This window comes from Salvia splendens, chromosome 16 (assembly GCF_004379255.2).
Source record: "Salvia splendens isolate huo1 chromosome 16, SspV2, whole genome shotgun sequence".
NCBI lineage: Eukaryota > Viridiplantae > Streptophyta > Magnoliopsida > Lamiales > Lamiaceae > Salvia > Salvia splendens.
Genome location: NC_056047.1, coordinates 2165443 through 2270029, shown reverse-complemented (window position 1 = coordinate 2270029; position 104587 = coordinate 2165443). Strand labels below are relative to the sequence as shown.

The following is a 104587-nucleotide window of genomic DNA, read 5'->3' as shown; positions in this document are numbered from 1 at the left end:
AATTTGTATTTAAGTATAGACAATTATGCTAAATTTTGAAATTCAATATAATTAAGGAGTGGGTGTGGTTATATGGGCGGTGGGAAATGCGTGGTAGAATTTGACAGTTAGGTATCATGGAAATTGCTTTTGTTCATTCAATTTGTACATGATTCCAAGTTGTATCAAAATAGGTATTACTTCCTATTTTAGGATTTTTGTCAGAATATATTGGCATACTATTAAAATGAAAACAAAAATTGATTTTGGTAGAGAACTCTATTTATATATTTAACTTTTTATTAGATTCTCTTTAAGATAGTTTTTATTTTATAATGACATATAAGATCATACCCAATCAAGTTGTCCACCGACTAAATTTATAATTGATGGATATGCAGTCATTTATATCAATAAGTCATTAATTAGTACATATGGCACACGTTCTGACGTTCATATATATGATCATATGATAACTCATATTTATGGTCATAACCTAATAACCTATTATTTTATAGATGAAATATATCACTTTATAAAATAGAATATCATTTTATGGATTAAAAGTATCATTCTATGCATGCTGAAAAAATATCATTTTACAGTGTATAAATATCATTTTTAGTAAAAATGATATTTTTGACCCATAAAATGATAGGTTATTAAGTTATCACCATATATATATATATATATATATATATATATAGGGAGCGTTATTCTCCTTTTCACATCTTAGATCCTTTTTCCTTCTTAATATTACGCGTTAGATCTAAGGCATCAACGGATCAGATTGATTCTATAAAACTGGTTCCGTGTTGCATTATAGAAGGTGGTTGTATGCATTACAGGGTTATTATTGACATTTGACGGAAAAGTAACTGCCACATTTTGGTATTTGCGAATAATGCACCACATGGTCACGAGTAATGCATATAATTGACTATATAAGGCACAATATGTGAACTGCAATGCATACGAATAAGATGTACCATGTTATGATGTTTAGACACACGTTTCTTGTTTCCCCTAAGGGTTTAATAAGCTTAGGGGCTAGGGTATAGTACGTAGACACGTATGTAATCTTCACATGGTAACGAGTAATGGATATAATTGACTATATAATGCACAATTTGTGAACTGCAATGCATACGAACAAGATGTGTTGTGTTATGATGTTTGACACACGTTTCTTGTTTCCCCTAAGGGTTTAATAAGCTTAGGGGCTAGGGTATAGTACGTACGCATTAATAACAAATTATAAAACGATACGAATAATTCACCAAATTGTCACGAGTAATGGATGTTATTAAGTATATAATGCACAATATGTGAACTGCAATGCATACGAATAAGATGTACCATGTTATGATGTTTGACACACGTTTCTTGCATCCCCTAAGGGTTTAATAAGCTTAGGGGCTAGGGTATAGTACGTAGACATTACTAACAAATTGTTGTTATTGGAATATACGTATGTGCATTATTTGGTTTAGGTAGTGCATTATGTAGCTGTTAATTGTCATTATCTCATTATATTATGCAATATTAGAGGTATTGTGTATATGGGTTAATCAACGGATTGAAGATTACATACGTGCATTTAGTAATGTCTACATACTATACCCTAGCCCCTAAGCTTATTAAACCCTTAGGGGAAACAAGAAACGTGTGTCAAACATCATAACATGGTACATCTTATTCGTATGCATTGCAGTTCACATATTGTGCATTATATACTTAATAACATCCATTACTCGTGACAATTTGGTGAATTATTCGTATCGTTTTATAATTTGTTATTAATGCGTACGTACTATACCCTAGCCCCTAAGCTTATTAAAGTCTTAGGGGAAACAAGAAACGTGTGTCAAACATCATAACACAGCACATCTTGTTCGTATGCATTGCAGTTCACAAATTGTGAATTATATAGTCAATTATATCCATTACTCGTTACCATGTGAAGATTACATACATGTCTACGTACTATACCCTAGCCCCTAAGCTTATTAAACCCTTAGGGGAAACAAGAAACGTGTGTCAAACATCATAACACAGCACATCTTGTTCGTATGCATTGCAGTTCACATATTGTGCATTATATAGGCAATTATATGTATTACTCGTGACCATGTGGTGCATTATTCGTAGCGGTTTCCAGCCATTATTAGATTACTATTGTACCATCATAATGCACAAAATAGGACAAATAATGCAACACGGGATTAATTACCCAATGTTGACCTTGACCGTCCATTTCTCTAATCTAATGGCTGATATTAAGAAGGAAAAAGGAGGAAATATAGGAAAAGGAAATGAATACATCCCTATATATATATATATATATATATATAATGGACGAGGATATTTTTCATACTACTCCTACTATATTATTGACTCAAAATTGAATCACAATACTCCACGAGTATGAGTTAACACTAAATTATTACAGAAATGTGAGTATAATTAATATTCACGTACGAGTCAAATCAAAACCGCAGCGGCACCCAAAAAACAAGAATTCACCTAACTCAAACTATATCGAATTAATTAACATCAACTCACGAAATGGATATTGATATGAAATTAATTGAATTGAATATATTGAAGCTAGAAATGGGCAAAATTCTAAATCACATCATTATCAACAAGGAAGCCCACATATATAAAGTGGTATTATTGAACTTTTTGCACATTGTGAAACCTCCACTACGTTTTGCAATCCATTTACCAAATATGTGGTGAGGAGAAGGGAACATAATCTAGATCTCTTTTCCATGATTTTTGTATTTGTTGTATTCAATTATACAAATGGATATGGACGTATAATAATAATATAATATACTACAACATATGCTAGCAATTTATGTATACAGGCACACATGATAATGATAAAATGCAAACTCTATATATTATACAAATTCCAAATTATGATCTGGACCGTTAGAAAATATCAACGGATAATAAAATAGTAGCAACAGAAAATATCAACACATGCAGCATCAACCGTTGACACTGTGTTGACATTTTCTGTTGCTGTTATTTTGTCATCTGTTGACATTTTTTAACGGTCCAGATCATAATTTAGAGTTTGTACAATATTCAGAGTTTGCATTTGATTACATTCTAGGCACACGCGTATATATAACTTCAAAAAAATAATGAGATGTGACACATAATGTGAAATTATTGATCATATATACATAACAAAATTGAAAGCCTTCTCTCCTAGTTTTCTTTCAATAACATTACTTATATTTCATCCTTGCAAGTATATAAAAAATAATCTCTCGATATACTACAAATGGTCTTAACAATGGTTGACATGAGATTTAATGCAAAAATGATAAAATAAAAGAGAAAGAAAGAGATAGAACTAATTAAAGTGTCATTTGCGAAGAATGAATCTCAACTTATTAAAAAGACAAATTTATCACAGTGAAAGAGAACTAATTTTAGTTGACGGGCCAAAATGAAAGAGGGCTAGTTGATGTATATTTTATGTACTACATTAAATACCTTGTATCAATATTTATATGTAATGTTATATTGTACTAGTACATAATTATTTAAGCGACGAATATATATAGAGAGATTCATATATGAAATGTTATATTGTAGTACATAATCATTTAAGCAATACATATATAGAGAGACTCATGAGAGCTATTCCCATCGTCGAATCCTTTCATCCATTTAATTAGACAGTAAAGAAGATTCATGCATGGGCGTATGCATTTTTTGATGGACGAATGTTGAAATATAGGTTCAAACAAATAGACAACGAATATTTTAATATAGTTTTTTAATATAATAAAGTATTGAATAATATTATAACAACTTTATATATTCAATGCATGCGGCATTTTTACACTCACAAATCACAGCACGAGTTCTTTTGTATTAACGTCATTATTTTATTACATGTACCACACATTATTTGTTACACACTAGTAGTTGGTTAAAACTAACTAATTGGAGAAAGTTATATAAAAATAATTAACATATGCTGAAAAAGGTGTTTATGCTTACTTTAATGATTAGGTAAACTGCAATTCATATTTTTTCCCCAAAGCGATATGGATTATTTAAGTAATTATTATAAGAGAACACGTATGTAAATAATAGAGATTTATATTGAGTTTCACGTGGTACCCATCATAGTCGATATCACAAAATGAACTAATGGTGAGTTATTAAAGTAAGGCAATCATATTGCCCCCGATTAAATAAAATTATTAATTATTGCTCTAGAAATTTGTACGGTTCTGCAAAGCAAAAATAGAAATAATAACAAGGAAAATGTCTAATTAAAATCTTATATTTTAATAATAATGACAATAATAATATGGTCATAAAATTATAAAGGGGTCTGATTGCTGGTCTGTCATGTCTTGCTTTTCCTTGGCAAGATTTGTTTTTTTGGGTGCAGATGATAATAGTAATACAGCCCAACGCCCATGCATTAATTGATTATCAAACAATATTTGGGGCCTTTCTCACTAGATTTTTTTAGAAAAAAAAATGCTTATAGTCTAAAATAGTAGCACAAATTCAAAAAATATTAAAAGTACACTAAGATAACAATAGAGATGCTAACAAAGATTTAAAAAAAACTAACAATAGCAAACACCAACGTCACTCAATGCTATCAGACTCACTGAAGTATCGATCTTGCAGCACACAATAAATCCAAGAATACCTAAATAGTAATAAAAAAAATTCTTCCAATCGACATCTAATGATCACTGATAGCAAGAAAAAAGAGAACCTACCGAGAAAAATAAAACTAAATCAAAGTCCTAAATGTTGCTAAAGTAATGCAATAGTGGTTACTTTCAATTAAACATTTATTTTTTCATACAAATAAATAAATAAATAGGCATGTCTTCAATAGGGCATGTTAAATTAATCAGAAAATATATTAAAATGGTTCAAATTTGTAGTAGTGTACTGCCTTAATATCCGATGCACTATTGTATTCCATATATTAAACGTGCTATATTTTTCAATGTGCATTATTTGAGCGAATTAAATGAATTTGGTCCCAACTCAATTAAGTCTCACTGATAAATATATTAATGGGAACTTGACTTTAAAAACGTACCAATTTTAACATAGATATAACAAAACATAAAAATCTATCTTAGAATAATAAATAATTACCTACCCCAGCTGCTAATCGCTACTATTAGTGTCACTTGCTAACAAAAAATTAAATTTACATTTTTATATGAAATATTAAAAAACTACGCTTTCATTTAATTTGATAAGAGTGGAAAATTTCGATTGGATCTCTTCATATGAAAAGTAACGAGTATTTAAATGAATCCAAGGATCATGGAAGAACTATTGAAATAACGACTTAACATAAATAAATAGGCATGTTACAATCTTTTTAATTTTTATAAAAAACAAAAAGTGTCTTTTTTCGTTGCCATTAATTTCTCCAGTATTACTCGACAGTTGTTATCATGTTTAGAGTTATGTTTGTGACATTAATTGTGGAAATCCACCTGCCAAAAGACATAAATGCATATAGATTTTTTGGCAGGTTTTTAGGTGGGGATAAGCACAAATAATTAAATGCCAAATTTCCTTACCCTCGGTGAAGTGCAATTGATAACAAATAAAAATAAAATTTTAACAGAGGAAATTAATTCACTACAAAAAAATCGCGATTTAGTGGCGCAAATATCCGCCACTAAATCTTACTGGCGGAAAATTTTCCGCCACTGAAATTTTACTGGCGGATTACTCACGGAATATAGTTCGCCAGAGAAATTCCGCCACTAAAAATTTAAAATAGTGGCAGATTCGGAGTGCCATTATTAGTGGCGGATTGGTTTCTGCCACTAAATATTCCGCCACTGTTCCACCACTGCATATAATGCTGTTTAGTGGCAGAATGAATCCGCCACTATATTTTATACAGATTTTGATTTTATTTATTTTATTATTTACCCACCCTATTATGATAATTTTTTTTGCAAATCAATACATTTTTATAGTAAACCATAGATACACGAATACTCTTTAATTACTCATAGCACCAAAATTAATAATATTGAGCATCAGTGAAAATCTAAAACTTAGTTAATAACAAAATAATGATTCATGTTCCTTCTCAGTCTATGCCTATGTCTTGTAGGACTGTTGTTTGCAAATTTATCATCTACACATATCTTGTTCCTTCCGAATCTCATGAACTTCGTCTCTTTCTCTTTCCAAATCTTTGATCAAACTTATTTGGTCATCTTTTCCCACCTTCCTCTCTAGTATCCACCTCCTGAAGCCACACACATATATTAGCAAACAACTAGTTACTGGGCTCTAAAAGGAATTGTTATAAGTTAGTAACCAAAGACATGCAATAAAAAATGGAAACATAAATAGTAAAAATGTATACATGATTCATATGCAATTAAGAGGTAGCAATTCAAGCACCTTGGCCACAAATTCATATAATAAGGAATTTGTAGTTCCAAGCCATAACAATGGCCTACCATAAACAACCAATTCCAGTTCATCAGTTCTATTTAAGGAGACCTAAGTGCTAAGAATTTCTTTATAGAATGCATAGAGAGGCAAATTTACAATTTTATATTATCTAATGTTGGAGGAATAGGAAAAACTCACTCCATAACATTCAAATATTGTTCAATGGCAACGCATGCTGTGATACAACTTTATAATAGACAGCTTAGAATCCATTATCATTCATGAAAGTCATTACTGTTAATATATTTAATAGAATAAATAGTAGTAGTATTAGTTACTAAGGAAAGAGACTCGAGGTCCTCTAAATAGGTTTGTCTCTTATACATAATTGAATATTCTACGAAATATGAATAGTGGGGACTTATTGAATGAAGACTACAAAACAAAATTAAATTGATAGCTCATATATATATATCACATAAAAAAAATACACATGTTTGTGCTGTGTTTGGTGATGTTAGTTGGCCTTTCAAATTCAAGTAGTTGGATGTGAATATTTATGCCCAATTTATATTAATATATTTAATCCAAAATAGAACACAACGTAAATTTTTACACGCTATACTTGTACTTCTGTATCCGATGTTTTTATAATGTTTGAAAATATAACATAATTAAATATTTAAATTACACCAAAATTATGATAGGATCTTGTATTACATCGTTTTACAGGTCAAAACTCATAAAATATACAGACAAAATTATAAATAAAACATTAGATTTAATTTGTTTGTGAATTATATGTGGGCCTAGTACTATAATACACATTGGGCCGGATATGGCTACTCAGTTGTATTATTGGGCCAGAGTAATAGAATTTTTTGTATTACAGCAAAAATTGGAAATACTATATTTGACGGTCACAGCAAATAGCACATACCATACAATAAAACATAAATGTAAATGACATCCTTTTCACGCACAAGATCAATTTGTTTCGTTCGATTATTTAGTGAACCAACACTTTTTCGATTCAATTTGAACATAAAAACTGTTGAACACTTGAATAGTTATGTAACATAAAAATAAGTGATTTAAAAAATATTAATTTCTATAGTAAATTAATCGCAGAAAAAATATAAATCTGAAATCAAATCTGAAGAAAGGCACCGCAAATCATGATGTCAAATCGTCAACAATCAAACACGTGTCGCAGATAATAGAATGCAGACGAATCTGGCAACAGCAGAGTGTAGCCTCTCCAACAGCAGTCACAGGTGTCTCTCCGTGACTCGTAGCATCTTTCTCGTGCTTCTTCCTTAAACTACACTCCCCAAGCTCGCTGCGCACGTTAGCTATCCCCACATTTCACCTTCTTCTTCTTCTTCTTCTTCTTCTTCTTCACTCTCGATCAATTCAGCTGTCTTCGCCGCCGAACATTGCAAGGTGATCCTCATGATTTTCGAAATACGTATTTGTATGGGGAATTTACACGGACTATGCATGCCGATTTGTTGATATGATGCAATGTATGGATTCAGATACGCGTATTCGTATCGGCTTTCGGTTGGATGTGTGATGCATTGTGTTAAGAGATTTATTTTATTCAATTTTTTAATGGAATAGATTCCGCATTTGTTGGTTTTGAGGTGTGAAATCGTGAGATGGAGAGATTCAAATTTTCGATTGCGAGATTTATAAAGAGATAGATGATCCACTGCTGAGCCAAGTGTTCGAACTTATATTCGTGGAAATTTTACTTCTCTTCGATGTTTAATGAAATGTTAGGTTATTAGGTGTAACTCAATTTTTGATGATTGTTGTTGATAGTGTTGATTGATGCTATGTAGCAGAGGGCAATTTGATCTCTACAGTAGAATTGAGGTATGCGAGGGCGCCACGTCGAAACCTTCTTGGTTCAGAAACGTTCATCGTCTAAGGAGCATCTCAATGGCTATGATTATGATAGAGAAGGATTAATAGGTAAGAAGCCAGTTCAAAGATTCAAAATTCTGCTTCTTATTTTTAGTTATAGCAGTTGTGATTGGCATATGTTTCACAATAGCCTGTTTGTTGTCTTAATTTTTTGTTAACAGAGCGATTCTTTACGGATAATATAAATGTGCTTATCAATCACTACGATTAGAGCATAGATAGGACATGCATGTAGTTTCACAGAAAGCACATTGTTACGAGCTTCTTATAAAAAAACACGATATTCTTGTATAGTTGTCACGAGAGATATTCTGAAATCCTCAGTTCATAAGTCTGATGATGATTGAGTAGCCAACATGTAGTTTCTTATGTGACGAAAGCATGGAATTTCACATGGAATTTCAGGTTACTCACATAGTGGCCATATTAGCAATCCTTCATGGAAGCGTCCTTTGCCACATATTCTGGTGGCAACTATCTCATCATTCTTATTTGGCTATCATCTCGGGTTTGTGCGATCTCTTTGAAGTCTTTCTCCCGGGATTTGGCAATAAGGTTAGAGTTGTTGGAGCTTTTCATATTTGTTGACATACTGGCCATTATTCAGGGTTGTAAATGACACGTTAGAGAGTATCTCTGTCGAACTAGGCTTCAGCGGCAGTACTCTGGCTGAAGGTGCTCCCACTTCCTATACCTTAAATGAGACTTTCATCAGCTATACTCATGAAATCTTACTCTGATGAGTCCTTACGTTGATCAGGTTTGGTAGTGAGTACATGTCTCGCTGGTGCACTTCTTGGTTCTTTATTCAGTGGTTGGATATCTGATGGGCTTGGTCGTAGGAGAGCATTCCAGTTATGTGCTTTGCCAATGATTATTGGTGCTTCCATGAGGTAAACTTTCTTTTATCAAATATTTTCCATCTCATGTCGTATAAGCAAAAATTTTTAAAAACTTAAGCAACTAACGAAATTGACATATTTATGTCTTTGACTTGTCCAGCTCTTGTATACTGATGCTGTATTTTATTTCTACTCTGTAAATTGAATTGTATACTCTCAGTGCCACAACTAGTAGCCTGGAGGGTATGCTTCTTGGGAGGTTCTTTGTTGGAACGGGCATGGGTCTTGGTCCTCCAGTTGCAGCACTCTATGTGTCAGAGGTACAGACTATGACGCTCGCCCTTGCCTTCGGAAAATACTTAGATACTGTCTGTCATCTTCAGAAGAGCGTTCCTTAAGTACATGTCATCTATTTTATGCAGGTTTCACCGGCTTATGTGAGGGGCACATACGGGAGTTTCACCCAGATTGCAACATGCCTTGGACTTATGTCAGCTCTACTCATCGGGATTCCTGCCAAAAATGACCCTAGCTGGTAAGCGGCATGGCATAAGAATGTAATAGTTTAGTAAAATGTCCCCCATTCATATTGCCACTTAAAAGGCAGCATGAGTTGTTACTTCAAGTGGTTATAAAAAAGCAGCCAAATGGAATCTGTTTCTTGCAATATCATTTCCACGGTGCTGTGTAGGAGATTTTTCAGCATCCCTATTTTATGATCATCTTACATTTAATAATGGTTCTTGCAGGTGGAGAGTTTGCTTTTGGGTATCTACTATTCCTGCTACCTTGCTGGCCATTTTGATGGAGTTCTCTACAGAGTCTCCACTCTGGCTTTACAAGGTGTTCAGATTTTTTTCATTTATTTGTAACTGCTAAAATTGAGACCAGTCTAATTGGGTGCTTAATTGTGTGGCTCAAGTTAAATTGTTACTTTTCTTGCATCCTATTCTGACTTGTTCTGCTTGTTGTGTTTGTGCTATAGAGGTGTCACTGTCATTTGGCTTGTCTTCTCTTCTTTTCTCTGCTCAGTTAGATTTTTATTTATTGTCTTAGAGAGGAAGAATTTCTCAAACTGAAGAGGAACTCGAGAGGCTTTTTGGAGCACCACATGTTAAATCTGCAATGGCAGAATTGTCAAAATCAGATAATAGATCAGATGAGGCAGATGCTGTTAAATTTTCAGAGTTACTCTACGGGCGTCATTTTAAAGGTAAATATGCATGATACCCTCTCTCTCTCTCTCTCTCTCTCTCTCTATATATATATATATATATATAGGAGAGAGTTCAAATTAGTCTTCGTCTTGGCTTCAAATCCTAGTGCAGTAAATTGTACAAATACAAAGAATTCAACAATTTATACATCGGCATCAGTACTGAACAGTATACTAACGAACTAATGATAAGGAAGGGGATTAATTATAGCCACATCGCACACAGCTAAAGTCTTTTGATGTTTCTTGCAGTGGTGTTCATTGGATCTGCCCTATTTGCCTTTCAACAGCTATCTGGCATCAACGCTGTATTCTTTTTTTCTTCAACTGTTTTCAAGAGTGCCGGAGTGCCTTCTGATAGTGGAAACATATGTATAGGAGTTGTAAACTTATCAGGTAAGTAGTGGTGCCCAATATATTCTGGCTATTCCTTTAACTATAGCCTCATTGTATCACTTTCTCAGGATCTATTGTTGCCATGATTCTGATGGATAGATTAGGAAGGAAGCTGCTTCTTCTTGGGAGTTTCTTGGGCATGGCAAGTAAAATTATCATCCTCGGATCCTCCTCTTGTGACTATAACTTTGGCACCATCTTTGCCTCTCATGAAATTACATTATTGAAGACCATAGGATACTTCTCCAATTATCCCATTTTCTGATTGGTGTTTATTTTATTTTTTGTTTTCAGGTAGTGGCTATTGGTTTCCAAGTTATTGCTGCAAGTGATATGATGTCTCCCTCTAAAAATTTATATTTATCTGTTGGTGGAATGCTGCTGTGAGTATCTGAAACAGGCTGATTCCTTGCTAGCTCATCATACACATAAGCTTTATTCTTTCATTGGCCAAAAATTCATTCTGCAATCTAGATGTGAAAGTATCAAGCAGTCAATATCTACTTTGGGGACAAATCGAACAACCATAGACTACTTCAATAAAAATAGTTCATGTGTGCGTCTGATGATTACTTTCTTCTTTGATACAGGTTTGTCTTGACCTTTTCTTTAGGTGCTGGGCCTGTCCCTGGTCTGCTCCTATCAGAGATACTACCAAGCCGAATTAGGGCTAAGGCAATGGCTGTCTGCATGTCTGTACATTGGGTAATTGGACACACTAATGCTATCCTACATTTCCCTTTATTCTAAGTATAAATTGGTATGACTCTAAATCACTATAGGAGGTTAATTTCTTTTGGTCACACATTCATGGTCATGCACAGGTGGTCAATTTTTTTGTTGGGTTATTGTTTCTGAATCTGCTGGAAATGCTGGGGCCCCAAATTTTGTACACAATTTTTGCCACCTTTTGTTTGTTGGCGGCAATCTTTGTGAAGAAGAACGTTATAGAAACTAAAGGGAAGTCGTTGCAAGAAATCGAAATGGCTTTCATTCCAGTTGATTAGTGGCATTAGGTGAGTTGGTGTTCTGTTGGTTGCCATACTTGAAAACATTTACTTATGGGAAGTTTCAAGCTCTAATGAAACTTTCAGATGAAATTGGTCGAAATTATGATACGTTTTTGTTGCTCGTCAGGGATCTTGATGCAAGAGCTGGTGTCACCATCTTCAACTTCATCTGTGTGTGTGATTAGATACTTGAGGATTCGTTGTCTGCCTTGGGTTGAGGATGAGCCGACACAAATGATCGTGTTCGTTCTTCTCCTATGAGTGTGGCTGAGTTTTAGTATGGCAAGCGGCTCTGCGAGTAAGATGCAAGTGCTGTGTTGCTGCCATTTTCTGGAGCCAAATGAAATTAGAGGCATTTTGAAAGCTTCCAGCTGAATACCTTCTTACATTAGTAATAATGTTGAGCTGCTTATTCAATTATTACACAATAGTGGTAATATTATAAAACCACAACAATTAATTGAGCATGATAAACCATAGTATTTCGAATCCATATACAGAAGCACTTGATTAAGCAATGACAAAGTATAGTATTTCGATCATTGTGAGGTGGAGCAATCTGTAGGCAGAAAGTTGACTTGTCTCTTTTCAAGATCAAACCCAATCCGGTAATCCATCTGATGCAGATTCCCAAAGATAGCAAAATCCTCAAGATGCGACGGCAACAGTGTGAAACAAACAATCCCTTTCTCCACCTCAAGAAAAATGCTCTCTTGTGCCAAAACTACGTCTGCATTCTTGAAATGAGCTGTGATAGGTGGTGACGACCTGAACCCACCCCCCTTCTTATAGCACAACCCGAACTCCTTTTGCGGATCCTCTACGCGCTCACCCTTGACAGCGTCCTTTAGTGCCGCCTCCACCTTGTTGTACATCTCATCGGGAACGAACGACAGTGTCGTCGCTGAGTCGATGATGGTGTTTCCCTCGTTAAAGGAGCCCACATTCACGCCGCCGACCCTCTCTCTCCCAACGCTGAGTCCTTCCAGTATGAGGTAGTGGAATGTGTCTGCTGAGTTCCATAGTAATGGTGTTGAGACGACTTTAGGCCCGGCCACGACAGCGCTACCTCCAAAGCTGATCTTGCTAGTGGCATTGGAGTCTCGCAAAGTCAAGCAATAAGAGAACTTGCCGCCTATGGATTTTTTTAGCTGGTTTATGATGGAGGTCGAGCCGGCCCCAAGGCCGACGATCCCTGATGCGGTACTGATGCTTATAGGGTAGCCGTTCTCGCGACCGCAACCGAAGGCCATGTTAGGGAAGGATACTCCTCCGTCGAAGGTTAGGGTTTCCGTTGCAAGTTCGCCATAGCTATATGAACCGTCTGCGGCCCGGAACTCGTATTGGCAGGTGTTTTTGCTTCCACACGATCCGGATGATGCGGTGCAATGGTGGGACCCACACGAGACCGGCCGGTAAGACAATGAGCGAGATGGATCGAAGAGTGGGAGAGTTTGGTTGTAGCAGTGTATGCAGGGATTGCACTGGATCCATGTTAGGTCGCTTCCCGTGTCAGTGATGGCTATCTGTTCGACGGGGGGTGTCCCAACCTTGATCTTCATCAGGTACTCGTACCCCACACGGCTGATCGGACCGACTAAGGCCTTCGTGGATGTTGAATGCAAGGCCGCCGTCAACCATGATTTTCTTGACAAGGAGCGGTCGAACGCGTGTCTTAGGCGTTGGAAACGCGTGCTAGAAGGGTCGTACGAAGGCGAATGGCGCGAGTCGCGGTGGAAGAAGTCGAGGGTGATGCCGCCAGAGGATTCAGCTGAGCATGTCAATGTCAAGCAGAGGGAATAAAATAGAAGAGAGCAGAGAAATGTAGACATGAATTTGTGGTAACAAGGCATGGTTTTTTTTGTCTTGTGCTAGTGCAATTGAAAGAATATGTGATGCTGGAATTGCAAGAATGATTAACACACTATTTATAGAAAATATTTGGTTGAAATGTGCACATATTTTTTTGAAAAATAATTATTTTGGCAATGAAGTCATTAATTCGTCGCATGAAGAAATGAAATGCATAATTAATACTCTAATGGCAAATCTTTCAGATTTCGAGTTTATGAGGGATGCAACAGAACAATCAAGCATATGATCATATATTTCAAATACTAAAATCTCTAGCAGAAAAGTATTTATCCAAATGTATTTATCAGTTTCACATAAAAAGCAAAATACAAATTAATTAAAATCTTACACAGTGGATCAACAATAGAAAAAGGACAAGTTTGTCACAATTTATTAATTCCACACATTTGAAAGCGTGTTGCCGAAAACCCGCGATTTGGAATTGAGAACCACTGAATAATAAAGGTATAACCCCATTCTTAAACCCTCTCAATCTAATCTCCACTTCACAATTTCTCAGTATCAATTTTGGGAAGAGATCAAAGGTATTTTTCTGTATCTCAAATTCTCTATCCATAATTCCATATATGTTTCCCATCCTTCTCCCCACCATTTTTGGGGAGTTACTCGGTTGGTTTTTCATTATATCTTTTGCCTTAATCCTCTTTAGATTTATTGGAATTTCTATTGATGATTTTTGTAAGCCAGTATCGGTTGGAGATGGCCTAGCAGGAAAATTAAATTGTTTATGTTATGGAATAAGTTTTTTGTGAAAGAACGAAAAATTGGAAAATGTTTTGTAGGTGTATAAGTAATTTTGATTGGCTGGTTTAGCTTGGTATGGAATCTGAAATTCAATCGAAAGGAACTTTTTTTTTCAAATTCATGTTTCAGTTTTGAAGCATTCGACCTAGAATGGCTTTCAATTGAATTGAATACCCTCGTGTATTTTTTTCATTTATTAAATGAACTGGAAATTCAACTCTTTGCCAGTAGAAATTGAGAAATTTCATATGTTAGCCTTTGATATCTGGTGTGGAGATTGATGCCTAGCCTTTGCCAGTAGCTCGAATAGTGAAAGAGTCGGTAGAAAAAGTTTATATGAACTAGGGAAATTGTGAAATCTTGTATTTCTGACTAAGTGTTGGTTTGGGGGTTTAGGCTTAGGGGAGGGGATGGGAGGATCAATCAATATTCAATATTACTCTTGGAGCTGTAGTAGAAGGTCACGAAAGACAGCTTTTCTTTCCTCTCCTCAGCTTAGCTAAGATTTCATTATGGTTGCATCTATACTTTAGAATACATTGTTTTGAATGGTGGCTTTAGGCATAGCTGAAACACTTGTGTTCTTTGTTTATTCATATCACAGAGCGGTTCTATTGGGGTGAAAGGTTCATGGAGAATGGGGATGATGTGAGACAGGATCGAGTGGTTGAAGCACGGGCCAGAAATATAAGCCACAACGTGCGGTGCACTGAATGTGGTAGTCAATCTATTGAAGACTCGCAAGCTGACATTGCCATTCTCCTGCGCAAGGTGCCTGTTATTTGATTCTTTCTGTGCATACCATGCTTTTGCTTCTTGTTCTCTAAGATGGTATTGTGAGATGGGAAAATTTTTACGTTTTATCTGGAGCTTCATCTCTGTTAAAGCCTGTTGGTAAAAATTTCGCTGGATGACTAAAATTAAAGTTGGTCGGTTTATGTATGCATATAGGGATCATATAGTGGTATGTTATTATTTTAGATCTAAAGTCTAAACAAATTTGATGAATTACCCCTAAAGAGAAGTTTTCGTCATTTGTGGATCACTCGGATAAACACAGTAATTCGATATATGACTTGAATTTGGTGGAACTGACTAATTTAGAACACATTTAATTGACAAGGTTCAGCCTTTAGGCACTTCTGCTATAAACAGCAAATCCCAGTTCTATACTATCTTTTGTAATGTATATACATTTGTTTTGTGGACATTGATTTTGATATCTCTTGCATCTTTGTTTGTGTAAGTTAATACGAGATGAGATTCGGTCTGGTAAAAATGACAAAGAGATCTACAAGAAGCTGGAGGAAGATTTTGGAGAGACAGTGCTTTATACACCAAAATTTGATATACAAACAGCGGCTATATGGCTGGCACCGGTTAGTAGCATGGCACACACTTAACTTGCTCTGTAATTTACATTCGTCTCTCCAGTTACCTCACTAATGTTGTCGATTATGCAAAATCTGAAAACAGCTTACACTTACTGGTGGCGCTGTGTTGATATGGGCATTCAAGAGATACAGGCGAAAGAACAACGTGCATATCATGGCCCTAGACCTCGTCCGAGGAGTCCCATTGACTCCAAAGGAGAAGGAGGCGATGCTTGAGCTTCTGACACCACCTTCTACTCGATGGTGGGGAAAATGGCTTCCGCGATGATTTGAGGTTAAACTTTTCACCATGTTGCAAACTTGATTTTAGGAAAGTGCAGTCAAATGGGCTTCATATAAATGTATTTTTGTTTGGACTATAATTCGTTAGCATATTGGCATGTTCAAATATCTAAACTAGGCTGAATAGTCCATTATATTAGACGGAACACATTTTTTATTTGTGATTAATGAATAGTCCATGACTCTATTACCTAATACTCCCTCCACTGCCGCATAATGGAGGAAGTATCAGGTTATAGGTGGCGTGGAGTGATTAGAAATGATGAATGATACGGAGCATTGAAGTTTCGTTGTAGTTTTATCAATTTTATCTCAATCTTTGAAAATTTTAAAATTTATCTTTAATCTATGATAATTATGCCATTTATATTATATTATAATTTTCTTAATTTGTCAATTTTATCCTGATTTTTGTAATCTGTAGTATTAATTTTAGAGTGAACTACAAAAATAGTCTATGAACTAAGGGTTTATCTCAAAAATGGTACTTTTGGTTTTTTTTGAACCAAAAATGCCCTTTTGGGGTGCTGGACAATTTGGTCTTTTTACACTTTTAACTTTTTAAATATGATATTATTTCAGTAATGTATTAAATCTGATATTATTTCAAAATTATCATTCTTCTTAACTTTTGTCATCCTCCACTTTATTTCTTTATTTCAATATTAGATTTAATTTTATAAAATTAAATTTTAAATTTAGATTTTTAAATATCAATAAATTTTTATTAATTATTAAATAACAAAAATTAATAGTTTAGATCAATATTTGATAGTATCTAGTATTTAATCAGTAAGATATGCCGACGCCAATTTAGTTCTAATCAATATTTAATAGTTTTAATTATAAATACATATGCATCTAATATAAAACTATAATTTTTGTTTATTTATTTGAAACAATCAAAATTAACTAGAAAATTTAAACAAAAATAATACTATATAAATACTTCAAATGGGTAAGTAGTAGGAAATAATGGATAGCGTGACACAAACTAACTTATTATAGTACAAACTATAATGTTTTGATAAAAAGGTTTTCAAAAAATATAAAAATGAACTAATTTTGTGGAATGAACAAAAATGACAAAAAAGACTATATATTTAGAATGGATGGAGTATAATAGAATAATAGTAGTCTCAAATTTTTAGTAGTGTCAATTTTTTAGTCAACTTCATAATATTTAATCACAAGCAATTATAACAACCGAACGAATGCTAAGTAGAATAGCTTTTATTTTTCCATCATGATTCATATTATTTTCTTGTACTTTTTCAATTCAGCTGAATATTATATTAAATAATAAAAATTAATAGTGTTAATCAATATTTATAGTGTCTATGAATTAATAGTTTTAATTAAAAAAATTATTGATATTTAAAAATATAAATTTAAAATTTAATTTTATAAAATTAAATCTAATATTGAAATAAAGAAACAAAGTGAAGGATGACAAAAAAGAAGAAGAATGATAATTTTGAAATAATATCAGATTTAGTACATCACTAAAATAATATCAGATTTAAAAAGTTAAAAGTGTAAAAATACCAAATTGCCCAGCACTCCAAAAGGGCATTTTCGGTTCAAAAAAAGCCAAAATGACCAATTTTAAAATAAACTCCTAGTCTAAGGATGTCTGATGATATTTTTAAAGTCCATGAATTATGAGCGAGATAAACTTATAATCCAGAGACCATTTTTGTAGTTCACTCTTAATTTTATTATCAGAATATCACTCAATGATAGAATCTTGACATGAGTCTTTTATTTCACAATTTTATAGAAAAGTCATGGAAGAGCTACCCCTTTACTTTCATCAATGAAAATGATTTATTTCAATTTTTCATCAATAATCAATTACTACAAAAGTACAAAATTGATGCAATGTATTTGGACCCCTAAATTAATAACAAAAGATTAATGGGAAATAGGCTGTTGGAAGCAAAGTTGATTAATGGAATCCAATTATCCAATGGCTGGGGTGTAATTGTTGCTCAGCCAAAAGAGAAATTAAGTAAAGTGAAAAATTATTACCCTTTATCCAAATCAATCAACCATTGATGTCACTCTCTTTCTTTTCAAAAACAATAAAATTTGAAAATATAAAAATGAGGAAAGATTTAAGAGCATCTCCAATGGCGGACGTCCGGTCGGACATCCGGTCGGACGTCGCGACGGGCGACCGGGACGTCCGCCATTGTGGCGTTTAGGGTCGGATACGGACGTCCCGTGAGGACGTCGGGTGTCCTCGGACGTCGGCGCGACGGGCGGGCGGACGTCCGCCATTGTGGCGTCCAGTCGGACGTCCCGTTTTTAAATTTTTTTTTTAAACTCTATATATACGGCTCGTCGAATTTTATTTCATTCGCACCACTTGTGTTAACAAGTTACTCTCTCTACATCTCTAATTTCAAGTATATCTAGAATGTCTAGTGAAAGTGATAGCGAGAATGAGTTGGAGGTCGCTGTTGAAGGTGCGATAGAGAGGCTGCTACAACAGAGGTTGCAGCGGCGGCAGCAGGCGGCGGTACCTCGGCCGATCCATCGTCGAACTCAAGTACCCCGTGACCACATTGCTGCACATATTCGGTTGTATGCGGACTACTTCGCTCCGCAACCGCGTTTTGGGGAAGCCTTATTCCGGCGACGCTTTAGGATGCATCGTAAATGTAAATTGTTTTATTTGTAAATGTATGATTTTTTTTTATTGCGGGATGTCCTAGTGGGAAGGGCGGACATAGGAGGGGATGTCCTAGTGACGTGGCAGTGGGATGGGAAGTCCTAGTGACGTGGCAGTAGGTGTTTTTGGGATGTCCTAGTGGATGTCCTAGTGGGATGTCCCCCAACTGGAGAGGCTCTAAAGCCCTTTGGAAAAGCAAAAACAGACAGCCCATCTTGAATGTTAGTTTAGTACTCGATGAATTGATGATTGTGTTGACCCTTGTCTTGGTCACATATCCCCCACCCCAACTAACTAAACCTAGTTAAAATACTGTATATACGTATGTACACTTTAAAATAAAATAAATTGAAAAGAATACCCTTTTGCAAGTGGAAAACAAGTGGATTTTCAAAAGGGAAATTATAAAGTTATTTTAATGATATTGTGGAGGTGATGGATTTATGGCGTCATGCTTACGACAGAAAAAAGGTTAAAATTTTTGGCAGGTTCTTGTTAGTGGATGAGACTAGAACAGAATATTTGTACAAAAGAAATTTGGCACTTTTAATTATTTTTGCTCCCTAAATTAATTAAAATGTGGCCTTTTAATTTGATAAAAAAATCGGATTTAAAATTAGTCAATTGTTGTTATTATTGTTGTAAAATCCCATTGCTACAAATTTCAGTTTAAGTTAATTAGGACATGGAATTGTGTCTCAAAAGTTGAGCTTTGGGTTAATATCAAACCAAACGTGTACACAGTCAGTGAATCAAAAGTAAACAAAATTCATAATAATAAGATCCAGAAATCTTCCATTTAAATACATATACTATTTCAAACTGATTCAATGATAGACTAATATTTAGCTCTAATTTTGTCTTGTTATTAATTTAGTACTAGCATTTTTCAACGATCACGTTAATATCTATTTTGTACATACATCGAATATCATGTCACGCAAACAAGATACTATAGGAGTAGTACTAAATTTCTATTCCAAATTCTTATTCATCGAATATTTCAATGGTGGGATTGCTCCCACGGGTATTACAAAAAATTCCTAAATTTTGGTTACACTGCAATATTTTTTTGTTGGTATACAGAGATTGGTGGAGCCTAAAGCACACAAATTAGAAGCAAGTATGTATACTATACTTTAACCTTGTAGATATGAGTTAGGAACAAAGGTATAACTTCTCATTGTCATTGCTGTCACTCCAATAATATATGCGTGTCGCTCCGTAATTGGTGCGACGGTTTTTGCCTGTCTCTTTGGTGTCCGCACCAAGGAGAGACTCGTTGTGAAGAAGAAATTAGGTGGGATGGTCGCATGCGAGGGAAAGTTGTGAACCGTTTTTACTGATTTCTGCATAGGTAAATAATCATATAAGTCACGAAAAAATGTTAAATGTCGATCCATTTACACTTTTAAGAAACTTAATTATAAATCACGAAGTTTGTAAATTTCACAATTATCTCATCTGTCTCATATTTAACGAAATATGTAATGAAATGGAGTCGATTTTAAGAACGACCGCCACTACATTAACATCCTCAATTTAACCATTTTTCTTGATTTATTTGGAAATTTGCCCTTTTTATAGTATAAATATGTTCAATTTAAACACTATCTTGTAAGTACGAGAGTCAGTCTTCCAATTTTCACTATTTCATTTCACTATAGTAGATCATATTGTTAATTGCGAAATTTAAGAAGAATGCAAATAAAAGAAAACATTAATTTTTCGGTTTTACAATTTTTATTATTTAAAGAAAAATATTAATTTTAAATCTGAAGTATATGATGGTGGTGGAGGAAAGGTGCTTACATCTGCATATTTTTAATTTAAATAAATATCCGTTGGTATTTTAATCTTAGTTAGTTGACTTGGAAAGTTAGGCATCATCATTTATGTTATGAACACTACATATAGAGAAAAATACTATTAAATAGAAACTTGTAAATGTAATATATTCACTTTTCCTGCGAAATGAGTGCTCGATTTATATTCTGAAATTGAACTTGTAAATAAATTATTGCAATTATTTTTGCCACAACTTATTATTTAGAACTATACAAACATTATTAGGTCTTTTAATTTACTGTATATGATAGTTATAGTTGTGTTATCAATAGCAGATTAGCAGATCAGACAAATGTTGATGTGCAACAATCAGTATCTCGAGATTCGTCGTCGATATGAAATCCTTTTATTCTATTACCAAATTTACCATTAAAAAATCAGATAATTATTAAATTAAAGTTTAGCTATAATTTGATTACTAGCTATATTTGCTAGATATGCATGCGGTCAATTCAAATATATTTTCAAAAATAAATTCTGATGTTATGTTTTACAAAACATAATTTTCAAATGATTAACACGGTCTTAAAAAATATTGGAATTTTTACTTTTTTATGCCCAATAAATGAAACAATATATAAATAAGGATGATATAGCAAACTATATGAACTAGTGCACAAGACAAATGAAAAGACAGAAAAATATATTCTTGAAATCACGAAATGTATTAAAATGCTAACATCATAAATAAGCAACATACATGCATAGAATAGCATATTATTTAGGTTAATTACAGAGAGGATTTCGAAAACATATTTAATCCATTTTTTTGTTAATTTCCCCTATTGATGAGTTTACATTCACATAATATAAACATATAGCATCATAAGCAGTCAACCTTAGTTTTTGGAGAATGACTGCTTCTGATGTTACAACTGGCACATGGTGGCAAAGTTTGCCAGAAAATCAAAAGCCGCCCCCAAACGCAGCCGGAGCCCAGTAATCGGCACCGTTCTCATTTCCCACATGTTGAGTGCATGAAATCGGAACTAAGCAAAGCCCTCTACTCCTCAAATCTGATCGACGTTGTGAATCCTAAACATTATTTTTATTTATTTTTAAACAATAGAAATAATTAGTATAATGTGATTGTTTTCTAGTACATGTACTTACAAAATTGAGAAATAAATTAAATACTTAGTACAACTCACAATTGCAAGAGTATAAACTTATACTCCCCCGTCTCATTTTAAGTGCCACATTTTCCTTTTTGAGATGTCTCACTGTAATGACACATTTCTAAACATAGAAACATCACTCTCTTTGTTTTTTCCCTTTTTTCTTATTTTATTCTCTCCTCCTTTACTCACAAAACAACACTACATAAAATCTCGTATCAAATTAGAAATATTCCACTTAAAATGGGACGGAGGGAGTACGCTGACTGAGAAAGTAATCAAGTATGTTACCAAGTTCATATATATTACTTGTTCCAATGAAAAAAAGAATCATCCTGTTCATTAGTGTTTATTTTAACTGTTTTGGCACTAGTTTATTTATTCACTTTTTGATTCATTTGAAATAATTTTATAGTACTATATCATTTAAAAAAAATAATTCAAATCATATCACATTAATCTTTTATACTCCCTTCGTTCCATAGTAATGGATGTGTTTCTTTTCGGCACGGAGATTAAGAAAAATTGTGTTAGGTGAGTTAAGTAAATTGAGAATAAAGTGGAAAATGAAAAAGTTGTAGAGATGAAGAGAGAAAAATGTAAGAGAGAGTAAAATATGTGTGGAAAAATGTGTTGACTTTTACTAAAAAAAGAAATAACTCTATTACTATGGAACGTACCAAAATGACAAAATGACTCTATTACTATGGAACAATATAAAACCTATGAGATTTATAGCAAAAATGTGCATGCATATGGTAATTTAATTAGTCATATGATCACAAATGCATGCGTGTGAGTTATTTATTCAATTAATTGATAATTTGTTACAGAATTTCCAAATATGGTAATGAACTCTCCATGAATTTCCTACAAACTGAAACTTTTAAGGAAAGACTCCATAAATTTACACAATCTTTAATAATAAAAATCTTTCTTATCTAAAATTATCCATAATTTTCTATTACTTCCAAAAGACTAATCATTTCGCAAATTGTTAGTCTCAAAACTGCATATTATGATCTGATTGAAAATTTAGTTTTTTTAGCTACTGTATCTGACTATAAAGTAACACCACACTACCAATAATTAATATCCCCCATTTTCAACCAAAAGAATATCACTAAAAATGAATTGTATTCTTTCAGTCAGTTTAGTATTATCATTAGTACTTACTATTTTATTATTATTTTCCCCCTTAAAATAAAGAGAAATAAATAAATATTGTGACAAGTTTACCTGATCAGAAGCTCCTCTTCCTTCCATAGAAATACTATCATTCAAGAACTGTTACAAAACATTAAATAAATAAATACTCCATGTGAACCACGAAATAAAAAAAATAAAAGAAATGTGAAATGCCCATCTTTGTAACTTTCATCATCTCACTTTCTAGGTATCGAAATTCACAAAGAAATTCAAAACAAGTAAAATTAATTACTTTGAGATAAAGCAGAGAAAATGCATGTTTTCTTTACACGAAGCACTTTGCTTAATAAATTCACTTTACCAATTAAAGCCTCTTTTTAGGAGGTGATAGATCCAATAAAGGTAGCATAAATACCTGAGAAGGCTCTTCGGGAAACAAAGAATTCCTTTCTTGAACCAGCTGCCAAAACAAAATTAATTATTTTTTCTTGATCAAAATGTTTTTTATATAAAAAATGTATGTCACATTTTCCCAATAGTGTGTGCCAAAAAATCTTGGTGGTGCATGGGAAAATGTGTAAGAAAATGCGCATGTGTATATCATATGGGTACTTATTTACAGAATGTTGGTGGTGTACTGTGTTTCCTGCTGCATTGCGCATGTATGGGGAGCTTAGTGCCTGCACATGAAAATTACTAGTCATTACTATTTCTTTGGCTTATATAGATATATAAGATTAAAATTGGATAGATTCGAAAGAATTCTAGTTAGATTAGTATATTTATTAGGGTTTTTTCTCTTGTTATAATTAAATAGTTATTGATTGCAATTGTAGAGTACTATATTTCCTAAGTTATATTCAAAAATACTCTTTATGTAATTTAGATTATTAATAGTGATTTTGGCCTAGTCCTTGTCTCATTTAGACGAACTGGTAATCAATTTTCGTACCAATTGTGCTTAATTTCCAAACAATTAGAAAAAAAATTGGATTTTTTTGCTTTTCTTGAATATTGGATATGAAATAATGGAGTAATATGTTTGTAAAATATAAATAAATTGGTTCTGCAAGAGGAGAGGGAAGAGTAGATTACCTCAATTTGACCCTGTAGGAATCTAATGTAACCAATGGCTTCTGACAAGACTGAAGCTGTGTCAGTCTGCGAAAGAGAAACATACCACAACACTTTTGAAACTTTTCTTTACTCTCAAAAAAAAACACAAGCTCATTTCATATCATAAAGCAAACAAAAGGAGCCTCTCTCTCTCTCCCTCTTTTCTCAATACATGATGTTTTACTGATTAATCATGATATAAAATAGTTTTACTTTAATGACTTTTATGCTAATATGCTTATAAATGTACATAGTTATAGAGATTCTCAATTCTTGAAATCATGTGGAAAAAGGATGTTGCGTAAATTAATTAAACGGTACTTATATGTTAAATATAGCAGTGAATACAACAATTGAACTGATTATGTATGCAAAAATGGTAAGATTTAGAGAAATAAATTTACCTTCCCAAATGGAGAAACAAGTTGGTGAAGAGCTGTTATTCTATCCCCTAACTTCTCCTTTCTCACCTGCATCAATGCCAATATTGTTTGTTATAATAAAATAAACAAATTGATGCTCATGCAGTTAAGCCCATAAATTTATGTCTAAGATTCTCAAGAACTGCAATAAAAATAAAAATAAATTATTATAGATAGAAAGAAGGCATCAAAAAGAGAAAAAGAGAGATTCCTCACCTTCAAAGCTGGTTGGGCTGAAGACTGTTGAACCCTAGCCTTCTTAGATACCCCACCTGTACTCGTGCTATTGCACTTTTTCACAAAGAAAAATTTACTCAAAATTTCTTGAATTGATTATAAATTCAACAATTAATTAAATTGAAAGATTACTACTAAAATCCAGTTAATTTGGCGTGGCAAGAACACATCAAATCACCCTTTTTTCAAAAAAAAATTCCTAATTCCATAGAGTAATAATGAGACTTTATTAAACATCAATTATCATCCTAAGAAATGATTCTCATTTTTCACCTTTCTCTCCCATCTTCCCCCCTTTACTCTTTTCTCCAATAAATTTTTTACATTTAAAAAAAGAGGGTTAATTACTCTCTTCTCACCTCAGATGAATGCTCCTGGTTGTGCTGCTGCTGCTGCTTCCTCTCCGCGGCGGCGGAGAAGCTCAAGACACTGTTGCTCAAGTTGGTTACACAGGAGGTTGGTGAGGAAACTGGGTGCTGACGTGGCCAGCCACTATTGGCTTGAAACTGATCTTGATCATATATCTGTGGCTTCACATCACCACCAACAGGATTATTAATGCTGTTTCTTGAAAAAGAAGGGTTCAAATTCAAGACTTGATCTTCCCAATTCTCAATCTTCTTCTGCTGCTGAAACAGGCTCGCTCCGAACCTTTCCTCTTCGCCCGCCCCCAATCCGCCACTATATATATGTATATATATATATATATGCACATGAGCAACAAAATTAGGGCTAAAAAATACACACAAAGAGAGAAAGAAAGAGAGAGAGAGAGAGAGAGGGTTATTACAGAAGCAGCTGGCTCCATGACCTAACCGGGAAGTCCGGGGTCGGGTGGTGAAGATCGGGAGGAGAAGGATTATTGGGGGAATTGGAAGCGCCATAGATGAGTTGAGAAGAAAGCTGTGGATGCATGCCATTCATGCTCCACCAATTAGGGTTTCCAGCCATCATTTGTTAACTCTCCAAAAACCAAAATCAAGATTTTAACCTCTTCCCCTCTCTCTCTAAATTGGATATATAAATATATCAAAACTTTGTCCTATTTCCTGATTTTGTGCCCCTTTCAAAACTGAGTTTGGTTTCCCAGAAGTGGAAGTAGAAGAAAACCACCATTTCACTATCAACAAATAGAGTATTTTATATTTGTGGGGTTAATTAATTAACCCTACCTCTTTGTATGTCCTTTTTTTCATTGAAATTAATGACCATTTTATTATTCTTGCTTTAGCTTTATTTTTAAAAATATATAATCCGACAAAAGAAAGGTGATGGTGATTATTTTTCAGGCCAGGAAACAAATTGGTTGTGACTTCCTTAGATTGGGGCAGTCTATATAACTCACTAGCTAATTATTGTTATTGTCTATTTTCACCTATTTTTTCATAACAATATTAGTAATAATAAATTGTATTTGTAAGTAGAAATTGAGTAATTAATGTTGTTTAGGGAATGAATTTTAAAACTAGCTTGTTCTAGGGAGGGTGGGATTACTTAGCTAGGGTTATTAGGTTGGATATCTGTAATTGTCTGTTTCTTTCTTTATAATGATAAGCAGCTTGGCTCATTTGATAGCGATACTTAATTACCATTGCTTTATGGTGTTATAAATGACAAAATATTCTATAATTGAATAAAAGATTATGAATTTCGGGCACTTAATTTATTTTTTATACGAAACGACGTTTTTGGTAATATCGCTAACTAGGGGAAACAAGGAATTAATGAAATTATAGCTACCTTTTATTTTAAGAAAGAATGGTATAATTTGATTTCATATGAAGCGCCCGTGAGCACCTCTTTTAGAGCATCCACATCCGTGCTCTTGCTAACGAGCACGGATGTGGGCCCGGACCCACTTTTACTCCCTGCTCTTAGGCAAGAGCACAACACCCATATACATATTCTTCCGCAAGGACAAGCTCAAGGGTCTCACCATTATATTATTCAATTTAAATAAAAACATTTTCACATTATTAAAATGCATTAAAAATAACCGGAATAATATTACAAATTATAAAAAAAATAAAAATTACATAATTAAAATCCTAAAAATTAAAATTTTCATAATTAAAGTCTTAAAAATAAAAATTACATAATTTAAATCCTAAAAATTAAAAATTACATAATTAAATTCATAAAATTAAAAAAAAACCCACTACTCGTGGTCGAATTTCGCCCAAATGTGTTTGATTAGGTCTCCTTGTAGCTCAACGTGGGTTCGAGTATCGCGCATTGTGTGCCTTGTTTCGATCCTCTCACCCACCGTCGTATGCACACCTCGGCGTGAGGGAGCCCTCGCGGTTGAGCTTCTGGCTGCAACGCCGAGAGACTTTGTCGACCGGCTGCGTCTGTACTTGTTTGAAAGTATTCAACACGGGCGGACAATGTGTTGACAATACGCATAAACAAGCGTTTTGACATGCGAAAACGGCGCCGAATGTAATCTTCCGGAAACCGCGGCTGGTCGAAAAAATAGTCGGCAACGAGCTTTCGTTGGCTCCCTCCCGGTCACGATGGATGTATCGGCGAGTTGATCTAGTTGGTTGAGGAGGAGGGGTGGGGGTATTCGCTGCGACATAGGCTTCATAGGCGGCACGATGTTGTTCATAGTATTCTTGTTCTTCGCGCTCCGCTTCCGCAATGAGATGAGTGAAATCCATTTGAGGGTTTGAGTGAGAGAGGAAGATGTAGATATAAGTTGTAGGAAAAAATATGAATGAGAGATGATTTGATGTGAAAAATGGATGATGAATTAATGTATTTATATATGATTTTGGGGATAATAAAAATAAAAAAAATAAAAAAAATCCAGAAAAACGGTAAAAAAAAACGGCCAGATTTTTGGGATTGTGAATTTTTTATTAATTTTTGGTATTATTTTCGATTTAAAAAAATGAATTTCCAACGGAAATGCCGTTGGCCAATCAGAACGCGCCACGTTAGCTGCTCGCTGGCATGGACGGACGGACAGCGTCCTGCTCACCGCTGTGGATGCTCTTATATCCATACATATTAATTGTAAAATAGTTTTATTTCAGAAATGTTGGTCACAACAAAGTTATCACATTGTAAATATATGGCGGACATTTTTCGTGGACGGAGGAAGTATAGTGTCAAAAAATTTGTGGACGGAGGAAGTAATGGATATGTTTGGCATATTTTACTTTATCCTTTCACGAAAAATAGTTTCATTTTTCAATTTGTTCTGGCAAATTAAATTAGTCTCATTTCTATTTATGGAAATTTAACCGTCATTTTAATTTCCTCTTTCTCTCTTCAACTTTATATTCCTCTTTCTCTCTTCAACTTTATATTATCTCTCTTTCTCTCTCAAACTTTATTAATTGCATATCAAAACTCGTGTTGTCCACGAATATGACTTTTTTTCTAAACGGAGCGAGTATAACGAGTATTAGTGTCCCGTGTCTAATTTGTTTATAAGTCCACCGACCAAGCCTTTTATATCCACAGTGTTTTTTGTTTATAACGTGACTTCTCCATAGTTGAACTTCCACTCATGTAATATCCCACGTCAATTGATTAGTGAGACTTTGAGAATAATATTAATGAGATTTCAATTATCTCTCTACCATTTTTAGTTTAACAAAAAAGGACTTCATAGTGCCGTCGTACATAGTGCCGTCGTAGCGCCATAAAACTATTCCCCATTTTCTTTTTTTATTATCAAAATCAATGGACTCAAACATGTGTAAACTAAGTTGAATACTCAGCTCCTAGTATTACTCTTTGGAATGTCCCAACTAATTTGAGTCATTTCCTTTTTTAACAAAAAAACAAAACATTCAATCACTCTTATTTTAGTTCATCATCTACTTTACTCTATCTTTATCTTTTTACTTTATTCCTCTCTCATACTTTTCAACTCAGTTTCTTAATCTCCGTGTCCGAAAATTTTAATCAGAATTTTTACATCATTTTTTTATATTTTTATGAGTGAGTCGACTTGAGATAAAGAATAAAGACACTTTGTTGCAAAAGATAGACTTGAGAAAAAGAAGAAAAACGATGATATTAAAAAATGTACTATTAATATTTTTAGTTAATAGGAGCCACGACCAATATTTTTTCTTGTGACCGCCCGTCCATGGGTTACATAATAAACTACTATAAAAGGTTGAAATCTAGTAGAAATCGCCATTAGTGTGAAAATGTAAACGCTTTTTTACTTTTATGATAATATACTTTTGTCATAATAAATTTGGAGGGAAACCACATGTTTTGTTAGCCTTATAAATATAAGCTTAATTAGACTTTTTACCCTATAAGCGTGTATGTGCGGCGTAAGAAACGGGAGTTAACAATACCTTTTTACTTACTTATTAAGACTACTTAAGAAGTTAAGAAAAACAAATCATAATTATTTTGAATTTTCATAATGGATTAAGATTAACTTTGGAGCAAATTCAAGAAAAGCTTGGCTTTATATTTTTCTATGTTGGTGGCAGTCATTTTCTAGTTGAGCTTATATATTTAAATAAGTACAAAAAAAGTTGTTGGTAATCTACTGTGTTGCTTTTTATATGTAAGGCATATTTATTTGTGAAAGGATTGGAAGATTATTTTATAATTTTTAATTAGGGCCATCTACACTTGTCAACTTGATCATTGAGTTGTTTGGTATAGAATTATTATATAATGTGCACTAGCATTCTCTATTTGAATATAAGAGTATCACGTATTTTTTATCTCGTGAGTTTATAGATATTGTATGTCACTATATACATTTATGGATATTAATGATAAAAATACGTACAAAATATATAATTTTGCTTGACAAGATTAATTTCGATATGTTTGATTGAGAAGATATCAATATTGTATTTAGTTGCTTTATTTGATGCATAAATGTTTTCAAGTTATAAATAATACTCCCTATAAGAAGGATTTGAATGAAATTTATCAAATGTAAAAATTTAAATTATAATATCAACATGTATAGCTCAATTATATAGATTAAATTAGGTCTACCGCGCGCACAAATTAGCTCAATTTAAATACTACTATAGATTAAATTAGGTCTACCGCGCACCAAAGTAGAAAGGATTATAAAATTAAGACCAATAATCATATCCACAAAGAAAAAAATATAATAAAAATAATGAATTGACCCAACACTCAAACTTTATACCTAATTGACCGCTCCAGGAAGTATTTCTCGAGGTTTTCACTTTCAATATAAAATACCTATTTACTTGGTACATAATTGTTGCTAGATCGACTTTTTGTTAATACTTTTACTAGCTAAACTTTTTAGTGGGATTAGACAAGAACTTTAGTTTTTATCAAAAATAATTGTCCTAATCAAAAATCAAATTAATTGGAGCGGTGGGCCTCTTTCATTGGATCCCTATCTTTGAAAAACAAATACTCCTATTATTAATGTTTACTCATAAAATTTGGGGTCAAGGAAGTTGGGGAGGGAACCTTTTCTTCTCGCTTTACAACAAAAAATGTATAACAAACTCGAATCATTATGAATGAGACATAAATTCTTTAACGGTGTTTGAAATTCGTTAATTTTTTAAAAATTTGGACTAACCTTATAACGTTATGTTGCACTTTTTGCTCAATTATTATCCTATTAGCAAACTCGAATCATTATGAAGAGACATACAAATTTTTGATGAAATAAAATGGTTCAAACCCACACGACCAAATAAGATGGTTTCTGCAATATTACTAGCTAGATCGACTATATATATATATTGATGCTGTTTATACCTTACCTATAATTCATAAAAGAATATAGCTATCTACTCAATATGCATAGGTGCTATTAAATTGAGTTGTTTTAGTTTTAGGCAAACCACGTACCTCAATTCCTAATTGGTAAGGGACAAATAGTAATTATTAATGTGTCACGAGTTTTATACTAGTCCATTCAAGAAAAAAAAGGTATATGTCATGTCATCTCAAACACTAGATGTAAACTTTCATATTTTCAGAATTAAGTTTATACGTAGACATAATGGTTTTATAGTAATCTAGGATTACTTAGCCTCATGCTATATTTTGCACACTAGCTCTATGTAATAAATCAAATACATTCCATATACTTTTAATAATGAATTTCAGTTCATACATCTTTTCCTTAATGAGGAATAGTAATAATTCTGTCCTGTTAATAATGGGCCGCTTCTAGCATATAAATGGGCTGCACTGCCATTGGGCAGGCCCAAATTAAACATATTGCTACCCAAAATTATTCTCTCTCTCCCTCCCCTGTCCCACAAGAATAATTAGATAATAATTATAATAATAATAAAAAACAAACGTCGACAGCAGGATTCGAACCTGCGCAGGCAAAGCCCAACAGATTTCGAGTCTGTCTCCTTAACCACTCGGACATATCGACCTTATGTGGATATCGTGTATTAAATATCTAATAATATACTTTATTTGTTTGACATATTTGATTACGGAGAATTTGTTTAACCATGCCTTATTAATTTGCTTAACCTATATATGCTTCAAATATTGTTGGGGCTCGTCGTTGGCTCATGAGAGTCGTCACAAATCACATTGTACGGTAACTCCGTTCCAACTCTTTAAATTATGGTTCACTTCTATTTCGTCCTTTATCTATTGACAACAACGTCTCGTTTCTGCCTTTCAATATCGAGAATAAATTTTTTACCACGTCTGACCCACAAATTAATTTTTTTAAATTTACCACTCAAAAATATCTAAATAGTTATCAACTTGTACATATTCATATATTTTACATTTTAGTAGTAATGTTTTTCGTTTTAAGATATTTAAAATTTCCTATTTCTAGTTTATTAAAAGGGACGAGGAAAAGTTATATCCCGGCAAAACTCTCTATTTTCCTTATTTTCTTTGAAACTGAAGTATAATTATTTTTCTTGCATAATTTCATTATGAAATATGAGCTATTGCACCCTCAACCACTAAAAAAAAAATATATATATATATTAAAAAAATTTGAATTCTTAAAAAAAGGTATCAACTTGCAACTACACTATCTCAATAAATTGTTGAAAATGTCAAATGTGAATTAGTTGACTCTTAAATATTAGAAAAAATGCCGATTATTCCATATTCCTCTTATTTAGTGCTCATTCCACTCCTACTTCAAAAGATTTTATTTTCAAAATTATTCTCAATTTTCACATCATCACAATCTTGAAATTTTTTCTATTAGATTTCTTCTAAATACTTGAACTGAGATTAATATCATTTTGGAAACTTAATTCTATATCCATGTTCGTTTATATAAAGATATTGTACAAAAAACTCTTCAGAATTTATACACATAGCAATTTATAATATCCTTTCTTAATTCCTAATTCATTTCCTTAAACACGAGAGGAATTGCAAATTTTCAGTACTTAGACGTCTCCTTTTATCAGACGGGTGAATGATTTACATTTTGCGTTGATGCAATATTGGTTGAAATTATTTGGATCTATATTTTTCCTGAAAATATGTACTGTAATTTTAATCATAGTACTTAGAAGTTAGAACACTCAATTTCTTCACATTATCTTTACAGAAAATATACATATATATGAAATTCGTTTTACACAGAATCTTAAAAAAACGTGCAACTTTATCTAGCATAACCATTATACTCCTAATTACTAGTACGAGTAATATTTAAACTCCCGTTTTGAGCAAATTATTCCCTTTCTTTTGTTTATGGATAAATCGCCTCAAATAAAATAACTCTTATTTTTTCCAAAAATGTGAAGAAACGTGGTTGATGATAATTAAAGGACTAATGTTTTGTAAATTAATAAAATATCGACGCGTGCCTTAAACACGTATTAAAACACTTTCAATAAAAATCATTGTATTAAAAAGTGCACCTAATATTGTCTTGTCATTTGTCAATTTCACTCATTTTGTGGGTCACAAACGATAAGGTTAAAATCATTCATTCTTTAAGTTTTTGGCCACCAACTATTCTTCTCCATCTTCTTTTGTCACACCTTATATAGTTAAGATAAATATTTTTGGAATTGCTTTCAACTATATCTCTTGTTCTGTTTTACGACGATAGTTGGTAGTTGAGGTGCGTATTGGGTAACATTTACTCACTGTAAAATAAATAGATACACAAACAATTTAAATAGTATAGTGCATAATTATAAGTAGTGTAGCGGAGTATTTAGAAATTGGACCACTTATCCCTCTAAAAGGCCTTATAATGAGGGAGAAATATGCACTTCTATGTGGAGTAGATAAGAAAGAATCATCACTAAGTCGATGTGAGACAAAATTTAGACATTTTAATATGCCTTCGCACACGTGGGTCGGAATGTATATTGGATTTCCACACGTGAGTAAGACAAGGGATCTATCATTAATGTAGGTCGAAATGAACATCAGACTTCCACTCGTGAGGTAGATTAAATAAAAAGAACTATCATCAATTTAAGTCTGCTCAGATACTATATTAGAAATGAGTAACTACTCCTTAAAAGGCCTTATAAGGGGAAAAATTAACCACTCATATATAGAGATGAGATATAATCTATCACCAAATCAATATGGAACAATATGTAGACATTTAACCTATACATAACAATTTAACTATATAGAGTTTAACTATGAAATGTTGGACGTTTTTCGTGAAAGAAAAAAATAATTTGTAGAATTTGTAAATTAGGAAAAGTGAAGTTGCATGCACATTGCCATGGACATTAATTATAGATAGATAATCTAATATAATTAAGGGTTGTCGCTGAAAAAACGGAGTTAATTCATGGAAAAAAACTTAATATCTATTCAAATATGCCTACTTTCATTAACGTTAGTACTACCGAATCATCATTCATAATTTTTTATCTTTATTTGATAAAAAAAAGGATTAATACTGCTAGTAGTAATTAATTACAAGGATCGTACCACAGGATTAGGCTGTCTAAACGTGGCCGAAAAGCTTCGTATGGTCAAACACTTTAATTATAACCGTGGACCGTAGTCAACTCAACAATACGACGCCGTAGTGCATCGTGGATACGGACGCGTCATCATCTTAACGGTTAGATCAAACTCGGGTGATCTGGGACCGTCGGATCGCATCCGCACGCTCGCTTGCTTTTGGGATTTACCCAATAATGACAGCAGATACACGCATGGTAAAAAATTGGAAAAGAAACAAGAAAGGCCGTAAATTTGCTGTCAAAATTATGGTTAGCTGATACACAAAAAGTAAAAACTGTCTTCCTCTACTTATAAATTTTTTGTCTGATCTACAATTATTAGGAGTAGTAAAGTTATTTTGTTATGGTAAACTGTATTTGTTTGATTGCTCGATATTAACCTGTTTTGATATTGTCCGAGATTATTCGATGTTAAAAAAATTCTACAACTAAGTATAAGGCTATGTAAAAATGTCCCAAAACTAAGCATTTGATTTTTTTTTCTTTTTTTGCATGGGTAAATAAATTTATATTTATATTTAAATTTAAAGGAATTAAGTATCCGATTCTATTTAGATGTACTGAACTCAAGCAATCCAAAAAGCAAAAACCACAATATGTGATCGAACTTTGATATGAGTAAATGAAAGAGGATAACTCAAATATTTACACCATCAAGTTATGAACTTTGATATGGTAAATGTAAGAGGATAACTCAAATATTTACTCCATCAAGGGATATGAATCATATTATAGATAATATGAGATTATTGACACTTGACACTCCTGACTCCAAATATTGGATTGTGTTTGTAAAGTGAAACATATGAATCATATCCAAGCTCGTGGATTCGGAGTAATAACATAGAACAATACTTCCCAAAAAATTACTCTGTGATTTTTTGTCAAATTTTGTTCCATTTTGCATCTTTGAATCAGCCGTAAAACCATGCATTTTAATCCCTCAATTTTTACTTTGAAGTATAATTTGAGTAAAATTGTATTTAATGTAACATCTGAATAAAATCAACAAGGACAACACACAAATCAGACTTGAAAGAAAATTGAGAAAAATGTTAAAATTCATGATTTATATAGCTGATATTTAAAGTTGCGGGACATACCAAAATTCATAATATTTTTCAAAAGAACCTATAAATTTTTCTATATTGTTGCTCTTAATTAATTTTTCATTTAGTTCAGTCAAGGCATTAAACTTTGCTTATATATTTCACTGTAATATTATCCAATGGAGAACACAACTTCACATTAGTAGACCGAACCTTGATTAGTGAATTACTTGAAAGAAAAAAACAAAACCCAAGATATTTTTAATGCATAATTCCAAAAGCAAAATATATTTTTTTTGTTTGATTCCCATGCTTTAAAGCAAAGCAGGGTGCATATATAATAAGGAATGTCCATCGACATGAAACTTTTTTTTTACATGTCCAAATTTTATTTAAATAAGGAAAGTCTATCTATTTCAACTAAAGAGGACGCTATACCTTTTATTGAGATCTTCTTCTTGACAATAGTAATTTTATAATAGCCGAACAAATCCAAATTAAAGCTTCCACAAAAAAACAAAATATATTTGTATTTTTAATTTAATCTAATCTAAGGAGAGAGAGAAATTAAATGACAAGGGATTTGCCTAAGATTTAGGTATGGTGGACACAAAAAGAGGCTGACATATTAATCTGTAGGTGTTTATTATAGTAATAAATGTATAAATATAAATAAAAAATGGAAGTGGGGCAGTGGGTGTGGTGTTGATTGTTCTATACTGGTTTGAGCTTTCGTGTCAGCCTTATTGCAGTTGCAAAAATTATTTTTAGGGTTTCGATTCCAACAGCTGCTGTCTTCTTCAATACTGTCTCCCCAAATATTTATGCTGTTTTTATTTTATTTTTCATAATTCAATTCTATCGTACGTGGACTCCCCCAAAATATTAAATATTCCCCCAATTTCTTTTATTAAAATTTACCAATAATTTCAGATCACATCAATTTAGAAAGCACAATAGTAAAATAGTTACTACAAATATTATTAAAATGAAAAAATCATCTTGGTCAAATTTTAGTTAGTCCAACAATTTTAGAAAATTAGTAGGAAAATCTAAATTTTGAATTGGTTCTTAATTGTGCTATGGCAAAAGTATTAGGTAACTGTAATCGATAAATTAGACTATACATCATCATTCATTAAATTAATAATATCAAACTATTCACAAACAAGTGACATTGAGAATGAGTACAAATATTATGGTTTTTTCATCTGATTTTTAAAAGATGCAGCAGGAAGGACCAAAAATCAAACAAACTTGAGTTTTATTCGAGAAATTACATTTGAGAAAAAACATTATAAGAAAATTGGAAAAATAAATGATTTGGACGGATGAATTAAGGTGGTGAAACTAGGGAAGGGAATGTTTGTCGCTGGGTGCTCGAATCTCATGAAAATCTTACAGCAACACATTTTGCAAAGATTCTGCTCAGATTCGAATATATTTTTGGCAGGGCCATTGTTTTGCCAAATTAATATATAGATGGAATTGTATTTACCGATTAATCGCTATCTGCTTCTTTCCTCTGCTTTCTCTATCGTTTGAAGCCGTGTGCGGTTTGGCATTTTTCCACTATTCTCCCCGGCGCAGGTTTTGCTTTAAATTAGACTAATTTACATATAAAATCTCCGTATTTCTTTACTAAATTCTTATATTCTTATTCCATTAATCTGATATACTATAAGTTATTTTATCAGATTAAAAATTTTATTTGTAATCCTTAAGCGTTCGAGTTAATCCAAGTAGCTAATCAAGTTAAACGCTAAATATCAAAACTAATTAACTCGTAGTAGGAGTACCATTCAATCTCTTGTCAACGGAAGCTTTTCAATCTGGCAAGAGATTATTTAATAACAAAATTGGAGAAATAATAAAAACAGAGTATATTCTTCTTCGTCTTGCAACTTTGATTACGTTGAGTTCATGACTTTACACTGTCATTAACAGCGTACTTATAAGCATAATCATAATCATAATCGTAATCGTAATCGATAATATAGATGTGAGAGCACATCGTGTCGAAAACTCTGCAACATTGTAATGTCCGGTTTACAGAGATAAAAGGTACATAGAAATTTAGTGGACAAAAATGGTTAAGAGTAGAGATAAAGGAGAATTTTAATTTTCAGAATATAGGTATAGTTCAAAGAAATGCATGAGTGGAGTAAATGCTCCGCGACAGTACTGACAAAATATTTTATTCCCACAAAACATTTATGATCCATGATTAAAACCATGGAAAAAAAATCGAAAAAGGCTACAGAAAGGCCAAAGAAGCTTCTTTTCTGCTTCAACAAAAACCAGACCTCTCTGAGGCGCTCTCCCTACCAAACAAGAACAATTCTCTCTCTCTCTCCAGCTCACTCTCTGAAACACTTGTTCGCCTAAATTCCACATTACTTTTGTTACTCCCTCGAAAATTTGAGAATTTCTGTTGATGTCTATACCTCAAGAGCACGACTACATAGGGCTATCGGAGCCTCTGCCCTCGGAGAAAATATCCTATAAGATGGCAGCGGCGGCGGCGGCGGCGGAGGGGGTGTCTCCTTCCTTGAATGCCGAGAAAATCGGTGCTTTCAACCTCAAAGAGACGGAGCTGCGGCTGGGATTGCCGGGGTCGGAAGCGCCGGAGAGGAAGGGCGGAATCGGAATTGGGGTTTCCCTCTTTGGAAAGGAATTGAAGGACGAGAGCGTGTGCGTGAAAAGCTTCGTCTCGGGTGCGAAGAGGGGATTTTCCCATGCTATAAATGGCGCTGGGAAATGGGGATTGTCGATTCACGGCGGATCCGCGGCTGATTTAGGGGGAAACGGTGGTCCTAATGTGAAGGAGGAGATTCCTGCTGTGAAGGCTGTTGAGGAGAGGAAGAATGAAGCTTCCATCACTGCCCCTGCTTCAAAGTGAGTTCATCTTCGTCATGCATGTCTCTTGTTCTTCAATTTTGGAGCTCAGATTTTTTTTATGAATTAATTTATTGCTTGTTTTATTTAATATTTTGAGATATTTTAATGTGGAAATGTGTGGATGGTGATTTAACTGTTTGGGGCCATGATAAGGTTTGGTTTTGTTCTCTTGTAGCTGATGAATGTCTGGAAAAAAGAATATTGGAATTTTTGCTTTGGAAATATGTGTTGTTTAGGTTGTTTGTATTTCTGTGGATGCCCTTGAGCATAATTTGATCTAGTTTTTGGGCTTTGATTGGATTTCAGATGTAATATATGTATTGGATATGGAGAATCTATTTCAAGAAATCAGATTCTCCTGTGTCATAATGGAATATATCTATGTTCTTGAACAATTAAAGTGATGCCTTTTAATTAATGTATAATAGGGCACAAGTAGTAGGATGGCCACCAATTCGATCTTTTCGAAAGAACACCCTAGCCACAAACACACCCAAGAAGGATGATGTTGCTGGGAAGTCGGGTTCGGGCTGCCTTTACATTAAGGTCAGCATGGATGGTGCTCCTTACCTGAGGAAGATTGATCTCAAGACTTACTGCAGCTATGCAGAGATTTCGTCTGCCCTTGAGAAGATGTTTAGCTGTTTCACCATAGGTATGGTGTGTATAGAACGAGCATTCGTGGCCATGGTTTCTCGTTTACTAATAGTTAGATGTTTTTTTTACAGGACAATGTGGGCAGGGGCTAGCAGCGAAAGAACACCTCAGCGAGAGCCACTTGATGGATCTCCTCCACGGCTCTGAGTACGTGCTAACCTATGAGGATAAGGATGGTGATTGGATGCTCGTTGGTGATGTTCCGTGGGAGTGAGTCTCAGTTTCCTTCTTCAAACACTGTTCATTGCTAACACATTGGCACAATAAGAACAAACAACATAATGTCTTTGGCGAAAATGTTTATGTTGGGTTCCGATTGCAGGATGTTCACGGATTCATGCAGGAGGCTGAGGATCATGAAGGGCTCTGATGCAATCGGGTTAGGTATGGCCTTCGAAAGCAGAATATATTTGATCAGCATAGTATTATCATCTTACAAAATTGAAATATGCATATATTGATTTTATCTCTCATATGTGCAGCTCCAAGAACCATGCAGAAGTCCAAGAGTCAGAATTAGGGCAGAGAGCAATGAGGAAAAACTGAAAATATCGGAATTTCTAAGGGTTTTCTACTCTTTTTACCTCTTTAACCTTATGGAGTAGTAGATTTGTAGTGTGTCGTGTAAGGAAGTACTAAGATTAAATTGGAGACCATTCCAAATATTTTGGCACTAATGTGTACCACTTGTGTCTTTTTCCAAAACTGTATGTAAATTAAGTCTTCATAAAGTCGAAGTGTTGATCTCACTGATTCCTATCTTTTTTGTTGCATAACCAAGATAATCTCAATATAATCACTATTTGTGATTGTGATTCTCCCATCTAAATTCCGACAAGAATTGTACTAATGTCGTCGAGTAGTGAAAATTTCATCGTCTAGGTAAAAAATGGGACCCTTTTCTTTAGAACTAATAATTTCTTCAGCTGCCGTATCTGACTGGAGATATTAGACCTACTTTTGGTCGGATCATATTCATTCAAAGACAAAATTTCATTCAAATAAGGGCTAAATTACATTTATAACCTACTACATATGAAAGCATAGGTAATACCGACCTCAAAACTAGAAGATTAATGAAAGCAAAAGAGATGTGTGAGGTTCAGGGGCAATAATGGTAATTCCAATGAACGAGAGACGAGCACAAAATTACATCTTTCGATACTATCAGTACGAGAAACAAACACCTAACACCAAATGATTTTGGAAGTACTCATAAAATGGTGGGGAAAATGGTGATGGATATTAACAAGTTCAAAGTTACAACTGCAGAAAACCTACTGTGTCCAAGAGATTATGATTCAGGTTTAGATACCTGAACATATACCATTTGTGTGTATCCATTAAATACAGAGGGATCGAGCTGTGACAAGCCGAGCTTCCGGAACAAACTGTGTCTACCGTCTTCTACAATAGGGGTGGTAGTTCGTGCTGGATCATATCTAGTCTGATGCGTAAGTGAAGGGCCAGCCACTGGGGGTAGCTCCCAGTAAACATCCAGAACTGACTCAACAAATCTGCTATTTTTGAAATGCTCACCATATGTAATTGCCCTGTTGCTGTGGTTGAAATCATCGCGCATCTGCCCCCTCACGCCCCACCACGCCTCTCCTTGCCCGCATAGCTCCTCTGTGTCAACTGCTTTCTCCCAGAATTTCCTCCTCCGGAATCTTATTCTAGCTTCATCACTTTCTTTGAAGCAGCTATGCCCACCACCTGCAATAGCATGGACAACTCGTAAGCTAAAAAGCACGTGTTTGATAGGAAGGTCTAACTGATCATCAAAAATAGGCAATTGAACAAAAACTCAGCCAGTTACAAAATGCAAACGGACATTTAGCTCTCACCCTTTATTCCTTTAAGTACATTTTGGCTCACATGTATAACTTCACATAAAAATGTGGGGTGAAACACATAAAACTTGCATTAAACATTCTTGTACAGAGCAAAATTCATGCCAACAGAACTATCACTGAACCTTGGTTCAAAAGAATAGAAGACGAAAAATATTACTCTGTATTAGGCAAATAGCATGAACAGTAAATACGATACAGCCACCAATTTGTTTTGCACTTTTGCTGCTGTGGCACCATTGGCTCAATTAACTAAAACTACGTATCCCAGGAGGAAGTCAGAATTAGGATCGAATGGAGTGAACTTTTTAGGTCAATCTCTTTTGTTTTTTAGAAACAGTCAATCTATATAAACTATTTTTTTCCGAATTCCTAGTGTAAGTTTCACAATGGCAGGACAAAAAGGTATTATCATAGTAGATAAACTTGAGAAGTCAATATTAAAGAGTAGTAATTACATATTTACATCCAAGTATTCAGCGAAGGTATGGCATAGTAGATAAACTTGAGAAGTCAATATCAAATTATTGATCACTTGAGATTTGGTGATACTCTATCAAAGTCTTATCCTGATCTAGAAAGGCTTCGTACCTACCTTATTTCTTTGTCAATTAACGGAACAGCCAGCTCACTAGAATAAAGGTATAAACTTTGGTCAAGATCATAAAGCTGTAAGAGAAAGAAAACATACCTCTTATATAAAATTGGTCGCATATTTGTCTGAGTGAGTAATGGTCTCCAGTTCCAGTATCATAGTTGTCTTCAAAAATTAGATGCTTGAAACCAGCTTTCAGTGCTTGCTTTAATCTGCTCATCAACGAGTTGCATAAAATAGAAAGAGTTACTAGAACTGATATGGCTGATCTTGTGATTGCCGCTACACAATACTAACATTCATAATAACCCTGCTGTTAAGGGACTACTAGTACTACATCCTACCTCTTCAGTTCATTTTGGTGGTCATCAAAAAAGATGAGAACCCGAGTGCGGTCTTTGATCCCATATTTTCTCATCAATTTTCCCCAATCCATGCTTCCAAAATCTACAAATTCTTTTCCAGCAAAATATGTGCAATTTCCATCAACATAAGCAGGTCCCTTCTTAAGGTACTTCTCAGGATGACGAGGTGAAATTGACACAATGGGTGTATCTGGCATTGCTTGCCTCAAAACCCAAGTTGAATGCCCTTTAAAAGCACCACTCTCAATCATTAAGTCTGGCTTCAACCATCTTGTGACAAACCAAAGTCCGAAACTGTGGTCAAAACCCATTCCGTACATGTTGTTTATAATTGGCCGGGTTTCATATATTGGTATGAACTCTTCGAGTCCATTCAGCAAATCCTTGGATGTCCATTCTACATTTTTTCCATGTTTCGATCTGCCTTTTGACAAGGAGAGCTATTATATGAGTACATCTCTAATATCACAAAATTAGATATCCGCAAGACAAGATCATTCTTAAAGGAAAATGAGGATATTTTAAACTCTTCTACCATACAATTTTGTCCATAACAGTCCCACCTAAATTTGAAAAGAACATAATTAACAAAAGAATTATCTAATTCAACACTAGGACTGCTTAAACAACTTTTATAACTATAATAAGTCACGGTATCTAATAAAATCCCCAAATCACAAATACAAAAATCTATAAGCTTTCACAACAAACAAAGAATATTACGATTGCCAGATTCTGAGATCTCAGTCGTCCAAAAAATGAAGCATGAGTTTATCAATAAGACTAGGTGATTACCCATCCAATCAACACAAATACAAGACCTCATATACTTACGCAAATCTACTCTATAAAAACTCACATAAGCATAATCCATCAAGTGTAAGGCGCCCAGAGATAATGCCGTGCAGTTTCTATAGCCAATAACAGCTAAAAACATAGAATTATTTTCCCAAACACCACAATTAAGATTTGGAAATAGGTCAGTGAACATTAGGTTACTGAACCCCCAATGCGTAAAATCATTCGATGCTCAAGAGATAGCAACTTACACCAAGGAACACCAAGGGATCCGAAATCAGACTCCAGCGCATCGAACCCGAAAAATCTCAACCGCGAGAGGTGATCGGAGGTGGAAGCCGAGATGCAGACCAAATCGCGCGAATTGATGATGACGGAGAGGATAATCACGATCAGCAGGACGATGATGAGAACGGGCCATATATATCCGGTTCGGGTTAGGAAATTGGTGGCCCGCATCGCGATTGATATGTGCTTGCGGGTCTTGGACTCGTCGCCGGCGCCATCGTCGAGGCAGGCAGCGTCGTCCGTGGCGTGAGGCGACCGCCGTATGGAGAGGGCTCTCTCGAGCATTGTGTTCGCCGTCGTCATTTCACGCTCACTGCGTGCTTTGTGTGTGCGCCTTGCCGCTGCAGCTGGACACTTCCACTCGGATGCTCTGTGATTTTATTGAAGAAGATGATTGATTTTTGGATAATCTCATTTTCACCCCTCAACTTTTAGATACTACGAAACTGCTCCCCTTTTAAATGGAGTTGACCTTTATGCCCTTTTAAAATCGTCACCGTAATTAAGCGGCAAAGCGAAAATTTTAGCGCACTAAATCACTAATTAGTGTATTTTCCCTCCATTTTTATGGAATATGCTAGTAATAAAATAAGTACTCTTCTTGTAATAAATTTAGTACAAATGATATAGTTCTAACTTAAGTTGGGCCCTCATTTATGATAAATATTTATATAAACTTCAAACTATACTATGTATTGTATGCAATATGATGGAAGATGCAGAATTCTAGTTATTTATCCACAAAAATATGTAATAGAACCATACTCAGTTGAAAAATAAATTTGACCACTATTTAATCCGCATTCATAAATTACATTATAGTATTATAGTAGTTCCATATTAGGGATGATTTTGTATATTCATATTGTGGTAGTTGTCAGTCACGGTTTTAGATTTATCAGTGTTGTATACTCGAAAATTAATGATTTTACCTCTTCTGAAAACCTACCTCATAAGATGGACATCATGATCATATATGGCTCATAAATATATATAAATACTCCTCCATAATTTATCTAATTTCGTACGTGTGCTGTTAGTTGTAGCTTACGCTACATCAATCCAAAATTAATTCTCATATATTGGTGGTGCTAATTAGTTTTGAGTTGTTTATACATTTGGATTATTGATCTTCCACACGTTTTTATTAATGTCTGCACCAATAATACAATTTTTTAGTTATAGCAAAATATACACATTTAGAGCATCCACTACGCTGTCCCCCCATCGTCCCTTAACCTACTATTTGAGGGCCCACTGTACTTTATTCCTCCATCCCTTAATTAAGGGACGAAACCTGCAACGCTTCGTCCCTTAAATTACTATTCATTCAATTTCATTTTTTATTTATATTTCCAACACAATTCAATTAAAACAAACACACTTCATTAAAATTAAAATAACATTACATCATAAAATAAAAATACAACTTAAAATTTAAAAAAAAAACTAATTAAAATCTTAAAAAAATAAAAATGACATAATTTAAAATACAATTTTATATGGACATCCTTGAATGTTTTATGTTTCACTTTCGATGTGGGACAAAATCATTCTTGGATGTCTCTATAAAAGAGAAATAACCAAGAATGACATTGTCCCACATCGAAAGTGGAACATAAAACATTCAAGGTTGTCTCTATAAAAGAGAAGCAACCAAGAATGACTTTGTCCCACATCGAAAGTGGAACATACATTCAAGGTTGTCTCTATAAAAGAGAAGCAACCAAGAATAACTTTGTCCCACATCGAAAGTGGAACATAAAACATTCAAGGTTGTCTCTATAAAAGAGAAGCAACCAAGAATGAGTTTCATAAATTCGCAAGCCCATCAAATATATGTGGGCTATTACGAATTTATTGTATTTAATTATTTGTAAAAAATTATTTTTAAATATAAAAACAATTTTTATAAATAAAAAGTATTTTTTTAAAAAAATCGATTTAAAAAAAAATTAATTTATTACGTCAGCGTGACGACGTCCACTCGCGAGCCGACGAGTGGGCATCACGCATGGCGCAGGGGCGCGCCACGTCGCCACGGCACGTGGAGTGACAGCCCGTCCCGTGTCTCGCAGGCACGGGCTGCGGGACGGGATTGGGACGGGCGCGGGACGGGACGGCGTGTCGCAACGCGTCGCGCGAGCGTTCCGTCGCGGAACGGAACGCGGGACGGTGGCGCGCCGCCTAGTAGATGCCCTTAATGGAGTATATTTTAGACCACGTCAGTACTCATTATTCATCTATTAAATAAATATACCTAATTTATCTCTTTCGGGCAAAATTCATGATGTGAAATATCTAATACTAATATCATTACATATTAATTGTAGAAATCAAAGAATTGGATAGTCAAAATCTTGAAAATTGTTTATATTTATTTTTAAGGATATTTAGTTTCTCATTTTCTTCATTATATCTCATTGTTTCTTAGTACTCCATCCGTCCCTGAAAATTTGTCACCTATTTCCATTTCTGTCCGTCCCTAAAAATTTATCACCTTTTACTCTTACTATTTTTGGTAGTTGACCATACATTCTACTAACTCATCCATACTCACATTTTATTATAAAACTAATATATAAAATTAGGACTCACATGCCATCAACTTTTTCAACCCACTTTCTACTACATTTCTTAAAACCCGTGCCGGATCAAATGGTGACGAATTATTAGGGACGGAGGGAGTACTAACAACAAACGAAATTATTTAGTTTTGTAGAGTATAATTCAATGTCGTTTTATTGCCTACAATACGATATCATTTGACTGAAGTTTGATAGTGTCACACTATGTTAGCACCATTATATTGGTCGTAAAATTAGAACAAATCAATAATTTATCACAAAATACATAACATTAATATTTCAGTAATATTTATATGCAAATGTTGAAGCTGATATGCGAAACTATAACTTGCGAAAATTTAAGAACGTAGAAGCAATTTTTTTTATTATACTACTCCATATCCTAGTAATTGAATCGGTTGAGAATATTTTTGCCTTCATATAGTAATATGGAGTAGTATTCTTTTGGACTTCCCAAACCTATTACTCCTAATTTTTATTAAATCAGTATCTTAAAAGAGGATCAATTAAAGAATACTATGGCGTCATTATTAAATCTACTTTTTGTGCTTGATTTTAGTGCCATAATTGTGTAGGATTGATCTTACCTATTGCTCTCCAATGCTGTAAATTAATTAAAACAGTATCTCACACAATTATTCAACCACCTTATTAACTTCACCTCTCTCCCTCTCGAGCTAGCAGCCGACAGATACAAACATAACATAACATAACACAACACATTCCCTATAAATGGAGACGGTTTCTTCAATTCATTTTCCGTCCAATCCCCATGAGAGGCCAAACCCTAAAATTCCCGCGCAGCGCCTCCTCAAAAGAGGCGCCGCGCTCCGACCCCACCCTCTCCCTCCCTCCCCGTCTCAGCTCCGCCTCCGCCACCGCCACCTCCCTCCACCACCACTCCCAGTCTTCCACCCCCCGCCTCTCCTTCACTGCCCCTAAGCTCGACGCCGACGTCGCATCCCACCGCTGCGTCTCCTCCGTGCTCAAAAAGGACGGCCAGATCCTCTGCATCGCCGCCGCCAACGGCCTCGTATACACCGGCTCGCAGGCCAACGCCGTCCGCGTATGGAAGATGCCGGACTTCACCGAGTGCGGCCGCCTCAAGACCAAAACATGCATGGTGGTAGCGCTGCAGGTCTCCAACGATAGAGTCTACGCCGCCTACGCCGATTGCAAATTAGGGTTTGGCGCCGCACGTGGGAAGGGGCTGTCAAACACGTGCGGATCGCTACCGTCCCCGCGGCTGGGAGTTTTCTCCGGGGATATATCGCCGGCCATGATAAGACGGTAACTTTTCCTTAACTAATTAATTTGGTTTTTAACTACTTCTGGTTAGTAGCTACCCATTAATTACTAAATGAATGTGACAAAATTATTTGAGGCGATCCAATGCATATGGATTCTTTTCAATGAATGAACACCATTAATAATTAAATTGAATATCACATTCATAGACGATTGTTATTATTGTAAAGAGAGCATTATTTAACTAATAAAATTCCTCAATTTTTAGCTCAAATAATTGATATACTCCACTTATCTGCAGTCAAAGCATCTAGGCCCAATTTCGTCGCTAGCATTCAATACCAGCGACGACATTTTGTACTCGGCGTCGCTAGACAAAACCGTCAAAGTCTGGAGAATCTCCGACTTCAAATGCATCGAGACGATCCAGGCCCACCTCGAGCCCATCAACGCCCTCGCTGCAGCAGACGGCGCGCTCTACACCGCCTCCGACGACGCCACCGTGAGGATGTGGCGCCGCAGCCTCTGCAGCGGGCCCCGCACCCACTCCCTCACGGTGACGCTTCCGACCAAGCACTCCCCCGCCAAGACCCTGGCCCTCGCGGCCGACGGGGGCGTGCTCTACGCCGGCTGCACCGACGGCTACGTGCACTACTGGCTGAAGGGGTATTTCTCCGGCCAGCTGCAGTACGGCGGGGTGCTGCCCGGGCACACACACGCCGTCATGTGCCTGGCCAGCGAGGGGACCTATGTGGTCACTGGGTCTGCAGACTCGACTAGTCGGGTCTGGGCCAGGGAGGCGGACGGGTCCTATTGGATTGAATAACTGAATTCATTGGATGAGTTTTGATACATTATACATGGGTATAAATAGGAGTTTAGACATAAATGTATCTAGGAACCATACATCATAATAAATGCTATTCTTATTTTCCAATACTCTTGGAACTCATGCATCTTCTTGGGACTTAATAATCTCTTTTCTCAACACTCCCCCTCAAGTTGGATAACGGGATTCCCGATATCCAACTTGCCAAGAGCCTCTGCAAAGTTTCTTGCTCCTACTGCCTTGGTCAGAATGTCTGCAAGTTGATCTCCAGATCGAACAAATGGGAACTCAACAATTCCCTCTTCAATTTTCTCTTTGATGAAATGTCTATCTATTTCAACATGCTTCGTCCGATCATGTTGGACAGGATTCTCTGCGATACTGATTGCGGCTTTATTATCACAGAAAATTTGACACGTCTTCTGTGATAAAAAACCTAGTTCGCCCAATAATCTCCTCAGCCATAGTACCTCAGTTAATCCATTTCTGATCCCTCTAAATTCTGCCTCTGCACTTGATAGCGCTACGACTTTTTGCTTCTTGCTCTTCCATGTAACAAGGTTCCCTCCAACAAATGTGAAGTACCCCGAAGTGGATCTTCTGTCAACTGGGTTTCCAGCCCAATCGGCGTCTGTATATCCATGGATTTCCAGATGCTCACTTCGTCTGAACATTATTCCATGATCAAAGGTACCTTTGAGATACCGAACAACTCTCAGTGCTGCTTCAAGGTGATCGCTTTGGGGTCGGTGCATAAATTGACTTATCACACTTACTGCATATGCTATGTCCGGTCTGGTGTGTGAAAGATAAATCAATTTTCCAACTAACCTTTGATACCTTTCTCTATCGGCTAGTTGAGCTCCTTCTGTGATTTGAAGTCCATGATTAACTGCAATTGGTGTGTCTGCAGGTTTACATTCCATCATACCAGTTTCTGCCAGAAGATCCAAAGTGTATTTTTTCTGATTTATGAAGATCCCTTCCTTTGATCTCAAGACCTCGACCCCGAGAAAGTACTTAAGTGCCCCTAGATCTTTCATCTCAAATTCAGTGGCCAAGTTCTTCTTGAGCTCCTCTATCTCCTTAGGGTCATCTCCAGTAATAATCATGTCATCGACATAGATTATCAAACATGTAATTTTATCCCCTTTTTTCTTCATGAAGAGAGTGTGATCTGCATTGCTCTGTTGATAATCATACTTCTTCATAGCCTCTGTGAATCTCCCAAACCATGCTCTGGGCGACTGTTTTAAGCCATACAGGGTTTTCTTCAATTGACAGACTTCCCCATCTTTGAAGTCTTCTTCGAAACCTGGAGGGGCCTCCATGTAAACTTCTTTCTTCAGTTCACCATGTAAGAAAGCATTAGTTACATCAAACTGGTGAAGAGGCCAGTCTTTGCTTGCTGCAATAGAGAGTAATACTCGGACAGTATTCATCTTTGCCACTGGTGAGAATGTCTCAGAGTAATCCACTCCATATGTCTGGGTATACCCTTTAGCCACAAGGCGAGCCTTATATCTCTCGATGGACCCGTCTGGTCTTCGTTTGATAGTAAAAACCCATCTGCAACCTACAGTCCGTTTCCCCTTTGGAAGTTGACACTTTTTCCATGTTTTATTCCTCTCCAGGGCTTTTAGCTCTACCATCATTGCATCCCTCCAATGCTTGATTTTTAATGCTTCCTTTACTGTTTGTGGAATTTCCTCTTCATAGAGGGCAGCTTCAAATGCCCTGGCCAGTTTGGTTAAGTTTGCTCTTGCCATACTTCCCACTGGATATTTTGACCTTCTGCTCGTTCTTTCAGGTGAGTACCGTTTGGGTGGAATTCCACGAGTACTTCGGATAGGTCGAATGTACTGTCCGGTGTCTTCATCTATAATCTCTCTCTGTTCTTCTTCTGTAGCAACAGTGCTAATATTAACAGAGTTCTCAAGGTTGGTTACCTCAGATATCGGAACGGGTACTGTTGGGGTGTCACCTAGCTCCATAGGTTGTGGTGTGTTCGTGGCATGCTCGGCGACAGATGTAGCTGGCTCTGGTAGTCCTTCGGTAGAGTAGTGATTATTTGGCATAGGCAGCCAACTTATCGAGTCAATTGTATTTATTTCCTTCTCCCCCTGACTTGGAAGTTGGGTGGCGTAAAAGAATTCAGTTTCTAAGAAAGTGCAGTTCATTGTGGTGATAACTTGGCGGGTTTTTGGATTATAGCACCTATAGCCTTTTTGATGAGCCCCATACCCAATGAAAACACACTTATCTGCACAGGGTGAGAATTTATTACGCTCATGTTTGGGGATATGGACAAAGACCGAACAACCGAAGATGCGAGGTTCGAGGGACAAGGTAGGAGGTATTTTAGACATGGTGGATAATTTTTGGAGAGGGTTTTTAAGGTCGAGAATTTTGGTGGGAAGTCGATTGAGGAGATATACAGATGTGGCTACGGCTTCAGGCCAGAAAAAATTTGGGACTTTGGAATCTAGGATAAGGGCTCGGGTTATATTTAGGATTGTACGATTTTTCCTCTCAGCTACCCCATTTTGTTCCGGAGTATAGGCACATGATGTTTGATGGATAAGACCTTTTTCAGCACAAAACTCTCTCATTTTAGTGTTGACATACTCTCCCCCATTATCGGATCTAAGGACCTTGATTTTGGTTTGAAATTGGGTAAGAATCATAGAATAAAAATCAGAGAATTTTGAAAAAACATCAGATTTATTTCTAAGAAAATATACCCAAGTCATGCGAGTGCAATCATCAATAAAAAGAACGAAATATCGAAATCCATTTCCCCCAACTATTGGCGAAGGACCCCAAACATCAGAGTGTATTAAAGAAAAAACCGAATCAACCCTAGTATTACTTGATTTAAAAGATTGTCTGTGACTTTTTGCCAAAACACATGTCTGACATTCAAAAGTGAAGCTTTTAGGAGAATTTGGAAATAAAATATTTAAATAACTCAAGGACGGATGTCCTAACCGCCTATGCCATAACCACATTTCTCGTTCCGTAGGTCTGTGAGCCAACATCCCTCTGCCAGTTTGAGCTACCTCGTCCACATAGTATAACCCATGGTATTCAGTGCCACGCCCAATCGTCATCCCCGTCCGAATATCCTGTAGAAAACAACAATCCGGTTGCATTAGGAGTCTGCAGTTGAGTTCTCGTGTTACATGGGAGACAGACATCAATTTTTGTGATAACGTGGGAACATAAAGACAATTAGCAATTTTCAATGTTGGAGATATTTGAATAGTCCCTGCCCCTTCAACCGGAACAAGATCCCCTCCCGCTGTCTCGATATATATTCTTTTTGACTTTGATAATTCCCCAAAATCAGCCCTATCGTATGACATAGTATCCGTTGCTCCACAATCAAATATCCACCCCCTTTCATCCCTAATATCTGATTTTTTTACTTTACAAGCCACTGAAATATCGAAATCATTATTTAGGACTGAAAAACGATTCCTACATTCTATATGGGGTGTTTTTGGAATATCAGCATGCATAAAGGGCATGTTTTGCAATTTTGGGGTGACTTGGGGTTCTTTTCCTAACAAACCACTTTTCTTGGGGTGCAAATTGAGAGAGTGAGAAAAAGCAAGGGTTTGAGGCAAAGCCCCAAACCCTTTACCTTCAATTGAGCGTGTATACGACGCCTTAGCAGCTTCTTCCTCTTTTCCGCTTCCTCCACCAGATCCCCACCAGCTGCCCGCCGCTGAGCTCCCAATCGGACGGCTGCCATCGTTCCCAGCGCCGGCGGCCACTTGGTTGCCCGCTAGGAAAAAGCTCTCGTCTGCTCCTTCTCGCCCGACGGCGATTCTTCCCTTGCCGGTGTTGTTCTTGTTTGATTTGTGACCATCTTCCCACCATTCCGGGAAGCCGACGAGTTTGAAGCACGTCTCCTTGGTGTGCTTGGTCATCCCACAATGTGTGCAATAGAGTTTTGATTTGTCAACTCCCTTTCGATTGTTGGAGTTCCCTCGCGGTGGTAGCGCCGATGAGCTGTGGGGAGGCGACTGGATTCCTCGGAATTGGAGTTGTGGTGGTGGTTGTCTCGCACCGAACCCGCCGCCTATTCCCGAATCTAGGGTTTGGGTGGCTGGTTTCCAAATCCCCTCCCTGGATTCTTCTTGTTTTACTCTTCCGAATGCATCCTCTGCGGTTGGTTCGGGATTCTCTTTTAGGAGCTCCCTCCGGAGCCCATCGTGTGGAAAAATCTGAGTTCCAAAGAACTACTTTTGAATTGGCTCACGGATCGATTTTTTCTTCTGCTCTTGATACCATATTGGATTGAATAACTGAATTCATTGGATGAGTTTTGATACATTATACATGGGTATAAATAGGAGTTTAGACATAAATGTATCTAGGAACCATACATCATAATAAATGCTATTCTTATTTTCCAATACTCTTGGAACTCATGCATCTTCTTGGGACTTAATAATCTCTTTTCTCAACAGGTCCCACTCGTGCGTCGCGGTGCTGCAGGGGCACCGCGGGCCCGTGAGGTGCGTCGCCGCCTTCCCTGACCGTCACTCTGACGAGACAGGGGAGGAGGGATGCACCGTGTGCACGGGGAGCCTAGACGGCGTGCTCAAGGTGTGGCGGGTTAGGAATTCCGCTGCACGAATTCATGATTCGGCGACAAATGCTCGTGATTATTTTGAATTAACTTAATTAAGCTTGGCTATTAGGTTAGCTAATTTTATTTGAATTTAATTAGGTATACTTCTTGTTTATTTTTTTTGGGTTTGATTTAGATTGTATATACGGTTAGAGTGGCCTGTGGTTGTTGATATAATGTTGTGCTTCGTTTCTCGACGCACTTCGTTTCAGCCTAAAATAAAAACGAGAGAAAATACTACTACTAAAAGAAAAAGAGAATGACGAGCTGAACCTAATAAATGGAAATATTCCAACTCAATACACATTATTAAAGTGTTTCATTAGTCTGTAACAAATCAATTCCAGGTAAAATTTTCTGTCAACAGTATAGAAACAAATCAATTTTGAGCAATCAAATAGTACTCACCTTCTTCTTGTATGAATACTCCACATTATACTGTGCCTCAATAGGCCCAGCATAAATCAGATGACAAAATGGGCTTTTATAAGCCCAATAGTGAGCTTGATTAATTAATTCATTCCGAAAGGATATTTACCGCCGCCGACGCCGCGCCGGTAGTCGAGAAATGATAGCTTCTAGGTCTCTGATGAGGTAATATAATTAACTAATCATTCATGATCTTATCTGATTTTATATTTTGATAAATATTATGCTACGGCAGACTGAACTTTCTAATTCGTGAAACTTCAAACACTACTGCAAAATCGAAGCCCTTGCTGAATTTCCGGGTTTGAAATTGCGGCATTATCTTTGAATTCATTGCATTATCTTAATATTAGTAATTCACTATGTGGAAATATGTGACAGAAGCCTAAGTTTTGGCATGGTTTTAGCTGTGAGTTGAATATGGATACAAGAAGTGGTAGGGGAAATGTGAATGATCGGAAAAATCGACAAAATGTCAGCCAAGCATGGAGACAAGTGTTTACTCAGCCTGATCGCTCCGAGGGTAATATTTTTGTGGCTTTTGCTTTTTTTCTATTTCGATAATTTATTTCTTAAATAAAGTAGTTATTTGCGGTTACAGAATTGAATTGTAGCTTGATCGGAATGATTCTAGTATATTGTATCTCTACGTGTGTACCATAGATGATGTATGGGAATCTGAAATCTGTACGTGTATTGTTATCGATTCGAGTAAATATTCAGTTGAAGGGGACTGTTTTTGGAAGGTTACTTCATACTTGATTCTCTTAAATGTGTTGATTATGTAGTGGAGGATGTGAAAATTTCCATATGCTTTCAGATGATGGTGAGAAGGTGATGGCACAAAATCGAGGGGAAGAGGTGTGTCATATCACTTCTTCGACTGTCTCAATAGCTGAAGGTGGAAAGAGTGATAAATCACTGGATGAAAACTCAACATCTGCTAAGAAACATTCACTATCTATGGATGTGAGGACTTTCATTTTTTATTTGAGAGTACAGTTATTTGTCTTGTTATCTATCTGTTATACGAGGTATTTCATTAATCCTTTTCTTAATCCTCTGTGTATTTAACCTGGTGTATCCTTTGGTCCTCTATTGGGTATTCTGTTTCAGGCTTTCAGCTGATCTTCTGTATTTTTGCAGATAGGAGCATCCTTAATGCGGTTCATCAAAGGGAAGGGGTAGGGCACTGCACGTTGAGGCTTGTATCAATAATAACATAGTAATTATTTTTATTTTACAATCTGGACAGGGGAGACACTCAGAAGAAAATTGAGGTCGAGACTGGAGTTAAAGTTATGTTTCCATCATCTAGAAAAGAAGATTCAATTCGTGAGTCTATTGTTTCTGAATGTTTTGCTCATTTCTGTTTCAAAGTTTATCAGAAGAATCTCTGCCAAAGAATATAATGAGCTTTGTCTAGTGCTCTAAGTTCAGTTTCATGTTTGTATTCCCTTTTTAATCATCATATCCTTATCTTCCGTTTTCTGATTGCTGTCTTGTTTTCTTTCGACCTCTATATCCTAGCTTTTCATACCTCAATAACTGAATTTTTATTAAAAGATTTTCTATTTCAAGACTTGATTCTTGATTCACCATTATATTTTAGTGATCAATTAGTGCGAATGATGTACGGAATAGCTAACCCTGTCTTATCCCCTTCATTTGATGTCTGATTAGTGTACCATTGCAGTCCTTGAAGGCAACTCCGCTGAAAGTATTACTCAAGCATCTGAGATGATACAAGCTATTATTGACAAGGTTGATTGGCTCAACTTCTCATCAAGCATAAATCATCTGCTAGTTAGTTCATTATTTCCAAAAATATGGGTGCTTTTTTTAAAATTTGGGTAATTGATGAGGTTTTGAGATAAATCAAACACTATGTTCATGTCCTGGATGGAGTTGAACTTTTGCATTAACATTTAGCTAAGTAGCTTACTAACAGGTGTTTTTTTTCTTCAACAGGCTGTTAATAGTCGAGAACTTGACTATTCTCACTTTGTCTCACTTCCTTTGGCTATTTATCCTGGACTACTTGACAAACTTGTCAATTTTCAAGAAACTATACTTGGAAAAACAGCTAATGATAAAGATAAAAATACGGACAACGAAAATCATTCTACAGCTCCAAAGGTTTCTGCTGAATTGGAAGCAAACAAAAACGACACCCAACACCCAACTGAAACACCTTTAGTTGCTGAAGTCAAAGCTGTTGGTGCTGATACACATGTCAGAGTAAATATAACGAACATTCCTCTTGTCAGTTACCCTGCCAAAGAGTCAAAGGCTACCAGTTCTTCTAAAATGATAGGTAAAAGTGATTATTTGATCTGTTCATTGAGAATTATTAACTCTTAGCACCCTCCCCATATAAAAAGAGAAGCAAGAGGTTGGAGCTTGGTTTAATTCTATTTTTTTCATTCTGTGGTGGGATTTATCGAATCTACATTAGCCTACTTTGAATGCTTCAATAGTTTCGACCTGTATGTCTTCTTCCACATTATCAGATCATCTTTTACATGCAGACTCAGGAATCGAGAAGTCCATATTTATTAAACCAACAACCTTTCACCTAACTGTTCTCATGCTGAAGTTATGGAATAAGGAGCGGGTTAAATCAGCTACAGAGGTTTTGCAGGTGAAATTTTTCTAACCAACTGGTTTGACTTTGACCCACAGTTTCGTATGTCACAAGTGTTCTTTTTCTGCCTTCTAGAGCGTCTCATCAAAAGTAATGGATGCCTTAGAGAACCGGCCACTTTCGATTAGACTTAAGGGACTGGTAAGGTATCATCTTCATTAGAACTTATTATGTTATGTATGGACTATGGACCATTGTTTTATAGATCTCATATCTCTGAAACCATATGTAGGATGTGCCTCATGAGCAATATTGAGTTCATCGAAAGCATAATATACAGCTTTGTATCAGTGGTGGCTGTATCCTTGCATTATAATGTTTTTTGCCCAAACTACGGATGCATATAAATGAACTCAATCACAAACACATTTGTTTGTTTTTGACTATATTTTAAATATCCTTTTTAGAGTAGTCACTGTGGTCTGGTTTCTCCATTAATTTTTGATTCCATATATCTTGCAGGACTGCATGAGAGGCTCTAAGGCCAAGGCGTTTGTTCTTTATGCACCTGTAGAAGAAATTGGTGGTGAGGGACGACTTTTGCGTGCTTGCAGTATCCATATCATCTGTTTCTCGTCTTACTTGGACTCAAAATATTCACCTCTTTAGTGACTTTTTATTATGTTTAGACTTTAGATTACTTGATTAATTGTTTTTGGCTTTCCTGAGCGTTCTTAGAAGTCATCACCGATGCATTTGTTGATGCTGGCTTGGTTGTTGGGAATGATGCCGGACAGCCGAAGGTACCTTTATCTTTGATACTTCAACACATTTTCACAGTACTTTAATTACTCTTTCTGCATATATGTTACTATCATTCAAGTACATAATTTTCATTGTTCACCTATAATCTTCTCCTTTGATGCAGTTGCATGCCACCCTTATGAATGCGCGGCACAGGAAAAGGTGCAACTTCTGTATTTATGTCCTCTATTACATTCTTCGTGTCATACTGCAAGCATATGGGTTGAATCTTTGACATCTGTTTTACTTTGATCCTTTTCTTTGGCTCTCAGGAAGACGAGAAGTGCAAGGGTGGACCCGTTTGATGCAAGAGGCATTTTTGATCTGTATGGTAACGAGGAATGGGGCGAGTATTGTATAAGCGAAGCTCATCTTTCTCAAAGGTTTGCATTCGATGAGAATGGCTACTACCATTGCTGTGCTTCAATTCCTTTCCCAGAAAACGTGCAAAAAGATTGATCCATTCACCTTTGAGATTTTACTGTTACCATGAAAATTGACCATAGTTTGTACTGCAACATTATCTGCTTGAATTTCCAGTTATTCACCTCTTGAATAAATATGTAGCCTGATATCCCTATACAATTTGCTGCTATGTGTCTGTAGCGATATTTCATAGCAATCATAAGACCACGAAATGTCGTCTTTATATACTCCCCTCCGTCCATAAAAAATAGTCCTATTTGTCGACGGCATGAGTTTTGATAAGAAATAGATAAAATAAGAGAGAAGGGGAAAAATAGTCAAGTAAAGAGAGATTGATGGAAAAAGTGGGTAAAATACGAGAAAAACTTTCCATATTGATTATTTTTTGTGAGCGGAGGGTGTAATATATTTAGACATTATTTCATGATATAACTTTGGATATTTTTTCGCATCTCACTATTATTTTGTCTACAGAATCAAGCGGCACCTAAATATACTAATTCTTATCTAGTTTATTAAGGTGGTGTTAGGTATACTAGATAAAATAGAATCAAGATATATTATAGGATTAAGTTGTGAGATTATTTGTGGGAGAGGGTTTGACTACTATAACTAATTATCACATTATTATCCATCTAGGGGTGTTTGGTTTGTAAGATTGTATCCGAGATTAAATTTGTTGTGTATTTGGTCCATGAGATTCAATATCACAACTCAATCCTAGATGGATAATCATGGGATAATTAGTCATAGTTAACCCCTTATGACTAAAATAATCTCACAACGCAATCCTAGATTATATCTTGGGTATTATTTAATCTTGGAATCCGAACACCACCCTAGTATTAAGTTGTTGGATTCAATCCCATGAATCAAATACACTACATATTTAATCACTTGATACAATCTTGCAAATCGAACAACCCCTAAATCTTATGAATATTATTTAATTTGGTAGATGAGGTTGGTACTTAATCTCGAGATAATAACATCTAAAATTAGTCTTAGTTTATGAATTTCGAGGCTTTTGTCATTTTATATTTGGACAAAATTAATCTCAAGTAAAATATTTAGCTCAATTCACTCTACGATAAGGTTGAAACAAGTTCGTCATAAGCAACCAAAAGCCTTGTACTTTATGTTATTTTTATGACTAAAGTCTAAATTTGGTCCTTTACATTTGCACTAAAAAACTTTTTAGTTATTTACATTAAATATGTTACCTTTTAGTTCCAAACAATTTATTTTGGTCCAAAGTTAACATTTTCCGTTAAACTTAACGGTCAAACATGATTTGACCAAATAAGTGACTTAATTATGGATCTAATTAGCCAGATTAACTTAATGAATTTGATATTAAAATTTATAATTTTTTTACCTATATTAAAAATTAACTTACAAATTTATAATATATTTTACTTATAATAAAAATTAAATTTGTTAATATTTTATAAAATTTGAATTCTATTTTATTTTTAATATAGGTAAACAAATATTTTATAAATTTTAATAATTTTTATTATGTGTATTAAAATATTTTATGAATATTAGTAATATATTTTGATACATGTAAAAAAATATTTTACAAATTTTAAAATTAAATTAGTTAAGTTAATTGATTGATTAGATTTATAATTAAGTTACTTATTTAGTCAAATCACGTTTGACCATTGAATTTTAACCGAAAATGTTAATTTTGGATCATAACATATTATTTAAAATAAAAAAATAACAAACTTAATATAAAAGATAAATTTTTTTAAAAAGTAAATGTAAATGATCAAATTTAAATTTTAGTCTATATTTAACGACGATGATGGTCCCATCAGTAATCTGATGGCAAAATTATGACCTTGATTAATTATTTTATTCCAAAAAAGGAAAGAAAGTGGAGTATATATTTACCGCTGCCGCCGGTAGTTGGGAAATGATAGCTTGTTAAGAAATTAAGGTAAACTAAAAATTAATTAATCATATCCTATGATCTTATTCGATTTTATATTTAGAAAAATATTCTATTTTAATATTCTATCAGACTGAAATTCTAGTTCGTTACACTGGAAGTCTGTAAACACTTCGCAAAATCGAAGCCCTTGCTGGAATTCCAGGTTCGGTAATTGGGGCTTAATCATGAATTAATTGCATTATCTTACTATTAGTGATTTACTTTGTGAAAAATGTGATAAATTTTGGCATTGTTTTAGCTGTGAGTTGAATATGGATGCTAGAAGCGGTAGTGAAAATGTGAATGATCGGAGAAATCGACAAATTGTCAGGCAAACTTATAGAGCAGTGCATACTCAGCCTGATCGCCCTGAGGGTAATATTTTTGTTGCTTTTGCTTTTGCTTTTTTTTTTTTCTGTTTCGATTATTTGTTTTCATCAAATAAAAGTAGTTATTCTCCGTTATAGAATTGAATTGTAGCTTGATCGGAATGATTTTAGTATATTGTATCTGTATGTGTGTGTAGCGTAGATCAGGGACGGACCCAGAAATTTTATATACCTGGGGCAAAAATATAGATAAAGGTATTTTAAGGATTTGAGAAGGGGCATATATAAAAGTATTTCAAAAAAATGTACAAATAATGCTCAAAATAGCACAAATGAATTTTTTTTGAGGAGGGGCATTTGCCCCTTGTGGAACAAATGTACATCCGTCCCTGGCGTAGATGATGCATGACGATCTGAATTCTGTACGAATATTCTTATCGATTTGAGTAAGTAATCAATTGAAGTGGACTGTTTTTGGAATGGATACTTGATTCTCAATGTGTTGATTATTTGGTGGAGGATGTGAGAATTTTCACATGCTTTCACATTCACTAAATAATGAAAGCTCTCCGAAGGTTGGATTATCTGCATTTGATCCATCACGTTTTTCATCCGAAGGTCAGGATAGGGGTAGCTTCTTGAACGAGTTAGCAGAGGGTACATCATGTCCTGAAGTGCAAGAGGTGCCAACCTCTCTTGCCCGGACCAGTAGCTCTGCATCATCATCCGCTTCTGATCGCGGAGGAGGTACTTCAACTTCTGCTGGCCGCGAACTGTCTCCTAGTCCATCTGTTGCTTCGCTGTCATCAGAGAAGTCAACACTTAATCCACATGCCAAGGTGAACTACATGATTGGAAATTTTGATTATATTTCGTGTTATTATGTCCATTGTGCCTGATTTGTCTTTTGCTAACTCTCCTGCTCGTCTTCGTATTGTTTCAGGAGTTTAAATTGAGTGCAAATGCTAAGAGCTTCACCCCGTTTCAGACACCTAGGCCGTCTTTCTCTATTGCAGATAATTCTGTATACTATCCACGTATGGCTACTGCGACACATATGCATGGCATGCCATCTAGTGTCGGGGTGAGTGCACACATCTCTATTGCTACTGCCTTTTATCCTTTTTAGATGGTCTAGAATATTTCTATGAATCGAGCTTACCTTAGCTGCCAAACACATGTATAATAACTAGTGGATGCTACTTCTTTTCATTCAATATTTATCAGCCCTTCAGTTGCATGTCGCTCAACAGCAAGAAGTTATATTATCTACCATAATGTCAAACTTAGAAGGAGATTGCATAAACTAAAGAAACTCTGTATCGAAAGATTCAATAACTGCAAGACTTTTGAGATAATAAGGATGGCTTTTGAGTGCTTTAAGAATGTATTTTAGGAGAAGAAATAGAAAATGAGCTTATTGGTCAATGTATGTTTATGTATGTTTTCATTATAAAAGAAATTGGGAAGAAATATCTATGGGTACAGGACTACCAGTTATAGCCTTAGTATCTTCGGTTTACACAGACCGAAACCACTTTTTCTTTGTCATCTTGATCATCATACGCCTGCACTTTCTTATTAAATTTAACTCATACTGATCCATTTTGGGCTTATTATGATTGTATAGGCTGGACCTTCATTTGCTGCACAGCCGCCAGTTATGCATAATACACCAGCTGCGCCAATGCTACAACAAATTTACAATCCAAGTGGACCCCAGGTTCGTCCTATTTTGCTCTACTAGGATTCTGCCACAATTTTGTATTGACGTTACGGTAAGTAGCTAACATGTGTTTTTTTTTCTTCAACAGGCGGTTAATAGTCGACAACCTAAATTTACCCACTTCGTATCACTTCCTTTGGCTATTTATCCTGAACTACTTAAGAAACTTGTCGATTTTAAAATTGCAGTACTTGGAGAGGCAGCTGCAGGTCAAATGATTATTTTATCTGTTGATTGAGAATTATTAACTCCTAGCACCCTCCCCGTATAAAAAGAGAGAAGAAAAGGGTTGGAGCTTGGTTTAATTCAATACTACTTGTTTGCCTTTTGAGGTGGAAATTATCGAAACTAATGAGCCTACTCAGAATGCTTCAATTGTTTCGTCCTGTATGTCTTCTTCCACATTATCAGATCATCTTTTACATGCAGACTCTGGAATTGAGAAGTCCATATTTGCTATACTAGAATCCATTCACCTAACTGTTCTCATGCTGGAGTTATCGAATGAGGAGCAGTTTAAAACAGCTACAGAGGCTATGCAGGTGAAATCTTTCTAACCAACTGATTTGACCCACTGTTTTGTATATTCACAGTGTGTTTTTTCTGCCTCTTAAGAGTGCCTCATCAAAAGTAATGGATGCTTTAGAAAACCGGCCACTTTTTATCAAACTTAAGGGACTGGTAAGGTTTCATCTTCATTAAACCTTCAATTCAATCACAAACACATTTGTTGGTTGGTGACTCACTGTTGTCTGGTTTCTCAATTAAATTTTGATTCCATATACATTGCAGGAATGCTTTAGAGACTTTGAGGACAAGCCATATCTTGTTTACGCTCCTGTAGAAGTAATTGGTGGCAAGGAACGACTTTTGTGTGCTTACGGTATCCATATCATCTGTTTCTTGTCTTACTTAGACTCCAAATATTCACCACTTTAGTGACGTTTTATTATGTTTAGACATCAGATTACTTGATTGATTGTTTTTGGCTTTTCTGAACGTTCTTAGATGTCATCAACGATGCGTTTGTTCGTGCTGGCTTGGCCGTTGGGTATGATAGGAAAAATCTGAAGGTACCTTTCTTTATCTTTGATACTTCAACACTTTAATTGTACTTCAGTAAATGTATTTTGAAGCATCTCCATTCTATCTTGTTGTAAAATGTTCATTTTTTCCCCTCCTCCCAAAAGCAACACAACACCTATACTCCTGGATTAGTAAAAACTACTCATCCAAGTACATATTGTTCATCTACAATCTTCTCCTTTGATGCAGTTGCATGTCACCCTTATGAGCACACGTTTCAGGTGCAACTTCTGTATTTATATCCGTTATTACATTCTTCGTGTCTGGCAAACATATGGTTGAATCTTCGACATACTGAGAGTTGACTTGACCCTGTTACTTTGATCCTTTTCTTTGGCTCCTAGGACAACGATGAAGGAGAAACCGTTTGATGCAAGAGCCATTTTTAAACGGTATGGTAACGAGGAATGGGGCGAGTATCGTATAAGCGAAGCTCATCTATCTAAAAGGGGTGAATTCATGAGGAATGGCTACTACCTCTGCTGTGCTTCACTTCCTTTCCCCTAAAACATGCAAAAAGAATGATCCATTCACCTTTGAGATTTTACTGTTACCAAGAAAATTTACCCTAGTTTGTACTGCAACTTATCTGCTTGTATTTCCAGTAAAATTCACCTTTTGAATAAATATGTAGCCTGATATCTCTATAATTTGCTCTGCCTGTAGCAATATTTCATGGCAATTGTAAGACCACGAAATTGTAGTGATGAGAAAAAAAGTGTAAGATACACAGTGATTTTTGTACTCCCTCCGTCTCGGCTAAGATGACATATTTCTTGGCAGACATGAGATTTTAGAAGTTATTGATTAATATATTTAATTGGAGAGAAAAGATGTGGGTGTAAGGGTTAAAATAGAGAGAAAGAAAGATGCATTCTTTAATGAGTGAAAAAAGTGGTTAGGTGTATTAATTAGAGAGAGAGTATTTCCAAAAAAGGAAATTGTCATCTTAATTGGGATAAACTAAAAAGGAAAACGTGTCATCTTAAGTGGAACAGAGGTGTGATCAATTGCTAACTTACTAACTCATCAATGTTGTATATTAAAATTTTTACTACAAAGATATTAATATGTCAACATAAATTCAGTTGACATACTTATGTCTTTGGTTGACGTTGATATTATAATCTCAACACAAAGACATAATATGTTAGTATTTAAATTTGTGTTGACATTTTTAATATACTGAGTTGATGAGTGAGCAATTTAAGAAAAGTTAGCAATGGATTTAGGTGTGATCAATTGATCAATGTGTGATCAATTGCTAACTTACTAACTCATCAATGGATCGCGCGTAACAATATTTGTAGTCCTTACGTTAAATTAGTTTATTAGTATTATAATTATAATTTGTCACAATTATTTTTACAGACCATTTTGACATCGTGATTAGTTAGAGCCGTCAACAATCATTTCTCTCATTTTCTTCTAAACAAATCATTATCTTTTTCATAATTATGCTATGCATAATGCACCGCATATCATTTGGATATCGAAATGTCGTTTTTATTTATCATGATATTCCAATTCCATGGACTAATTTTTAAAGAATAATATATAACTTTGTTTTGTTGAAAAGAAAAAGTGATTATGAAATTATAACTCATACCTTATCTCCATTTAATAGTAGCATTTCTTAATTCGGACCATACACCTCACTTAAATACCGTAATCCACACACATTTATTTTGCTAACAAAAAAGCATAGGTTTGTTTTGCTGGTCGGCGCACTATGTGGCCCAAAGTAGGTCGTAGCACCAATTTCCCCTTTTATTCATTTATTTTAGCTCAATTGGAAAAGGTTAAGTTGAATAAAAAATTAAAGCATGAAGTATTTTAGCTAATATATTTAGACCTTTTTCATGATTTTAACTTGTAAGAGTCGAAAATGCTTAAAGTTTTGTTTTGAAATTGCTTTAATTATGGGATTTGAATTGTGAAATATGTGGCGGAGAATGCTCAAGTGTCTGTGATCCTTAAACCAAGTGATGGAGACTATTCATTTTTTACTATCTTTAATATAATTACAAATGACAACTATTAATAAATGAAATATCCTAATTCAATTCAATGAGAATATTGCTGTTAAATCGTGAGATACTGCAACTAAATTACATGATGAAGTACAATACAATATAAAAATTGACCAAGTTATAGTCACACTTATGATATCGCTTAATCATGTCACCAAAACTAATTAGTATGTGATCCAGACAACTACTCACTCATCATCAAACTGAATTAAAATTTATAATTATTTATCAAAAATTCAATTCAGACACTCAAAATAAACAACACTGTGGAATTCTTAGTCTATAAATGTGGCATAGAAAGTGTCTTTTGCACCTAAAAAAACATTCCATTATTTCATTCTCTCTTCACTCTTTCTTTTCCTTCTCATTCTTCTTCAAAGGAAAAAAAATGCCGGGAATCGCTTTCGGCCGATTCGATGACTCGTTCAGCTTCGCCTCAATTAAGGCGTACGTCGCTGAGTTCATCTCCACCATGCTCTTCGTCTTCGCGGGTGTCGGTTCCGCCATTGCTTTCAGTTAGTTTTATAACACCTACATTTTCTCTCTCGATATATGCATATGCATGGTTTTGGTTATTTGAATGACTCAATTAAACCCTAAAATTAGGGGTGGACACAAAATTTATTTATTCCGTATTCAAAATTTAAGAAAATAATTTAATATGATATATTTTGTATAATAATTTATACAAAAAAATTGAATATTTAAATTCGTGTCTAGAATCATGCATGTAGGATTCCGATTCTGATTTGGTGATTTGACGTGATTTAAACAGACAGCGTGACTTCGGGCGCCGCTCTCGACCCGCCGGGGCTGGTGGCGATCGCGATCGCGCACGCATTCGCTCTCTTCGTCGCAGTTTCGGTCGGAGCCAACATCTCCGGCGGCCACGTCAACCCCGCCGTCACCTTTGGATTGGCCGTCGGCGGCCATATCACCGTCCTCACCGGAATATTCTATTGGATCGCTCAGCTCTTGGGCTCAATTATCGCCTGTTTTGTGCTCTCCATCGTTACCGGCGGTTATGTAAGTTTAATTTCACTAAGTAATTCATTTTATAACCCTAGATCACATAATTTGAAATTCCAATTTTGCCCTTGTTCCATGTGATTTCAGTTTTGGACCCTCCAAATGTAGGCTAGATTTTGATTGGACAACTAACACATTTTGTAATCCAAATTTGAAAAATGGTGCAGGCGATCCCGACTCACGGATTGGGTGTTGGAGTCGCAGTCTTCCAGGGACTCGTGATGGAGATAATCATTACATTTGCATTGGTGTACACTGTGTACGCGACTGCGGTTGATCCCAAGAAGGGCTCAGTGGGCACAGTCGCACCAATTGCGATTGGGTTCATTGTGGGGGCCAACATTTTGGCAGCGGGCCCGTTCTCAGGTGGATCCATGAACCCGGCCAGGTCCTTCGGCCCAGCTGTGGCGAGCGGTGACTATGATGGGAATTGGATCTACTGGATCGGGCCACTCATCGGTGGTGGCCTAGCCGGGATGGTTTACAACAATGTGTTCATGCACGATGATCATGCACCACTTTCTAGCGACTTCTAAGTATGTAAATTTGTGGAGTGATTTCCGATTTGTTTGAGAACCAATTTGCACAATCCCTTTGTAATAAAAGGAAAGGGGACTCATTTTCCTTTTGTTTTTCTACTTGTTGAATTGGTTTAAATGTCGAAAATCCTTTTTTTTTAAATTGATATGTTAATTGCTTTAATTTGTGGAATGATTCCATGGATTTCTTTTCTATGATCATCATACACTCAAAAATCTCATGATTCCCTTTTTTGCACTTCAGTTATTTTATTTTCTCATACTTTTTTTCAATCACAATTTGGGCAAAATGCATATTTTAGAGATAAAAAATGAAAACGATGTATAGAATTAGTTATCTGAGAATTCTATAAATCACAAAATCCAAAGACAAAAGAAAGAAAACGATGTATAGAATTAGTTACTTGAACTAAAACAAAGTGAATGTCTTCTTCATCAAATTAATGTTAAATGGACAATCCTTACATATCCTCGTATAACCTATTTCACACCAAAATCATATCTAAAATCAACAATATACTCAAATACGGATGGCCTTTAACATTTACTCGATGTGCTTCGAGTCCAATGTAGATGGAAGGCGCCGACTTTCAGAATGTGCACTTCATTTATCCATCCGGAGAGGTAGCTTGCAATTCATCTCCTTTCTGGAATCCAAGCTCTGACATATCTTGCTTTGCCATCAAATTCCTGCAGAATGTATGTATCCAAAAATCAAGATTGCTAAACAATGATCTCTAAATCCTAATATCAGTGTGGTTTAAACTAGGATACCATAACCATGAATGGCATCTCAAAAGCTTACAAAACTAGCAGAAACAAGACTTCATATTACTCTTTTTAGAGCAACTTGATTGGTCTAACAAGAAGCTACTTCCAGACACACAAGCAAGCACAACGAGATACGGATACATCGCCTAGTGATGACACACTTACTTCTCCATACGACACTCGAGATACTTCTTGGAGAAGTGTCTGCATTTTTCAGATTTATGGCCCTCAAACTTGAGACAGTTGATATACTCTTTCTTTTCCTACACCAATCAACCTCAAACCATAGTTAACAAAGCTTCTTCAAATGAATCAAGCCTAAAACAGCTTAGATAATTCTACACATGTACCAGATCACATAAATGCATATGATCCAAAGGAAAAACACCCTTTTTCTGGTGGCACTGGTCTTGCTCCTCTGTTTCCACCAAATGCTCCTCCTACAAAAACAAACATCGATAATCGATAATGCCATCACTTCGCCATCGAAAAGCTGCCTTTTTTTCAGAGCATCAACATTTCCCAATTGATTTCATCCGTATCTAATTATGAAACTGATGAAATAACATAACAATCTATTCAAGTTTCAGTTTTTTTTTTTTTTTGGATTGGATCAACCTAGAAATCATCCTAACTACCAAAAGGGAATCATCATAAATCATAATTCATAACAATAACAATTTAACAAGAAAGGAAAAAATCATCCTTTTGCTAGTTCCACATTGACAATAGACAATTCTTTTGAGGTCTATACAATGTTAGGGTAACAACTTTTGTTCTAACATTAACAGAAAATTTTACAATTTCAGATAAACCCTAATGTGAATCATCAATTACCTGCATTCATTTGTTAAAATCTCGATTGTTTCTTAGGTGAAGAATCTTCGTCGATAAGCCCTCTTTCTGTACTCGTTCAATTTGGTTGAACCACTGGAATTGAATGAGGTAAGTATCTTTGTCATCACTAAGCCCAACAAATCTGTTGTTGAATATAAGCCCAATTACTATACAAGGCCCAATATATGGAAATCGATGATAATCCTGGAAAATAAAGATTATTTTTGGTACTATATAATTTAGGTTTTATCCATGAATGATAACCTAAAAGAAAAAGTTCTTAGTTTCATAAAACATTAGTTCCAACACCATAATGATGTATGTTAATCAAAGAGCAACGCGAATACAATCATATTGATATTGTTGGTAAAGTTTATAAGCATTATATTTGAGGCATAACTATATATTGTTGGTAAAATTTATAAGCATTTTATAAATTGCATTTTATATCCAAAATTTTCCTTAATATTTTAAAAAAATATCAAAAGTTGGATAGTCAATCAGATCTTGATGTGCTAGGCAGATATCCAAGAGAGATTGAAGATCAATCGACTCTATCGTCAGTCCAGTCCATGAGTATCATGAAAGCTCTACTATCGCACCTAAGAGCCGAGCCGATGCTCGGAGATAAGAGAGATTAAATGGGATGAGTTATTTCCGCATAATTAGGCACGAACTAATATATGATTCGGGCTAAAATATTAAAAAAGCAATGCCTATATTTAGAGATTGATTGATTGATTTTGGGTTTAGTGATGTTTTAAAAAGAAGTTGGTCAAAAGCAAGCCGACAACGTTCTTTAGACTATCCAATCTCACAAATTGTATTTCCTTGATCCAATGATATAAATTACTCCATGTAAATAATAGTAGTATGATTTGTGGTGTGACATAAAACATGCTAATTATTTTATGAGTGACAAGGAATATTAATGGAAAGTAGGTTTTATACTGTATATGGATGTTACTTTCGCAAAAGACACGCGGCTCACAATGGGATAAAGTACACCCATTTAAAGCGAGTGTGAAGGTACTACCAATAATGCGGGAGACACACTTTTAATGATAATTGATTAATATAGGTTCAACAATTGAACTGGTGGGCCCTATACACAAAGACACATACAGTTTGGATGATTAAAAAACGTGTTAGTCGGTTGATCTTGTATTTTGCACTATTAAAAAAGAGTGTGGTGGTGACAGAAAAAGTTGTTATGGAGATTAAATTTTCTTAAATTTGATTTCGAGATTTCAATAATCCAGAAATTTTCAATCTTTTTAGCACAACGATCTTAAGGGTGATAAAGGTCGGACCAATTTCTCACAATAAAATTATAAAGTAGAGCCAATGTTGATAATAAGGAGTGAATAATATATAATTATTGAGACTATTATTGTTGTTGTGATTGTCTTTATAGTCGAGAGTTGAGAATATACTTTTGTCCTAAAATTGTTTGCTCTGTTTTCAGGAATTTTATTATATGAGTTGTGTCGTTGACCTGACTTTGCCGGCTGAATATAATAAATGGTGATATGCTAACTATAACTAGTACAACATTCCATTGATTTAAGTCATATATATAACCAATGTTTATGTAAGAATTACAATAAAATAGTTTAATTTGCAATACGTGCATAAAATACACTGCATGTCTGCATTAATACGAAAGTGACAAAATGCATCAATTCCAATCCAATAATATTATTTTCAGTCTTTTCTCAAACGGTCTAAAAGATTAAAATGTACACATCTTCCTAAAATTATGAAATTATTAATCATTTCATTCAGCAACATGTCCTGTTTACTATTTGTTGTATTTTGTAAGTAAGTCTAGGTATTTTACTAGTTTTCTATTTACATTTTTTTATATTTATATTTTTTAACATTTAAAAATTTGTTGAATCAAAATGAGATATACCCCTGTTGTGGGATGTGGAGAGTATTTGGATTGGAAAGTCGAAAAAGGCCCATAGAAGGAGCTAAAAAGTGTCAATTCAAGAAACAAATTGAGGGAGAAATAAATCTTATTCAAACACGAGAATTTGAATACTAACATATATAGTATAAAGTATAAACAATTGTGGTGTTATTGAATGGACAAAATTATAAATTATACAAATTGACCCCTCAACGGACATATGACGTTCGTGGGTACAAAAAGAATTTGATTTATTTTATTATTTTTACATTCAACATTAACTATTGTGAACAAGAATTAGTTCTCTTTAAGTTCTTTCTTTAATTCACATATTTCTAGCTCCTCACGTATTTTTTTAATTATTCACCTCTCCCGTTGTCTCTCATCGTTAATGTTGCAAGTGTTAATAATGATGATGAAAAATACCCATTAAATATTGGAAGTGGCATAGTAAGAAATTTACTTGTTAACCCCATTATCAAATTTCTGGACTAAATATATATTGGATATGGTGGTATGTATTTGTCATTGTCTTCTTATGTGCAACCAGCAATCATAAGAATAACATGTAATATTTGGCAAATTGAACAAAAAGACAATTTCAATAAAAAAAATAGCAAAACTTGCAGCGAGCAGTTAATATATGGAACAAATTGATTGGTCAAAGTGTACCAATTGAAGTCATCAATATATTTCAATTTAAATAAGAAATCATTATCAATAAACTCGTGAAATATGGACAAATGTGTGATGTAATTAAGATGTCACACTTTATCTCTCTCTCTCTCTCTCTCTCCATGTGTGTGTGCGTGCAACCTTACAATTTTTCTCAAAATTATGCGCTTTGGCCCATCGTTTTCACATTCCAACGTTCACTTAATTTTTTCTTTGTCTCTCTAATTTGTTTGTTTTTTCAATCATGTTTCCCAAATCTAGACGCTTAATCACACCTCAACTAACACTCTTTTTTATTTTTCCTAACTATATAAATTTCTCCATTCCTCACAACTATAACTACATGTGATCAAGAATATTCCCATCCTATCAAAATAAAAACAAAATGGCTGAGCCGGCCGAGTCGACTCACGAGTCACCCGAGAGCAAGAAGAAGAGCGGAAACAAGCACCCGGTTTACAGAGGGGTGAGAATGCGGAGCTGGGGGAAATGGGTCTCCGAGATCCGCCAGCCGCGGAAGAAGTCCCGCATTTGGCTCGGGACTTATCCCACGGCGGAGATGGCGGCGCGGGCCCACGACGTGGCGGCCGCGTGCATCAAGGGCGACTCGGCGATCCTCAACTTCCCCCAGCTCACCGAGTCGCTGCCGCGGCCCGACTCGCTCTCGCCCCGCGACGTCCAGGCCGCCGCAGCGAAGGCGGCGGCAATGGAGGACCTCGGCGGCGCATTGGCCTCCTCTTGCTCCCCGTCTTCGTCGACGGTGACATCCGCCGCCGGCGAGGGGTCGGAGGAGCTGGGGGAGATCATTGAGTTGCCGAGTTTGGAGGGGAGCTACGAGTCGACCGAGTCGGGAGGCGAGTTGGCGGTGGTTGACTCGGCGGAGGGGTGGCTGCAGCCGCCGTGGTGGGAGTTGGATAAGAGCGTTTATGACTATTTCTACGACGAAATTGGCGGTGGTGGGAGCTTGATCTCAGTCAGCTATGAGAATCTTAAGTGGACTTGCTAATCTTAGTAGGTGTGCCTTATGCTTTGGTACTTGTACATTCTTGTATTTTATTATCAAAATTTCTATATTGTTTATATCACTCATTTTTCGATCTTTTTTCATTACTCTTCTTAATTTTTCTAGCTAGTTTCGAGTGGATTAGTATTTACTTGGTCATTTACTAATTTTGTCTATATGAGTGTATATTTTTCTCTATTTTTAATGAATAATTAGTACGTATTTGTTTGGTTGGTTTACACAGTTTTTTTTATACAAGTGTATATTTTTTCTTAATATCCCATAAAAATGTAAAATCAGAAATAGTTAGTAGTCTTACTTTTTTATCTTAAAATATAATTGGGATCTCATGTTTAGGAAAAAAAATTGATTTAACAAGATTCATATGAAAAATGTTAATGTTAATGATTTTTAATTATACAAATTTTGGAACTTATTTAAAGTTGGAAATAAGGAGTTGAACACGAATTAATTAATTAAGTAGTCTATAATCATTTGAATATCGTACATAAACAAATTTAAATTTTAGAGAGTGATGCACTTTTCACAACATTATTGGCATAAAAGAAACTTTTAGTTCTCTCTTAGGATATTTTCTTTGCTGTAGTTTATTTTATTTGCAGTAATCAATTTAATTAGAAAGAAATCAAATTAGTCATAAGCATATTTGAGGAGTATATGCTAACTTAGAAAGGAGTATTACTTTTTGTCGTTTCAGAAAATTCTTACATAAATGGATCTCGTAGATAATATTGTTTATTTATTATCCTCGTATGATCGACATCTTTTCCTTTAATTAATTACTCCATATCACTAACGCATTATTGCAATCGAATTTCATAGAAAATTCAGCCAATTACTAAAATTTTGGAAGTTAACCTTGACAGCTAGATCCCTCGATTCAACTCGTTTAGACAATTACTGTTAGTTTTTACTTTTATTAATGAGGGCCCTTTTGAAAGAGCTAGATAATTAAAAAAAACAAAAGAAAAGGAGTGGTAAAGATATAAATAAAGAACTGTCATTTTTAAGATGACTATTTTTTTAAGATAATATTTGTAGGACTAATGAATCTAAGAGCAACCGCAGCGGTGCTTTTCCGCAAGAACGGCGTCCGTGCCGCTGTGCTCTTGCCAATGACATGGCTCTGCTCGATATATCGAGCACGTCCGTGCCGCTGAGCAGGGCGACGTGACGCGTTTCTATTAATTGTTGGCATTTTCATTTTCTTTTTTTAATCGAAAATCATACCAAAAATTAAAAAAAATATTTTCGGATTCTCAAAAATATAGCCGTTTTATTACCGTTTTTTTGAATTTTTTTAAAAAAATTTAATCTCAAAATCATCTATTAATATACACATTCATCATCCATTTGGGCGAAATTCGGTCACGAGTAGTGGGTTTATTTAATTTTATGAATTTAATTATGTAATTTTTATTTTTTTTTGTAATTTGTAATAGTTTTCCGGGTATTTTTAATGCATTTTAATATTGTGGAAATGTTTTTAGTAATTGAAGTATTTAAATTAAATAATGGAATGGTGGAACCCTTGAGCATGTCCTTGCGGAAGAGTATGGAATAAAAAAGTAATAAAAGTGGGTCCGGACTCACATCCGCTTTCTTTGGCAAGAGTACGGATGGAGATGCTCTAACGAGGGATGATTATTGTGGCCATGACGGTTCCCAATTGCCGCCACGTAAACATTTCGTTTATCTGTCAACATTATTGGTGAAGTAGACACTTATACAACACTCTTATTAATGGGTAATTACATTATTTACCTTCTCACAATAAAAAAAAAAAGTAGTCTTCACCTATATATTAGCTTTTTTGGATTTTATTTCCGGTCAATTACTTCCTTAGTGCACAACTGAAATTTTTTGGACCATATAATTGTGCTCGATAAATGGTCAATAGACACACGTATATCTAATTTGAAAAGATTCTGAGCACATACATGTCCTCGGAATATTGGCAAATAATATCACCTCACCGTGCTCGGCCTGCTCGGAGGCCGGTACTCGGTAACGTCCGTTTTATTAAAGGGCCTCCTCCCTAAGCAAATTTATTAATTTAAAATCTTAGTTTCACCCCTAAATTAAATAATAAAAGGCTCTAACATAATATAATGAGTAACATGATATAAGGGGTTAATGATGAGATAGTTATCGAAAGTGAAAAGTGTTAATTTTAAAAGAAAAAATGAGCGCACAGCGTTGCAGAAAAAATGAAGTGACATTAGAGTCAATGACCGTATAAACAAATTCCTAGTTTGCTATATGGTAGTAACTTTTTTTTTCGTTGGCATAATAATCACTTACCTTTATATTCATTTTCCCCATAATTATTTTATATTTTCAATTGCAGTTGTGATTAAATTAAAACACAACGTCCACCTATCAATCAATCGTTCTAAAAAATGCTGGCAATAAGCTTTTGAGGGACACTCCACAATTGTGACCAATTTGAAAGTTACAATTATTTCTTTTTATTGGGTATTAGGTTGTTAACTTCATAATAGTATTAAATAAAATTCATTTTTTATTTACCCTTTTAAATATTTTTCTATGTTGTCTTATTTGTTTGGATTAGTTGCGTGTGCCTTATTTTCGATGGTGTTGTCTTGTTTTATTGGGTGCCCAATTTTTCATTTTATTAAAAAGTGGTTGTATATTAAAAATATATACCGTTAGAATTTAGGTGGAAATATAAATTGGAACAAATATTCTAAATTCAATTAATTTTATCGTATCTATATTTGGCAGAGGATGAATCAAAGGGGAGCCATGCACACTTTTTTAATATCAAACAAAACTCAAATATTTGAAATATTGAAAACGTTCTGTGTTATTTCATTTTCCATCTTGGTTTTTAGCATCACTCTCACAAATTTGAGAAATAATAGTACTTGTCTTTAACTCATGCAGTTTTTTTAAGGCCAACGGTAATTTAAACTAACAAAGACTAACATCTTAAATTGTATGTGAGTTGGTGCACTGATAGAGGAGTTAATGACCAGGCCAAAGAAGTTCTTCAAGAACATAAATTATTTAAGTAATTTTAAGTTAAAATTGAAAATTATTAATTTTTTCCATATATGTGAAAACTTTAATCACATGGCTAACTTATTTCTATATCTTGGCCATTGATTTTTTAAGATTAATTTCAAGAAATCATAATAAAATAAGTTTTCGCTAAATAAACTATTAAATGTTTTCTTGAGGTCCGAATTTGAAATATTTGGCTTTGTCATGCCACTACTAATTAGTGTTTGGTAAGGTAAATAACATATTTAGGGATAAAATTTTATGAATAAACTTTTTTATTTATAAAATTTTATCCATGGATGAGTTATCTACCCTACGAATAGTATTAATCATTTTCACACAAGCGACAAAAGATACTACGAATATCATGTCCTATTTCAAGCTCTGAAACAAAAACAAAACTAAAAAAAAACTAACAAAAAAAAGATGCAAAATCCGAAAATGGAATATAAATTTGGAAGCCTGACTTGAAAAGCAGAGGAAATGACAAGTTTTGCAGGAAAGCCTGGTTTTTCATATTTTTCTCTATATTTAAGTGAAATTATGGTTTAAAACTGTAAATATTGGCCAACTTTAGGCAGACTAAATGTATAAGAAAAATATATAGGCACGTGTTAAATAAAACATTTAAATTATTTGTTTTATGAGTAAACAAATATTATTAATTCTCTCTCAATAGAGTTGACATACGCGAGCCCAATCTTGATTTATTGCAATTACAAACATTCCTAAATTCAATCGATTTATAAGCTTTTGATATCAAACAAATACGTAGAAACTAGAGATTGAACTTTAAGGGGGTTCAAGTTGAGGAATGTGTTAACATAAAATAAAATATGTTCAATCCTCAATAAACACGAAAATATTAAATTGACTTTATTTAAGACAAAAGTTGTCCAAACATGTATCACGTTCAAATAATTAAATAATTCCAGACTGGAGATATATCGTATCATGTGGGATATATCTTGGGATTTCAACAATAATTTGCATGAAAAAATCTTAGCGTTGACATAATAATTAAAATACGTAAGAATTAATTAGTTACTTAATTATATATATTTGATGATAAAATTGATTTATTAATAAATCGCTCCAAACCGGTTCATGATGAAGTTGCTGCATAATCAATTGTTATTTAATTTTGAAGGGTATGTAGAACATTAAGGTTAAACCGGTTTAATTAATCATCAATTAATTAAATGGAGCACTATTAAGTACTAACCCCTAATTTACAATTACATCACCCACCAAACTCGGATGAAGTAATGCATGGCCATTTTACTTTTGACCAATCATTATATATAAAATTCTAAAATCTAATTAAATCCAACCAATAACTGTGGCTAATGACAATTCAATTTACCATTGACTTGGTGATGACTTAGTTAGTCATTTCTAATTGCATTTTTTTTTCAAGTTATTGAATTTTAACAATCTAGACACTTTTAACTTTTTGCATCCACGAGCAACACAATTTATTTTCAATTCATGTTGTTTGACTAACCGACAACATAAATTGTTTTAATATTTTTAATAAATTATACCCATCTAAATCATAAAACAAAAAATATTTATATATACATGTGGTAGCAAAATGATTAGAAGAAGTCGTATTATAGTTGAAGTTTAATAAGCTGTCATATTATTTGCCATAATTTCTAAATAACAACTCATGATTTGAAATCTTTTGTATCATTATTTTGATTTGTTCAACAATCAGGTTTGTAAATTAGTCCTCTAATTTGATTTGGTAGTTAAAAAAAATCAATTGATGACCCCTCAACACACGCGCAATTAAAATAAAATTGACATTAAATAAAGATTAGATTGATTATATACGCCAAAAAGTACAAGTTTTTCAATTTTTTTGTTATATTTTATTAATGAAAAGACGTTATTTTGATACATTAATTTGTCACTTATATTTTAATTTGATCACGCCAGTTTTGATTTAAATAAAATGGAGTACTATAATTGCAAGAAATTGGATACAAGCTCAAAGTTAAGTTTATAGTATTGATACGACGCCTGATGGTTCAAGAAATTGACTTGAGGAATTTAAGGTAACTTTTGAAATTAATTGAAGATTGAGACTCAAATATCGAATTAAAAATAATAATTTTCATTTTCCAAAAGATCTAATTATCGTTGTCCCTCAAAATTGACAATTCTAATCTAACACCATTTCTGGAATGAAAACATATTAAGATTTTTTTGCATGCATGCATGCGTCACTTATTCTGTTAAATTAAATATAGAAATTAGTTGGTATGATGTAACGCTCGTACGTGACATTTTAATCAACCAATATACGACTATAACCATTAAATACGAAAATTGAATAGTTGTTGTCAATACTTTCATCTGTATAATAAATTGCATCTTTCAGAAACACCATAAACAAAATTGTTTCATGAAAATGAAAATAAGAAAAGAAAGAAAAAATAGTTATTTTACTAAAATGTGTCATTGAGAACAACTAAAAGACATCGTTTTACAAGGATGCGTCAATCGAAAAAAATTGAAGCTGTGTATTATTGTAATACTCCCTCCGTCCACAAAATGTTGTCTATGTTTGACTCGGCACGGGTTTTAAGAAATATGAAGAAAAGTGAGCGAAAAAAGTTAAAGGAATGTAGACCCCACATTTATATATTAGTTTTAATAAAATGTAAGTGTAATGAGTTAGTGAAAAATGATGTCTATTTATCAAAAAAGGAAAAAAAGTAAAGTGGACAACATTTCATGGACTGACTAAAATAAAAAAACTGGACAATATTTCACGGATGGAGGGAGTATAATATTTTGGGATAGACCATAATTTGAAACTTTGGAGCATGTTCACGTGGCTTATAAGAAAGGACCACACAGAATCTATATTAGAAATGTTTGGGTGATTAGTTTTCTTGTCAAATGTATTAAAAGACTATCAATAAAGAAGCTCACATCCATTAGTTAAAGTGTAATTATCTTTAAGATAACCAATTAATTATAATGATCATGATTTCTTGAAAAGACTCACTCACAAGCCACCATTATTTCTTATTTAGAATCATTCTCCTTTTATTTTAACTTTCTAGTTTTGATGTCCAATAAATCTCCTAGTTAGTCTAATTAGCCTTACAATTTCTAGATTAATAGTACAAATTCTCTGATTGATTTAACGTTTAAACTCTCTTTTTCTATTATTGTATTTATAGTCAATCCTCATTTCTTCATGATATAACATTCGTCGCCTATTGAAAATATATCCAATCGAATTAATTTCGTCCCACACTTACATAATTATCATCAAAAAATAAAGCATAATCGATGAAGGTGTTTTTCCATTTACGATAGCATTAAATTGTTTTTTACTCGATCTAATGGGCTATTAACAAAGGCCCAATATAATATATGTATAACTTGAGCCCATTAGAAAGGCCCAATTTCAATGTAACCAAAAAAAACCACAGAAAAATCAAAACACTCAGTCGAATCACAGTCGTATCCCTATTTCTCACCGGCGATTTCGTACACAAATTCGGCGTCTCCGCCGCGGATTCCCGGCGAGATTTGTTAATTCATTCGGTTTCTCAGCTCTTCTTTCACGTACCTTCGGAAAATCGTAGATCTGCTTTGTCCGATCGGAGAAGGAGGCGATGAATGCTTCGATATGGGGCTATTTTAGGATTATCTCAGGCACTCTAGTAGGTGGAATTGCCGGATTCTATTTTATGCACCGCGCTGAGCTCAAGTACAAGGTTTAATTCTTACGTTTCCGATTCTCCTCACTCTCGATCCATCAGTAATTCTGGTATATCTGTGTTCAAATTGCATCAATTTGTGTTTGCGTAGGAGATGTGGGAGGAGAGATTGAGGAAGTACGAAGAAGAGTTGAATAGGAGAAAGAAGATTGAAGAGGCGAATTCATCGAATGAGTTTTCTGAATCTCTGTAATTTGCTCTTATTTACATTTTAGGATTTTTCTGCCGTGTTTGCAGCTTATCGAATCATGTTTTGATTTCCAGAAATTTGAGTATTTTGTTCTCCTTTTCATCTTTTTAGTAAAACAATACTCATATATAAGATATTTTGGCGAAGAATTCTTCATCTACTGCATTTTTATTCATGTCTTAATAAAAACAGAGGATTTTCCTAAACAAAAGGCAAAATAAAATATATCAATGCTTTAGAATGATAAGTTTATAGTACTAGTAATTTCTTTAAAGAATAATGAAAACCATTAGAATGCTCTTATTTTCTTTGTTTGTTTTTTCAGTTTTTTGTTTCTTATGATTCCATATATTGATACTACTTTATAGTACTATCATTTGTGAATTTTTTACTTAAAATACTCTAATTTCATGCTGAGTATGCCTAATTTACACTGAACATATTCTTTATTTTTATAATTATTTATAACTATATATACTTCAAATCCATTTTTTGTGAAACTATTAACTATATATAGACAGATGACAGTAATAAGACGATTAAAACAAACTCAAATAGCACAAAACCGTCAATAACGAAAAAACACACATCAAATATTCAAAACACAATTACAACAAACAAGTTAACTAAACACATTTCCAAAAACATAGTTTACCAGATTAATACCAACTTAAACATGACTAGAAGCAGCAACAACAAGAAGATAAAGCAAAACCAGTTGAGCCACAACAACCGATGTAGACCCCACAGCTCCAGACAGGGACGGTGCCGGGGGCGACGACCCCTAAATCGGGTGCATTGTTACGACCTCCACGAGCAACCTCTGCCCGTTCTTGCAGTGATCCGGATCTCCACTCGCGAAATACGCCGGCCCAGGTCACTCGAGATCGATCACTGTGTTCCCGTCCTTGAAAACCGAGGCCGCCTTGCTTGAGTTGCAGTGGTAGTATCCCGATTTCTCCACCACCATAACCGAATCATTCTTGTACATAAAACCTTAATTTTTCCCTGTATGATTAGAAGTATATAAAAGGTAGAATAAATAATGCATATTTCGATATATTTCACCGGATGCAGCATCTACTTACGTAGGGAATCTTGGACATGTAATTTCAAGGTTTCGGCCCACTGTTTGTACATGTCGGTCTCGTTGGCGACAGTGGGCTCGCGCCAGCCCTCGTCGCCACCGACCTTGAACTCGACCGCCGCGACGGAGATGATTAGTAGGAGCAGAGTGGAGAAGCAGGAAACCATAGGAGAAGCCATTTTTTGATCAATTTGTTGAAACGAAATTTTGCAGAGGTTAATGTTAATCTGTGGAGTATTGGCGTGGTGTAATCATAGTAGTGGTTGAGATTTTCTGAAATAGGAGAGGGAGGTGGTGGAGCACGGCGGTTACTGGTGGTTTTCTGTAGTGGTGGAAGTTGTGATTCATGGGCCACCGGAGCCAATAATTTTACATTTTGAAAATTTATTTCTGAAAATGAAAAATGGGATTCGAAACATCAGTTTTCAAAAATTTCCAAATCTTCTTTCAAATGGGCTACCTTTTTTTTACTGGGCCGCTTCATATTGGATGGGTCAGCCCAGCACAGAAAATCTTCATGATCTATTATTGACTATTGATTTTGAAAATATTTTATACTCCATTTATCTGAATAAATAAAAATACTAGTCGTACTTCTTTCGTACAAAATAATGTATATTAAATTAAACTATAATACGAATTTTGATAGACATTAGTAAGAGATTATAGTGTGAGTGAAGGACGAATTGGTGATTCACAATTTCGAATCTTAGAACGTCTTTGGAGATTGATTCTGTCGCAACTGAATTTCAGATATTGTGATTTATAGGCTACTGCACATGAACATGATTGGTGGTCTAGATTGTAGTATTAAATAAGTACCTAATTAAACATAGGCATGTTATCGAACTAAGAACCTTAAATAGATATCATGAAGCATCAAGATTCAATATCTCAACTAGCACGTAATTAAATTAAATGAAGGTAGATAGATAAGACGGAGGATCCAAATTAATAAGAAATTTAGATCATCGACAATGATAAATTAAGTTGATCTCTATGAGATCATAAATGACAAGGTATTCTATTCTGAATGCAACCATAACACAAAGTTGAACATGGGACAAACAAGTTGATGCATGCAACTGATAGTAATCAATCTTAACTTACATGATTGCAATCAATTATTTCTAACTATATTCCCTTAATAATGAATATTGCATTATTGAAAATCAATCAAAACTTATAAATTAAATTGATTTCTATTTACAAGATAAAAACTTGGGTGCGCGCAGCCTTCTCTCCTTTTTCAGCTCCTCGATCCCACAACCGGTGCTCCTCACTGCTGCCATCCCCGCCTCCTCTTGAGATATATGTGAATTACACCATGTAATTTTTATTTGAAATATTTAGCTGAAAGTGTTGAAACCAACCAACCACATGCATGTTTGCTAATTCTATATTATGAACTACTACTACGATCTTGTCATGACCGCCCATACTAGGGTACCACAAACGAGACGATCGTGACCAAGGGACAACAAAAACGACAACATTTAAGGATAACACTTTAATGAAAACTTAATTAGCTTTAAAGAAAGAAAAACATTTTAGTTTAAAGAAGTTTAAGATTAAAATTTTTCTATTAACTAGAAATGACTTATGATAAAGACTTTTGAAGGAAGCAGCGGAGAGAAATGACCTTTTAAAATTAAAAATCAATTAACTTCTAAAGGAAAGAAACATTTAGTTTAATTCACGGGAATACCATTTGCAGATAACAAAGTAAACACTCGTTTAAAACCTAACACGACCAAACATACTCAAACACAGTACGAAAAAAATTTAAGTCTTGAGACATAGTTTCAAAATATAGCAGCGGAAATAAGGTTTAAAGAGAGTCAAGGATAACGCCTATGTATGACGACACAACGCATCCTAAGTTCTTAGTCCAACTCAACATCCTCCGCAACATTCCGCTCAACCTGCACATAAGAAAAATAATATGCAGGGCTGAGTACTTGTTGTACTCAATGGGCTCATGCCGAAAACATTTATACAGTTATGTCATCCATACCAGTGATCTCGAGTTTTATACGTACTAAAGAAATATCATCGAGAACACAAAAACATTTCATAGACTGGCCAGTCAAATAATCTCCCCACTTTCTCAACAATCCATCAATCACAATCATCATTCCATGTGCGACGAAAGTGTGGCCACACTATTCGCCCACGAGACCGGCCGACTAGCAAGGACGGCCCACGATCCCACCAGTGTATACAGCCTGATAGGGTTTGCGGCCCTACTCAGACCCGAATTCGTTTCACAACACAGCCATATAGCCTAACGGAGTAAACTCAGATGAACTAGGCATCAGGCACACAATCTCAATCAAAACAAACCATGGTATGACATAACAAGTTAAACCACCCTTATAACGCCACATAGTATTTTCGAAAAAATAAAGAGATTTGAAAAGAAAGCCCACCTCGTTCGCTTAGCAAATCACAACCCAACTTATAGCAGCTCTCGATCCTCGAGTTCACAGAAACACAACACCCTTGTCAACGACAACACAAGTCAGCTTTCCACAACAACATATTACTATGCATGTCCTATCTTTCTCTCTCATCGTTTTTCTCAAATTCCCCAACCCAACATACGTCACAAAGGTGTAAAGACACATGTATCACATTCCAACTTATCACAAGTGATTACATCATTTAAACACGTTCCTTGGACATACATGCATCATATAATACTTTTAAACTTGAAACTATGTGTCATTTTAACAAGGCAGAAAACTGGCAGAACTGCGCGACCGTTTTGTAAAAATCCCTATAAATTCACCCGACCTCAAAAGAAGCTAAATTTTGGTCACAATACAGAGGACAAATTCAAGTTCATCCATGAAAATTTTCACTCCGAAATCACGTCATTTAGTCAGTCATATCACATATTAAACTCTCTGGTCGGAACATACAATTTCTGACAGCACTGCGCAGTTCATTTGAATAATTCACCATAAATTCATCCAATGCCAAAAAAGGCTGAAAATTTAACACGACTCAGAAGACACTTCAAAATTTCATATAGTTTAAGAATCACATCAATCGGAGGTCATTTGGTCAGTCAAACAGAAAACGAAACATTCATGGCGAGAATACGAGTTTCTGGCAGATTTGCGCAGTCAACTTCAAAAATTTATTAAAAATTCATTTTTCGATAAAAGGGGCTGAATTTCACACGAGACACAGGAAACACCTTGAAGTTTACTCAGTAAAAATTTCATATCAAAATTCGTTCGTTTGATGGGTCAATTACAGATCATAAGTTACTGGTCGTGCACCACAGATTTCAGGTTCATGGTTCGAAAATAGGGTTTTCATCTTCCATCGAACAACCACCGATTTTTCATGCTTGAAGACACATAATCATGCTTTAAAGTTTCTCATACACATATTTTCACATAAACTCTCATCATTCACCAAATATTCCAATCCAACATCACATGATTTCAATCAAAAACACATAACCATCAAAGTTCTCATGCAAACACAAAGTCCCACCGATTAGTTTGCGATCTATACTTCCTACACACTCTATATGCATGTAGGATTCAAGAATAAGGTTTCAATGAAGGAGATGAGAAGAAAATCTTAGTTATACCTTCTTGAATCAAGAAAACAAACGGTAGAAACAAGTGTTGGCACGATTCGTCGGAAACTCTTGAAAAATTCACTCCAATTGATGAAAGAAACAATGGTGGAAGAAGTTTTTGGAGAGAATGTGGAGAGGGAGGAGGGAGGCACGAAAATTGAGGGATAAATGGGGGCTAGGGTTTAGTTTAGGTGTTTTTATAGGATTAGGGTTAGGTTTAAAATTAATTAATTGTGGTGAAAATACAATTAAATAAATCCCATAATTAAAAGAATAAAATAAGTATGTGGGAAGGGGAGAAAATTTTCAAAAATTCCATGTAGGAATAGGAATGAATTTATTTGGTATTTACTTGGAGAGAATATATTCACAACTTAGGAAATAAAAGTAAATATTTCATAAACAAGAGAACAAAATAAATTAAATCTCCAAGTAGGAAAATAATGGTGGGGGCCGAAAATTTCCATAAGGAATTGCACAAGGAAATTATTTAAATCCTCAATTAAATAGAATAGGATTTAAATTTGGTAATTTCTTTATGGGAAAATACTCCCATATAATAGGTAATAAATAAATAAATTTCCACAAGGAAAAATAAGGGCATGGGCGTGTGATATAGGTGAGGATTAAAAGAAAAAAAAATCGCATTCCCAATCAATTAGACATAGACATTAATTTGAATAAAAAGGGTCTCACAAAAAGGAAACAAAATAATTCTCCTCTACAAAAATAATGAGGGCCGAAAATTCCAAAGAATTGGCTAGAAAAAAATACATGCATGATTCTATTTAATTCATTCCCAACATTGCAAAATATCAAACACTTTACTCTACATCACCCACGACAATTATTTCACATAATTCACTTAATCGCATAGAAACAAAAGTTTCATAATTGAAATTTTAAATCAACTTATTAAATAAATATCACAAATTTTTGGGATGTTACAGATCTAAAGGGGTAACTAAGCTTCTTGTATTGGCCCAAACGTCCCAAAACATGACAAGCACGACTATAGTAATAATTATCTTCATAATATATAATGGCCAAATAGGCCATGCCAATAGGGCTAACTAAGTAGACTTTTTAAATAATGACATTTCACTTTGCCCACAGTTTTATGTATGATGCATTGACATTCTATTTTGTTCAAGGACCCTAGTTTTGTAAGTGTGCACTCACACATATCTCCACATAAAATACGTTGGAACCAAATAATATCCATCATCTACGAAAAATGATAAAGTCAAAAATTAGCTAGCGGCAAATATCTTGTCACATATAGCCGACAAACAGTTAGAGCTTGTAAAGATCCTCCAATTTATTTGGTTTAATTATATAGTTTGGTCAACCACCAAGATGATAGTGCTAGCTCATATTTTCTCACAAATTTGAGCATTTTTCTTATCATTCAACCCATGATTAAATATAATTAGTTCCACAAAACCATGTCAATTGTTCCTGATCAGTGTATATTCCAAACTGTCAAACTAGCTTAAATAAAAAGATTGGACGTCTTTCACACCTCCTAAACTAATTAATTCACAAGGGATAAAAAAATGAATTGATGGAAGTAAGTGTGAGAGGTATGAAGGTGGAGGCAAGAATAATAGCAAATAACATCGAAAGAAGAATAATAGCAAATAACATGAATTGATGGAAGTAAGTGTGAGAGGTATGAAGGTGGAGGCAAGAATACTAGCAAATAACATGGAAAGATCCCTAGACATAGACACACTGCCATTCCATTTGGATATATTATCACAACCATCATACTTCACACATACTTCCATGTGCTTCTCTTCCCCCACTCCACATGCATGTCTCTCTATACCCCCACCCCACCCCACCCCCCATACACATATTATCTACACTTGCATGTATAGATATGATTTAGTTGTATGCATATGTATTTGTACTCATTTGGGTTCACATACATTGTACTTGCAAGTACATTAGTTTCTAAAGATTAGAAATGGCTAGTTCAACTAGTGGCAAAATGTGTGTTGCAAAGGCAAAGGTAGTGAGATAGTAGATAAATTGCTTTGGATTTAGATGTCCACTTGGAATTATGTGTGATGTGTTTGATTTCATTGAGTTTAGGACAATATTTATGTCACTATCATAAAAAAGCATTATTGCACATATAAATGTATAGTATATATCATTAGAGAATCAATATAAAGCTCCAACATAAGTGTATATTAACTCTTTAGGTCATAGTGTAGTGAACTTAAGTATAGCTCACCAACTTTAATTTTATTCACTTATAACATAGATTGGTCCTTCTATCTCTATATATTTATAGATATTGAGCCCTTACTTTGATTTACACTAATTTGGCCTTTATATAACAAATTCAACCACTAGAAAAATGTAGAACCAAAATTGTGATGGAGTCCTCGTGTGTAATTGCAAAAACTAAATTTTGAAGGCCATTAAGATGCCATATTGACAATAATTAATTAAACTTCATTGCAAAAAAAGTATACAAACTTAATGATACTTATTGATATAGGCTATATATAAATGTACAGTTACACCAACTAAAAAAACCTCGAAAACCCAACTCCTTTCTCTTGCCTTATCCGGAATGAGAAGTCATCTCATACATTAAATTTAAGTAAAATTGATAACAGCACCACTTTATATTATTATTCAATTAAGTTAATCGAAAGATTAACCGACCTGAAAAATGATTAGATTAGTAAATTATATACGCACACGAAAATATGACTATTTCTCATATCATCATATACGAATGTTATGTACTTCTATAACAATAGAATCTATAATTTACTGGTAGTTACTTCTTCAATCAACTTTTTTTATACAGAGGGGCGGGGGAGTACAGTTTCAATAAAACCCCTCGTTGTCTTTGTTTGTCTATCAGTGGTTCCTTGTAAAAATTATTCAATAATTTTGTCTCTCTCCTAGAAGTTCTTTTCTGAAGGCCTGTCATATACTCATAAATATAAATATATGTTTTAGAGTGAAATATTATGAATATTAAAAATATTGATACTTTTATTAGGGCATCAGCAGTGGGGCGCCCTATGGCGCGCCACGTCATCGGTTTTATCCTCCTTCCCCCCACCTGCAATGGGGCGCCCTATGCATTTTATTTTATTTGAATATTTAAATAGCAAAAAAATGGGAAAAACTTCATTTCATTTATAAAAATTAATACACTACAATACGAATTAAAAATTAATATATTTAAAAAAAATTAATACATTTATAAAAATTTTATTATCATCATTAGTCCATGGATATATGGTATAATCACATAGGAAGGACTTTTGCATTATTCCTAGACATTTTTTTACCCTTTTAGCTATTTTTTAGTAGAGGGGTAAAATTGTTTGTTGACTATATATCCACTAATATATACTCCATAGTGCAATTAAATGATACCAGTTGAAACGATATTAAATACGTCATCAGGTATCTTCTTTGTAATTTTGGTTTTAATCATTTTCTTTTTTTCTTTTTCTTAATATTTTGAAAATATATATTTGAAATAAATTCATTACAAAAATTCAAAATCATAAATCATTTAAGCAAATTTGATCATGATGATACTGATAATAAAAAAGATGACCAATAAATAAGTGAATTTATAACTAATTAAATCATGCTCTTTTATCTTTGACAAATACTTCTGCATATTTGTTGTTATTATAATATTATTGTCAATATAAGTATAAGAATTTAATCAAATAATCACTTGTTTATTTAAATTATTAGACTCATACGATATGGAGTACTTATAAAATTATCATTTTTTATCACATTATCATCTTAATAAATGTATAAAATAATTTAGTTTTCAAAATATCTCAACTAGTGCTTATAGTCCAATGGTTAGGATTATTGCCCTCCAAGCAATAGACCTGGGTTCAAACCCCGGCAAACGCATTTTTTAAAGTAAAATGCGTGTCATCGTCCGCAGCCATCGTCCGCGAAAGCCGCGGCCTATGGCACGCACCCACAATGGGTGCGGACGATGCGCGCCATCGGGCGTGCCATCGTCCGCCCATTGCGGATGCTCTTACAAAACATCGGGCCAACTTATTTTTACAAGTACTATTTAGACCTGGGTTCAAACCCCGGCAAACGCATTTTTTTAAGTAAAATGCGTGTCATCGTCCGCAGCCATCGTCCGCGAAAGCCGCGGCTTCCGGCGCGTCCGCGGCCTATGGCACGCACCCACAATGGGTGCGGACGATGCGCGCCATCGGGCGTGCCATCGTCCGCCCATTGCGGATGCTCTTACAAAACATCGGGCCAACTTATTTTTACAAGTACTATTAATTTCACGTAATTTGGAACGAAAAAATACTACTACTGCTGCTAAAACTTAACATGATAATAATAAAATATTACTCCTTCCGTTCCATTTAAGATGTTTATTGGAGTATTTCTTTTTAGTTTATCTCATTCTAGATGTTTATTTCATCGGGCGTGCCATCGTTCCATTAATTTCATCGGGCGTGCCATCGTTCCATTAATTTCATCGGGCGTGCCATCGTCCGCTCATTGCGGATGCTCTTACAAAACATCGGGCCAACTTATTTTTACAAGTACTATTAATTTCACGTAATTTGGAACGACAAAATACTCTGCTAAAACTTAACATGATAATAATAAAATATTACTCCTTCCGTTCCATTTAAGATGTTTATTGGAGTATTTCTTTTTAGTTTATCTCATTCTAGATGTTTATTTCCATATTAGAAATAAATTTCTCTCTTCATTAAAATATTTAATCATTTATATCATTCTATTATCAGACTTAACGATTCTACCTAAAATCTTGTGTGATTCAAGAATGTGGATATCTTTAATGAAAATGCGAAAGTATTTGTATAAGGTTTCAAATTTTATTTATAAAAAGCAGTAACAATAAAATCACCAGGGGCATCAACTTCGGCATTTCAAATTAAAAACTTCAATCTTTCCCAATTTATGACTTTTGATACAACAATATGCAATCAAAAGTGGCTAAAAGCACATTTTCTCGGAAGTTATCCCAACATAAACAAGTGATTGACTTTGACTTTTGGTTAAGTATTATCGCATGCGACATAGCAAAAATAAATTGATCACAATGGATCACCTACAACAATTCCTACTTCTTCATCTCCTAATACATAAACAAACATGATAAGTAATGGTAGGGCCCATCACTCATGTTTCATGAGTATATAAATTAATTAAGGGAAAAATTTTATACATTTGTGATTTCCGAGCAACTATTGAAATTTTAAGCCCTTGTCAAGTTGTTGATATTTGTGAGAATTGAAGTGCAAAAGCTCGCAGCATTGTAAATTTGTAACAGAATATATGAAAATTATTATCTCAAAATTTCAAACTTAACATATACTCCGAATGTTATCAGAGGTGACCGGTAAGATCTAAGAGACACTACCTCATGGATGTATTTATTTCCATCCATATTTAGTAAATCATGGCATATCGCATCATATGTCCATTCATGTATAACTGGAGCAAGAAATACAAGTATATTATACAATAAAAATTACAGTGGAACTCTCGAGAGTGGGCATGGAATTGATACTACATACCTGGTCTACTGATCTATCTAAGATAAGAAGCTCGCATGTCTCCGCTTGGGGAAAGTTAGGAAGGTTGGCTTTGTATTTCATCAGATTATTCCAAACAGAAGCAGCAAGCTTTGTAGGAATTAGATCACGAAAAGTAGTCATTGTAGCAAGGGACTTAGCAGCACGGTAACGCACATTTGGAAAATCCTGCCATATCACAATAAAATAGAGGTCTTCACTCTGAAATTGCTAACGCTATAGGACAACATTTAAGGTTCAGATAACGTACCCTCAAAGAAGCAAGCACTGTAGCTATTCGTGTCCCCATCACATGCATCACCTCTGCGAGAGCTTTCTTCGTCCCCGAAGAGATCCTCAAGTGCTCTCTCATTGTCAGTGATGAAACCCTGAAGTATTAGTCAATTGCCAAATGAACCATTGCATTTGTTGTTGAAGTTCACACCATGCAACAGGAACATTTATAAAATACATGGATCTGAGTTGACCGTGGTCACCGTCTCATATAGCATGACTTAATTTACATCTTTGGTTGTCAAGCCATTCAACTAAATCTGAATGAGTTTTTTTTTTTCTTGTGAACAATAAAGGGATTATGAGAATGCTAGATTCCATATAAAAGTCTAAAAGGATTATATATACCTGGCTATCTATTGCGAAATATTCCAAGTTCATCTGTACATTTCAGATTCAAAACAAGAATAAATACTAGATCTCTCTTTAGTACAAATGTACAATACGTGTGGACATAGATAGAGAGAAAAGAAAGAGAAGTAAGGAAATTGAGTAACCTCTCTTAAGGCACCAATGCGAGGTAACACACTTCCATCCTTCTTTATTTGGGCAACCAATTCGCGGGAAACAGGTGAACCGAAGAAGACAAAGGCCCCAACGGCAGAAAAAAGATAAAAAAGTATAGGAAACAAAGAGATGATGAGCCCAATTATTTTCTATAACAATAGCCTCATATAACTCAGGAAATGTAAAAACTATTCCATAAAAATGTAGAGGAACACCTACGAAAGAAAGAATAAAACATTTGACATACTTTTTGTACAATGGCGATCTTCCAGACATATCAGACAGGAAGATAACAATGCTGCACGATAAAGAAAATGAAAGATAAGGGCAAGAATGTAAAGCGCATAAAGAAGAACAAGAAAAAATTAAACTAAATTTGTAAGCAAAAACAATAAAAACTATTCAGAAGAAAGATCTATTGACTATGCTAGCATCTAAGCAGCCACGGCGTTTATTGTGTAATCAGTATTAAAAAGTACTCCCTCCGTCCTTTAAAAATAGAACACTTTGTAAACGGCACGGGTTTTAATGTAGAATTGGTAAAGTAAGAGAGAAGGGAAAAAAATAAGAGAGAAGGAGAAAAAGTAAGAGAGAAGTAGTGTTAGTGGAATGTGGGGTCCATATTATTAGTAGTTGAAAACTTTCCATTTTTGATTGTGTTCTAATTTTGGTGGACGTCCAAAAAAGGAAACTGTGTTCTATTTTTTGTGGACGGAGGGAGTACAAAATTGTCACGCCCGCATTTTCTAAGGATAGAAAACACGGCTGATCGCGACTAGGGGAGGATTAAAGAAACGGGGAAGAAAGGGAAAAACAACACAACTCAACCATAGCCCGAAATAAATGGGAATAGCTCGAATAAAATCAGAGTATCTCAACGATCAACAACTCCAAAAGAAAATATCTCAACAATACACGAACTCAGAAGAAACAATATTCAGCGGAAGCATCCGAGAGAAGAATAATGTTATGTATGAAGACACAATATATTCGGAACATTTAAGAAAAACAAACACAAATCTCCACCATCTCTGCTCAACACCCACCGCGCTCGTCACCGCTCAACCTGCACATTAAGAAAACAACATGCAGGGCTGAGTACTTGATGCACTCAGTGGACACACGCCAAAATCATAGTTTGTCATGCCATAACAGTGTAACCTTGGGGTTTTAAGAGTAAAGAAATAACCCAAGTACACTAAAACATATTTCACAAATTCGACTGCGCAGTCACTTTCAGATATTGCCACCCTTATTTCCACCATCATACACTATCTGATTCAACGGGTGACAAGGGGCGTGGCCACACCCCAGGTCAACTAGACCGGCCAACTTGCTCTCAGATGGCTCCCGGTCTCGTGTACACTAGCCTGAGGGTTCGCAGCCCTACAGACCCGAATTCGATTAAACATATGTGGTAAACCACTCCAGATAGGTTTCAAAGCAAAACAGTTGGCAAGACAAACAGTTCATCTCCATAAACATTTCCGGACCAAGTCCGTATTAAAAATAACCCACAGTATAGTAGGATAGGAAAGCCCACCTCAATTGTTTAACTCCTCAACTTGTCTTTCCATTCCGTTCTCAAATAGCATGCCAAAAAATGATCCCCTTTTGAAAGAACATAAAATGCTACAAATTAGACCCTAGGAGAAAAAAAATTGAATTCAAACAAAGCATGCATCCTACGTGATGCTAAATCTTACCCTTCGATCTTTCTTGAAAAAAAATTCAGAAAACCTCGCGTGTTACTCATAAATTTAGCCCGCATCACATATCCAGCTTGCCCAATTAACTTAAAACACGTGCCGATTCGAAATCCTTGATATAAAATTCTCCAGCCCAAGATTTCCTCTCCTTCACAACTGGTCAATCAACTAAAAAAAAAACCCAACCCAACACTTCCATTTATGCTATTACTTGAACCAAAAAGTATAAAAAGTAGCAGCCCCAAGATATACTCCCATTTCCATTGGCCACACTAGTCCCCGGTGGAATAAAATTCTAAATCTGCAATTAATTGATCCAAAACCAAAAAAAATCAGCCCAAGACCCTTATTTCTTCCTTACTCACCCAGCCCAACTATAGGTCTTCAAATTAATTTGTGAGCCCAATTAGTAGCCCAATCAATTTTTGAAAACAAAACCACATACTCCCTTCTCCACCATCGGTCTATCTTCTTTTTCCTCCCCAAATTGAGAAATCCCCAAATGCAGAAACCCAAAATTGAGCGACATCAAATCCATCGCCTCCCTCCGAGTTGCTTTCTGAAACAACAGCCATGGTTGTATCTCACTCCGCTATCTCCGACCTCAATTCGCCACCGGGTGTCCGCCCTCTGTCACGACGCAGCTGATGTACCTAGCAGCCATCACCGTCGCTGTTCCGAGCAGCCATCGCCGCTACCCTCACTGGTTCGGCTCGCTGTTAAGCCGCTGTTGTCCGTTGGCCGCCGCCACTGAGCAGTCACCGCCACCGTGTCTGCTGTGCGACGAATTTCGCTGCAGCGCTGCCCTCGGTCAGACATCTCCTCCGGTTCGCGCTGCTGCCGCCACTATCGCTCCGTTCGGAACCACGCCGCCGTCCTCGCTGCTGGAGCTTGCGCAGCCTGCTTCTCAACACTGCACCACTGCCGCCCCCCCCCTCTCTTTTCTAACTCTCTCTCGTTTTTCTCTGTTTCTTCACAACTACGGAAGTGGTGAAAAGGATTGTGATAATTGTGAAATTGGTTGAAATAAAAAGATGTTGATTGACTGAATGGGAGTGATGAACGTGGGATCATGGGAGATATAGGTGTAGAAACCGATTTCATGGAATATGGGAAGTAGAAACCGGATTTTGTGGAACAGAAATTGGGTGAGACTAATCTCACGTTAAATTCTTGCATATTCAAAGTGGGATGAAAATTAATAACTCATTATAAATGGATTTCAAATTGGGCTAAAAGGAATAATTGCTCTAGGCCCAAAAGGAAGTTGAAAAGGACTTCCAAAAGTTGGTGACGAAGAATTGGGCTTCGTACAAATCAAGAAAAAGATCATAGCCCAAATTCAATAATAAAAAATACTGGCTATTCCAAAAGAATTGAAGGATTTTTTTTTCGGCTACACAAATGACGTCCCTTCAAGAACAACTAAAAGATAGAAAAAGTCGGGGTATTACAAAAATTCCCAAGAGCAAGTAATTAACAACCCTCCCTACTACTTGAACTGCAGAGGTTAGGCATATAAAGCTCTCGCAACATTCGACTAAAAAACAAACAAATAAAACCACTTGCATATTTTCCTAGCCACATAACTAAACCACCAAGGTTTTAGGTCCCGAGGAATTTTCTAATGTCCCCAGAGCCTCGAGGCAGTCAGAAGCATAAAGCCAAGGTGTAAATCATAACAGACATGCAAACTGTACCTAATAAATAAAACACATAGAAAAACTGTGAGAAAACATTAAAAAATCATAAGTTCATATCTACTTTAAAATCTTAAATTCAAATACTTATTAGCCATCATCAAATGTCCAAGAAGAAGTGATACAGAGGGAGGTAGGGCGCATGAGAGAACTAGATATTTCTACCTCAGTTTCCACGTTTCATTAGGTTTAGCGGTCAGGAACCTCTTTTTTTAATTTTATTGCAATGTGTTAATTGGAACTGTTTTTAACAGCCAACTCCAAAGCCAGAAAAATAGGAAAATAAAAAAAATGACAGCATAAGTGTGATGCGTGCACATCAACATGGTCGAGGCACCTGCCCCATTCGAACCAGGTGAGGCGCCGCCTCAAGAGCGATTCTAGGTGCCTCACACTGAGGCGCACCTCACTAACGCTTTTCTAAACAATGTAAAGTACATTGGCTATTGATAAAGGAGACTCCCTTGACAGTAGAGGAGTTTGTCAGTAGATTATTAACAATATGGCTATGTTTCTGTGTTTCAATTGTAAAAAATCCCTGCTAAAAAAATCATGCACTACAAGCTAAAAGATCCCATCAAACTATTATGTCAATTCATCTCCTCTCAGTAGTAGCAATGATACTTAGAAGAAGGAAATGAAAAGGGATAACAGATATATTATACACAACTTCAGTATCAGTCAACAGACTTCCTTCATTAGAGTGGAGTAACTTTCATGTAACGAGTCTCTTGCACAAATTATTCTGCAAGCCTTATAGCCTTACTATCAGGATGATACCAAAACCAAAGTCAGATGATAAAAATGTGAACTACATACTTTTCTTTGGTTGGTTGGATAAAATATATCCCATCCATGGATGACAAAGGTTGTCTTCGTTTGTGTATATCTTCCACCACTGCAATAGGTCAGAGAACATCGTTACTCCTCTATCTCAATAAATAATTGCATTTATTTGTATCATGGTGAATCTTCTTCCCAACACAGGACTCATGCAAAAGATAATTTTAGGTTGCCTTTTGTTCCACAAAAATAATAAAGCAGTTAATTGCAATTGGGAATCAATCAAATACACCTGTTTCTTCTATCCTAAAATTAAAGATTGTGCTAGACATGGAGTCCAGCAAAGTAACTCATGATGCTTCCACCAACTTATATAGTACTTCCTCCATCCCACAATAAGAGTCTTATTTGGTTTGGGCACGGGTATAAGAAATATAAAGAAAAGTGGATTGAATAAGTTAGTAGAATGTGTGTCCCACTTATATATATTAGTTTTATAATAAAATGTGAGTGGAATAAGTTGGTGGAATGTGGGACCTACTTACAATTTATGGTAAAAGTGAAATAGGACTCTTATCATGGGAAATACGGAAATGGAAAAATATGACTCTTATTGTGGGACAGAGGGAGTAATAAATTAAAATGCATGCGCCAACAGATCACCACACATCCCGAGCTTTTCTATTAGTCTAAGCATACATGTAATGTTAAATGGTATAGACAACATATTTAGAGAAGAAAGTAATGGGAGAAGATAATTGTATTTGATTGAATGATGAAATGGTACTCAACACCCATTTATTTATAGGGATGTTGGTGACCTTTGAGATTCTACAATAAATGTATATTCATGGAACTACACTATTATTGGAACAATGCATGCACATCTTCAATGCTTCTTGGAACTATATTCTTGGAACTCCATTCTCCTTTAATGTATATTGATGCTTCTCCCTTTCTCAACACTCCCCCTCAAATTGAGTGGTGGGATCTCCAAAACTCAATTTGGAAAGCACATCTTCAAAGCTCCTTGAGTTTACTGCTTTAGTTAGGATGTCGGCAAGTTGATCTTCAGAGCGAACAAAAGGGAGTTCAACAATCTCATTCTCAATGTTTTCTTTGATGAAGTGTCTGTCAACCTCCACATGCTTCGTTCGATCGTGTTGTACTGGATTTTGTGAGATGCTTATAGCGGCTTTGTTATCATAGTATAACTGACACTTGCTCGGAGGGAGATTAATCTCTTTCAACAATCTCCTTAACCATAAAATATCTGTCAACCCACTTTTAATCCCACGAAATTCTGCTTCAGCACTCGAAAGAGCCACCACCTTCTGTTTCTTGCTTCTCCATGTTACCAAGTTACCTCCAACAAAGGTAAAGTAGTCTGCTGTAGACTTTCTATCATTTGGGTTTCCTGCCAAGTCAGCATTTGTATAACCATGAATCTCAAGATGCCCATTTTTGGCGAACAACACTCCATGCCCTGGAGTTCCCTTCAAATACCGACAAATCCTAAGTGCTGCCTCCATGTGATCTGTCTGCGGCTTATGCATGAACTGACTTACGACCCCAACTGCATAGGAAATATTTGGCCTAGTGTGCGAGAGATATATGTGTTTTCCGACTAGTGGCTGATATCGACTACGGTCAGCCAACTCGGCTCCTTCTCTGATTTGTAATCCGTGATTAACTGCTAGAGGAGTGTCTGCTGGTTTACATTCCAGTACTCTGATAGGATGTCCAAGATATACTTCCTTTGTCGCAGAAAAATTCCTTTGGTTGACCTTAGCACTTCAATCCCAAGAAAGTACTTGAGATTCCCCAAGTCTTTCATCTCAAATTCCTGAAAAAGATTCTTCTTTAATTTCTCAATCTCTTCTTGGTCGTCATCTGTAATAATCATGTCATCAACATATATGATTAAACATGTGATCTTATCACCCTGCTTCTTAAAAAATAGTGTATGGTCTGAATTGCTCTGTGTATATACATAGCTAATCATTGCCCCAGCAAACTTCCCAAACCATACTCTTGGAGATTGTTTCAATCCATACAAGGTCTTCCTCAATCGGCACCCTTCACCTGCTTTAAAATCTGTTGCAAAACCTGGAGGTGCCTCCATGTAAACTTCTTCTTTCTTCTTCAATTCTCCATGTAGGAAGACATTCGTCACATCAAACTGGTGTAATGGCCAGTCCCTATTAGCAGCAATAGATAGCAACACCCGAACAATGTCCATCTTAGCTACTGGAGAGAAGGTCTCAGGATAGTCAACTCCATATGTCTGACTAAAGCCCTTTGCGACAAGCCGTGCCTTGTACCTTTCTATCGAGCCATCAGGTCTTCTTTTGATAGTGAAGACCCATCGACAACTGAAAGGGCCAAAGTGCGTAGGTGTCGTTCAAGTGAGGATGTATCCTACTGATCAGGATAGAGATCCTAACTAATCCTAGACCTTGGTTTCAAAGATTCCTCAACCCACTCCTACTGATTAGTATAGTGGTGATAAGGGTCGAATCCCACAAAGATGGTGCGTTCGAACTACTGCGGTGATATTTTGGAAGGTTGGTTAGCTACCACGCTTGGGTTGAGTTTCTACCTAGACGAGAATTTAAAGGTAGTATCCTTCTGACTGGAATAGTGGAGGAAATTCTGGACTGTAGCTGTGTACGTGGAAATTAGGAGACATGGTGTAACAAAAAGTACTCGAAAAGGACAGTGTTTCCATTTTGGGTGAAACAAAATATTCAGAGGGTAGTGGAGGTTGTGGTGACTAGGCTGACAGGTCTGCAGGGTACAACTAAAGGTGAAGGACAAAAAAGCAAAAAGTAATTTAAAACAAAGTGGTCCCCAAATTTGGATGTGGACATCATCTTCTTCAACAAGCACAAAACAAACTCAGATAACAATTCCAGATTCAACGCGGAAGCTCGAATTAACAACTCACGAACACAGATCTAACACTAAGAAATCAAAATCTGAAATCAAACACTGAAACTGGACTTCCGCATACTGGTCAATATGAAAGAACAATTTGAGATTTGCAACTAAGATTTGCATGCAACGATCTACTCCCCAATCCAACAGTACCAGTTACACTATCCTAGATAAACTTACTACGTGAAATAGAAAAGAGAAGATCAGCACTTAAAACACCAAAAGACTTAGATCTAAGCTAACTAGGCAAGAAAGGAAAGTGACAACACAATAAACGAAACTGAAATCAACTTCATAGCATCAAACACGTTCGGATCTTCAACAAGTATTTTAAAAGCAGAAAATATCTGAAAGCAACAAAGATCCAACGTAAGGAAGCACGGTAAATTAAACTACGAAAGCAAGGTAAAAGTGTTTTGCCACTCCGGGCGATGAAATCTCTGGACTACGATCTTGCTGACTGAAACGGCGCTGATTGAAACTCTGGGAGCTTTTGAACTTCTGGACTCAGGTGACCATGGTTGTGGCGAGGCGAGAAATCTGAAAGATAATGCTGAAGGAGATGATCTGCCAAAGAGATTGCTAATTAAGCTTAGGAGTATTCTAACTACTCGCTCATTCCCGTCTTCTCTCTCCAAGTGGCTTCTTTATATATGGAGGCCTCCCTTGATTTTAGGGTTGACTTCAGGCAATGAAATGACTCTTTTGCCCCCTTGCTAGCGGCTGATCCTCCCAGCTATCTTTCTTCTCCATCTCGAGCCGTTCTTACTATGTATACTGGTCAGTACGAAATCTTCCTGACGTCCTTTTCACTTGAGTCATTCCGAAACTCCCCTACTGACTAGAATGCTTAACCTGCACGCTTTAGCAAACTATCTTTGCAGATATAATTCAATTATACACATCATACTGACCCGTAACCTAGGCTTAGAATACGACTTATCAAACTGCTCACACTTACCACATGCTTGTCCTCAAGCGTGAAGAACAAACAAAAGGAATAAGTCGAATTCTAGCCTGGTTACTCCCCTGACCGACATAGGACTAAACTAGACTCTAACTATGACGCAAAAACAAAACACACAGAAAAACACACAAACAAACATAAAACTACAACACAAAGATTGGGCTATATTTTCAACCATCCATTACCTCTGGATCAGGTGCAATCCGGCCTTAGACAACCTTGAACTTCTGCCACCCCCTTTTCTTTCCTAGTCAGTATATCTGCTTGTCAAGATCGCCCAACTTTCGGCCAACCACTAGATTCACTCGGTCTCTAATATCTCACCAGGAATGTTAGGACCGCGTTCTCTCAATATGCTTACCCACAATTGCTTCGGGCTTTGATCTTACGTGCAGCTACTGAAGGTCTTAAAGGTTTGTAATGGGGCTTTGGCTTGTAATGTTTTGGGTGGATGTTCCTAAGGCTCTAAGGTGCAAAATTTCTATTTTATTGATGCGGGGGAACTGTGTATGTCAGGTTTCTGATCATCCGTTTTTCTTAGCTGGCGCTTCTAGCTTTTGTCTCCAACTGGTCAGTAGCATCTCTGTGGCTTCGCCACCCTTATTCCTTCATTCATTTTTTTTTTTGTGGTCAAATTTTCTGACCATTTCCTTCATTTTCTCCGTTCCTTCTATTTTCCTTCCTTTCCTTTGTGGCTTCGCCACCCTTATACCTTCTTCTTTTTCGTGGACCCGGGACAACTCCCTGATCGATTTTCTTCCAAACTTTCTTGCCCAGCTGGAGTATGTTTTCTTGTACATCTTTCTGGCCAGTAAGCTTATTCGCTTCATGTCTTGCACACACACAGCCCCAGGGGCTAGGGGTGTTTATCTGGGTATAAAAGGTTAAGAAAAAGGGTTCTAAAGGTGGGATTTTTTTTTGGGGGGGGGGGTTTCCTACTGCCTTCAGTGTTTGCTACCCGTGGTCACTTCATCCTAGGCAAATTGTGACAGCCTCTCTTTTCTTTTCAATATATGTGGAAAGTGGTCCCACTTTAAGGCTTATAACTCACTTTTTAGAGGGCTTTCGTGTTTGGCTCTGAGTAGGGCTTTTCTCTCATACTCACATCATCTATCCTGACTAGGAGGTACTAGGGAGGGTGGTTTCGGTTTCCTAGCATGTCTTATCTCCCTCAATTCCCTTCACCGTCGGCTCGAATCAGTTGAGTTTTAAGCCCAATCAACACACAACATAAAAAAAAACTAGACCTAACCAAAACCAAAACACAAACACAAAGACTACACATATATACATACTCATTATACTGGTCATTGCGTCCCCCCTCCCACTTCACAAGTGTCTGCCCTCAGATAGGGCTGTGAAGTGGAAAAGGTAATGGCCATTATGATGGACACATAGACAGGCAGACAGAAACAACAAATCAAAAACTAAAACTTCTCACACTTAGACTATGGAATAGGCTAAATGGGAGGGTTTGAAAACCTAAACAGCCACCAACAGACAAAACACACATATATCCAAAACTCCTCACACTTAGGCCGTGCAACGGACTAAGTGTGAGCTGGCATGCTTACGAGAAAACAGAAAAACATAAACAAAGAAAAACACAAAGATAGAAAACACGCGCCAAAGAGACAAACCCTTGTCTTCTCACACTTAGACTATAAAATAGGCTAAGTGTTATGAAGGGGGTTTGCGCAAAAATAAAAATTAAACTACCAAAACAAACAAAACACAACAAAGCGAAAACTAAAAACTGAAAATAATAAAAAAAACTAACTTGTCAGTACGGGGAGTGGTCTAGCGAAGTCGTCTGCTCCTTCGCAGTGCAGGTGGTGCGGGTTGTTCCGTCGGCTGGTCCTTCTCGGTTCCACTGCGGTTCTCATCATCTTTCGCCGGCTCCTCGGCCTCTGCCGGCACCTCGGCGTTCTCTGTCTCTGGTTCTTGCGCTCCCTCATCCTGGTCTCCATGGCCACTCGGTGCGTCATGCTGGGCTTCACGGCCCCTGTCTCTCGTGGCTGGTTCCTTCCTCTGGCTGGTTACTTCCTCCAATAACGCATCTATCACGGATGCCATTCTGCCCATCTCCGTTATCAATCTCTGGTTCTCATCTCCAAGCCTGGTAACAATCGTCTCCAAAGCTTTTTGCCTCTGACTCTGTCTCGTCTGCTCCGCAGACTCCTTCAACAATCTGGCCATCACTGCTGCTAATTTCATCACCTCCGTTTTCAATTGTTGATTTTCTTCTTTCACCTCTTCCATCGCTTTCTCGATCTTCTCTTGACGCTGCTCCTGATTCTGTGTCAACCCGATCATCTCTGTCTTCAATTGTCTGTTCTCCTCCGCTATGTCCTCCACAGCTTTTTCCACCCCCTCTTGCCTCTGGTCATATGCCGGTGCATCTTGAACTGCCGCTAACCGAGCAGTGGGTATAGCCTCCTCTCCCATCGCGTAGAAGTGGGGCACGCCTTGCCTCATGTATACCGCGTTTGTCCTGACGAATAGGGGGGTATCGAACAACCTTGGGGCGTCCACCATCGTCAAGGGGGTTAAGTCTTCGTCTTCTGAAACGGTGATGTTATTTTTCACGAAGACTCCTAATACATGGCAGAGGGAAATATTCCGTGCTGGGTGGGTTGCGATGAGGTGACATGTGTATGCAGTCCAGAACCCTAAGTGCAACTTCTTGCCTCTCTTGGCACACCACATGAGATACAATTCTGTCATCGATGTTCGGACTGCCGAATTCGACTGTCCTAAAAGGTTGTAACCCAAGAAGAGTTGAACCAGGCGCAGAGTGGGGTCGTTGAGGTGGATAGATCGGGAGATAGTGGACTGAAACTGCCCTGCCCCGGGGTGAGTAAGTTCTTCCCAAGCTACTTGGGGCTCAAAGTCCACATGCCGGCGGGGAATCCCCCGCTCCCTACTTCTCCACTCAGGCCCTATGGCCTCCTCCAGACTGCATAATCCTAGCCGCACGGTCCATTCAATCAAATTCATCCTGACCTCACCTCCAAATACTCTGAAACTGATACACTCTACATCCACATCAGTCGTGACCTTGAATCGAAAGGTCGCGAAAAATTCTTTGGCCAAATCGACCGGAACATCCATATTCTCATTTCTTAACAGCCATTCAAACCCTAACTCATGGAAAAGGGCGAGAAACGATTCCCGAACTTTCAATTCATCTAACGAGGGGAAATGAATTACCTTTCCACTCTTAACCTTCTTGCCTTTTGCGTTCTTGGTGCGATAGACGGACTGGAGCTCCTTGGAGTCAAAAAATTTCATCCCCTCCACCACGTCATCTGTGAGCTCCACCGTCAAACGCTTATATCGGAGTGGTTCGGCAGGTGGATGCAACAGTTCTCGATGATTGTTAGGGAGTTCCCGCTCCTTGTATTCCTCCTCTTCCATGGTCGTGTCGCTATCCGATTCAGATTCTTCACTGACCTCATACTCACTATCACTCTGTGTCTGCCGGTTTGATGGGGTCCTCTGGTCAGCCTCAGTGATCACTATGCCTGTGTTTGGGGTACGCATTCTTTTGGTTTTTGGTTTTTCATCCACAACGGTCTTGCCCTTTCTTTTCCTTTCTATTTGGTATCTAGCTTCCTCTTCAGCCTTGAGTAAGGCCTCGTCCTTTTCAGATTCATCAGGCCCTCCTAACACGGGTGTGAGGTTCGGACCTTCCACCATCCCTTCGGTTGCCGTGTCTGGTTCGTCCTGTACTGGAGACACCACTGCGTCTTCCTGATCAGTAGCTTGAACAGGTTCACCTTCAGCCTTCTTTGGAGTGGCTTGTTCATCCTCGCTTACGATCTCTATCGGGTTCTCGGTTGTGCTTTCTTGGGCTGTACTTGCTGCCCTTTTGCCCAAGCATCGCTGAGACTTCCACTTTGTCATCGGAATCAAACTCCGCTTTACTGGTTTCGGTCTTAAGACTGGGGGTGCCACCGCTTCCGGTACTTTGGTCTCCCCTGTTGGTTCCTCTTCTTCTACTGGAAGTCTATCATCCCCAGCTTCCACTAGGGGATCTATTGGTTCCTTCTCTTCATTCGGTACTTTCCTTTCCCCTCTTACTGACTGGGAAGGTCGGTCCTCTGGTATGGTTTCTGATGTGGCTTTCTCTCTTTCTCCTACTGCCCCCATTGCGAGGTCCAGACCCTCAGCCAACGGTGCAGTGTCTTCTTCCCTCCGGTTGACTCTGTTCAGAATCGAATCAAATTCTTCGTCTGTCATGAGGCCTTGTTTTCTGGCTGATTCATTCAAATCTATTTCTGGCCTTCTCACTTCTTGAAATACCGGCTCCTCCCCGGGCGTCTTCTTTGCTTCGCCACTCCCTTCCTGGGTTTTCCTTTCTTGGCTGGCCCTTTTCTTTCGCTCCTCAGAGCCGGAGTTGTAAAAGGCGGCGATAGCTTCGAGTTCCGCCAAATCTGGTACCGAGGTTTCCGACGGCGCGGTCGCCGAGGGAGATCCTTCCTCCGATTGTACTTCTGCGTGTCTGACCGGTGCATGCAGAATTTCACTGGGTGTGGTTCCTATGCCTCCCATTTGACCCAAACCAGTTAATGCCGCCGTCCAGTCCCGAGTAGGGTCCTGTTGACGAAGAAATGCCATCATGGCATCCATGGAAATCATAGGTGGCGGCTGAACGGTCGGTGCTGGTGGTGGTGGATTTAGCTGTGGTTGTGCCTCCTGGGTTTCTTGGCGGCGCGGCTTGGTTTTCTTGGCGAAAGCTTTCTTCCCCATGAGTGGAAATCTGTGATTTAGTGGTGAAGTGGTGAAGAGGTAGGGTTGAGAGTCGGCGGAGACGAAAGAGAAAAGTTCCGAGAGAGGGTAATTGCAAAATGAGGGTTTGTGAGGGGAAGAGGTAAACCGGTATGGTTATATGGGAAAGAGTATGCAGTTGCAAGTGTTTGTGACCGGTTATCAAGGGTAGCCGGTCGCGACGTTTCAGACGGGGAGGGCGGTTGAGGTTCCTGGCTTCTTATTGGTCCGCGCGTCTTTTCCCTCTGTTCACGCGCCATTTTTTCTGCTGCCAACCTGCAAAAGCTGCAGAGGTCTCAATTAAAGTTTCCCTCCATACTTAATAACGAAAATAATTTTAAAAAAAAAATGGGCACTTATATAAAAATTGATGTAGCATAAAATAGGTAATTCTTGGTCAATCCGTACTCCAATTCAAATTTAAGGCCCGAAAATATTTTTTTTGGACTTTCTTAAGAATTATCTAACGTGCAAAGATTAATTACGTATCTACAATATTTACAATTTCCTTAGGCAATCTGGAATTCAACTTGACCAGTATATGCAAACTATTGTCAAGAGAAAACTGGCCGCGCGGAATTCCAAATTCCTATCTTACTGATCAGTAAGAACTCAGAGTGTGCGGACGTAGTAGGATCTCATCCACTACGCCCACCTCACTGCTTTCCCTAAAAATCTTCAACCTATGTCCATTTACTAGAAAGGGTTTAGAGTCAAGAGAACTCCCTGAAATTTCTACCGCTCCATTGGAGCGGAGTGCAGTGATGGTGTAAGGCCCAGTCCATCTTGATTTGAGTTTCCCTGGCATAAGCTTTAATCTTGACTGGAAAAGCAGTACCTTCTGGCCTACATGAAGCTCCTTGGTTCTCAGATTCCGATCGTGCCACAATTTAGTTCGTTCTTTGTACCACATGGCGGAGTCGAATGACTCTAATCTAAGTTCCTCAAGCTCCTGCAGTTGCAGCTTCCTTTCATCTTCACAGGTGGTAGCATCCATATTCACTTTCTGTACCGCCCAGTATGCTCGATGCTCGATCCCAACCGGTAAATGGCACATCTTTCCGAAAACAATCCGGTAAGGGGACATGCCTATGGGGGTTTTGTAAGCCGTTCGATACGCCCAGAGAGCATCCTCTAATCTTACACTCCAATCCTTCCTAGAAGTGTTCACCGTTTTCTCCAAAATTTTCTTTATCTCTCGGTTAGAGATTTCTGCTTGACCATTTGCTTGCGGATGGTAAGGGCTGGATAGTCTATGGTGCACGCCGTATTTCTTCATCAAGGCTTCAATTGTGCGATTACAGAAGTGTATACCTTGATCGGATATGATCGCCCTTGGCACACCGAATCGGCTGAAGATATGACTCTTTAAGAACTTGGCCACCTCTTTTGCGTCACACGTGCTTGTTGCCTTAGCTTCTACCCATTTGGAAACGTAGTCTACCGCAACTAGAATATAAAAATTCCCACAGGATGAAGGAAACGGACCCATGAAGTCCATTCCCCATATGTCGAATAGCTCGCAAACTATTATGGGCACCTATGGCATTTCATCCCGAGCCGATATTCCACCGGTCAGTTGGCAACGCCCACAGCTCCTGCAGAATTCGTATGCATCTTTGTTGAGGGTTGGCCAGTAGAAGCCGCTATCCAGGATCTTCCTTGCCGTTTTCTTGGACCCGAAGTGCCCTCCGCACGCTAACGAATGGCAGTGGATTAAAACATCCCGCTGTTCCCAGTCAGGGATGCACCTCCGTATCACTTGATCGGACCCTACTCTCCATAGATAGGGGTCGTCCCAAAAGTAGTACTTTGCTTCACTTCTGATCTTCATTCTTTGGGCTTTGGTAACACTCGGTACCTCTGGTAGTTCTCCATTTACTAGGTAGTTGGCTAGGTCCGCATACCATGGTTCTTGCCCTACCTTCTCTTTTCCTTTTGTTGCATCATTCTGATCAGTAAGCTTGAACACTTCTTCCCAATCAATTCTTCTGGGCGTAAAAATCACCTCACATAAATGTTCTTCTGGAAATTTATCATGCACTTCGTCACTGTTTCCATCTTGCATTATTCTGCTCAAATGGTCTGCCACCTTGTTCTCGACTCCTCTCTTATCTTCCACTTCCCAATCAAATTCTTGTAACAAGAGTACCCATCGGATCAAGCGTGGTTTGGATTCCTTCTTAGCAATCAGATACTTAATGGCTGCATGGTCAGTATACACTACGACCTTGGATCCCAGCAAATATGGCCGGAACTTCTCGAAAGAATACACCACTGCCAGCATCTCCTTTTCCGTGGTATCGTAATTCCTCTGGGCTTGATTCAGAGTCTTGGACGCATAAAAAATTACGTACCTCTTCCCATCGATCTTCTGACCCAGCACGGCCCCTACCGCAAAGTCACTGGCGTCACACATTACTTCAAAAGGATAGTCCCAGTCAGGAGCTCGTATAATAGGTGCGGATATCAGTTTTTCCTTGAGAAGATCGAAAGCAGCCTTGCATTGCTCATCAAAAACGAATTCCATGTCATTTTGAAGTAGCCTGGTAAGGGGTTGGGCGATTTTGGAGAAATCCTTAATGAATCTTCGATAAAATCCGGCGTGTCCCAGAAAACCCCTTATTCCCTTCTGATCAGTAGGGAATGGTAATTTGGATATAACATCCACCTTGGCTCGATCCACCTGGATACCTCTTTCTGAGACCACGTGTCCTAAAACTATCCCTTCGATGACCATAAAATGGCACTTTTCAAAGTTCAAAACTAAACTCTTTGCTTGACACCTCTCCAAAACTATATCCAAATGACGAAGGCAAGAGTCGAACGAGTCTCCGTAAACCGTGAAGTCATCCATAAATATTTCTATGCAATCTTCAATCAGATCGGAAAATATGCTCATCATGCATCGTTGAAACGTTCCTGGAGCGTTGCATAAACCGAAAGGCATGCGACGGTATGCATAGGTTCCAAACGGGCAAGTGAAAGTGATCTTGTCCTGGTCCTCAGGATCTACGTAAATTTGGAAATACCTGTTGTACCCATCTAGAAAGCAGAAATACTTCTTGCCAGCTAATCTCTCCAACATCTGGTCGATGAAAGGCAAAGGAAAATGGTCCTTCCTCGTTGCATTGTTCAGCTTTCGGTAGTCGATGCACATTCGCCAACCCGTGACCAGCCTTGTTGGGATCAGCTCATTCCTCTCATTCTTGACAACTTGGATTCCGGACTTCTTCGGAACCATGTGGATCGGGCTCACCCATTCACTGTCCGGCACTGAGTAGATAATCCCTAGCGACAACAACTTCAAGACTTCTTTCAAAATTTCCTCTCGCATATTAGGGTTTACCTTCCTTTGAGCATCTCGATGTGCCTTCGCCCCATCCTCCAACCTAATGTGGTGCATGCACACGTCGGGGCTTATCCCCACTAGATCTGTAAGGCTCCATCCGATTGCCTTCATGTTCTTACTCAACACAGTCAGTAGTCGCTCCTCTTGCTCCTTTGTAAGACTGCTGTTGATGATTACTGGATACGAGTTCTCCTCTCCGAGGTAGGCATACTTCAAGTTCGATGGTAACTTCTTCAGCTCGACTTGGGGTGGAAGTGTGTCTTCGGGTAGAGGGTTTTTCTCGGCTTTTCCTCTTCCCTCTAAGTCTCTCTCTGAAGGTCCTTCTATGCTGACTAGAAGCTTGGCCCCCGCGGCTCCAATGAACTCCGGCTTCTGACAGAATTCCTTGATCGCTCCTTCTATTTCTTCATCAGTCAACCCCTGGTTACTGATCAGATCACACCATGCAGCAGCTTCTTCGTCGGCCTGATCACAAGCATCTAAAGCCTGGAGTTTTTCCTGCAATAGTTCGGTCTCAAGAAAATCTTGGACTAGAGGGTCAATCATGTCAACAAAACATAGATTCTCGGAATCGATGGGTTTCTTCATGGCGTCATTTATATCAAAAGTAAACTTCTCACCATTAAAATCAATGCAAATGGTCCCCTCGGCCATGTCCACTATCGTCTTAGCCGTTTTCAAAAAAGGTCTTCCTAACAAGACTCCACTAGACTCCCTTGC

At 36.1% G+C, this 104587-nt stretch overlaps 12 protein-coding genes, 2 long non-coding RNA genes, 1 other non-coding gene and 1 pseudogene across 28 annotated transcripts in view; 9 read left to right on the top strand and 7 right to left on the bottom strand.

The window, feature by feature from the left end:
* The first annotated feature begins 7641 nt into the window (after positions 1–7641).
* LOC121769775 (probable plastidic glucose transporter 2) lies at positions 7642–12337 on the top strand. Of its 2 annotated transcripts, none has more exons than XM_042166532.1 (15): positions 7642–7866; positions 8271–8403; positions 8761–8863; positions 8963–9030; positions 9116–9248; positions 9418–9517; positions 9620–9732; positions 9947–10040; positions 10254–10410; positions 10666–10809; positions 10878–10951; positions 11104–11192; positions 11400–11514; positions 11634–11825; positions 11947–12337. In XM_042166532.1, the coding sequence occupies exons 2-14, from the start codon at positions 8307–8309 to the stop codon at positions 11814–11816; spliced, it is 1470 nt and encodes a 489-aa protein (XP_042022466.1). In that variant the 5' UTR covers positions 7642–7866; positions 8271–8306; the 3' UTR covers positions 11817–11825; positions 11947–12337. The 2 variants fall into 2 exon arrangements, with proteins under 2 accessions (XP_042022466.1, XP_042022465.1); XM_042166531.1 differs by having other exon boundaries at positions 7643–7866; positions 8274–8403.
* A 21-nt stretch (positions 12338–12358) lies between these two features.
* Positions 12359–13672, bottom strand: LOC121771914 (aspartic proteinase CDR1-like). Its single transcript, XM_042168811.1, has one exon. The coding sequence runs from the start codon at positions 13670–13672 to the stop codon at positions 12359–12361; it is 1314 nt and encodes a 437-aa protein (XP_042024745.1).
* Positions 13673–14093: 421 nt separating this feature from the next.
* LOC121769945 (cytochrome c-type biogenesis CcmH-like mitochondrial protein) lies at positions 14094–16422 on the top strand. Of its 2 annotated transcripts, none has more exons than XM_042166726.1 (4): positions 14094–14218; positions 15043–15209; positions 15686–15817; positions 15915–16422. In XM_042166726.1, the coding sequence occupies exons 2-4, from the start codon at positions 15069–15071 to the stop codon at positions 16098–16100; spliced, it is 459 nt and encodes a 152-aa protein (XP_042022660.1). In that variant the 5' UTR covers positions 14094–14218; positions 15043–15068; the 3' UTR covers positions 16101–16422. The 2 variants fall into 2 exon arrangements, with proteins under 2 accessions (XP_042022660.1, XP_042022661.1); XM_042166727.1 differs by having other exon boundaries at positions 14116–14138.
* A 4904-nt stretch (positions 16423–21326) lies between these two features.
* Positions 21327–25836, bottom strand: LOC121771259 (transcription factor bHLH68-like). Of its 2 annotated transcripts, none has more exons than XM_042168040.1 (9): positions 25475–25832; positions 25044–25365; positions 24664–24738; positions 24430–24495; positions 24005–24070; positions 23530–23589; positions 23325–23369; positions 23000–23047; positions 21327–21677 (listed from the first exon to the last, which is right to left on the bottom strand). In XM_042168040.1, the coding sequence occupies exons 1-9, from the start codon at positions 25636–25638 to the stop codon at positions 21549–21551; spliced, it is 975 nt and encodes a 324-aa protein (XP_042023974.1). In that variant the 5' UTR covers positions 25639–25832; the 3' UTR covers positions 21327–21548. The 2 variants fall into 2 exon arrangements, with proteins under 2 accessions (XP_042023974.1, XP_042023975.1); XM_042168041.1 differs by having other exon boundaries at positions 21584–21677; positions 23522–23589; positions 25475–25836.
* A 5145-nt stretch (positions 25837–30981) lies between these two features.
* On the bottom strand, positions 30982–31063 carry TRNAS-CGA. The gene has a single exon. It is a non-coding gene; the product is annotated as a tRNA-Ser (tRNA).
* A 5781-nt stretch (positions 31064–36844) lies between these two features.
* Positions 36845–38976, top strand: LOC121772045 (auxin-responsive protein IAA27-like). The gene is made up of 5 exons (XM_042168978.1): positions 36845–37567; positions 37999–38225; positions 38299–38437; positions 38550–38611; positions 38710–38976. Exons 1-5 carry the CDS (start codon positions 37107–37109, stop codon positions 38745–38747), a joined length of 927 nt encoding a protein of 308 aa, XP_042024912.1. The 5' UTR covers positions 36845–37106; the 3' UTR covers positions 38748–38976.
* A 341-nt stretch (positions 38977–39317) lies between these two features.
* Positions 39318–42464, bottom strand: LOC121772028. Its single transcript, XM_042168952.1, has 4 exons — positions 42090–42464; positions 41020–41464; positions 40772–40887; positions 39318–39943 (listed from the first exon to the last, which is right to left on the bottom strand). The coding sequence occupies exons 1-4, from the start codon at positions 42427–42429 to the stop codon at positions 39522–39524; spliced, it is 1323 nt and encodes a 440-aa protein (XP_042024886.1). The 5' UTR covers positions 42430–42464; the 3' UTR covers positions 39318–39521.
* Positions 42465–45390: 2926 nt separating this feature from the next.
* On the top strand, positions 45391–51679 carry LOC121772029 (annotated as a pseudogene).
* A 134-nt stretch (positions 51680–51813) lies between these two features.
* On the top strand, positions 51814–55841 carry LOC121772026. 6 transcript variants are annotated; one of them, XM_042168948.1, is made up of 14 exons: positions 51814–52030; positions 52101–52167; positions 52247–52388; positions 52686–52834; positions 53012–53049; positions 53121–53200; positions 53562–53629; positions 53837–54182; positions 54397–54509; positions 54588–54653; positions 54975–55038; positions 55191–55255; positions 55381–55418; positions 55529–55841. In XM_042168948.1, exons 1-14 carry the CDS (start codon positions 52005–52007, stop codon positions 55713–55715), a joined length of 1449 nt encoding a protein of 482 aa, XP_042024882.1. In that variant the 5' UTR covers positions 51814–52004; the 3' UTR covers positions 55716–55841. The 6 variants fall into 6 exon arrangements, with proteins under 6 accessions (XP_042024882.1, XP_042024881.1, XP_042024880.1 ...); XM_042168947.1 differs by having other exon boundaries at positions 51821–52030; positions 52250–52388; positions 54975–55065; XM_042168946.1 differs by having other exon boundaries at positions 51825–52030; positions 54975–55065.
* A 1825-nt stretch (positions 55842–57666) lies between these two features.
* LOC121772731 lies at positions 57667–61512 on the top strand. 5 transcript variants are annotated; one of them, XM_042169938.1, is made up of 12 exons: positions 57667–57790; positions 57887–58002; positions 58575–58795; positions 58900–59040; positions 59587–59679; positions 59771–59891; positions 60112–60224; positions 60298–60363; positions 60475–60565; positions 60691–60755; positions 60958–60989; positions 61113–61512. In XM_042169938.1, the coding sequence occupies exons 2-12, from the start codon at positions 57900–57902 to the stop codon at positions 61273–61275; spliced, it is 1209 nt and encodes a 402-aa protein (XP_042025872.1). In that variant the 5' UTR covers positions 57667–57790; positions 57887–57899; the 3' UTR covers positions 61276–61512. The 5 variants fall into 5 exon arrangements, with proteins under 5 accessions (XP_042025872.1, XP_042025874.1, XP_042025875.1 ...); XM_042169940.1 differs by having other exon boundaries at positions 60873–60989; positions 61113–61312; XM_042169941.1 differs by lacking the exon at positions 60958–60989 and having other exon boundaries at positions 61113–61312.
* Positions 61513–63138: 1626 nt separating this feature from the next.
* Positions 63139–64541, top strand: LOC121770836 (aquaporin TIP2-1-like). The gene is made up of 3 exons (XM_042167612.1): positions 63139–63316; positions 63577–63827; positions 63998–64541. The coding sequence occupies exons 1-3, from the start codon at positions 63190–63192 to the stop codon at positions 64364–64366; spliced, it is 747 nt and encodes a 248-aa protein (XP_042023546.1). The 5' UTR covers positions 63139–63189; the 3' UTR covers positions 64367–64541.
* A 217-nt stretch (positions 64542–64758) lies between these two features.
* Positions 64759–66047, bottom strand: LOC121771226 (cytochrome c oxidase assembly protein cox19, mitochondrial-like). Its single transcript, XM_042168000.1, has 4 exons — positions 65978–66047; positions 65491–65580; positions 65306–65403; positions 64759–65059 (listed from the first exon to the last, which is right to left on the bottom strand). The coding sequence occupies exons 1-4, from the start codon at positions 65981–65983 to the stop codon at positions 64978–64980; spliced, it is 276 nt and encodes a 91-aa protein (XP_042023934.1). The 5' UTR covers positions 65984–66047; the 3' UTR covers positions 64759–64977.
* A 2789-nt stretch (positions 66048–68836) lies between these two features.
* Positions 68837–69812, top strand: LOC121770941 (ethylene-responsive transcription factor TINY-like). Its single transcript, XM_042167717.1, has one exon. The coding sequence runs from the start codon at positions 68956–68958 to the stop codon at positions 69574–69576; it is 621 nt and encodes a 206-aa protein (XP_042023651.1). The 5' UTR covers positions 68837–68955; the 3' UTR covers positions 69577–69812.
* Positions 69813–75956: 6144 nt separating this feature from the next.
* Positions 75957–76699, top strand: LOC121771172. The gene is made up of 2 exons (XR_006043950.1): positions 75957–76370; positions 76465–76699. It is a non-coding gene; the product is annotated as an uncharacterized LOC121771172 (long non-coding RNA).
* A 9966-nt stretch (positions 76700–86665) lies between these two features.
* On the bottom strand, positions 86666–90510 carry LOC121771031. Of its 2 annotated transcripts, XR_006043910.1 has the most exons (7): positions 89350–90510; positions 89187–89254; positions 87634–87941; positions 87485–87517; positions 87114–87231; positions 86846–87031; positions 86666–86762 (listed from the first exon to the last, which is right to left on the bottom strand). It is a non-coding gene; the product is annotated as an uncharacterized LOC121771031 (long non-coding RNA). The 2 variants fall into 2 exon arrangements; XR_006043909.1 differs by having other exon boundaries at positions 86674–87031.
* Positions 90511–97542: 7032 nt separating this feature from the next.
* Positions 97543–104587, bottom strand: part of LOC121771913 (neurofilament heavy polypeptide-like) — a 7920-nt gene continuing 875 nt past the window's right edge. The window contains exons 2-3 of the mRNA XM_042168810.1: positions 99370–99952; positions 97543–98124 (exon numbers count right to left, since the gene is read on the bottom strand). Of these exons, the coding sequence (XP_042024744.1) occupies positions 97543–98124; positions 99370–99952 (1165 nt within the window). The remainder of the gene's footprint in view (positions 98125–99369; positions 99953–104587) is intronic.

Coding starts and splice junctions, on each gene's coding strand:
- LOC121770941 (XM_042167717.1), top strand. CDS start 68,956: ATGGCTGAGCCGGCCGAGTCGACTCACGAGTCACCCGAGAGCAAGAAG.
- LOC121771914 (XM_042168811.1), bottom strand. CDS start 13,672: ATGCCTTGTTACCACAAATTCATGTCTACATTTCTCTGCTCTCTTCTA.
- LOC121770836 (XM_042167612.1), top strand. CDS start 63,190: ATGCCGGGAATCGCTTTCGGCCGATTCGATGACTCGTTCAGCTTCGCC. Junction 63,317..63,576: donor CGGTTCCGCCATTGCTTTCA/GTTAGTTTTATA, acceptor TGATTTAAACAG/ACAGCGTGACTTCGGGCGCC. Junction 63,828..63,997: donor CCATCGTTACCGGCGGTTAT/GTAAGTTTAATT, acceptor AAAATGGTGCAG/GCGATCCCGACTCACGGATT.
- LOC121771226 (XM_042168000.1), bottom strand. Junction 65,404..65,490: donor ATATGCATTTATGTGATCTG/GTACATGTGTAG, acceptor TGATTGGTGTAG/GAAAAGAAAGAGTATATCAA. Junction 65,060..65,305: donor CTCGAGTGTCGTATGGAGAA/GTAAGTGTGTCA, acceptor TACATTCTGCAG/GAATTTGATGGCAAAGCAAG.
- LOC121772045 (XM_042168978.1), top strand. CDS start 37,107: ATGTCTATACCTCAAGAGCACGACTACATAGGGCTATCGGAGCCTCTG. Junction 38,226..38,298: donor GTTTAGCTGTTTCACCATAG/GTATGGTGTGTA, acceptor TTTTTTTTACAG/GACAATGTGGGCAGGGGCTA. Junction 38,438..38,549: donor GTTGGTGATGTTCCGTGGGA/GTGAGTCTCAGT, acceptor TTCCGATTGCAG/GATGTTCACGGATTCATGCA.
- LOC121772731 (XM_042169937.1), top strand. CDS start 57,900: ATGGATGCTAGAAGCGGTAGTGAAAATGTGAATGATCGGAGAAATCGA. Junction 59,041..59,586: donor GCATGCCATCTAGTGTCGGG/GTGAGTGCACAC, acceptor ATGATTGTATAG/GCTGGACCTTCATTTGCTGC. Junction 60,225..60,297: donor CAGCTACAGAGGCTATGCAG/GTGAAATCTTTC, acceptor CTGCCTCTTAAG/AGTGCCTCATCAAAAGTAAT.
- LOC121772028 (XM_042168952.1), bottom strand. CDS start 42,429: ATGACGACGGCGAACACAATGCTCGAGAGAGCCCTCTCCATACGGCGG. Junction 40,888..41,019: donor CACCAAAATGAACTGAAGAG/GTAGGATGTAGT, acceptor GTTGATGAGCAG/ATTAAAGCAAGCACTGAAAG. Junction 39,944..40,771: donor CGACCAATTTTATATAAGAG/GTATGTTTTCTT, acceptor ATGCTATTGCAG/GTGGTGGGCATAGCTGCTTC.
- LOC121771259 (XM_042168040.1), bottom strand. CDS start 25,638: ATGATGGCTGGAAACCCTAATTGGTGGAGCATGAATGGCATGCATCCA. Junction 24,496..24,663: donor CAGCCCAACCAGCTTTGAAG/GTGAGGAATCTC, acceptor GCATTGATGCAG/GTGAGAAAGGAGAAGTTAGG. Junction 23,370..23,529: donor CAGTACACCACCAACATTCT/GTAAATAAGTAC, acceptor TTGTTTTGGCAG/CTGGTTCAAGAAAGGAATTC.
- LOC121769775 (XM_042166532.1), top strand. CDS start 8,307: ATGCGAGGGCGCCACGTCGAAACCTTCTTGGTTCAGAAACGTTCATCG. Junction 8,864..8,962: donor TTATTTGGCTATCATCTCGG/GTTTGTGCGATC, acceptor GCCATTATTCAG/GGTTGTAAATGACACGTTAG. Junction 10,952..11,103: donor TTGGGAGTTTCTTGGGCATG/GCAAGTAAAATT, acceptor TTTTGTTTTCAG/GTAGTGGCTATTGGTTTCCA.
- LOC121769945 (XM_042166726.1), top strand. CDS start 15,069: ATGGAGAATGGGGATGATGTGAGACAGGATCGAGTGGTTGAAGCACGG. Junction 15,210..15,685: donor TTGCCATTCTCCTGCGCAAG/GTGCCTGTTATT, acceptor TGTTTGTGTAAG/TTAATACGAGATGAGATTCG. Junction 15,818..15,914: donor CGGCTATATGGCTGGCACCG/GTTAGTAGCATG, acceptor ATCTGAAAACAG/CTTACACTTACTGGTGGCGC.
- LOC121772026 (XM_042168946.1), top strand. CDS start 52,005: ATGATAGCTTCTAGGTCTCTGATGAG. Junction 52,031..52,100: donor GCTTCTAGGTCTCTGATGAG/GTAATATAATTA, acceptor ATGCTACGGCAG/ACTGAACTTTCTAATTCGTG. Junction 52,168..52,246: donor AGCCCTTGCTGAATTTCCGG/GTTTGAAATTGC, acceptor AATATGTGACAG/AAGCCTAAGTTTTGGCATGG.